This window comes from Trifolium pratense, linkage group LG1 (genome assembly GCF_020283565.1).
Source record: "Trifolium pratense cultivar HEN17-A07 linkage group LG1, ARS_RC_1.1, whole genome shotgun sequence".
Taxonomy (NCBI): domain Eukaryota; kingdom Viridiplantae; phylum Streptophyta; class Magnoliopsida; order Fabales; family Fabaceae; genus Trifolium; species Trifolium pratense.
In genome coordinates, this window is record NC_060059.1 from 52034160 (window position 1) to 52178338 (window position 144179).

The window sequence follows — 144179 nt, forward strand, 5'->3', positions numbered from 1 at the left end:
TGTCCCAACATGATCAGTAACATTGTGATTACCAAAGAGCTTATGATGAAAAGTAAAACCAGATTCCCTTTTCTTGGGAGTGTCAGTCACAGTCTTAATGTCTGGATATTGGGCCAAGATGATTCCACATAACAACGAGGGAAATGCTATTGGCATCTTCACAGCTGTTGATCTAATATGCTTAATGGTTTGATCAAAAATAAAGGTTCCATAGTCATAATCAACCTTGGTTCCTACAGCATATATAAATCTACCCAGGTTTGTAGCAACATTGGTTGCATGCTTGGTTGGCACCCAATTTGTTGACCCTATCCTATTGAGGATGGCATATTTGACATTCAATTTACTAGTGGGTATCAGCTTCTTTGTGGGCCAGACCTTAACCTTACCAGCAGTTATCTCAGCACTCACCACATCATTAGCAACCTCTAATTCAGCCTTAGGTTCTATAGATCTTCCTAAGTAATTATTAATCACAACAGGAGAAAAATTGATACATTTACCTCTGACAAAAACTTTGTGGTAGTCCTTGCTCAGTGGATTATCACATTCTTCAGGGATGTTCACAAGAAATTCTTTCACCAGCAGCTCATAGCAGGGACTGAAATCACAGACTGTCTTCATCAGACCAGCTTCTTTGATGTAGTCAAAGATGTCTTGACATTTGAGAGCATCTTTGGTCAGTTCTCTTTCAACAGCCAATCTCCTTTGGTAAATGTAGTCCCATCTCAGTGCAAAGACAGCACGATGGAAGGAGATGTTATCACATGGGGCTTCTTCAATACCTTGAGGAACCTTCTTTGCAGTAGCCTTCTTAGGGTTTGGAGATGAGATGTTAGCAACATCTTCAGCAGCATCATAATCTGAGTCACTGGATGACTCCTTCTTTCTCTTCAGTGTCTCCTTCTTCTTGACAGGAGGGGAGAGAACTTTGCTCCAACCCTTGACTGGTCCAACACCTTTTGTTTTCACTCTTGGTGCAGGAGTCTTGCTTGCAGTGGCCACAGCCTTCCCTGTACAGCTTCTCAATCTCTTTGTTATACCACCAGTTGATTTTTCAGCAGTTTTGGTGATGACATAATCATCAACATCAACAACATCTTTCTCTTTTTCTTTCTCAGGTTCTGCAGGCTTGTCAGCTTCAACCTCTTGCTCATCTGTAGGAATGGACTGGTTACTTTCTTCAGATTGAGTGTCCCCTTCATTATCAGAAGTACCCTCATCAGCAGTTCCAGTTTCTTCATCTGTGGACTCAGATGTTGTGTCAGTTGTCTCAACATCTTTTTCAGCTGCAGTTTCCTTCACAGGTTCTTCCTCAGCAGTTGCAGTATCAACTTCTTCATTCTCATTCAAAGATGTTTCAACATCCTTCATAACAACTTCTTCAGTAACAGCAGGGGTTGATTTTTCAGCCACCATCTCAGCAATTGTTGGTGATTTCTCAGCAATATTAGGCTCAACCTCTGTAGGAGTGTCTTCCATCTCAGTATCAACAGGCACATTATTCAGATCTCTCTTCTCAGCATCAGATCCCAAATTATCTTGATTAGGGTTTCCAGCAATTGAAATAAGTGTTTCAACAACTTCGGAGACAGATTTAGGGTTCTGAGATTCTACTTCGGTTGCTTTCTCGGATGTGTTAACATTCGATTCAAAAACCAAATCGGACATAGACAGAGCAAACTTGGATTTATAATCCCTTCTCTTCCTTTTAGAAGTTCTTTTACTAGATTTCACAGTCGAAGGAGAGATATCATCACTTACTTTTGGAGTTTCTTTCTTTTCAGCAGTTTTTCCTTTCCCTTTCTTCTCAGCGACATTTGTTTGGGCTTTAGATTTGGAAGCACGAACAGTTGTAACAGGTACAGCATCCTTGATGATTAGTGCCTTTGATCGAGTAGAACGACCGGACTTTGTAGTTTGGGAAGATTCAGACATGTTTGGATGATGATTTTTGAGGTTTAGGAAGTTGAATGGATGAAAGTTGAGGTTGGAAGTGGAAGAATAGGGTTCACGGTAGAAAATTAGGATTTTAATGAAAGTGCATTGATTGCGTGTACAGACATATTTAAGGGAAGTTTGTAATGATTTCCCTAAATTAGCGTGCATTGAATGATGGGAGAGAAAACGGTTTCCTTTTGCACGCCTCAACTGCTGTAACTGCTATGCTTCTTCATGCAGGCAAATTCCCAATTTGCCCCTTAAAAATTCAAATTGATTAGCATCAAGCGCCTTTGTAAAAATGTCAGCTAGCTGTTCACTTGTACCAATGTGCTTGAGTTCCACACAATTTTCTTCAACAAGGTCTCTGATGAAATGATGCCTGATGTCTATGTGTTTGGTTCTTGAGTGTTGAACTGGATTCTTTGATATATTGATTGCACTCAAGTTGTCACAATATAATGTCATGACATCTTGGTCGACATTATATTCTTTCAGCATCTGTTTCATCCACATCAGCTGGGAACAACTGCTTCCTGCAGCTATGTATTCAGCCTCTGCAGTAGACAGAGACACACAATTCTGCTTCTTGCTGAACCATGAGATTAAATTATCACCCAAAAAGAAACAACCTCCTGAGGTACTCTTTCTATCATCAGCACTTCCAGCCCAATCTGCATCACAATACCCTACCAAAGTTGAATTCTTTGTCTGGGAGTACAGAATCCCATAATCACTGGTGCCCTTTATATACTTCAGAATCCTTTTGACTTGAACAAGATGGCTCATCTTTGGCTTAGCTTGATATCTTGCACAAACACCCACAGCAAAGGTGATGTCTGGTCTACTAGCTGTAAGATATAATAGACTGCCAATCATGCTCCTGTATAGGCTTTGAACAACATCAATGCCATTTTCATCTTTGGTTAGCTTTAGATGAGTAGCAGCTGGTGTTCTCTTGTGTGCTGCAGTGTCCATTCCAAATTTTTTGATCATGTTCTTCGCATACTTGCTTTGAGAGACAAATATGGTGTCTTCCATTTGTTTCACTTGCAGACCAAGGAAATATGTCAGCTCACCTACCAAACTCATTTCAAACTCTGATTGCATTTGTTGTACAAAATGTTGCACCATCTTTTCAGACATTCCACCAAATACTATGTCATCAACATAAATCTGGGCAATCATCAGCTTCTCTTCTTGTTCTTTAACAAACAAGGTTTTGTCATGGCCTCCTTTTCTGTATCCTTGACTAACAAGGAAATTTGTCAGCCTCTCATACCAAGCCCTTGGAGCTTGTTTTAATCCATAAAGCGCCTTCTTTAGCTTGTACACATGATCAGGATTGGCAGGATCTACAAAACCTTTTGGCTGCTCCACATAAACCTCTTCATGCAAGTACCCATTTAGAAAGGCACTCTTGACATCCATTTGGTACAGCTTAAATTTGAAAATGCATGCTATACCAAGGAGTAGCCTAATAGATTCTAGTCTTGCTACAGGCGCAAATGTTTCATCAAAATCAAGTCCTTCAACCTGAGTGTACCCTTGAGCCACTAATCTTGCCTTGTTTCTTGTTACGACACCATTTTCATCTGACTTGTTCTTGAACACCCATTTTGTGCCTATGACATTAACACCATTGGGTCTAGGAACAAGATCCCACACATCACTTCTCCTAAACTGAGTTAATTCATCTTGCATGGCTTCTATCCAGAACTCATCAGTGAGAGCCTCTTTTACATTTTTAGGCTCAACCTTTGAGACAAAACATGCATTAGTAACCACTTCATTTGTCCTTCTTGTAGCAATTCCCTGGTTAGGATTTCCTATGATGAGATCCTTGGGATGGTTCTTCTGTATTCTTATTGAAGGAACTTTGCTCACAGGGCAAGGTGTAGGAATGGTTGATTCATCATCTGAATCTGATTCCTTTTCTGCTATAGTTTCTTCAGATGTTGGGAAAGTTGTTGCTACATCATCTTCAGTATCAGATGTTTTAGCAGATGTCATATCATCTATCACAACATTGATAGATTCTACTATTACCTTAGTTCTCTGGTTGTAAACTCTGTAGGCCCTGCTGTTTGTTGAGTATCCCAGAAACAATCCTTCTTCACTTTTAGGATCCATTTTTCTTCTGTGCTCTCTATCAGATAGGATATAGCACTTACTTCCAAACACATGAAAATGTTTGACAGTTGGTTTTCTGCCTTTCCACAGTTCATATAGTGTAGTAGAAGTTCCAGTTCTGAGTGTGACACGATTGTGGATATAGCAAGCAGTATGCATAGCCTCAGCCCAGAATTGATATGGGAGATGTTTTGCATGCAACATCACTCTGGCTGACTCTTGTATTGTCCTGTTCTTCCTCTCAACAACACCATTTTGTTGAGGTGTGATTGGAGCTGAGAATTCATGCTTGATTCCTTCAGAGATGCAGAATTCAAGAAAGCTTGCATTCTCAAACTCTTTACCATGATCACTTCGTATCCTAACAATAGCAGAGTTCTTTTCTCTTTGGAGTTGAAGACAAAGTTCTTTGAATGCATCAAAACTTTCAGATTTGTCTTTTAGAAATTCAATCCATGTGAACCTTGAAAAGTCATCTACCATGACAAACGCGTACCTTTTTCCTCCAAGGCTCTCCACTTGCATTGGTCCCATCAAGTCTATGTGCAGTAATTCTAGAACCCTTGTTGTGGTAAGATGTTGTAACTTTGGATGCGACATCTTTGTCTGCTTCCCTATTTGACATTCTCCACATATACTTCCTTCCTCTATTTTGAGCTTTGGAAGTCCTCTGATAGCCTCTTTAGCTATTGCCTTCTTCATGCCTTTAAGGTGCAGGTGGCCAAGTTTTTGGTGCCACAACTTTACCTCATCTTCTTTGCTAATAAGACATGTTGATACATCTTCTTCTTTAGGGATCCAGAGATAGCAGTTGTCTCTTGACCTTATTCCTTTCATTAACAGCTCTCCTTACTCATTTGTAACTAGACATTCAGCTTTCGTGAAGTTAACTTTCATGCCTTGATCACAAAGTTGGCTTATGCTGATTAGATTTGCTTTAAGCCCTTTTACAAGCAGCACATTATCTAGCTTTGGTAAGCCATGGTTTGCAAGTTTACCAACTCCCTTGATCTCTCCTTTGGCTCCATCTCCAAAAGTCACAAAGCTGGTAGCATATGACTTCAAGTCTTCAAGATAGTGTTCAACACCTGTCATGTGTCTAGAACAGCCACTATCAAAGTACCAGGTTTCTCTTGAAGAAGCTCTTAAAGATGTATGAGCTATTAGACCTGTGATCTTCTTCTTTTCTCTCCATTCTTGTCTTGTTGTAACATTAGGAAAGACAGGAGTATAGAATTCTTGATGAATTCTCCTTGGATATCCGTGCAGCCTATAGCAGAAAGGCCTAATGTGTCCTTTCCTGCCACAATGATGACATGTCCAGTTATAGAACCTGGGCATAGAATGTCCCATCAGATGTTGCGACAATCCTCCTGACACAAACGTGCTACTGATTGGAGTATGTATAGTAGCATTGTTGAACTTCATCTGCTGCTTTACTCTTTCATGTTCAAAACCAATGGGCTTAGGTTTCCCATAGTTTTGTCTCTGTAACATTTCCTCAAAAGCATCAGTACCTTTGGTCATCATTTTAGCCACTTTTGTGACTTGATCTAAATCAGCATTTAATTTGGTTACTTCTTCATTCTGTTCAGCAACTTTACACAGGAGGTTCGACTTCTCCATTTCCAGCTGTTGAATTTGACTATTCTGATCTTCAACCTTAGCATTGAGATTATCAATGTTTATGAGTAAGTCATTTTTCTCAGCTTGTAGTTTACCATTGATCTTCTTTTGTTTCTCTAATGCTTTGCAGACTTCTATACTTCTAGTATGAAGATCTTTATAAGTAGCAGCTAGTTCCTCATAAGTTACCTCCTCATCACATGATTCTGAATCAGATTCACAGACTCCTGTTAAAGCATTAACATATTTGGCAGATTCTTCCTCCTCTGAATCTGTATCAGACCATGAAACAACAAGACTTTTCTTTTGCCTTTTTAGAAAGGTTGGACATTCAGGTCTGATATGGCCAAAACCTTCACATTCGTGGCATTTCACTCCTCTTTCATCTTCATTTGCCTTTTTCTGAAAGCTGGACTGTTTGTTGTTGTTGAGTCGACCATTTGGCTTGTGCCTTTGATCCACTTTCTTCATCAACTTGTTGAACTGTCTTCCAAGCATAGCCATAGACTCAGCTAAGCTTTCTTCACCTTCAGATTCAATTTGTAAATCATCAGCAGCACTTTTCGAAGCAAAGGCTAGATTCTTATCTTTCTTTTCATTTCTCCTGTTTAGGCCAATTTCATAGGTCTGAAGTGATCCTATGAGTTCATCTAAATTTAGACTTGAAAGATCATGAGCCTCCTCAATAGCTGTCACTTTCATATCAAATCTTTTAGGCAAAGATCTGAGTATTTTTCCAACTAGCTCCTCATCTGAGATAGGTTTTCCAAGTGCATCAAACGAATTTGCAAAGTCAAGCACATTCATCTGAAAGTCATGAATGGTTTCTTCCTCCTTCATTCTGAGATTCTCAAAATTGGTTTTGAGCATCTGAAGTTTAGAGAGCTTAACTTTTGATGTTCCTTCATGAGCTTTTCTCAGAATTTCCCAGGCATGCTTAGCAGTAATACATCTCTTAACAAGCCTGAACATGTTTGCATCCACACCATTAAAAATTGCATACAAGGCTTTGGAGTTGCCAAGTGCCAGATCATCCTCATCTTTAGTCCATTCATCATTAGGCTTCTTGACATCAGTTTTATTGCCATCTTTGTCAAGAACCATTGGTGATTCCCATCCGCGTAACACAGCCTTCCATGTCCTGCTGTCAATTGATTTTATGAAAGCCTCCATTTTAGCTTTCCAATAATCATAGTTCTCAGGACCTGTCAGTAAGGGGGGTTTAGACACTGACCCTCCTTCTTTATCCATTGTACCAGAAAGTACTCTCCCTGGAGCTCACCCAAAATAACAGAACAGGGTGCCTGCTCTGATACCAATTGAAATTCTGGTATCACTAGAATGATGTTGCCTAAGATGTCCCAACAACTACTTTGTGAATAATGTTGTTTTCTATTGTTGGCACATCTTATATAACATATAAGAACTGACAGAGAATAAATAAATGGCACAAGTAATTGTTAACCCAGTTCAGCCAACTGCCTACTCTGGGGGATACCAATCCAGGAAGGAAATCCACTAATAGCTCTAGTTACTAAGACCTCCAGCAAACCCTAGGATTTACGCCTTAAACTAAGACCTCCAGCAAACCCTTGGTTTACGCCTTATAACCTCGACACTACTCATGCAACTTCTGCCTAGGAACTCCTAGACATGAGATCCCATCTCACTTCCACTCACACAACACAACCTGTGTTGATTATACAATGTTAGGAATGATGTGGCGACAACTTGCCAAGACAACACTTCACTCTTGCTTAAAAGCTTCAAGTGAATCACACACGGTAAACTCCGTACTTCAAAGCTTAGGAGTAACCTTAAAATAATAAACTCACTTCTTAACTTGTGTTATAGAATCCACAAGCAAGAATTACAATCAAACAATAAAAGACTCAACAAAGACTCAATATGTGAACTAATATTTTTCAATAAGATGATCAGTCTTGAGCTTGGTCTTCGTATATATAGTGATTAGGCACGCTCCTCTTTCTTCACAAATGCTCAGACGCTCCTTGAGAATCATAAAGGATGATCTGATTCTCTTTTGATCTTCATCAAGAATGTATAGAAACTTTCCAAAAGTGTTTAAGGACTTTATAGGATAATTGTGATCATACCGTTGTACCATTAAGTCTTTATCTTATCCTTAAAATACCTGATCAGATCAAATCTTCATTGAGCGTGCTCTTTAAGTGGATTTCCATAAATAGCAGATGCTCTCATAAATGCGCGAGATTTCCTTGAATAAATATGATGTTGTAACATGTTTTCCAACATCTTGTTAGTATATTTGTTTTAGCAAAATTACGCCAATTCAAATATCCAACAAATTACATAGTAATCATTACGATGAATACAATCTAAAGTTAAGTTTGATTTTAAGTTTGTCATTATATATATTTAGTAAAATTACGATGAAGAATATAAAATTTGCAACGTGGTTAAAGTAATAAGAATAAATTAGTAATTTTTGTGGTAATTAATTTTAATATATTAGTAATAGATTCAGGCATTTATCGACTTGCTTTATAAGTTATTTTGATTAAAAACTCAAACTACTTGTAAATATTAGTTTTTTACCCGGTTTAGCTATTTTCACCAATTTTCCATCACTTTTGTAGATTTTATGAGTTTATTGGAAGAATGGAAGCAAAAAGAATCACATACTTGGAGAATAAATATTATTGAACCCATGAAATGAAGAGGCAACTTTTGTCCTCTTGCTTAAGAGATAAAAGAGTTTCTATTGGACTAAAGAAAGATCCTTTTGACTATTAGCTCTTAAAGTTACTTAACTAGGAAGAATATGCCATCATAGGTTAAGCAGTCTTGTGCATTCTTATTGCTCTCCAAGCCTATAAAAGGCATAAATCAACCATTCCATTTTATTCATTCTTGGCAACACTAGAAACAGAGAACAGAACGTAAGAGAAAAGCAAAAAAAAAAGAGCAGAGCTATAGAAATGGGGGATGACCCAATTTATCAACCATATATTTTGGAGTAGCTGCCTAAAATTTCAACAGGGCCTGGAATGTATCAACCAATGGAAACTAACATAACAATAGGCAAAGTAGAATCATCCAAGACCAGAACCTGCACCTTGAAGCTGTAGAGGAATCTAACATAACACGAGGAGCGACAATAGCAACCAAGATATGACTCTCGAACTTCCCTATAGGTCCCTGCCACCACGTCAGCATGGCAACATATGCGGCAAGACATGCTGACGTAACATGTGAGTCATTGTCCACAACATGTTACTACACATTTCACCCTACACAATTGCTTATATTTTCCCCACTCATGGGATATTTTAAGAGGTCTTGTTAACAGGTTTTTCCTCGGAAATATTCGGATTGTCAAAAGCAAGAAGAACCAAAGAGGAATCATTTTCAATCCAAAGGCGGTGTAACTAAATCATTTCCATTTGGTACATTTGTCTTTTATAATAACTAAAAAAAATTATTTTTTTATTTTTATTATTGAAATAGTGAATATTGAATATCATGTATGAAAAATTGTAAATAATTAGAAATAATTTTCTCTAAAATATAATGGTCCACAAATAATTTTTTTATTCATAAAAATTATAATTTATTGATTTAAAAGGAAAATGTTTCAAAACACTTCAAATAATAGTCCACAAATAGTTTTTATGATTCATAAAAATTATAATTTATTCATTTGAAAAGAAAATGTTTCAAAACACTTCAAATAGCTTTTGATTTTGTTAAAAAAAAAAAAAAAGCTTTTGATGAAGAAATATGAATTTCTCAAAGAATATAGTAAAAAATAGTGAAACACAATCACTTTAACAAAGTTTTGGGAAGAAACCACTACCACACTCACTTTAAAGTTTTAAACATGGCTTTAATGTTTTATACTCCAAACTCACGATGACAAACTGCAACCGAACTCTAAAGTATCAAAATCTTCTTTTCCCGAGAACAGAGGGTTAATACCAAATAAACAAAAAACAAAGAAGGAGACGATTGATCAATCATTATGAACGAAGCGTTTTCAATAACCATTTCTTTCTCAAATTAGCAGGAAACGCCAAAAACATCCTTGCTCTTTTTTCGTCTTCCAAAAAATCAATTGCGTCTAATATCAGATCGTCATCCAAGTCCGGTATAGCCTGAAGCACGGTCATAACATTACCTACAGAAAAATTATCTTCTTTCTTTGTTTTCTTCGTTAACGATGTAACTGCAACTGCCATATTTTTTAAGGCAACTGACATGCCTTCATTGTAGTTGTTTCTTGCCTTCTTAGGCTCATTCAAAGTTGGAGGCAATTTGGTTTGATGTCTTTTTTTCTGACCAGAAACATTTTTTCCACCACATGGAAGCAATGGTTCCTTATCTGCTTTTTTCAGAGGCTGAGTTTTTCTAGTAGAGTTTCTTTCACCGCCTTCACCTCTGGCAGAGTTCTTTTCACCGCCTTCATTATCTGCACTAGGGAGAAGCCGAGATCCTTCGGTAAAATTATTTTCACCGCCTATAAACAATGCAGCATTCTGGAGAGGCTGAGTAATAGTATCTCTGGTAAAATTATTTTCACCACCTAGATTCAATGCAGCATTATGTAGAGGCTGAATAATGGTATCTCTGGTAAAATTATTTTCACTGCCTATGTGCAATGCTGCGTTTGGGACAGGCTGAATAATGGTATTTCTGGTAAAAGTATTTTCACCGCCTATATCAAATATTGTGTTGACAGACTGAGTATCTCTGGTAAAATTACTTTCACCACCTAGATGGAAATCTGCATTGAGAGGCTGAGTATATCTGGTAAAACTATTTTCACCACCTAGATTCAAAGCTGCATTAGGGTTAGGGAGAGGCTGATTATACCTGGTAAAACTATTTTCACCACGTAGATTGAAAGCTGCGTTAGGGTTAGGGAGAGGCTGAATATCTCTTGTAAAATTATTTTCACCATCAATATGTAATGCTGCATTAAGAAGAGGCTGAAAAATAGTGTCTTTAGTAAAGGTATTTTCGCCACCTACATGCAATGCTGAATTGGGGATAGAGAGAGGCTGAGCATCTTCGGTAAAATTATTTTCACCACCTATAAGCAATGATGCATTAGGGTCTGGGACAGAGTTCTTGCCATCAAAAGATTTGCTTTCAAGATTCGGCTTGCAACCCGCAGTAGCTTCGTCACGACATACAATGCACATGCCGGAATAAAAAGGCATGCTTTTAATTCTGTACAGTCGGAACTTGTGATTTTCCTGCAATTATGAGTAGGAGACTGAATTAGAAAATAGAAATAACCAAAATGAAGCAAAAACAGCCGAGAACACTTCATACCCTGATGCATTTTTGCCAAACTTTGTCGTCAGCCACAACCTTGTGTTCCCTCTTATCCCAACTGAAACCTTCTTTGCCAAGGAGGACATTTATAGAGTCGTAATGCCTCCTCAGGACAGTGAAACGGTTTTTCAACACAACCTTACCATAATGACATCCAAATCTATCGTTAAATGACTCTGCCATGTCTCCCCATGATTGCCTCGTGAACGTACGGCCAGCCTTGTTCCCTTTACGCACCTGGTCCAGCATAAGTTCAACAAAAACCCGGTCCATCATTGGAGACCAGTCGATTTTACTTTGACTGGGAGTAGGGGTAGTCTGTTTGTCCATTCCTTTACTGGTGCTAGTATGGTCATCCAGTTCTTTCGAAGCATTTTCTGAGTCAAAGTTAAAATCATTCAAACAAAACATTATGAAAGATGCCTACAGTATATGTACGAATTTGGCCAAGAAAGATAGCAAGGAATTTCACTCTATATAATAATGAGCCTGTTTGTTATAGATATTTTCAAAATAGATTCCCGTAGTGTTACATAATTTTGAGTAAAAAAAAAATAAAAAAGAATTTTTTTATAAAAGCTTCAAATGAAAATTTCGTTTGAACAGTTATTCTTAAAATGTTATTTTAGGTATTTGATCATTTCATTGAAACTTTTTTTGGATATCAAAATTTCGAAAAATTACTTAATTTTGAAGCTATTTCAAATAGATTTTCATAAAAATCATTTTTGAAATACAACTTTTTCAAAAAATTATGATTTTGACTATGTTTTGATCTTCAATAATGTGTGTTTATGTTATATGATGTCAAAATTAGTGTTTGGATTTAGAAAAAACGAATATAAAAAAACTTGTAATATTTTGAAAAACGGTTTTAGAAAATCTATTTTAAAAAATACACAGAAAAAATCCATTTTTTTAAAGCTGAAACAAACATGCCCAATATTTAATCAACAATTCATTTGTTTTTACCTTCATATTCAAAACCATCGTCAAAACATGAAAGGCTGTATCTCCCGTCAGCAACTGCATGGCCATAAATTATGCATAAATCATTATAACATGGAGCAACTTTTTTTCTGAAAACATGGGCATCGGGGTGGGCCTGCACGCACAAAAACATTTTAATAGTATTATAAAGGTTCATTAGTGCTTTTGAGATACTTAACAACAGTGTGTAGCACCTTAATATACTCGTCCCATGTTTTATCATTTGCTGTGATCATGTTTAGTGTCCCATCCCATTGGAATCCATTTTGACTAACCATCGCTTTTATCTCATAGTATTGCTTCTTGAATCGTTTGTAACGGTTCTTCAACACTTCTAGATCATACTTGAACCCAAATTTGTTGTTAAATTGTTCCGTCATATCTGTCCAGGCTAATCTAGTAAATGCTTTGCCAGTTTTGTTGCCTTTATGAACATGGGACAGCAAAAGTTCGAGAAAATATTGGTCTTGAGATGGAGTCCAATTAGCCCTCGAGTTGTCCAAATTAACAGAAAAATCATCTTCGATTTCGTTACCTGTAACTCAAATAAATTAGTATCTAAAGTAGAAAGCATGAAGATCTTGCCCTAATCTTCGTCCACTTATACCCAGAGAAACACACACATCAGGAAAAATCATCCAAAGGAAACACGCCAGATATAATATGAGTACTACATCGCAAGACCACTTGTACATCAAAATCTAACCTTGCGAAAATTGATCCATTGCTGATACAAATGTCAAACAAACTAGAATGAAAGCTTGTACTCAATGCATCCTTGAAGCCAACCTGACCATACAAAAATTCCAACTTAACAAAGAATATACAATGTACAATATTTCACACACACAATATGTTGCAAATATTATAGAAGTAATCTCCAGAGAGTTAAACGTTTCCATGCTACATCTCATTAATTTGTCTATTTAGTCTTTTAAGTTTAACTAAAAGGTAGAAGATATAGTATGTATATGTAACATCAAATTGCTTTTACACAATACATAGATAAAAAAATAGTTGCCTTGCCAATGAGGGGCTCAACTTCTTCAAGGTTAGAGCATATAACAAGCCTCAAGAATCAATTATATCAGGAATCACACCAAAGAATTTTATACTATAACATAACATAAGGGTCTGTTTACAAGGTTAAAGTTTTGTTTGGATAAAAAACAACTTAATTACTTATATGATAAACAATTATCATATAAGTACTTATGTATAAACTATTTCTCTATAGTCAAACTGTTTTCATATAAATTAGAAGTTACACTTGAGATGTTAGTTTAGTGGTTAGAGTTTAGCCTTATAATCTCAAAAGTACCTAACTCAAATCCTCTTGGGAACAATTGTAAACTGATCATTAATGCCTCTGAATAATACAAATTTTCTACTTCCACAATTTTTTTTAAAAATAAATATAAAGTATAAGTTGTTTTCATAAGCTACCTTGGAGATATTATGCAAAATAAGTTGTTTCCATAAACTCTCTTAAATGGCCTCACAAGTGACTACATAAGTAGATAAGATCAATTAAGGGCCTGTTTGGATTAGCTTATTTTTGAGCTTATGCAAACAGCTTATGCAATATAAATTATGTTTTATGCTATTTTATAAGTTCACACTATTGCAAATTGTATTTTGATAAGTTATTTGATCATAAACTGCCTTGACAAACTTATAATAATAATAATAATAATAATAATAATAATAATAATAATAATAATAATAATAATAATAATAATAAAAGTTGCATAAGCTGTTTGCATAAGCTCAAAAATAAGCTAATCCAAGCTAGCCCTAAGTTAATCCAAACAAGCCCTAAGCCAAATTATAACAATGCTTACTCCACATTGATTACTGGGAGCACACTATCACCATGACCATAACCCTGACTCAAGAATGATACTAATAGAAAAAAACCCCAATTTCACTTCATCCGTTAAAATTGAAAGTGTTTTCATGAATTAGGTTACAAAAAGATTGAATTTTTAGCAGCCAATCGAGGAATACGAGGAAAGGGGGTGATTCAGAAAAGCATCAATTTCAATCTCCGTAAACAATTTCGACATTGATGAATGAATGAATGGAAAAACGATTGAACCCTAATTCAGTGTTTGGATGCAGAGGAAAATAATAATTAAACAAAATGAAAAGAAAGAAAAGAGAGGTAATTGGTACTTACAAAGAAGGGAAAACAAACAGCGGCGAAGGATTATGAGACGTTCGAGAAATGAGAAGGAAGGAAGACAGAGGTTACGTTTTCTAAAACTCTTGTTTGGATACACAATCCTCACAACTCATGAATACAAATATTAATATATTAACCCGTTTTGTAATATATTAATATATCGAGATTATTTTATTTTTTAATACTACCTCCGTTTTTTTAAGTGTCGTTTTATATCGTTGTATATATATAAATGTATGATTTTAATTATTAATATTTTTAATTATTGAATATAAAAAATTAGTAAAATTTTATATTTTTAAAATATTTGTCAACATAAATTGAACAACATTTTATATGCTAATATTTATTTTTACATATTAATAAAAAAATTACGGTCAAAATAAATTATATGAATACAGGATTCTCATACGACACTTAAAACGGAACATAGGAAGTATTATTTATGTGTTTATTTTAAAATATTATTTGGAGAATTTGGTATAAAATTTTAAGATGAAATTGAGATAGTTTTAGCATAATATGAGTTTAAGGGTTTATGAATGTTACAGGATAGAACGAGATGGATAGTATATTTTTACTTCCGATTTTACACTATTACGGGATAAAAGTAAAACACCACTCTTTTAAATGTTTTGGTCAAAAAATTTATCATTGGTTTTAACTCAGTGCTCTCATGTAATTTTCAAAATTTTGTATTATTTTTTAAAATCATGTTTAGTACATTAGATATCTCATCTCATTTATAATATATTAGAATTTCTTTTTAATAAGAGATGAATTAAATGTAGTATTTTTAAGTCAGCTCTCGTGTATTTTTGAATTATTCATTCTTTCTGTTTTTTTGATATATTATTTTTTTTTTGAATACTGCAAAATTTTATTTAATAAGAATTCTATGCACAAGAAGTACAAAAAGCTCCAAAGGATAATTACAACAAAAGCAAAATGTCTAAATTTTTGTCGAATTTTATATTATTATTTTGCAAATATGTCAACAAAAATTCATTAAAAAATGTGAAGGTAATACATAAGTTGGTTTAAAAACAGAAACAAATGTGCATAAAAAAATATTTAAAGGACCGTTATTTGATGAAATTTTTTAAAGCGATTAAAACAAAATATAATTTATTGGTAAATTCTAATATGGACCACTTCATTAAGTGGTCCATGGTGGACCAGTCATGAATAACATTATAACGAATATGAATTTTACAAAATCCAACGTTGGATTGAAAGTTTATATCATATAGATCATCCATAGAAAAATTGAAAATCATTTGATATGTTATTGAGACAAATCAAGATTAACGGTTTATTAAATAACGTAAATCTTGATGGGTCTCAATAACATATCAAATGATTTTCAAAAAATTTAAAAAAATTTATGGAAAATCTATACGATATAAACTTTCAATCCAACAGTAAATTTCGTAAAATTCATAATCGGTAGATCACTTGTCCACGGTGGACCACTTGTGAAGATGGTCCACCGTAGCATTAACCAAATTTATTATATGTAAAAAAACAAAAAAAAAAATATTTAACCTTATTTCATATGTTGGAGGTGAAACCTCCTCCTAATTTCTCATTTGAAGGATTGTTCTCATATCGGGGTTGTGTGTAATCGGATAATCATGATTGCAATGTAGTCGGTCTAATAATCACGTCAAATTAAGATCGAACGATTTAAAATTTAAGCTTGAATTTTCTATTTTTTTTTTGGTTAAGTAGCTTATTGGCTAGAAAATTCACCTTAAATGTGAATAAGTGAAGTGTCCCGGGTTCGAACTCGGGATCCTGCATATATAGTGCGATGTCCCTACCAACTGAGCTAAGCTCACGTGGATAGCATTAATTTTCTATTTATAAACAATTAAAATTGAATTATAAAATTTGAATCGCCTAATCCTAATCGGAAGTTTCAGATGCACTGATTGCATGCAGTTTGACCGTACTTAATCCAAATCAACAGTTCTTATTTTATTTTTACTTTTTAATAAAAAAGAAGAAGATAAAAAGAGCAGCTTCGGTTGAAAGTTGACAATGTTTTACGTACTGAGTACGTCATAATTTTTTAGGCAAGGTCATAATTTTTGTGAAGAGTTCATAACTTTATTTCAACGTTTTTAAGTAATTTATGTACCAAAAAAAAAAAACGTTGAAGTAATTTGGGAAAGTAAGTTACGGCTGTGTGACGCATCATTTGAATTTTGAAGTAAATAAAATAGTACTATCTACCAACATGTGCCACAATGATAGATATTTGGTTCTTGACCATTTGGTCCTGACTTTACTATCTGGCTGGTTCGTATGGAGAAGCATTTGTATGGATCTCAATTATTTCGATAAGATTAGTCTTCGCAATTGCGCGCAGAGGATATTTTTGTTTAACAAAAAAAATAAATAGTATTACCTATGTTTCTAAATAGTCCCTACGTTTTTCTAAGTGTCATTTGAGAATTGTGCGCATTATTCATATAATCTATTTCAATCGTAATTTTTTATTAATATATAAAAATAAATATCAGCATATAAAATATTGTTCAATTTGCATCGATGAGTATTTTCAAAATATAAATTTTTAATTAATTTTTTATAATTAATAATTAAAAATAATAGTAATCAAAGTTGTGCATTGACATGTGTGCAGTGATCTAAAACGATATTTAAAAAGGAACGAATGAAGTATATATAAGATTCCTCTAAGAAAAGTATATTCTGATATTATATTTATAATTTTATTCTTAGAAAGAGAAAATATGTAAGGTTAAGAGGATTTTATATATATTTTATTTTGGTTTATAATGTTGGCAGTGAGGATCGAACCTAGGACCTCATGCATACTATCCAAGATCTCTCACCACTAGATCAAACCTAGTGACCTAAGTATTTTATTTTATATTTAGAGATGAAGACAACATTCAATTATTCATTAAAAAAATGGGGTAATTAAGTATTTGAATAAATCGGTATATGTATTTGAGATGAAAAAAGTGAATTTGTTAAAGCTAAGAAGTTATGGAAAGAGACGTATTCCAAAGCTATTGGGTTATGCGAAGCTTTATTGTGGCTAAGAGAGTTTGATATTAATTCAACGCGTAAACATCGAACTCAATTGTAAATTGGTGGTGGATGGTAGCCGAATATGACACTATTATTAAAAATTATAAGGTTTTATTAAATTATTTACAAAAATTTAAAGTTAGTTTTATTCGAAGACAGACAAATCTTGTTGCTGATATTCTTGTAAGAGCATCAAGGTGTCGTAATATGCTATTTAGTATTTACACAATTTTTTATTTAGCCGAACATGTATTATGAGAATTATTTTATTATAAATGAAATAAGTTTGGTCTTGTCCAAAAAATAAAATAGATATTTGAGTATAATATTAAGTGTTATTGAAATAAGTTTATCCTCTGTAATATTTTTTTTGGACTAAAAAATATTTCCAAATATTTTTAATTATATTGTTAACCAAACATAGTTTTTTTAAAAATTCTTTGGAATAGAGTTCAGGGACGGATTCAAGGGGTGGCAAGGGTGGGCTTTGGCCCCTCCCTCCCACCCCTAATGTTGTATATACTATATATTTAAAGTTGTTTTACACATAATTATTATTAATAGACTATAATTTCTATGTATAATCATAGTGTAAATTAATTTTGATAAATAAATCAATGTAAAATAGTTTTATATCAGTATAATTTGATCCCTATTTATATAAATTACAATTAAATTTTATGTAATATTTATTAAAAAAATGGTCAGCCCCCCGTTTGGTTAGTTTCTGGATCCGTCCCTGATAGAGTTCTTATTATCATGTTCAAGGAAAATTAATTCCGGAATAATTTTTTGCATCCATGAAATATACACATCCTAACAAAATATGGTAATTTATTTTGGAACAGAAAAGATCGGGTGAATACTTTATACTGGATCACCTTCATAAGGGAATGAATTCTCTCAAGTGTGATTTACACTTGAGAGAATAAAGTGTATCTAACACCATCTAAATTCATTTTCTCTAAATTTTTATATGTTTCTTTCTCTTGATCAATGGTAACAAACCACACTTTATTCTCTCAAGTGTAAATTACGCTTGAGAGAATCCATTCCCCCTTCATAAGTACAATTAAGTAGTAATCTTCGGGAAATCAATACTTAAAAATATTAAAAAATTCTAATGTTTATATATAATATCTATTAGAAGTAAAAGTGCATGATTCTCCTCATTAAACATCGATATGATTGATTTTAGTTCAATAGATTTGATGATTCTTGTTTTTTGTTTTAATCGAACATCAATTTGATAATTATCACAGTGAAGATGACTACTAACTTATACTTTCAGACAACGATATATATATGTAGGATATTTTCTATGTAATTTATTTTTAAGTTATAATTTTAAGAGTCATTATATGATTATATTGTTAGTCATGCACATGTTTCATATTGATTGCCTAGTCAACATAACCGTTCCTATTTTATTGCTATTATTTGTTATCATTCCTAATTAAAAGGGTGGGTTTTCGGTTATGCTTTTTAGAGAACATTGTAACGTTGCTTTTTAATCCTAATAATTAAGAATTATGGTTTTGTCTTATGAGATTGATTGGCAATAGTATATATACAAGGACGAGGGTGAGTGAGAAGGGGGTGAAGAGAAGAAGATGAATAAGAGATACAACAAATTCTATTACTAAAATAATAATATATAATATTAAGTTCCCTCGAGCATCCAAAAGTAGTTCTATGAGACCTTGCTAATTCACGTGCAGTGCTAGCAAGAAGTGATTGTTGTATCCTGGAGGGTATTAGCTATGAGACCAACTGCATCGGGTAATTTACCTGTGGTGGCGAAATACTCTTAAGCCCAGTGCATTGCACGCCTCAGTCAAAATCGATAAGCTTTTCTTCTTCTCTAATTTAATATATTATTAGTCATATTTATTTGTTCTAATATTTCATTGATTTATTATTATTGAAATAATTCTATGTCATATTTTTCCAACAATCTTAAGAGTATTTTCGTTTTTAAATTGACATTGAATTATTATTATAATGGTTTCAAATTCCTTTTTGATTAGTTAATTATCCCATAGGTAATGAAAAATCATTATTGGCCGTGGCATGCATGTTATATGTTGATTTAGAACCAGCATATTGTTTTAGCAGAAGTCTCATTCTCTTATTATTTACTTTCAATACCTAATTATATTTATTCTGATGAATTGATAAATGCTTTGTTGAAACCGACTCTTCTACAACATGTATGATGAATTTTTTAAGTGCTGGAAGCTTGGTGAACTTGATTCTACGAGATAATGGTGAATAAGTTTCTGAAAGTTGTACCTTGTATACTTCATCCAGGTTCTATCTATTCTACCTTGTTCTTCTTGTTGCTATAATTATACTTGCCTTTATCTATGGTAGCTTTGCTTGATTCATTTGATTCTCATGTGGATGTGTATGAGTTTTTGTTTAACAATTGATGGAGACTATAAATTATTATCGGTAGATAACATAACTTTCAGTTACCTTTATAAATATGATGATACATATATTTTAGAGTAAATGAAATGAAAATAATTTAGAATAGGTAGGATGTTATCAGTATCAACCCTTGTTTGGAATATTTGTCCATTTTAATATTACATGATTATAGTTATACGATATATATTTTTTCAAATATCAAGTTGGTATAATGGTATATGTGTAGTTTATGAAATCAAGTTGATGTATAAGTATATATACATGTATGAAAACACAATTTGAGAAGATCAAAGGGAATTAGATTATGAAAACTAGATATTTTGATTTTTACTTATGCTTAGTATTTTATTGAATATAAATGGAGTCGGCATTTTGTTAGTTATAGAGTATATATGTGTAATGTTTTGATTGATATTAAATAAATTGATGTAAAAAATTTTAAGCTTGCTTGTTATTTTTAAAATATGTTGAATATGTGAATAAACATGGTTAGTTTTGAATTATATACTAAAACATGTAGTTCTTGTTAAGTGAATTATTTGTTGTGGATGACAAAATTGTTTTGAGGATTTAATATATTGTGCAAAATTAGTAGATTTATCATGTAGAAATTAAATTGATGTTCACTTGAATTTGTGTGAAATATATTTTGATGTGGGGGTATATTTATATTGGTGAATTTAAGCTAATGTGTGTAAATATTAAAGCGTGATAATTTTTTACTTTATGGTTGAAATATATTGCGTTTATTTTGCCTAATATTTATTGTATGCACTAATCATAATTTGGGTGATGCAGTAAATTTTTAGTTGCCACCAAAGCATAGCGAAATTGAAATTTGGCAACATTGAGTCTCTCCTTATTCAAAGAAAGGATAGTTGCATCTGTTATGTATTGAAAAACCATTGGGCATATTTGAGCCCAAGATTTTAATATTTGAGAGATATTATGAAATATAGAAAAATATATATATATTGTGGAGTATCCATTGTATTAGAATAATACAATGATGATTAATAAAACTTTCGATAAGAAAATAAATATTTGTGTGGATTAGTTTTTCCAATGTGGGGGTTTGTCGCTTGGAATTTTTTCAAGTTGACTTGGATAAATAATTTGCTTGGAGAATTAATTCTACCAAATGTGGGGGTGTTGTCACTTGAAAATCTTCAAGTAGACCTATATAATAAATTTAATTTCTCCTTTGTGAGAATGTTTGTTGCTTAGAATTTGTCTAAGTAAACCTATGATAATATATCATGGATGTATATTCGGAAATAAATGAGATATTGACTAAGAGACGTCTTAGTCAATGAATTCTTTGTGATTTTGTGAAACAGCTGTTGAATTACTAAATAAAGGATCCTGTGATAATCCCGCTGAGCAAGAAACTAGTGGATGATATATACATCGAGGGGGATGAATTTATGTCCAAATACAAAAATTGAAAGTGATGGTAACCCAACATAGATTGTGAAAATTTGCAAGGCTATGTTCATATGGGTAAGAACAAGTCACTTGTCAATTTGAGAAGACACTATCCAATTTCTATTTTAGTTCATCCCTATGGTGTAGTATGGTGTAAGATAGTGTATACTACAGCGTTGGAGGTTGAGTTTTTCTCTTAATGAATCTATAGCTCATGAATGAGTGGTGTGCTTGACTGTGGTGTACACTTGATAGATTCACCTATATGAGTGTTGAGGTGGGGCCGCCTCTATGAAAGCTTGGGCAGACTTTCTAGAGCCACTCACGAAATCCAGGAATAGGTGCAAGGCCAAAATGCACCACACCGCGTTGAACAACTTTGGACGAGAGATCAATGTGAGTGATGAAGTCACTGTTTCACATACGGAATGAGGTTCATAGAGGTTATAATCTCACCGACATTCTAGTGGATCAAATTTCATTTGCTCTATGTACTAGTTCATAGTCCAAAAGACACTAGTGCTTATGCGTTGATTTTTCACGCTCTTGGGAACACTTAAAAAACTAAAACTTTAAAATAAATTGTGGGGGATTGTAGGATATTTTCTATGTAATTTATTTTTAAGTTATAATTTTAAGAGTCATTATATGATTATATTGTTAGTCATGCACATGTTTCATATTGATTGCCTAGTCAACATAACCGTTCCTATTTTATTGCTATTATTTGTTATCATTCCTAATTAAAAGGGTGGGTTTTCGGTTATGCTTTTTAGAGAACATTGTAACGTTGCTTTTTAATCCTAATAATTAAGAATTATGGTTTTGTCTTATGAGATTGATTGGCAATAGTATATATACAAGGACGAGGGTGAGTGAGAAGGGGGTGAAGAGAAGAAGATGAATAAGAGATACAACAAATTCTATTACTAAAATAATAATATATAATATTAAGTTCCCTCGAGCATCCAAAAGTAGTTCTATGAGACCTTGCTAATTCACGTGCAGTGCTAGCAAGAAGTGATTGTTGTATCCTGGAGGGTATTAGCTATGAGACCAACTGCATCGGGTAATTTACCTGTGGTGGCGAAATACTCTTAAGCCCAGTGCATTGCACGCCTCAGTCAAAATCGATAAGCTTTTCTTCTTCTCTAATTTAATATATTATTAGTCATATTTATTTGTTCTAATATTTCATTGATTTATTATTATTGAAATAATTCTATGTCATATTTTTCCAACAATATATACGGCTTTGGCTAACATCCACGAGTGCATCATATGGTGCACGGTGCACAAGTTAGCGATTTCATTATAACGAATACGAATTTTATAAAATCTACCGTTGGATTGAAAGTTTATATCATATAGATCATCCATAATTTTTTTTGGAAAAATTGAAAATCATTTGATATGTTATTGAAACCGGTCAAAATTAACGGTTTATTAATTTCTATTAAATACCGTTAATCTTTATGAGTCTCAATAACATATCAAATGATTTTTAATTTTTTTAAATTTTTTATGGATGATCTATATGACATAAACTTTTAATCCAAAGGTGGATTTTGTAAAATTCGTATTCGTTATAATGAAATCGCTAACTTGTGCACCGTGCACCATATGGTGCACTTGTGCATGTTAGAACTTGCCTATATATATATATATATATATATATATATATATTACGTATTTTAAAAGTGTTTTAAGTACCGATTCACGATGGATCACTTGCAAAGTTGTGAATATTAGAATTTACCATAAAAAAGATGGTCAAGTATACGATACAGAAGTCAAGTTAGACAAGTCTATCGTCATATATATACAAGCTTATTTCTACTATTAATTAGATCAATAAATCTCACTACTAGATTAAACGAGATGTGATGTGACATTTTGATCAAATAGTAAAACTTATAAGAAAATGCTATATAGTAAGAATTTTTCTATGCAAGAAAGAGTAGAATCTTATGTGACAATATTTAATACTATTACGAATCATAACCGCTCTCTCCCATGTATGATTATCCAATCTTTGATGATCAAATTCCCAATTTTTGTGGATTCTTCTATTTTTTGTGTAAATATAGTATTTCTTACTGAATAGCAATGCTCAAACTTATATTATATATAATATGACGTTTTAATCCAATGAGACATATTAATCTATTAATAAAAATAAATTTGAACATAGTAAAAAACTTGTGTCACTTATATTTTTTTTTAACGGAAAATATATTAACAATCAAGTTTTTGCCCAAGACGACAGAGACCAATAAAAAAAAGAATTACATAACAAAGACGTCGTATATATGTGGAACATCAAAACAAACACCACCTAAACGAGATCCACCTCCTAGCTAATCTCATAATTAGAAAGACACCCCTCAGCTTCCAGGCCACTAGAGAAGACATCAACCCGACCCAAAAAGATGCAACTAGACACTAACTCTCAATCTCGAATCAAAAGCGATCGACCCATCAAAATCCAAAAACAGCTCCATAAGGTGCAAAGCTAATGGGCAAAGATAGAATGATAACCTAGGCAGACAAGTCCCAATTCGAAGACAACCTACACTCCAGACAACGATAAAGGCACCACCACGAAGATGGTAGTGCCGAAACAGCCGCTACCAAGCTCCAAAGAAACAGAACACAACCCGAAAAAAACATTTGACACCAACGCAGTAGAACTCAACTTTTATATTTCGGATAAAGCCCAGAAAGGGTATTAAAGTCAAATTAATCATAATTGAACACTTTTTTTTTATTGTACAAATTAATTGAACACATTTGCTGCCTTGCTTGACATATTAATTTGTAGAATTCAATTTTCATCAACTAGCCGCGCCGGCGTTGACATATTGATCATGGACAAGTTTTTTCCGTCTTGACAACAAATCCACATACTATCCATTTATGAGTTCTGACTTCGTTCAAAATGTACATGCTACTATTCTATAGTATAAATAAATCAATTACTTTACATTAATACCATGCATCAAAATACTATCTTATTATCAAAATATCCTCTTTAGACTAAAATAGCAATATGCATCAAGAAATGTATTTTACAACCACAATGTTAACGTTCATATTTTTTTTAGCATACATTTCTATTATAATCTTTCTTTCACTCATTGTTAGAACCAAAAAACAAAACTACAATCTTCCACCAGGACCTTCACTTTTTTCAATCATGTTAAATATTTTTGAACTAGCAAAAAAACCACAATATTCATTAGCCCAAATCTCCAAAAAACATGGCCCAATAATGCATATTAAGTTAGGTCAAATATCAACCATAATAATTTCTTCACCAAATATAGCACAAGAAGTGCTTCAAACACATGATCGATTATTCATAAATAGACCAATTCCAGAAGCTGTACAAGTTCTTGGTCATGATCATTTTAGCTTACCCTTTATGCCATCTTCAAATCTTTGGAGAGACTTAAGAAAATTATGCAAAAATCATTTGTTTTCTAAGAAAACTCTTGATGCTAGCAAGGAACTTAGGTGTAAGAAGTTACAACAACTTTTAAGTGATATAGATAAAAGTAGCTTAATTGGTGAAGTTGTGGATATTGAAAAAGCTGCTTTTAAGACTTCATTGAATTTTATGTCAAATACTTTTTTTTCTATGGATTTTGTTAACTCTCAAGGTGAAATTGACGAGTATAAAGATATAGTTGAAAATCTTATAAGAGTAATAGGGACACCAAACTTGGTTGATTTTTTCCCATTTTTGAGGATGCTTGATCCACAAGGTATAAGAAGAATTTCAACTACTTATGCTGAAAAGTTGTTGCAAATAATTGATTCTTATATTAGCAAAAGATTGGAGTTAAGAGAAGGTGAAAATTATGTCACAAATGATGATGTGTTAGATACTTTGCTCAACATTTCTCAAGAGGATGGCCAAAAGATGGACAAAGCACAGATCAGACATTTGTTTCTTGTAATTTTTCTCTCCATCCCTTTTTTTATATTTTATTTTTAACTTTTTTTACTATCTTTATTTTGCTTCTTTTTTTCATAATTAATTTGACTATTTCTTAAATGACTTTAATAAGCTGGTGAAAGTTGTCTTTTGATATTTTTGGACTGATTGACTTTAGGACCAGTTGACATCAGCCAATAATTCATTTATTCTCTCTCTCTCTCTCTCTCTCTCTCTCTCTCTCTCTCTTTTAAAGAATAAAAATGTGTTCACATACATGGTAACTCATTATGAAAACTCTTTTTTTTTTTTTTTTTTTTTTTAATTTTGGGCCGAGAGAATTATTTATTTCGATTTCTATCCTTATACCTGTAATAGGTATTTGTATTTATCCGGATTTCATTTTCTCATTCTCGGTTGACAAGGTTGAAGCTATTCTATCTAATTTTTAAATATTCTTATTTGCTCTGAATACATGATATTTTGTTTTGGTTAAAGAAAATTTAAGATGAAGATATAAGATTCGAAGATTTAAGATGAAGTATAAGATTTCAGTAGATTACCACTTTATCTAAGATAAAGTATAAGATTTTAAAATTTAAAGAACGCTTATAAAATAAATTACATCTATCTTTCTTTAAAAAAAATAGCGGATCTCGAACTTGCAACAATTTTATTTTAGGTTAAATTGCACTTTTGGCCCCCTAAGTTTTAAAAACTTGCAATTTTGGCCCCTTATGTTTCAAAATAGCACTTCTAGCCCCTTAAGTTTCAGAAAGTTGCGATTTTGTCCCCCTATGTTTCAAAATGGCAATTTTGGCCCCCTAAGTTTCAGTAGTTGCGATTTTCGCCACCTATGTTTCAAAATAGCACTTTTGACCCCTTATCTTTACCCCTTTTGCAAAAGGTCAATTTTGATCGAGTCAAAGTTGATGTGGCAAGTCACTTAAGTGACTCAGCTGCCACGTCAGCATTTTTTTGTCATCTTATAATTAAAAAAACTAAAAGAATAAAAAAATAAAAGGAAGAAGTCACGTGCTTTAAATTTATTTTTTCACTAACACACATATAATCTCAAATCCTAAAGAATTAACCTAATCCTTCGTGACGTTTATTCAAAAGGATTTCTCACTATACGTAAAAAAAATAACCTAATCCCAAATCCAAAAATAGGAAACAATGGAAATTGGAAACCCTTCGTGCTTTTTATTATGTCATTTTGATTATGTAATGACTTCTTATATGTAATGACTTGATTTGTTATGTCAATTTGATTTAGAAAAGTGTCTCGAACTTCTATTTTGAATGTAATTTCTTATATGTAATAAGTTTGACTTGTTATGTCATTTTAATTATGTTATTTTGCCTCTGCAGTTTATGCTTAACATGTTTATATATTATTATGCCACATCAATTTTGACTTGGTCAAAATTAACTTTTTGCAAAAAGGGTAAAGATAGGGGGTCAAAAGTGCTATTTTGAAACATAGGGGGTCAAAATTGCAACTTTCTGAAACTTAGGGGGCCAAAAATGCTATTTTAAAACATAAGGGGTCAAAATCGCAACTTTTTGAAATTTAGGGGGCCAAAAGTGCTATTTTGAAACATAAGGGACCAAAATTGCAAGTTTCTGAAACTTAGGGGGCCAAAAGTGCAATTTAGCCTTTATTTTATTATTTGGAGTTCTCAAGACATGTTTATAACAATTTATGACATAGAATCATATATCATCACAATCACTAATAATATTAATTTTAGAATTTAATTTATATGCATAGTTGGTGTAAAGTTATTTTGCACATGCGTCCAATAATATACCGACACATCATGTATGGTCATTAAAAACACATGATGTGTCACATTCATTAAATGATGTGGCAACGCGTCATTAGATGTATGTGTAAAAAAATTTACACCGACGGTACACAATAATTAAACTCTTAATTTTAATACTCCCTCCGGTCCTTATTATAAGGAACAATTTGGAAAAAACACACATACCAAGAAACCTTATCTTTCTTAATAAAAATTCTAAAATTTTACAATCTATTCCAAAACTAACCTTGATGTATTAATTTATCCTTAGGGAATATATCACTCTAATTAATGCATAACTTTGGAATGGATACAATTTAATAAGGGTAAAAATGGAATTGTAAGAATAAATTTAATGATTGTTTCTTATAAAAAGAACCAATTTTTTTTTCCAAATTATTCCTTATAAAAAGGACCGGAGGGAGTACTATATATCATGATTGATATGATAGTCATTTTCTTTATTACTACTATTATTAAATATTTATATTACATTTTGTGACTTTGTAATAGGATTTATTTGTTGCGGGAACCGATACAACTTCCTATGCAATAGAACGAGCAATGGCAGAACTAGTCCACAATCCACATGCAATGTTAAAATCCAAAGAAGAACTTGAGCAAATAATTGGTATAGGAAATCCAATTGAAGAATCAGACATTACTAGACTTCCATATTTGCAAGCAGTTGTAAAAGAAACATTACGTTTGCACCCATCAGCTCCACTTTTGTTACCAAGAAAAGCCAATGTTGAAGTAAAAGTTCATGGATACACTATTCCCCTAGGAGCACAAGTCATAATTAATGAATGGGCCATGGGAAGAAACCCAAACATTTGGGAAAATCCAAATTTATTTTCACCTGAAAGATTTTTAGGGTCCGAAATTAATTTTTACAAGGGTCAAAATTTTCAATTGACACCATTTGGTAGTGGTAGAAGAATGTGTCCCGGCATGCCACTTGCTATTAGAACGTTACATATGATGATAGGATCATTGATTAACTTCTTTGATTGGAAATTGGAAAATGGAGATAGAGACATTGATCAACCCTTGAGAGCTATTCCATTTAGAGTAAATAAGGTGTAACATATAGTAGGAGTTGTGATCCTCTCCATTTCCCAAAAGAAATGGAAATGTCGTATATCTTTTGTTGGTATACATACTAGACGACCACCTGGAATAGTCCAGACCTATTTTTTATGTATTTAATAGGCAATTCGAACAATTTAGTAGAACTTTCGTCTTCCGTGAAAACGGAACGACATATCCTGAGTTTCAAGTACTTTATTATAAAGGAAAAGCAACCGCTCCTTGAATATTACTCACATCACATGCCACACATTTGAACTACTCCTACCTTTTATCAATTTTAATATTTTCTTAATGACAACCCCCAACCATCTAATGCAAAAGATTGATACTGATCTTTTACGAATTCCTTGTAACTTGGAAAATTTTGACCAATACTTCAACGTACAAAAAGGTTTAGAACCCCAAATATCATCATCTACGATCAACATAACCAGATAATGATCAGACAAACCACAACACAAATCAATTATCATTTGTAAGCAATTATGCCAATTTAAACACATACTCCCTTCGTCCCTTAATATAAGCTCCTTTTGTAATTTTTCACGTTTATTAAGAAAAATTAGTAGTATAATAAATGTGTATTTTTTAGGTATTATAATTACTATATTGTCCTTTTGTGAAAAGATGTACTCCATCCGGCCATGTTTATAAGCAAAAGTTGCTTTTTGAATTCATTGAAAAACCAATGTATCTAGCCTATATTTAAGCCAGATACATTGGTTTTTCAATAAATCTAAAAAGCAACTTTTTCTTATAAATAAGGCCGGAGGGAGTATTTGTAGTTAACTTTACGGATTTCAATGCAAAGTAGGGTTATGTTTGGAAAAGTAATAATAAATGTGTCTAAGAAATTGAAAAAAAGTTTATATTTAAGAACAAATTTTTTCTTTAAAAAGGTATTTATAATTAGGAACGAAAGGAGTATTATGTAACAACAAAAACCTACCCAAGCCGACCCACAATTCTTGTTTGCCTCTATATTATCACAAGGTGCATACTGCATCGGCATTAGCTATACAATGTAAGGCTTGTCACATTTCTCGAATCTATCACTAACAATTTTTATTGATCAATATTCACTGTATGGCGAGGTATATGCAACTTCCATAAAAGTTCATGTCAGGAAAACCCAAACTCGATAGATCCACCCGAACCCAAATTCAAATCAACGGACGAAACCTGAGTTGATTGAGTTTGAGTTTGGGCGTCACCAGAATATATGTGGGTCTGGATAGTATCAACTCACACCCGAAACTCATTCACCCACCCGTTTATATATTAAATTACATATTTACCCCTATGTATTTTGCTCCCTTTAAGTTTTTGAATGTTGTACTGGTGCATGCTATAGTGATGATAACATTTGATGAATTGTTTATAGTTAGAAAAAAAACTATTTTGAAATTTACAAACTATATTACTAAATTATGCTACATTTTATCAAATATAGTTCGGGTCAGGTTTGAGTAGATAATCAATTATGGGTGTTCTTGTTACGAGTTTCAGGTTTAGGCGAAAAAACCCGAACCCAGCGGGTGCGGATGTGGGTTTCATTTTCTCACCCGAACAACATTTGGGTTTGGGTGACACCCGAATATATGAGTGTGAGTTTGGGTAGTATCAAATCTGCACCCACGGGTAAGAGTAAAAATGACTTTACTTATAATTTCTTAATATCATTTTCTCTTTCTTAATAAAGTAAGGGTAAAAATGACTTTACTTATCATTTCTTAATCTCCGTGCAAAATTCCAAAAAGACTAAAGTCTTGGAACAGAAGGAGTACATTGTTTTTTAAGACTGTAGACGAAGGCAAGTACTGCATGAAATTTATGCACACAAACTGCGAAGTTCTATGTTTGAATTTAACGTAAAATTTGGTTTGAATTGTCTCAAGAAAATCATTAATCCCTCCGTCTCAAAATAATTTTTGATGTTTGACTATGTGCACTATTCACATAATCTACTTTGACCATTTCTTTTTACTATAAGTATTTTCTAAATATCAATTTTTTATATTTTTTATTCAAAAAATAAATATAATATTAGTTATATATATTTTTTATTCAAATAATACAATATATACCTATATATATTAATAGTCCAATTTATGCATTAATATGTGCACCGGTCGGCGGTAATACCTATTTTAAAACAGATAGAGTATTTTAATAAGAATTTAATTTATATGCACCGTCAATATAAAATTATTTTACACATGCGTCTAATAATATATCAATACATCATGTATGATATTTAAAAAAAATACGTGTCACGTTCATTAAATGATGTGACAACACATCATTAAATTCATGTGTAAAAGATCTTTACACTGACAGTGCACAACAATTAAACTCAATTAATATTGCTATTTTACAATATTTAAAACAAACCCACTTGGTCAATATGATGTAGTAATGAGATCATTACTGCTGTGCTGAGGATCCAAATTCCATTTTTTGTTCTTTTTACCACACCAGTCAGTTTTATATAAAGCCACTAGAATTTTTCCACGTTACTTTTGTTTCCTCTTTGGACCCATCCCAATCCAACAAAAGTCACATACCCTTTTTGTTTTCTATATCCCATTTGGTTCTCTATTTTCACATCACCTGAATCTTTCTCGAATATTGATTGGATCACTGTTTTAGATAGATCTTCCTTTTCTGATTCTGGATTTTGGATTCTTCTCCTCTCAACATCATCACTACTCAACAGAGTAAAATTTTCATTTTTTTAAAGAAAATTTCTGTTCAATTTCTATCAATTTTTCATCTTTTCAGCTTCTGGTATTGAATTAGATTTTGTTCAGCTCCTTCAATTTCTACTTGTTATTTACATGTTGTGTTTGTTGACTTTCAAGACTAGTATTTGGTATTTGTTTTGCTTTGTCAGTTTTGTACGAGACAATTGATTTTTGTTTGTTTAGCTATCTTCCTAAGTTAAGTTTTAGCTCATAATTTTCAAATATGTGTGTTATTGTGGATGGATGTGTAATGATTTTTCTTTGATTTTTGGGTTATGGATATTTATAGGCAAATGCTAAATAGTGCCCGGGGCACTCTTTAAGCCCATAAATAGTAAACTTTTTATAGAATTTTTATCGGAATGCGTAAAGTCAACGCATTGGAAATTGTAGTGTTTAACTTTTTGAATAAAAAGTTTCTTTAAATAGAATGCTTAAAGAGTGCCCCGGGGGCACTCGTTAGCAAGACCCATATTTATATGATACATACATTGACTACACGATATAGAGATGAATTTACAAAGAAATGTCATTGTCATTCATTGCTTGGGTTATTAGAAAGAAATTTTATGTGAATCTGGCCAATTAAACACAAAAAATTTGTTGTATTTTTCTCGGTGTTATCTGTCGGCTATACCGCCCGCCACAGAATAGCGAGCTACTCGTCTGGTCATTTTTAATAAGAAACAGTCAATTTTTAAGGTTCATTAAATAAATGATGTATCTAGTCTATAATATAAATCAGATATATTAATTATTCAGTGAATCTAAAAAGTCAGAGGTTTCTTATAAAAAAGACCAGTATAGCCTAACAAAATTTGAACAATACTTTGTTTAGTACAAAGTATTATCAAATAGTGGCAGTATAGCACTGCAGCATATTAGAATTTGAATGAAGCACTATTTTTCATGATCTACAATTGAGTACAATGATCTTACTAAGCATGATTTGATGTGATGAGATGAGAAATGTACCTGAGTCGATTAATATTGTTTAACCATAGTGAGTTTTTGTTTCGGTAAATTTAGGATGAGTGTGGGAAGAATCGTATGAATAGTTAGCACCTATGCCTGATATGACTTTTTGAGAAAAGGCTTCCCAAATAGATGCAAAGATGGAAAAGAAACGAAAGATTGTGCAGTATAGGGAGAAGTTGGATAGGACTCTTGCCTCACCTGATCTTACAAATGTTGAGATTCTCAAAAATCTTGTAAAAAGTCAACTCCTACCATCGTCAGAATTAGAAGATGAAGGTGATAACACTCATTAATTTCTTTTGGAGTAAATAGTTATTTGGTACCTAATTATGTGAAGCTTTGTCACTATAGTCTTTAAATGTATCGAAATTGCAAAATTATTCCTGAGTTGTCTTTGTTTTACTAATTGTATGTTTGGTTTTGTGCAGAATATAAGGAGAAATTAGTAGAACATAAGACTGCAGAAATATCTAACTTTCTTGATATGTTAAGGAGTACTTCAGATGATCATGGAAGGTCTAATACATCACACAATGATTGGAAAGTATGTTTTTTTTGAACAACTGATTGGAAAGTATGTTATTTACTCCCTGGCTTCTGAAGTTACACAGTGTTTTGTTTTCTTATATATGTGATGTTCCATTAGTTTAGATTCTTAGCCATTTTGGTTTGTATGTCTAATTTACAACTTCGTTTCATAGAAATCAGGATTTTGCAATTGATGTACCTTGTTGGCTCTGTGATTTCTGTCCATCAAGGCTATAGTATTTAAAATTCAATGGACTAATGCAATTTCATGTGCCATCTGTAACCTGATTTTGTTAAGCTTTAGGATGCCTACACTTGAGTCATAGCTAATAATTTTACTTCTTCCAATAGCTAAAACAGGATGGCGAAGAGTTCCGTGTTATGTATCGTGAAGGACCGGAGGGAACTCCCTATCATACAATGCTAGTGGAGGGCTTTGTGGATGCACCTGTTGATGTTTGTAAGTAACACTAGAGAAATGAATAGCTTTAGCATCAGCCTTTTAATGAAAAGCTACAAAGACCTTATTTTTTATATCAACACGCAAAGCTGAACGAGTTATTTTCATCATTTCAGGTTTATGTATCTCGTGGCAGACATCCCTTTACAAAAAATGGTGGGAATTATTTTTAGTGTAATATGTGCCTTTAATTTTCCGTATACTATTCCTAACTTGACAATGAAAACCATTAAATTTTTTGTACCTATTAATTTCTGTATAAAAAAGTAGCTGATACTTCTAACTGACACCCTTTTGAACAATGTTTATTTAGGTGGCCTCAGTCTACTATTCCTACTTTCAAAATCTTATCATGTAAATGCTTACAGAAGGTCCAGATTGGGGAACAAATATCACTAGTGAGGTTTGTGCTGTCAGCATTACCTAAATTTTATCATTTTTCAATCTTCCTTTGAAGGTTTCCATTTTTAAATTCTGATTTTTCTCTGAATTTTGGAAGAAAGGATGAAGGTTTCATGGCCTCTGTCTTTGAGGGAAGCTGTAGTGCACTATTATTTGTTTGAGTACTTTCAAGATGACTTAGTTGTTGTTCTTACAAATTCGGTAATAATCTGGACCTTTCATTGCTTTTTAATTTTAAAGAAAGTTAATTATAGACTAAATTGAACTTTCGAAGAAATTTGTGCTTAATTTGCTCTCAGGTCTCGGAGTCAAATAGTGTCACAGGGACCCTTCCTGGTTTCAACAGTGACGCAATTCCTGAAGCAAAGGATGTCGTGAGAGTTGATTTAGTGGGAGGCTTTGCTTTGCAAAAGTTGACTTCAGAAAGAAGTTACTTTCGGTGAGTTTTCGGAGTACTTAAACATGACAATTATGTTAAACAACATAACAAATGAATATACATGTTGGGGTTATGCGACTGGTTTGATTGATCTCTTTAATGACTTTATTGGTTCCAATTTTATAGTTTGTTTATGTTTCATAATTTTCTTTACAAGTTACGTTTTCATTTATTACCATTTCCTTTTATGGATTAACTGTAATCGGCATGCTATGAAAAATGAAAAGGGTACCAAAAAGAAAATGAATTTTTTTATATGCAATTCTAATTCGGTAATTAAAATTTTGTAGGACAATAGCAAATATGGATGTAAAGGTTGATTTCGTTCCTCCATCCTTGATAAACTTTATTTCAAGGCAGCTCATTGGCAATGGTTTCAGACTTTATCAGAAGGTTGCAGATTCTTTTCAGTTATACTTCTTTGACATCAATCATGCCTAATGAAAAATCATTAAATTCCAAATCTTTGTTAATGGTTTAGCCTATGGTTTTCTTTGCTCTCACATTTCCTCCAAGTCTAACTATTAGCATATTCTATATCAAGTTTACCGTCCTTGTCAGTAATTCTAAAGATTTTATTCATACATGCCTAGAGCCCTAGACCATCTAAAACAAAGTTTTACCACCTTAATCTTGTCTGTTGTGACCATTCAATCTGCCATATCATTCTCATCTCTAAATATTGGACTTGTTTTCTTTCTGGCTCTTTAGTACCCAACATTTAGTCACATACTTTTCTTTTGGTTTTAACCCTCCGGTTCCCAGGGAAAAAGGTCCCCGGGTAATCCGAAGTTTGGCCGAGAGGTAGGTAAAGTCTAACCGATGATTGTTCCGGTGAGGAGTCGAATTTGAGTGCTCTCGATGGGTTCGTACTTTATTGAAGCTCATTAAACACTCAAGCCTTTCCACTTGGCTAACATTCAGTCACATATAACATTGTGTCTTATAATTGTGCAATAAATTTGCCTTTAAGGTTGATTAGTATATTTCTACCTCAAGTTATTCCAGAAGCATTTGTCCACATCATCCACCCTATTGATCTTGTGATTTATAGCCTTTCTGTCATTTTCTATAATTTCCCTAAGATACTTAAACCATGAGACTTGTATGCTAAGTTTTCCAATTTTCACTTCTAAGTTACATTTTGTGTTTATCCTGCCAAACTTATATTTCATATACTCCATTTTACTTTATTTAAATGAAAGTCATATATTTACAACGCTTGTCTTCATCATGATAACATACATGGATTCTTTGGTTATCACACTATCTTAGAGTATTTACTCTGGTTTTATGAACTAAGCCTATTTCAATTGCAAAGGTTAATTCAAAAACTGGATTCAGCTGATTTTCCATATACTGCTCATCATGCTCATATAAAAGTGAACATCTTTGCATCGTTGAAATACTATTTGGTACTGTTTTCTATCATTTTTTGACATTAACCAACCTGATTATATTATAGGTTGTGGCTTCTGTGATGAGCCATGATAAAGAAGAGTTCAGCAACGCCTTGGGGGATCCATTGTATGCTAGAATTCGCGAAGCTCTATATAGCACTACTACCAGTGGATCAGAGGATGTGAATAGCACAGAACTTCAGCAAGTTGCAAGAATTCATCCTGCTGAAGGTCTTGTTGAAAGTAATCAAGGTGGTGAAAAAGGTGTATCTAAAGAGGATAAAAGAAATCAATGTTCAAATAATATCATGTCATTTACAACAGATGCAACAGTACTAGAAAATGGGAAAGTATTTGGTGAGATTGTAGAATTAGGTAAGGAAAAGACTATGCAAAGTGTGGAAGATGATGAGAAAGTAAATGGCATTTCAGATGAAGTTGGTCCAATTGTACAAAAAGGCAAGAGGAATGTATTTATCCGCTCAGATGTTGAACAAGCTCTAGAAACATTAGAAAAGGCCATTTCAATGGTAAGGGAATACCGATTTCATTCAGAGACGGCCTCTTCTAGCTTTGCCAAAGAAGAGTCCTCTTGCATGAAAAAACATGTTAGAGTTGATTCATATCCTACAACAAATGCTTGTGATAAAAATGAGATTAGTGTTGAGGTACCAAATAATGATACACAGGAGGGAACTTCAGAAGAAGCACCTTGGACTAACTCCGACGTCCAAAACTTAAGGTGATTGTGCTACTAATTCTAAGATTGTCTAATGGTTATATGTGTAAATAAGCAAAGTAGTGTTGAATGTTGCTGATAATTAATACTTATATATTATGTATTAAATTGGTGTTCTGATATTTTTTATTTATTATGGCTCTTCAGGAACACCGGAATAAATCCTAACAAAGTAATTCGTACTTTATCAGAGCAGCGACTTTCAAGAATTACTGAGGCAAGCCAAGTTGGTTCATATTGTTTGGAAAGTCGAGAAATTATGGACCAGACAACATGCCGAAACAAGCCATTAAACACTAATTTAGTCCAAGAAATGTCTTCAAACAACAAAGGCAAATCAAGAAGGCAGAAAAAAATAAACACCAATGTGACTCAAGGTATGTCTTCAAATGCACCAAAGAAGTTGAGCAGACATAAAAGATATCAAAGATATCTGTGCTGTAGTTTTCCACATTAAAGTGAGGAAAGAAGACATGGTATTTTGAGCCTTTGAGGCATATTGTCAATATGTAACCCCAAATTTCGATAACATAATACACGTTTTGTATACCACATGTGAGGAATGCTCGAATAATTGATTAGGTGATCAAATATACGCATACATCGTTCTCCTTTAACCAACAACTTGGTTTCTATTAGAAGAGGTCAAATCCCATAAACGGATCTCAAATTACCCGGAGGAGTTGGTTTCTACCGTTGTCCGTGGGGTTACTTTGATTTACTCAAAAAGGGATTCTCCTTTTTTTGTTTTGTCGGAATCATTATTTCTATTTATTTTTTTACTAACCATGTAATCTATGTAGACCATGTTGTATTTGTCAATTTATCTTCATAATGCCTCATAAAATTAGAAATAAGGACTACAAACTTGTGCATGCAAATATTCATTGTAATCTTCATTTTTTTTTTAAAATTATTTTTACCACAAAAACAACTTACTAGAAAACTCTAGTTTTTCCGGTCTTCAAAAATGTGCATGGAAATATATACATTGTAATCTTCAAATTTCTTTCTATAAACTTTTCCTTTTGATTTCTTTCTACTGGTTTCTAATACTATTATGTTTTTAATACAACACTAGTATAATACCCGTGTGTACGTATGGACAGTGGCGTTGCTGCAATTTGTTTTACGATAGGGCGATACTGTGTGGTGTAAAATTAGTTCCATTACAAAATTGTTCGTAAGTGTAAAATTGTTGTCCCGTATATAATAGTTATTATTGTTATATTATATTTATTAGTGACAACTTGTTCATATATGAATAATATTGAATTTGTTGAGATGATATTTTTCATTTTAATAGTAGCAATTTTGTAACATCCAATTTAATTAAGGGAAATCTACTAGTCTGCTAGTATCTACTAGTAATAATAATATAAGATCTATTTAACTCATCATTCACGCGAGTTTCTATGCTAATTCAGAGTTAAAACCGTACTCAGCCATCATTTTTTTTTTTTTGCTTTTCTTCTTCAAGATCTATTTTTCTCATCACTCACGCAAGTTTCTCTGCTATTTTCATCTCATTTGGTGAGTTTAATACACTAAAAGGGAACCCGGCATCCCATTAACTAAACAAAGGCTACTTAGTGCCTCCACCAACTAGGAAGCAAGGATGAGAGTGTAGGTTACCTCTGTTTACTATTCCTCTATTTGTTTTTCATTTGAAGAGAGATAGACACAATTGAATATTAGTGGAATCCCTTAAAAATGAGTCCACTAGTAATATGTAGACCCCATAAATATTCACTTGTCTCACCAAATGGAGGAATAGTAAAATGGAGTTAACCTTGTAAGAATGAGTTAAACCCGATACTCAATTTTAAGATGATATCAGAGCTACATCAACCATAAAATCTTGATGAATCGCAATAACATATATTAAATGATTGTGAATTTTTTTAATTTTTTTTATGATTGATCAATATTATATAAACTTTCGTAAATTTTGTATTCAGTATATTACTTGTCGACGGTGAACGTGGTCCACCTTAGAGCTCTTTTATTATTATCATATTATCAGTCTTTCTTATCAATTTCTCTGCTCCTCCAAACAAAAGAAATAGGCCATTCAGGAATTCTCCCAAAAATCAGGAATCCTTAGCTTTTGGCGCATCTTCCACAATGACGAGAAAGTTTCTCTCCACACCTTTTTCAACCTTCTTCTACTTGAGACGAACTTTAACTTCAATTCCCCAACGTTTTCAATCTCCATCACCACCCTTTACACTGTATGATATTGATCAAAACATTTGTCATAATAAACCCACTTGTTATAACTATTTTTCTTCAATTGGGTCTCTCAGATTTTGCAGAAAAAGTTTATGTTCAAAACCTGAACAGAAAATCCAAACTATATGTTGGAATTGTCATGATGTTCCTCAATCAACACCTTTCCTGTTCTGCCAATCGTGTCGCTGCATTCAACCTGTTGATCATTCAAATGATTATTTTGATATTTTTGGATTGTAAGTTTATGCGATCTTTGTTTTTTGTTTCTGGGTGTTGAAATTGTTCTTAAAGTTTTGATTTTTATTGGTTGATAAATATGGGTTTGTAATTTGTTGATTTGGAATACATAATGTTTTACTAAGAAGGTGAAATTTGATGGTTCATAGGATTGCTGTTTATTTTTTTCATCCTTTTAGGTTATTGCTTTCTTCAGTTTTCAGAGCTGTTATATATGTTTGAGAAATGTCATAATTATGTGGTTGTTATATTTAAGTGTTGAATTCCATTGCTAGACTTTGAATATGTGGTTTTTAAGTTAAGTTTGAGTAATGCTATTTAGTACCATGAAAGTCAAAAACGAAACATGTGAATTCAAGGTGTTAATTTTCAAGTGGTTAATGAGCTTTAGTTAATGATGAATTGTTCGGGAGAACCCGAGTTTGAATTCTAGTTGGAACAATCCTTTGCCAAACATTACATACCTCCCGATCTTGTTCCCCTTGGGAACGTTAGTTAAGAGTAAAAAAAATCTTCATATATGTTTGTGCAATGTCATGCATCAAGCTGGAAGATGAAGTTGTATTCTCTTACATGTTATAATTGTGGTTTTGTTGTATTTATGAGTTGAGTTCCATTGCTACACTTTGGATATGTGGTTTTACGTTTTTGCAATGGAGGAAAAGAAATATATTGATTTGTTATTGTTTGAATAGTATAATTCTATTGATTTGTTATTATCTGAGTAGTATAATAGATAAGTTGAGAAACTCAAGTATTTCTTTTAATTTTAAACAGGGAGAGGAAGTATGACATAGAGGGTATAGATTTGGAGGGGAAGTACAAAGACTGGCAAAAGAAACTACATCCTGATTTAGTGCATTCAAAATCTCAGGTTTGTCTTTTGAGATATCCGCTTTCTTCTTCATTTATTTCATTCTATTCCGCTTTGTTTTGTATTGCGGCGTGTAAGGTCACTGTAGTTGATGCTTATCAACAAAACAGAAATGGTTGTGAAGTTGAATGTGTTTTCAGAGATACTGACAAATTCTTATTTACTTCATTTGTTAGAAAGAAAGAGATTTTGCTGCTGAACAATCTGCAAGAGTGATTGATGCATACCGTACACTTAGCAAGCCTTTGTCAAGAGCGATTTACATTGTAAGCATATTTCCTCGTCAAGATTCAAATTTATGATACAGTAGCAGAAATCTCTACAAAATTTAAACATCTTAAAAGTTCAATGGCGATAGTATATCTGTGAGGAAGAAATTTATTATTTGATCATTAGTAACAAGTAAATTAAATATGTCATCAACAGACTTTCTGTCACTTTCTTTAGTTATATTCTGTTATTCATTTCTTCTTGCTTGATACCAAGTTATGTTGCGCCTTTTTTTGTTAGCTGAAGCTCAATGGAGTGGAAATTGATGAGGAGCAGACAATTTCAGATCCAGAATTACTAGCAGAGGTAACCGAATAAAGCCTTTTGTCTTCAATGTGAAATTTTATTTTAAATTGGTTTCGGTAGTAAACAAAGTAGTAGTGAAACTGTGAAACAAGTGCCTCAAAAAATAAGTGGAGAGTTTATTCTCTTTGAAGCTTGAATCACGTCTCATTCTCAAGGTTTATTTGAATTTTAAAGTATTAAGGTTTATTCTCATTGGCTCAACTTTTTTTTTCCTTTCTCTTAAACAAACTGGCATCCGTTTTCCAGAACGTTAAATTGAACTCTGGAATTTAGTTGGTATGGTTGATTGTTAGGAACCCGAATTAAGAGAGAATATGAAATTGTATCATTGATTAAAAAAGGAAATATTACAGAAGATTAATGCCTGTAATCCTAGAACTAATGCTCTTCAGTGGAAAGATGAAACTCTCTCTGCCCAACCCGAGCGGTTACTAACTGCAAAAATACTCGTTCTCCCTCTTATATCAGAATTGGTCACACTGTATGGTCACTCTAACTCCTTGCCATGTCATATTATTTCCCTCTCCTTTCCTATACTTTGATAATATCACTCCCGACCTAATGGTATACTATGCATATTGTTTTCTGTCTCCTATCTCATCTTTCCCTTTTTTACATAAGGAAAATCTAATCCCATTCCGTTACTAAAATTTACTGCAGATTATGGAAATCAGGGAAGAAGTTGAAGAAGCAACTAACTCTGAGGCTTTGAATCACATTCGCTCTCAGGTATGCCTGGAAATTCAAATTTGCAAGGCAGAAGTGCTGTAAAGAGACTGCATAATCTGTTCGAATACACATTTTCAATTATGATTACTTTGATGTTCTTTCTTCACATCATCCTTTGATTGTTTATCCAGATGCAGAAGAAACTGCAAAATTGGTCTAATGCCTTTGCTGATGCTTTTCAAAGCCGGGACTTTGAAGAAGCGAAGAATGCAATTAGGAGAATGACTTACTATAGTCGTGTAATTGAGGAAGTTGTAAAGAAGCTTTGATTCAGGTAATATCATTATTTTCCTTTTCCTCATTCCTTATACCATATTCCATAGAATTGAAAATAAGAAATTTGAAAAGAATTGAAGCTTAAGATGAAAGGTTCTTGAAAGGTATATATACTCACCTACACATTAGAATTTAGAAAGAAATTATGATGGGATGGTAGCTATTTTCATCTCATCGCTAAATATTTGATGCGAACTGGTAAGATTCAAAGATGCAACTGATATTCGATAAATGAAATCGACCCACCTTCCCTTTTATGTCTCTCTCTAAGTTCTTATGATCAACCATAAGTCATTTTGTTTCTATCACATTTTTCTTATAGGCTAAACTATACTTTTGATCTTGAAAACCAATATATATATATACTTTTGATTTTTATTTTTACTTTGCTCCTTAATCTTTTAAAAGATTCATTTTGACCCTTTGTCTTCACAAAGTTATACAAATTTACCCATTTCATCATTTAATAAACTTGAGTTGAGTTAGCCGTTCAATTTTCTATGCGGCCCATTTGACATGTAAAAAAGACTGCTAATGTGGCTGTTCTCTTCCTCAAAATTTCTATTTTTTTTTTCAATGGATTTCACCTCAATCTTCACCTCATTCTGGGTTGGTTTGTTGAGGTAGCTGCTGCCATGCCATTTCCTTCTATACGAATTTCATTGAACAGAAAATGATGTCAGTTCCATGTTCAAGTTTTGGCTGATCCCTGATAGCATATTAGCATTGATTGCTTGAATACACCATAGAAACAAAAGACTTTTGTCTTTAGTAATTAGAGTGACTAGTGAGTGGTGATGTTTGGTGTGCATATGTTGCGCATCAAATACAACTCTGATGTTTGTTTCAGAGAGCACTTGAATGAACATGATTTTAGGGGTTTCTCAAATACTTATAAACGACCCAAAGTATATTTTATCTTAGTGGAGGCAACCTTAGTTTGAGATTATTAACCAGGGGATATAAATCTCACCATTTATTGATTTTGAAAAAGGAAGCATTTTCCTTCATCTTGTATCTGTCAGTTGCATACACACATTACACGTCTTGTAATTATAAGGTCCAAATCAAGGATGTAGAGGAGAAACTCTGGTGCTGCAATTATGGTATGCTTCAGGAAAATTTCCACCAGAGTTCAAGTTGGTCCCTAAAATTTAAGAGTGCCGAAATTGAATGGTTAAGCTATTCATAAGCATGCATTAATTGCTCCCCCATGGGAGCGTGCAATAATTTCTCTTAAAAAGTGTAGGATAAAATGTTTGGTCTAATAATTTTCTATACCATCTTGTTTTCTGGTATATTTATTTGAAGATTTATTCATTGTTGAACCACTTCTGACATTATTGTTAATCATCATTTCTCAGGATATCATTACTGTTATGCCTGCTATGGATTTTATGAATCAAGGCTTTCAAAATAAAATGTACATTTCTGATCTCTGTCATCAACTGATGCTTCTACTTATTCTTTCTCTAGTTTACTGCTTTTGAATTGTTTGAATAGTTTATCTTAAGCTGCTCCTATTTGTAACTGTGCCTGTTAGAGACCATGAGGTTACTGGCACCTTGCAGTAGGATTCTAGTGGGCCCAAGGTGTGGAGAGTTTATACTAGGAGGGGTAAAAAGGGAAACACTTAAGTAACTCTGTTAGTTGGTTTGTGTGTGTGATGATTGTAACCGTTCCACAATATAAGGAAGGTGTAGAGAGGTTGAGAGGTATCTTGAGTATTTTGTGATTAAGATATGAGTAAGAAGCTTTAGACGCTTCTTATTGGAGCCTTTGTTCTGGTCAAAATCAGGGTTATCATTCCCCCCTCTGCAACGACTAACGATTCCATTTTCCATCAATAATACAATCAGTTCTGTCCTATAATTTACTTGTCCTCTTTACTCTGTTATTCTGTTACTTTGGGTTACTAACAAACTGGTCCGACCTGCCGGATCTGTTGCCGGAATCAGTGATTGCCACCAAAGAAAGCTCAGCTAGCAGTGATCAAGCAGATGGAGGCGAAGGTTGAGGCGTTGGAAAGTGAGATCGAGGAGGTGCGGTCGTCACTGATAGTGGTTGAAAGTGTGATGAAGGATATGCCGGTGGCGTTGGTCGCGATGTTTGAGAAATCTCTGCGAAGATCCTTATTGTTGGAAGCGGAAAGCACCAACCAGAAAGGCAGTCCGTCGAGGAAGGGACCGGAGAAGACGATTGAGAAACGATCAGAAGCTGAGGGGGTAACGGCGGGGGATAGGAGGTAGTTCTCGTTACAAGGTGATGTGCTGACGGAGTTCCGGCAGTCGGTCAAGGTGGAGCTACCCGTCTTCACCGGTGAAGACCCAGCTGGATGGATCTCATGCGCTGAGGTGTACTTTCGAGTACAGTAGACGTCACCAGAGATCAAGGTGAGCTATGCTCAAGTCTGTATGGGAGGCCCTACCATACATTTTTTTCAACTCTTTGTTGGATGAGGCGAATCCGTTAACCTGGGAGGTGCTGAGGGATGCGTTACTGGAGTGGTACGGCGGACATGGTGACAAAGATGTCTATGAGCAGTTGACGGAATTGCGATAGAAGACTACGGTGGAGGAGTATATCACGGAGTTTGAGTATTTCACAGCTCAAATTCCCAAATTACCTGATAAGCAGTGTCAACGATATTTCTTACACGGATTGAAAGGTGAAATAAAGGAGGGAGTTCGCAGTCAGGCGGCGATGGGGGGAATGAGCAGAGCCAAGCTGTTACAGGTTATGAGAGCTGTAGAGAAGGAGGTCAGAGGAGAAAGCAGGTCGGGTTTTCACGCGGCAGCCGACCCAGTGGATCCGGTTTTACATCTGGAGAAAATGGACTAGGGCGAAATGGAGGCGCTGATTGGGTTTCTGTAAAAGGAGCTAAGGAAAGTATTGTGGGGGATAAGCCAACAGTAAGTGGGCTTGAGATAAAAGAAATGGGCCTGCTGATAAAAGGAGTGAACCTAGAGACAGGGGCTGTTCACACATCACTTACCCAAAGTTGTTAGAGAGGAAACAAGAAGACTTATGTTTTAAATGTGGAGGCCCCTTCCAACCTATGCACCAGTGCCCTGACAAACAACTGAGGGTGTTGATAGCAGAAGAAGATGATGATGTAACTGGAGAGGGTGATATTTTGGCTGTGCAAGTGAATGATGAAGACGACGTTGTAGAAGGATAAATGAGTGTTATGAGCTTACACAATCTCATTAACAGTCGGAAAGAGAAGCCACGGACAGTGAAATTCCAAGGTAAGACCCATGGAGTCCCAGTGTTAGTTTTAGTGGATAGTGGACCAACACAATTTCATTGACCAGAAATTAGTGCAAAGGATGGGCTGGAAGGTTGAGGATACACCTAGTTCCAAAATTCGTTGTGCACTTCATCTGTTTTGAGTTAGGAGGTCCAGATGTGGTTTTGGGCATTGAGTGGCTCAAAGCACTGGCTGATACGATTGTGAATTGGACAAAACGTACGATGAGTTTTTGGAGTAGGAAGGAATGTATCAGTTTGCAGGTCTGGGAGTGGACCAGGAATCTAACATGGCTTTGCAAAGCATCATCAGTAGGTCAAGGGAGTCCAATCAAGGGTTACTATGGCTGTTTGATAAATCAAAGAAGGAAGGCTAACAAGAACACTATTTTTCTAATGAACAACAATTAGAATTGCAGAAATTACTCAGCAAGTACGAGGGTGTATTCACAGAGGTGGTCGGGTTACCTCCCTGTAGAGGGAGAGAACATTTCATCAACATCAAAGAGGGACAAGGCCCTGTCAATGTAAGGCCCTACCGATACCCCCACCTTCATAAAAATGAAATCAAAAGGCAGGTCCAGGAAATGCTTTCAGCAGGCATCATTCGTCATAGTTCCAGTGCGTTTTCTAGCCCCGTTATTCTTGTGAAGAAGGATCAACCGTGGCGTATGTGCGTAGATTACTGGGCCCTTAAGAAGGATCAATCAGTCCGTTTTCTTGACCACGAGGTTATTTGCACCTTGCAGCAGGATTCTAGTGGGCCCAAGGTGTGGAGAGTTTACACTAGGAGGGGTAAAAAGGGAAACACTCAAGTAATTCTGTTAGTTGGTTTGTGTGTGTGATGATTGTAACCGTTCCACAATATAAGGAAGGTGTAGAGAGGTTGAGAGGTATCTTAGAGTATTTTGTGTGTGTGATGATTCCCTCTCTGTAACGATTACATTTTCCATCAATAATACAATCAGTTCTGTCCTATATTTTACTTGTCCTCTTCACTCTGTTATTCTGTTACTCTGGGTTCTTAACAGTGCCTCAATTTCTTTTATTTTTGTAATATTGATATTGATTATATGTTGGTGCAGGCTTAAGACACAGCTATTCCCATGGGGGCCAAATGGTAGATCAGTTGTGAGTATGAACTATGAAGAATTTAACTCACCGATTGCCTATCAGTAAATAACCATATGATTTCATCATTTGTATCAATGCACCTTATTGCTTCTCTACATGTGTCGAAGTTTACATGTTACACACCACAAGGCACATCTCTAGCATGAGCAGAATGATTGCTCAATATACACTCTTCAGACCCGCTGCGAGCAACTGTTATGTAATCTTGAACTGAATTATATCTAGGTAGGTATTTTTTTTTTTAGTTTTTCACTACCAGTTTAATCTGGTTTGGGAGTCAGTTCTGGCATCAAATGGTTTCAGCCCCCTTCCGATCGCAGTAGCGGGCGAGGTAGGTATTTTCTAATCAAAGGAATTTTGATGCACTTGTATTTAATGGAATAAAAGTGTTTAGATGCGAGGATATAATATTTGCATTTGATAATAATCAAATAAGTGAAACAAGGTTGATGCTATTTACTTTTTTCTTCAAAAACTATTAATAAAAAAATATAAAAATAATAAGTGAAACAAAGATATGATTGATAAAGTGTAAGTATCAGCTGTGAGTTGTGTTGCCTTGCTAGGCTGTGTTCAATTTGATGTTTATAGTACTTCATCTAATCCTTATTATAAGAAAAATGTTGGGTTTTAGGTTCATAGACCAAATACATCAATAATCAGTGAACTTAAAAAGCAAACTTTTAAGTTCTAGGTCTGCTAGTCCAAAGCGCGTTTTTTAAATGTTCAAGTACTAGAACTCGAGCATTGATTTTTCCGATAGATTTGTTGTGGTGGTTGTTGTGGTGGTGTGATGGAAGGGAAGCGGGACAAGATAGATTTGAATGTTGGCGTGAATTTCTTTTTTTGATGTTCGAGTTTTAAAACTCGAGCTGGATATTTTTCAAAGCTCGTAGGATGCGCAAGAAGCTAGGTGGCGATAAGAAATTCTTTCATTCTTCAATAACTTTCCAGCCCATCTCCTTTATTATATAGTTGTCAAATTCTTCCATTAATTTGCATTAACTTGAACATACTACCTTTCAGAATGCTAACTCCAACCTCTCCATATTATTTCTATCCAAAAACTCAATCATACATCTCTTCTCCTAATTATAAGTCACATACTCAGTCTGCACATTATCGAAGGAGAAACAAGGTTTAGATTGCATAAACATGTTTGTTGAAGGTGGATTAATTAAACATAAGAAGGGGGTAACGACTGCCCCGCTGCTTCTGACATGGACCCGATGAAATTGGATTATGAGTACCAATATTGGGCTAGACGGTAAGACCCCATTCTCCATTCATCACTTCATCTTCTCCACAACTCCAACCTTGATTTTGATTCTTTTCTTCTCCTTACCATGAAATTTCATGCTCACCATCATTCGCCAAAAGATAAGATCAAGTCTAAATTACTTTTACAGTTCTCAGATTTCCAATCAAAAATTGAGAATCCTTGTTCTGAAATTTCGAATGAAATGAATCGTGCGAGCATCATCTTCCATTGCTTCAGCAAAAGCTCAACATATACCCTAATTATATCCTCACTCAAACCAACATCCTTATTAGGAAAAACAAACTTTTGAAAGAAGAAGGAAAGTTTTGGAAAGCAAGACAGAAGCTTGTTCACCACCGTTACATATATAGCACATCGTCTTTATCAAGCAGGAAAATTATGTTTCAAAATTCGATAGATGACAATATTATTGTAACTGCAAAACATATTACACCTATCTATAGTTCAATTCTCAATACAAAGCTTAATAACTCTCGTAGAAACTTTCGTGAAAAATAAAAACTCCGGTAGAAACTGAAGGGCAAAGTTTCTTCTTCAATGAATAATATTCATTAATTATTGTTTTCAAAGACAACTTTCTTCTTCTCGATTCTCGTAATATTTGAAGGAACAACCTATGACATCCAAATCCAAAGTTATTACATACTACTACCTTAATGTGATATTGACAAAAAGTAGTACCTCTTCTACATTCTATATCATTTTTATATATAAAGGAATAATATTAAATTCTTGTGTTTATTAGCATTGTACTAGCAACTAATTAGTTCACCTTGATAGCTCCCTCGTTAATCTTTTTGATGGTTCCAACATCAATAACTGCAGACTTTCCTGTAATATTTTTGAGATGAAAAGACCCCTCTTTAGGACGATAAATCCCATATTTAGACAAATCACCATATTTTAATTTTGCCAAAGAAGTAATGATTGTATCAACGACATAAACTGGCAAATAGTTCACCATACGCATCCCTTGATGAATTAATTCTCTAGTGAACACATGAAACTGCAAAGAAAAAAAAAATGTTGATATTACGCACAAATTTTTCAGTACGTTATAAATTTAAGGAAGGATCAAATTTCACTTATGTAACATTATTTATATAATGTTATACTACACAACAACATTTTAACGAACACAATTTTTTTAAAATCGAGTGTTGAATTGAAATTTTATATTATATTGATCATCTATATAAGATTTTACACAAATCTAGATGTATCCTTTATTAATAATCTAAATGGTATTATTGTTTAGATAGAGTGAGTTAAAAAAATATCCTTACCGGACTTCGAATGATAATGGAAGGGTTAGCACCCCAATTATGGAGGTCATAAGCAATCTCCATTCCCGAGTTACCTCAACCAACTACCAAAACCTTTTTTGATTCGTATTTTGAACCAGATTTATAGTATTTGGAGTGTACTACCTCTCCTTCAAAGTTGTCTAGTCCAGGCACATCAGGAATATAACCTTCACTATTTTCACCGGCGGCAATCACAAGATAATTTGATGTATAAACTTCTGATGTATCTTCTCGTGTGTTCTTTGTTTCAACGCTCCATTTTTTACTAACTTCATCATACTCAGCAGACACAACCACACGACAATAGAGAGGTTTTATATTGAAATGTTCGACATATTTATCTATGTATTGAAGAAATTGGTCTTTGGATAGGTAGGTTGGACCAGAGAGTGAATGAGGCATGAGAGGTAAAGAACAAAACTCACTAGCCAAATGGAGGTTTAAACGATCATAAGCATTTTTTTCTCCAAAGAGAAGCACAACAATCTTCTTTTTCGAGTATGATATGAGAAATGAAGTTTTGTGTTAGACATGCTGAAATTGCTAGGCCGGAAGGACCAGCACCAACAATTACAACTGTGAATTCTTGCATTTTGTTGTTGTTGGCTCCTTAAGATTTAAGTATCTTCAATATTTTTAAGCCAACAAGAAGTAGTAGGTTTTATAATAGCATATGGAAGCTTAAGAAACATGTATTTATGCATGAATGAAACAAACGTTTTTGTCCGTGATATTTTGGTTTGGGTTTTCAATTCATTCACTGAATTATTACATATATTTCTAATTTTAAAAAATTTCTATATAAAAATTTGTATCATTCATTTTATTTCTTTTATAAAGTTTACTTTTCATGTTAAAAATGGTATAAATAAAAGTAATTAAGTTAAATACATTGTTTCTGTATTAGTGTTTGTATATTGGGCTAAATACATACAAATGAATAAATCATGAAAACAAATATTCTCTCCAACCTTAATTATAAGCTAATTTCCACTTTTTAAATTCATTGGAAATTAAACTAACGTATCTGGTCTATAATTAAGGTCAAATATATTAATTATTCAATGAATGTAAAAAGTGAAAAGTTGCTTATAATTAAGGCCAGAGGAAGTACTCTTCTAGAAATAATATCAAATTTTTTATTAATTTTGGTAAAATTTCTCATAACATATTTCTAATTTTAAAAAAATCTATATAAATTCGTCAAAAAAAAAAATCTATATAAAAAATTGTAGGGTTAACTACACATTTGTCCCTTACATTTATTTTACGTTTCAATTTGATCTCTTACGTTTAAAAACTTTCAATTTTGTCCGTTACATTTCCACTATTTTGCATTAGTTAGTCCTTTCCGTTAGTTTTTCCACTAACACTGTTTGAACTATAAACGTGTCCACGTGTCTGTCCACATAGGCAAATCGTCTGCCACAGGTGACAAAATTGATGGAAAAGACTACTGACGAGTTATTTTGACGGTGGTCTTTTCATCGTGCAGATGGTTATTTGAAACTTGTTATGTCCAGGTTTTGGGTATCTGACGTGGGTCAGTGATGAGCTTTGTTTATCGGTTTGGATCTTCGGATCTGCTGGTTGGAGCTTTTTGAGCGTTCTATGGCGGTGGCTTGGATTGCTCTCTGTCGTCGTCATTTGTTCTTCTCCTTTTTCCATTGCAGATAAGGCTAGAAATGACCTTTTACTTGTTGTTGTTGTAAGGAGTTGTCAGTTGGTGTCTCTTAAGAGATAGATTGTTTGTTTTAGTTTGAGTATTGCAATGTGTACATCTTTTACACATATCTTTTTTTGCAATTTGTTTCCGGGTCTCGTGTTAGGTTTTTTGGATTGTGTTTGATGTGTATTTATCTGCTTCGTATTTGGTACTTCTACTGAATTTTGGTCCGATCTTGTTTTACATACCACTTTTATGTAGGTTGATTCTCGTTGTATTACCCTTTATGGGTTGACTATTATACTTTTGTGTGGTTGCTAGGTCAAGTCTCCCGGTCCCCTCCCAGCTTGTTGTACTTTTTTTTTATTTAATATGTTTTTGTTTCCTCAAAAAAGTTAGTTTTATTACCGTTATTTTTTCAAAGAATATTTATTACTATTATTTTTTCAAAGAATTTGGTATGCTTAACAAGTGTCCCTGAGGTACTATATTTTTTTTTTGTGGTTACCATGATATTGGTACGAAGTTTCCACCGCCATTAGCGATAACTAATCTCCATCGAGGAACTTGTAGGGCACACAAGGTGAGTTCTCTCTCGAGAGGATTCTCCCATGTCACTTTAGGTAAATTTTGTTTTTGAGCCATTGATTTAGATGGAGAGAGAAGAGAAAAAGTAGAAAAAGGTGAATTGAAAGGTGTGTATTGAAAAAATTGAGGAACATGAGGAAAAATTAATGGAGAGAATCCATTCTCGGTTCTCCCCTCCCAACCGAATTTTTTTCATATGCATGACCCAGAAATCAAACCCATCACCACATGTTTAAGAGGACCAAAACCTTTTCCACTTGGACCAATTTATTACCCCAAAAGCACTATTTAGCATGACCCTTTATTTAAATATGTTCACATGAAATATATATGTTTTAAAACATGCTGATAGTTCAAAAGGTCAAGCTCGGGCATAAAAAATAAGTCAATGGCATACTACAAAATATAATTAACCTTAAACATAATTAGAAACTAAAATGGCATACATCCAACAACTTATAAAGGCCTTGAAAAGAAATCAAGTTATGAGCTTGCGCTTTCTAATAAGTTCTGATTTCTGTTGTAACACAACACGTGCTAAACCTTGTTTCCCTTCTCTATTAAGCCCATAAAAAACTGTTCTAAAGTTAATAGTACTAGGAACAATCCCACTCTCCAACATATCAGAAATAAGTCTCATTGCTTCTTCAGATTTCCCAACTTTGCATAGACAAGACAGGAACATAGAATATGTTTTAAAGTCAGGAAATGGCCCTTTAAATTTCATACGGTAGAACACGTTCCACGCATCATTATGCCTCCCCACGTTCATGTACCCGCGTATAAGGGCTGAATATGTAACAACATTTGGTTGATAACCTGATTGTTGCATTTCCTCATAAGTCTCGATAGCTTTTTCTACCTGTTTCTCTTTAAAGAAATGAACTAGTAATGATGTGTAAACATGGATTGTAGGTGTTATTCCCTCTTGTTTCATTGCATTCACTTTGGTTAATGCTTCTTCTAATTTACCCTTTTGTAATAAACCATGTACAATACTTCCACAAGTTAGCTTTTCTACACTTGATTTCTCTGTTCCAATATCTTCAATTAAAGCCAATGCTTCTTCCACTTTTCTAGCTCTACAAAGAGCCCTTATAAACAAGGAGTAGCTAAGAGGAATTGTATATCCAAATTTTTCGAGAGAATCTATGAATTTCCTAGCTTCTAAGATCCTACCCATTTCACATAAACAACCAATATAGGTTTCAATCAATTCTTTGTCAGGAACATGTCCCGAACTAATCATCTTGCTATATGTTCTGAGAGCATCATCAACTTTCCTTCCTTTTCTCCCACATAAGGCGAGGATCAAATACTTGTATGTACTCCTACTTGGGCTATAACCATCAGCTTTCATCTCATTGAAACAATTCATGGCCATCTCCGTCAGACCTGTACGTCCGTAAAGCATTATCATGATTGTCCATGTTTCTGATGTTATCGGATAATTGTTTCTTCTCATTTCATAGAACAGGCTTCGCATGTGTTTGAAATCTTTCCCGCACCCTGCAATTTTGATTGCAATGTTGTATGATTCTGTGGTGTGTCTGTAGCCTGGTTGCTTTCCCACCCATGTAAAAAAATTCAGCACTGTGTAGCCATGAATACTGCAGATTTGCAATATCTCCATAACAAATTCTGGAGTGAACTCAATGTTACTTTTCTCCAATTTTTCTTGGATTGAAGACCAATCTAGAGAGGATGAAATAATCTTACAGACATCGCGAACATCTTGCTCGCTGTAAGTCTTAAGAATTGGATGCCATAATGAGCAGTCTACCGTCTCTGACTTTGATTGGCAAATTCCCTTATCTTCTTCCACCTCGTTCCTCAACAACACTTGTTTTTCAGACTCCTTGAAATGTTCAGGAACAAGTTTAGACGCTGTATGCATCTGCTCGACTTTCTCTTTTAAAGCAAGCTCCCCCTTCTTCTCCATGTAAGTTATAACCCAGTTGAATACTTCATCTTTGATTACAATCTTTAAAGCCTGCATTTCATACAATGCTTTAACAATGTCATCAGTCCTTGAAGCCTTGCAAAGCTCCTTAATAAATACTGAATACGCTTTCCACGTAGGCTTGATGCCTTGGCATTCCATAATCTTAAAAAATTTCCATGCTTCAGATATACGATTTTGTGAAACATGACCTGCAACCATGGCTGTTATAGCCACAATATCTGGTTTAATTCCTTTTCCGAGCATCTCATCATACAGCATGCAAGCTTCTTCATACTTACTCAACCTAAAGAGATGCTGTATCAGTTCTGTATATGTGGAGACCGTAGGCACATAACCCGATTCTTTCATGCTTTGAAACGCATCAAGTGCCATGCAAACATTATTTCTCCGTAAATACCCATTTATGATAACCCCATGAATGTTCCCATCAACAATGTCCCTTCTCTTCATAATTTCAACAATCTCTAAAGCATCTGAAATCCTGCCTGCTTTACACAGTCCTCTCACCAAGGTCTCAAAATATTCAGATTCAAGAACTACGTTTTTATATTTGAGGTCACGAATCAATTCCAAGGCCTCTTTAATCCTTCCAGAAATACAAAAGCTCTTGAGCATACATCCAAGAACACTGCTTTCCGGCATCAGACACAACCGCGTCATGTCATTTCCAAGCAAACTAACAGCTGCAACATCTCCTGATTCTGCCATACAGTTCATAAGCATCTTAAACAACCTTACATCATCAAGGATAATGTCCTTCTTGACCATGTCCTTATAGAACTCCATAGCAATATCACCCTTACCCGAACTGCAAAGCAAACGAATGACCGTTCTATACGAAACTGCATCAGGTTCACAGCCACACTTTTGCATATTTTCAAAAGCCAACAAAGCTTCACTGATTTTCTTAGCCTTCCCATACAGCGATAAAAGAATGGTCCATGTAATTACATCCTTTTGAACTCCACACTCATCCATTTCCTCCACCAACTTCTTCACCAACCCAAACTCCTTAGCTTCTCCAGCAAGGCGCAACATGGTATTATAAGTCTGTGTCGTGTGACGAAAACCATCCTTTAGCTTCAACCAATTGAAAACCCTATAAGCCAAACGCGGCATTTTGAAACACCTTTTCAACACTCTGTCAAAAACCTCAACATTCAATTCACAATAACCCATATTTTCTAACCGCTCTTCCACAGAAATAGAACCACTTTCTGCTCGAATTATCTCTGTAATATCACCCACCATTCGACACATATCTTCTTCTCCCAGTTTAATCAACTGGGTATCTTCCAAAACGGGAAATTTATCGTCTTTATCAAGTACTACACACTCTGAGGCATTTTCACAAACAGGTTCGGTGCAATCATGTTCTTCCTTAAAACCAAGTTGGGTATCGCGATTTTCGAGTGGAAACAAAAACCCAGATGGGGAATGATCATGCATTACAGTACCAGCCCCTAAAATCTGGGTGATTTCGTTGAAAAGTGCACGTGAAGGTTCTTCAGTGTCTGAGTTGGAAAGTGGTTGTTGTTGTGTTGTTTTTGCTTTGTGAGAGTGTGAAAGTTTTGATGAATTGGAGGATGATGTAGAAAGATGCAAAAGATGATGAGATTGTGAGAGAAAGTATGAATCAAATGATTTGAGTTTGTTTTTCAATGCTCTCATTTCTTCTGCAAGCAAAATTCGAACATGTGCTAAATATAAAACTAGGTGAATATAACCAAGTGTATTGAAATGAAAGTAGTTATAAGGGTTCCGGTAACATGTGCACTTAGGGTACATTTTAAGGTTCATTTAATTAACTGATATCTCATTTAATTTACTTTAAAAATAGCAATAATCATCTTTATTAATTTAAAAATATGGTTCACTATATTTATTACCCATTTTAAAAAATGCATAGGCAAAAATATGATACTTGCCAAATATAATGACGACAAATTTTTTTTTTGTCAAACCTTTTTTTTTTAAGTTGAAAAAATAATTAAATTATAGTAAGTATTATAAAATTCTAAAACATATTAGCAATTCAAAAGATAAAATAGTACTAACAATCATTACCATTACAACATAATACTATAATACTCGATCTTGTTCACCGGAAAAGAAAAAAAAACAAAAAACACAAGTTAACATAAATGAAGTATTATCAGGAGTATTATAAGCCTGATTGTTAACAAACCAAAAAAATTGAATGCATATAATTGTTGTCATATTACCAGGAACGTGATCATAAATCAAATTTGGCAGCATATTATATTTTATCTTTCCAATTCTTTTAAATAGGTAATAAATATAGTGACAATATATTTTAATTAATAAAGTTGATTATTACTATTTTTGAAGTAAATTAAGTGAGATATTAGTTAATTAAATGCACCTTAAAATGTGCCCTTAGGGCACATGTTAGCATTTGCCTAGTTATAATTAGTTTATTTTAGTTTTTTTAGTTATGTACGCTAGAAATTCCGCTTCAAGATGAATTGAAATTCGAATCCCAACCTCTGTATATAAAATATGGTGTTTTTTATCGGCTAAGTTAGGCTGACGAGGACAACAATATTTTAATCTGGAGTTGGGTAACAAAAAAGTAAAGTCCAGCTAAGAAATTGTTTTACATATAGATTGAATTCAAATTCTCCAAAACGATATGTTCTTTGGTGAAACTCATTAACTACTTGATTCCAATGATTTGGTTACTTTTCTCAATCTAATTCCAATGTTCACATCCGTCTACTATCGCCACTAAATGAACTGATGTGTGTCACATGAAGAATTAGTAGTATTTTGTTAGAAAGTGGATGAAGAATAATACTCCATCCGTCCCAAAATATAAGGGAAAATTGGTCAACCAAAGTTGATGTATCTAGTCCAAATTTTTAACCAAATACATCAACTTTCTTTGACCAATTTTCCCTTATATTTTGGGACAGAGTAGTAAGCAAAAGTTATCAAAATCAACTTCATTTAATGTTATTTTTCCAAAAGTACCTTTATTAATTGTTCTACTTTTTAACATTATTGTAGAGTCCCCATGCATATTTAATATATTGTAATCATTTTATGAATTTCAATAAAAACATCATATAAAATTAAGATAAAAAAGAAACTCCCTTAATAAGTGTGCAAAAAATATTTTTTGTTTACAAAAATGACCGGAGTAATACAAGTTTCCGAACAAAAGTTCGTGCATTCCTAGTGATGTGATTAGCGACAATGATTATTTTAAGAATATTGGTTCTCAATAACACATTTCTTCGATTGTTATTATTATTATTTTTTAATATTTTTCAATTATTATTCTTATTGTTAAAAAATATAATCAATAATATTCATTTATTAAATAAAACTTTTAAGTTAAAGGTGACATGACAGCCACATAAGCATGATCCATAATGACATGTCATTTAATTAAGTGCTACAACATAAAATTGAAGACCAAATCAAGAGAAGGATGTAGTAGGATCGGGTATGGGGGCTGATGAAGATTTGTTTAAGATGAATGTGAGAGGGTGCATCGGTAATGGTGATAACATCGGGTTTTGGAAATTTAGGTGGCTTGGGAATCAACCTTTTAGCGATTTATATCCTAATCTATTTGCTAAAGAGGTGCAGCCGAATGTTATGATAATCGACAGGATTGGCGGTTTTGAGTGGATTGACCAGTTGTCAAATAATGAAATGCAGCAAGCAGCAGAGCTTTCAGAGCTGTTGGTAGGAATTTCTTTACATCCTGTTAATCCTGATAAATGGCGTTGGACGCTTGATTCAACCGGTCTTTTTTCCGTCAAGTCTTGTTATAATGTTCTTCTTGAAAAGCGATATTCTGAGGTTTTGGATCCTAATTTGTTGACAGCCGTAAGACAACTTTGGAGGAATGACATACCGTCCAAAGTTTTGTGTTTTGGATGGAGATTATTACTAAAAAGGTTACCCACGAGGACGACGCTCAATCGTAGAGGTATTTTGATTAGTCCGGATGATTTGCCTTGTGTCTTTTGCTTTTTATCTCACGAGGATTGTGCCCATCTTTTTTTCCACTGTCCTTTTACTATAAAGGTATGGGAAGTGATCTTTAATTGGATTGGGAAGAGTTTACCCATAGGAGCTGAAGGCTGACACCATTTTAAACTATTTGGTGAGTTGGTTAAAATGAAAAATGGGGAGCGTGTTAGGCAGGTGATTTGGTTGGCAACAACGTGGAATATTTGGAAGCTTCGTAATAATGTGATTTTTAATGGAGTCATTCCGTCTACTTCTTCTCTTTTGGATGATATCAAAGATGTATCTTGGGCATGGGTTAGTGGCCGGTATGGTCATAAATCTTGTATTTCTTTTTCTAATTGGTGTTTTGATCCTTTGGCTTGTTTCCAAAGCATATGATGCTTTGCTTTGTTGTATAAGGGATTGAGTATCCCTTGTACTCCCTTATATTATTATTGCTTATAAAAAAAAAATCAAGAGAAGGATCAAATGGCTTAATTTTTTAAGATAGGATGGCAAAATTCCAGAAAATAAAATAAAAGAACTAAAATTACGATTTTATAAAATATGGGGACCAAAACTACGTTTAAACCTAAATTTTATCCATCCATGATTTTAAAGATGAAAACAACTAAAAACGAATTGAATGGTTAAAAAAATTCAAACCTTTAGTTTATCTTTAAGTCAAACTCTGACTTAAAGATATAATATTTCAAAAAATATTATATAGGCCAATTCTAATATAATTAAATATCTTAATTAAATATCCTTTTAGCACTTTTTATTTTGACCGCAACTTATTGTCACTTTGAAAATATTAAAATAATATTAAAGTATATTACATTTTTGGTAGTAAATATTTAATAATAAATTATATATAAAAATAAAAGAATTTTACTTTGACCCAAAAAAAAGAATTTTACTTTTTGTTGACTAAATAAATTTTAAAAAAAGAAATACTTTTAAATTCTCACATTTATTTAGTTTTTTATCATATATATATATATATATATGGGGTTTTCTAACTTAGACCCTAGTTAGGTCTAAGTTAGCAAGGTGCACCTTTTCAATTGGACCAAAATACCCATTCTTTTAATTTTTGAAAGAATATAGCAACAGGGGCATTTCTGTAATTTTACATAAAAAAAAAAATACTGACACGCGCCCCCACCTTCTTAAAAATTAATAGACGTGGATCCAGTGTCGCGCGCGTACGGAAGGACCATGGTTACAGACCGTTGATTTCCATCAGACAGCCAAGATGTGATCTCATTAAGGCTGTCTGATTGATCAGACAGCCCAGATCATCCTACCATCTTGTCTGCGCCACACTAGATTATAAGCTGGAGAGAGAAAATTTTACTTTTGAAAAAGGCAGCCACGTGTCAGCATATGAATGGGTCTGCGTGATTCTTTCCATTTTATGCTTTAAACTCGATTATTTCGTCGTAAATTAATTTTTTATTTTTTAATTTTTATACCAAAATTCATAATTTTTTTTTCTCTACAAATAGAGACTTGGTTTGTTTGATTTGGACACCGAAAAAAAAACGCAATTTTTCACTACTTTAAACTCGATTATTTCGTCGTAAATTAATTTTTTATTTTTTATTTTTTATACCAAAATTCATAATTTTTTTTTCCTACAAATAGAGATTTGGTTCGTTCGATTTGGACACCGAAAAAAAAAACGCAATTTTTCACTACCTTAAATGAGATAAAACGATAATTAAAAACTAATGTTTGCTTCTGAAACCATTTATCTGGTACAATGGTTTCAGAGAGTTGTAATCTGAAACCATTTTGCTGGTAGAATGGTTTCAGTAAGTAGATTATTAGTTATTTGCTTCTGAAACCATTTACCTTGTAGAATGGTTGCACATAGTTGTATTCTGAAACCATTTTACTGGTAGAATGGTTTCAGTGAGTAATTTATTAATTGTGTTTGCTTCTGAAACCATTTATCTGGTACAATGGTTTCAGAGAGTTGTAATCTGAAACCATTTTGCTGGTAGAATGGTTTCAGTAAGTAGATTATTAGTTATTTGCTTCTGAAACCATTTACATTGTAGAATGGTTGCACATAGTTGTATTCTGAAACCATTTTACTGGTAGAATGGTTTCAGTGAGTAATTTATTAATTGTGTTTGCTTCTGAAACCATTTATCTGGTACAATGGTTTCAGAGAGTTGTAATCTGAAACCATTTTGCTGGTAGAATGGTTTCAGTAAGTAGATTATTAGTTATTTGCTTCTGAAACCATTTACCTTGTAGAATGGTTGCACATAGTTGTATTCTGAAACCATTTTACTGGTAGAATGGTTTCAGTGAGTAATTATTTAATTGTGTTTGCTTCTGAAACCATTTATCTGGTAGAATGGTTTCAGAGAGTTGTAAACTGAAACCATTTTGCTGGTAAAATGGTTTCAGTAAGTTGATTATTAGTTATTTGATGAGATTAAGGTAGTGAAAAAAATTGAGTTTTTTTTCTGTGTCCAAATCAAACGAACCAAATCTCTATTTGTAGAGAAAAAAAAATTATGAATTTTGGTATAAAAAATAAAAAATAAAAAATTAATTTACGACGAAATAATCGAGTTTAAAGTAGTAAAAAATTGCGTTTTTTTTTCGGTGTCCAAATCAAACAAACCAAGTCTCTATTTGTAGAGAAAAAAAAATTATGAATTTTGGTATAAAAATTAAAAAATAAAAAATTAATTTACGACGAAATAATCGAGTTTAAAGTATAAAATGGAAAAAAATTAACGCAGCCAATCAGCTGCTGACACGTGGCCTGCCTTTTCAAAAGGCTTTCTCTCTCCGCGTCAGCCATCACGCAAACTCGCAGCTGTCGGCGCGTGTGATGCACGCGCTCTGATCTTGTGCAATCACACGCTGCCACGTGTCATGGGGGGGGAAAAAAGAAGTGGGGGCGCGTGTACTGTTGCATAAATTTACAGAAATGCCCCTGTTGCTCTATTCTTCCAAAAAATTAAAAAATGGGTATTTTTGTCCAACTCAAAAGGTGCACCTTGCTAATTTAGACCCAACTGGGTCTAAATTAGCAGCCCCCTATATATATATATATATATATATATCTCAATTCATGTCACCATTCTTCTATATAAACGGTTCTCTAGTTCTTCAGTTGTCATAAGTTAATAATCATTCATCCTATTGTTGAAAAAATTTAGAGTTTATTTTGAATTTGATAACCATGGCAACTAGATGCTTAGGCTTTGCAACATTAATGCTTATTGCAAGCATCTTAATATTAGGAATTTCTGCTCAATCTGAATGTGGTGGTGACTATAGTGGCATTAATAAAGAATGTAGAAGTTACATTTCAAAATTTGGGCCAAAAATTCCACCATCAGAAGCTTGTTGTGCTGCATTGAAAGGTGTTGATGTTTCATGTTATTGCAAATATGTTACTCCTATTGTTGAACTTATAATCAGCATGGAAAAAGTTATTTATGTTGCACAAACTTGTCAAGTGCCAAATATTCCTACGGATAAGTGTGGAAGTAAGTTACTAGATTAATTTTATGTCAAAAAAAAAAAGTTACTAGATTAATTTATCTACAATATTAATTTTTTAAATCCAAAGAAAATGTTATTTTTTATTTTATGAAAATATAATATTAATTTCTATCTATAATAATCTTTCAGGTTATGAAATTCCTCATTCCCCTCCTCAAAAGGCTTGATCATACAATACAACCTTGTTGGGCACATGCAACTTGTAATAGTTTGACATCCATTTATATATTTATGTTTTTGTTTTTATCTTCCTTTGATTTGTATTTACATGAGTTCAACGATTTGATCTCATTGTTATTGATTTAATAAAAGTTGCAAAGTTTTATTTGGTACGTATTAGTATATTATTGTGTTTTGATCCTCTTCAATACTTTCAAAATGTCCAAACCAATCGAATTTACATCGATATTCAGTTTAGTTTAATTAGTGAAAAAAACACTTACTAAATCATACTTTTTAAATCAGATGTCATCCACCTGATTTAACAACATGAAAATTGTGGACACGGAAGGGGAATTTGTAAGAGAATTACAATTAAATCGGTTAACCTGATTTAAAAAGAATTTTATAATAATTAAATTAAATTAAATTAAATGCAAAAACACTCTCAAGTTTCAATACAGTGAAAACCCTAAACTTTCTGCACAGTGACTTTGTCTCTGCGACGACGAAGAACCGTAAACCTCTCTCTCTGTGAAACCCTTTCTCCACTACCGTTTTCAGGTTCACATTTCCATTCCCTCTCTCTCTTTGCGAAACCCTTTCTCCACCACCGCTTCAATTTCAGATTCTCCATCGCCGCTTCAGTTTCAGATCTAAGGTTTGTTCAAATTCCATTTTGATTTTGGTCTTTTCCTCATTCTTCGCCGTTGTTTCCATTTCCAATTTCCAGATTCAGATTTCCTCATTCTAAGGTACCCTTTTGTTTTGCTAATTTGTGCGTTCAAAGTTTTCAAGGGTCTCTTCGCTGCAGCCGTCGTCATCTTCGCATTCAGTCAGTAGCTGTAGGTATCTCTCTTTCTTCAGTATGTAGCTCCCAACTTTTATTTATCTCAATTAATTTGTCTGTGTTGTGTGATATTGTGTTTTCTAAGCTTCAATTTGTTTTATCATTTGTTTTGTAATCTAGTTTAGGTATAGTATCAATAAGTAGAATCGTTTCTGCTGCATTTAAACTTGTGAAGAAAAAACAATTCACCGTAAAAGGTAAATTTGAAACAAAATCTTTTCAATACCTTTACTTTCTTTCTTTGTTTTTGTTTTTTTGTTTTTTTTTTCCATTGTTGTGGAACTCTCAGTTTTTGGCCATGCTATGTTTTTGTTTTGAGGGATTTGAGGGAAGCCACATAGTTGGTTTTTGTTTTTTGTAGTTTGTTTCTTGTGTGGTGGTGCTTTTGTTCTAGGATATTGGTTGAGCTTGTTGAATTCTTTTAGATATGTGCCTTTTAGTGTGATATACATTGGTTGTGTATTCCTGATATATATTGTTTTGTAATCTTATAATTGAATCCAGGTGATTAGTGTAGTGTTTATAAATTTTATTTGCCATTAGAAAATAATAATGTACTTTGGTCTTTTGAAACATTTTCCTTTACCCTTGATCATTTGAACTGGCCATCCACAACAAACTAGGGAAATGATTATTATATATCTTTTAATGCAGACACATGGATGATCCATCAGCTCCTTCACTAAGTGAGAATGATATTCAGCCTACAAAAAAGAGGTGTAGACGTGGCACACGAATGAAATAGATGAGTTTACATTGCAATGGTGTAAAGTAATATTGTTCCTAACATTCGATCAAAGTAATATTGTTCCTAACAACTTCAGAATTTGGAGAAAAAATGAGGCAGATTATTGTGACAAAGTGCCTTAGTGGTAAAATTTCAATGTTGAATCTTTCCAGGTATGAACATTCAATTCTTCTAATATTTGTCTATAATTTCTTGCATTTTGAACCAAGTTTTCATTGGGGTGGCAGGGTAGTGCAAGCTTGATCATGTTATGTTAATCGTAGTCTTTGTAGAATGAGGTGAAGACAACTAGTAACTAAATGTTTTTGAGACCTACGTGTGATTATGTTTTTGAGAGTTTTCAATTATGTGTAGTGGGGCGGTGCCTTTTGTTAGTGAGGAGGCAGTAAGTTTGTTGGCTTATGGTGGATTTAGTTTCTATTCTTTTGCTGATATTTTGTTAGTGGCCTTGAGTTTCTCTTCCCTGCAATATTATGCAGGTTGTAACTTTTTATCTAGTGAGTTCTTGTACTCATAGAATAATTATCTAATATAGTTTGCTGATTCGAAAAATAAAAAAAAAAGATGACTAGTAACTATTCCTTACACTGATTATTTTGGAATTTTTCTATGTGTGGGTTTAAATAATACTGAATGTTGTATTGAAAAGTGTGAATGTGTTAAATAATACTGTGTGTTGGTTTGCTGCCAATTATAGATAAAACATCTTCTGCTTATTGCTGACCTCAAAACGACAAAATCTCCCGGTCAGTCTAAAAGAATATTACACTATTTAATTCTAGAGATATTAGGTAGAAATTGTAGAATGATACATGATACTATTGTAATTAGTTATGGTCTTTGAGATTTTGAAGTCTGAAGGAGAGAATGATTTGTCCTGCATTCACTTACAAGTAATTTAATACATCAATGCTATTTATGTTCTCCTATGTAAATATACAATTTAAAAAAAATGGGTGTGATTGTTCATATTAACTTTTGTATATAAAAGGAATTCAAAATGACCATCAGCATATGCAATTCCTTGACAGCTTTGTGATTCTAGGCTTTATTTTCTCCAAGTTGTCCATTTTATTATGCTTATATGTTGAGCTGAGTTTATCTTCTTTTTTTTTTTCTTTTCAGAATTAAAAGGTCTGAGAACATCCCTGTGGAAATATGGAGAGGATTGATTCATCAACCCAGCGATTTTAAGAAATGGTCTCCCGAAACCAACTTATGAGGTAACTGTTAAAGGAGAAGACAAAGTTAAGCATACAAATATAAGGAATCGAGGTTACAAGTATAATCTTAGTGTATAAGTATAAATTTGTAACTTTATGGTTTATAATTTATGATTCTAGGTATATGATATTAACTCTAATATTATGGAATGATTTTAGTGTGTATGGAAAGATTTTAGTGTGTATGGAATGATTTTAGTGTATATAAGTATAATTTATGCTATTAGGTGTATGATTTTAGTGTAGAAGTATAATTTTGTAACTTTATGCTATTAATCGATGATTTTGGATTAATACTCGAGAAACAATAGCAAAAGAAAAAAAATATAAAAGAAAATTAATAGAATTTAAATCGGGTGAGATACGAACTGATTTAAAATAAGGTTTTTAAATCGATTGAGCCGATTTAGTTTTGGATTTTAAATCGGATCAAATAGATACAAAAACTTCCATGACTTTTTTAACATTTTTTAAATCGGGCAAACTGATTTAATAAACTCTTTGAAATCGGGCAACCCGATTTAATAACATCTTTTAAATCGGTTCGAAACCCGATTTAAAAACTGAAAACTTACTAAATCGACGGAATTTAAATCGGTCCCGGAACCGATTTAAAAAGCCTTCTAGAACCGATTTAATAAGTGTTTTTTCCACTAGTGTATGTTTAGTATTTTTCAGAACTAAAACCACATCAGTTGTTGATACAAAATCCTATTTTGATGTTTTAAAGATAATAACCCTTAATTAAATTTTAATTTGATTCTGATCATTTTGTGATCTAACAAGTGCTCTTGAGTGATTTAATTTAAGAACATATGCAATGGATTAAATTAACCTTGTTTCACTCATAGGAAAAGAATGAAACACGTTTTAGACAAATCTGCCTCAGAGAATGATCTCAGATTGGTCTCCAGACTCACGTGTTCAAAAGCATAAACACTTATTCAAGTCAACTTGGTACAAGACAAGAATGAACTTTTAAGTTGGACTTGTTAAATGATCATAACAGTGCAAATAAGTCATTTAAGGCAAGGAATTGATTTTGGTTATTGGACTTTAAGGAATAGTTAACCTTCCATGCTCATTCAGATTCTCAAAAGTTACTCCTAGCTCAACAAGATCCCATAGCTCATGATCAATAGCAGTGATGTTGCTATAGAGTCTTTCCTTCCACCACTCAAACAAAGAAGCATCACCATTGAAAACAGGGGATTTTCTATTGACATTGTGTTCATATGATTCTGAACTCAAGTAGTCATGACCAAAAGCAGCTTTACCACCACTTCCTCCACTTCCTAGTGTATCAGATGTGTTTGATCTCCAGACATGATGTGTTTTCAAGATCTTTATTGTCTCACTGTTAGGTGAAAGTAACAGACCAGAGCTCTAGATACCAATTGAAGGTGTGAAAACACAAGAAGAGGGGGTTGAATTGTGTTTTAGATAAGTTAAATTTTTTTCTAAGTTTCAACTTAAATAAGTTAGCAGCGGATAAAACAAGTGAACACAATAACAGAGATCAGAGGAAGAGAAAGTACACAGCAGATTTATACTGGTTCCTCTCACAAAACGAGAGTAGTCCAGTCCCCTTGCACTTCCAAGGGATTTCACTATAATCACACAAGATTACAAATGCTCAAGCACACAACAAGAGACTTTTACCCAATGCTCAAGCACACAGCAAGAGGCTTCTCAAACTTAAGAAAGTAAATAAAATTTGTTGAGATAATACAATACACTTAAAGAACCTTAATAATAAAATACAATGAGTACTAAAAAGACTTCAAATTATTTTGAATAAGACTAAAATTCAAGGTTCAGAGGATAAGTGTTTGTATTGACAGATTGAGTGTACAAAGGAGCGTGCGCGTGTAGCTTAATTCTTCAAAGATGAAGTGAAGAATATATGTAGTCCAATAGAACGCTCCATGTGAATTATGACCGTTGTGTAAGGATCATTTACCTAGTTAACATTATCTTTGCAGTCTGAGATGAAAGCAACGTTTACAGACCAAAGTGGTAGTGAGGTTTCTCTACTTTGTCACGACAGAAGGTGTTTATACCAAATAGAGAAACTTTCACAGTTTGACTTCTAAGCTTCACAAGAATGAAATAGGGTTAAACAGCTTGATTGTCCATTTGAATTACTTAAACCAATCTTGAGAAAGGTCCTTGTAACTTGGCACCAACGTTCTCTGATTTAGGCTGACATGAAAATGACTTCTCAATGCAAAGAGTTCACGAACATCTTCTAAAGTCTTTTTGCTTCTGAATAATTGTGGCTTTCAGAGGCAGAATATTTCAGAACCAAAAGACCTTGCTTCTGAGTCTGTTTCAGAACATGTTTGACAACTTCTGAACTCAGGTCATCAGAGTTTACTTATAACGGTCCTTCACACTAGTTTGAAAAATTAGTACTACCAATTGTTCCTTTAATACTTATTGTTATCATCAAAACTTTATAGATTTAAAACTTGGGGCTTTAGAACCAATTTTATTCCAACACGGGACTCTCAATAATATTATTGGCGGTCGGGGACCTTCAATAATACTTGGTCAGCCTCTCAGACATTATTGGCGGCCTGCAGCCCTCAATAAGTACTTTTTTAAATAAAAAAAATTAATTATTTTTTTATCTGGTTCTCTCTCATTTGCTGCAGCTGCAAAGTTAATCGTCATTGAATCTCAACATACATCAACGAGATCTCTACATCAACAAGCAAAACAATTTTATTTATCTCCTTAGGTATATATTAACAATAAAATTAGACAAAGTTAAACAAATATTTTCCTTTGTGAGTGGCTGCCATTGTTGAATCCTAGAGAGAGGGCAAGATCTGGCTTTGAGGGTTTTAGAGGAGAAAAGAATCTTGTGGGAGAAATAGAAAAAAAAGGCCGATGACAAATAAAAAGAGGGCATATACCAAATCTGTAAAAAAATGAAACAGATGATGAAGAAAAAAAAAAAGGCTATTATTATTTTTTTTTATGAAGAGATTTGTAAAAACGTAGAAACGTCAATGCTGTAGAAAAACACCTAAAGGTCGAATCTTTCGGTGTTTTTCTTTACTCAGATTTGTAAAAACGTAGAAACGTCAATGCTGTAGAAACGTCGATGCTGATTCTTAAGAAAGGAGAAAGGACGATGCATGAAGTAATTTCAGAGAAAGAAAAGTTGATAGCATGGAGTAATTTTAGTGTGATCGTATGGTGATTAGAGTTATGGTTTGATTAAAGTTTGAGTTTTTGTGAGGTTGGAGAAATGAGTTTCAATGATGGTTTGAAAGTGAGAGAGATAATTGTTGAGAGGGTGAGGGTGAGAGAGGGACCTGGATCCCATGCAGTCAAAAGAGTGGTGCAGTCATGCAGTCATTGCATTAAAGCCTTTGGATTAAATTTTGATCAAATAAATAAAATACATTAATAAAATTGAATGACTCAAATTCATCTGCAGTCAAATAGTGACTGCATGGAATCCATTTCCGTGAGAGAGATACTATCCAACAATTAATTGCTAGCAAGTTTTTTTTATTTAACATGCTTATGTCAATTTGATAGATTTTTAATTTTTAATTTTTTTTTTAACTTATTGGCTGCCCTAAGCCGTCTATTATGCGTGCGTTATTGGCGGTCACCAGCCTTCAATAACGTGTAAGACAGCTTTTCAGCTTTCGCGTCTCCTGGTGTGCATTATTGGCGTTTCAGCTTCTCTAACCCATTGTTAAAAAAAAAAAATCTCTAACCCACTTTGTTCGCATTCAATTAGAGAGCTTGCTTACGTGGCATTCAATTGAATTTTCTTTAACCCATTATTAAAAAAAATTTTAAAAAAAAATCTTCTCTAACCCACTTCGTTGACATTCAATTAGAGAGTTTGTTTACAGGACATTCAATTTAATCTTATCTAATCCATCATTAAAAAAAAACTTCTCTAACCCACTTTGTTTCCCACTTATTTGTTGGATTGTGATATATACAACTAAATTAATTTGATATACATAAATTATATTCTATATTATATTAACAACTTAATTATGTCAACAAAAAAAAAACTAAGCTTATACAAAGTTATATGTTCTACGTAAGTGCATTTTATTTTAGTTTAAAGAAAAAAATTATGTTCATTAGAAAAACGATCCCTGTGGTTGGATATACTATGTTCTACGAAAAGTGATCCCATAATGAAAAGTGTTTGTAGTTGATAGTGAAAATTAAGCATTAGAATTTAATTGATATTGATTAAAAAATAATAAAGAATTAACAACTATTTTTTGTTCATGGAGCGACCAGGGGCAGAGCCACATACCTTTGAGGGTATGCAAGTGCACCCCCTGAACCTTTAACATTTACACCAATTATCCTCTTTTATTACTATTTGAACCCCCTGAGTTTGTTGTGTTGCACCCAACTCAAAGATATTTTATCTCATTAACATGGTTCAATGTCATGAATTTGCTTACTTCGTTGTTTGACCCATTTCTATTTTACTTTTTCTCCACATATAATAATAAATATTAAAAATATTTATTACTAGTATTATTTAAATGGGCTCCTGCAAGTGGACGGTGGGATTGGTCCCCTTGGATTAGTCGATCATAGGGCTGAATACCAAGTTTTCAAAAAAAAAAATAGTATTATTTAAAATTATTTTTACACTTCTACCAGATTTTTTTTTGCACCCCCTGTCCTAGGGTCCTGGCTCCGCCACTAGGAGCAACTATAGAGTCCTATAACGGAGACAGAAGATGAATATAAATAGAGAGAGTCTCAATTGTGTAAAATGGAAAACGAGGAGCTTTTCCCACCAGACTCTTAAAAATACACATTGACTAATTAAAATTTAAATATCGACTACGGGGGTTATCCACATTTTCATATTTCATATTTCAAATTTTCAAATTTCATATTTCATATTTTATTTAGCACGATGAAAAGTGGTCCCCCATTATAAAAAGTGTAAGCAGAAGATTGCGATAACTAAGCACGAGAATTTTATTGATATTCATTAAAACAAGGCTTAATTAGTTAAATGGTCCCTTAAAGACATTTTAGGTTTCACAATGGTCCCTTAAAGAAAAAAAGGTCCGGATTGGTCCCTTAAAGATTCACCTTTTGTCATATAGGTCCCCTCCGTTAATTTTTTAACTCTAAATATATTAGGTGGACCAACATTGCAAGCAGTCCACCATATACCTCAATACATTTTTTAATCTTAACCATTTGATTCTTTTGTCAAAAAAATAACCATTGGATTTTGTATGTCTACCATATCTAGCAATACACCATCAACAAATAATTCATTCTTCCCTTTCTTCATCTTCTTCCCTCCCCTCCTTGTTCATCTTCATCAACATTGAAACAAACCCAGAAAATTGAAGAGAAAAAAATCTCAAAATTGCAAAATTCAGAACAAAAATAGATCCCAAGGAGAGATATAAAACAAACCCATAAAAATATTGAAATAAACCCAGAAAAAGAAAAAGGAAAAAAAAATTTGAGGTTTGTTTTAGAATATCATTTGTTTTGGATCGTTGCAAGTATTTTAACTAAGTATCATTTAGCATGGTTTTCAATTATCTTTGTGCTCTTCATTTCTCAAAACTTACGAGGCATAAATTATTTGTTCAATCATTATTTGCAATCAGTATAGCTAAATCTCCGGCACCACTACTTTCATTAAAACCACTCCCACAATCACCGTTCATGAACTCATTTTCGCAACCGTCTCCGGAACCACAGGATTCAACGGATCTATACGCACTGTCGAAAATAGTCTCAGTTCCGTCTCCGGTGATGAGGCCGCCGTTCAAACCGCTAGATCTTAGGACAACAACACCACGGTACAACCAAATCAAATTTTGGGTAAAACTCTTTTTTTCCTGGATAAAATCAGATTCAAGCCAAAACAACAACAACACAATGGGATTAGGTTGTTGTTTGGTTTTTTTTGGTCAAATTGTTTGTTCTGGGTGAGATTTTGGTAAGTTGTTTGTTCTGGTGAGAGAAAGATAGAGAGGAAGATGAAGATATCTTCATTTTTTTATTTTTTTTTTAAGTTAACGTTTTCTGTCTAAACACTAACGGAAGGACCTATATGGCTAACGGTTACATCAATAAGGGACCAATTCGGAACTTTTTTTCTTTAAGGGACCATTATGAAACTTAAAATGTCTTTAAGGGACCATTTAACTAATTAAGCCTTAAAACAAATATTGAATTAACAAGTGTTGTTTTATGTTGATGGAGTCTCTATACAGTCATGTAACACAAACGAAAGAGAGAGAGAGAGGGAGAGATAATTTCTCAGTGGTATATAATAGGAAACGAAAAACACTTCTCATTCCACTATTATAAATACACATTGACTAATTAAATTTGAATTCTGACTACGAGAATTTTTCATATTTTTTGTCCATCGCACTTTCACCAGATTACATTCCGTTGATGAAATTCATGGGAAACCTGAAATAAATTAATATAATCTTAATTTTTTATAATCTATGAATTTTTTTTATAATTTCAATTTTAAGTTTTTCATAAACCTTCGTTCAAACCATTATAGGAATGTTAATTTATCAATGTGAGTGGAGATTCATACATAGATTTTCCATTTGACGTTCATGCGTGAAGATTGCTTTGTGATACAATGATGAGAGTATATGTTAATATTCATTTGAAAAATAGTAAAAAATTACAATTATTTTTTATTGATGAGTCCCTAGAGAGTTCGAGGAGAAAGAGATGTGAGAGGGAGGGAGGAGAATCTGTTAGTTTTGTTGAACGGGGAACAATGAATGTGGGAGTACTTTCCACCCCACTATGTCTATGTAACATCCTTAAACAGCAGGGACGGATCCAGAAACAATTCATACCGGGGGCCGAAAAGTAACTAACCTATTTTATTTATAGAGATTATATTTGTTTACATTGTCCATATAATTTTCTTTTGGTATCATATTATAAGTACGAAGTTATTCTCTCTTAACTGAATTTTTTTCATAGCATGAGTCCGAAATTAAACAGTTGAACATCAGTTAATATTACATGCAATATTCCTATTAACTGAGCTATATTTATAGGAACATAAATTATATAATATACTAATACTAAGTGTATATACTATTAGAGTTGGAGTGAAAATATAATATATAATATAGGAATATAATATATGTATATTTATATGTAACAGATGGAGGGGAGGGGGGGCCTTGGCCACTGCCTGCCCCCCGCCAGATCCGTCCCTGCTTAAACATATATCTTATTTTCATACTCAAGTAAATTAAATAAAATCAATCTCATAAACAATTGAAAGAAAAATATATACAATATTTAAAATAATATAAAATGAAATAGACAACCTTCAAAAGAAAAAAAAAAATATGAAAAAAAAAATTATTAAAAAATGAAAATTATCATGTGTGGGAGATATAAAAATAGAGAGTAAGACAGAGAGAATCTATAACTGGTGCACGAGAAAGAATCTCGCTATCTATAGAGATTCAAATTTTTTATATCATATCATTAAATGGCCCTTATTTGTGACAAAAAAACAAATCCTTGTTTTGGTTTTTAAAAAAATACTAATAAAATTTTGAAAAAAAAAAGGATTTAATTGATATGCATTGACGGTGTAAAATAATTTTGCACTGTCAACCAATATCAACAATGTTTTCCGCCACTTAACCCCACTTTCCTGATATGACACGACAAAATGATAGTTGTTTATTGGACGATCGTGTAAAACTATTTTACACGATCGGTGCATATCAATTAAACTTATCAAATTAAGGAACACAAAAGAATGAAAATCCACCAGCAAAGAGCCGGCAGCCGGCGGTTAAGCACGTCGGAGTGAATATAGGGATTGCACGTATATATCAAATCAAATCTTAACCATCCACTCCACTTGTACCATCCATCTTAGCCGTCCAATTTCCCAAATGTTTTTTTTTTTTTTGTTGTAAACGCGTTTTCACCAAATTTCGTAACAATTTTCCTAACAGAAAAAACGGTATAACTTTCTGTATCTGTCTCTTTCTCTTCCTTTTAACAACCTTAATTTCTGTCACATTAATGTTTCAATTTCCTCTAAAGTTTCCATCTTTATTACAATCATCAAAATCAATTACGCTTTTTTCTCCTTAATTTGTTTCAATCATCAAAATCAAACACGTTTTGGGGTTCATTGAAATTGGCACAATATTGGGTTTTTCCCATAAATTTCAACATTCCACAAATCTCCAAAATCTTTGATCTTTGATACCCCTCTTTTATATATAGCACACTTGTTTGTTCATATTGCACACTAGGTGTTTGTGCATTGTTCAATTGCGTTGCACCATCAAGCTAATAAGGTAAACACACATTTGCTTCTTTTTGTTTTTGTTTTTGTTTTTCCTTTTGGTTTGGTTATGTCCTTTTCAATTTGAGGAGGAATTTTTTTTATTAGGGTTTTGAAATTTCGGGTTCGAGGTTAAATTTTGTTCATAAGTTTCTTGTTTTCTATGTTATAATCTATGAAACACAGACTCTGATACGGACACCTGGCACAACACAAACTCTGACACGGTCACCTGACAGGAGAACTCTGACACGAACACCCGACATGATATAGTATGATGATTGTGATAGTGTGTAATTAGTGTTAGATGGGAAACCACTGTGTTGGAAGGAGAAGAACCTCACGTTCAATAGATGAACCATCACACTCAAAACTTCCAACTCTATCTTGCTGGTCACGTGTAACCAAGAAAGATCATTTACACAAAACCAATCCAACAAATGCTACAGAAATTGTTCAAAACCGGCCCCCGGAGGTAGTGAAAATTGAAACGGACGATGTAAAACCACCAAAACCACAACAAAAATCACAAACGAGTCAAGTTTCTGTTGCTGTTTCTTCTACACATTCAAAGCATAAGAGACCTCACAATGTGAAGAGAGTAGTGAGTGCAGGGCTAAAAACAGATTCAGTTTTACAGCGAAAAACGGTTAATCTTAGAGAGTTTTATAATTTGGGACCAAAGCTTGGACAAGGGCAATTTGGAACTACGTTTCTTTGCGTAGAGAAAGCTACTGGAAAAGAGTATGCATGTAAATCAATCATGAAGAGGAAATTGTTGACAGAAGAGGATGTTGAAGATGTGAGGAGGGAGATTCAGATTATGCATCACTTGGCTGGGTGTCCGAATTTGATTTCAATTAAGGAAGCTTCCGAGGATGCTGTTGCTGTTCATGTTGTTATGGAGTTGTGTTCCGGTGGTGAACTTTTTGATAGGATTGTGGAAAGAGGGCATTATACAGAAAGAAAAGCAGCTAAACTTGCAAGGACTATTGTTGGTGTAATTCAGTCATGTCATGCTCTTGGTGTAATGCATCGCGATCTTAAGCCGGAGAATTTTCTTTTTGTTAATCAACAGGAAGATTCTCCTCTTAAGGCTATAGATTTTGGACTATCTGCTTTTTTTAAACCAGGTTTGTCCAAATGTTAATTACATTCTATCTTGATTTGTTTGTTAATCAGCACAAAGTGACATACTTATATATTATAAGTTGATATATCATATACGAATCTCAATAACTTAAGATTAAAGTCATAAATTAAATGGAAAAAAAGTGGCTGACTATACAAAGTTGACAAAAATGTGGTTAACAACATTAAGTTTAGGTAATGGTTTGAAAATGGATCATGATTCAATATGAGATTCATGTCCACAATAGATACACATTAGGGATTCATATTGAATGAGTTCGATTTTGTATTGAATTGAAATATGACTGATCACATGTATGATAAGATACTGATAATCATGGTTTTTCACATCAATATAATTTCTCTTTTACCTTCAATTGCGAAGAACAAAACTACTTTTGTGTTAGACAAAAGTCCCCTTTTAGGTGAAAAAAAGTTCTTGTCATTGTTTAGCTTAAGAGGCTTTATTGTCCAATGTCATATGACATTACATGAAGCTAATTTCTGCATAGGTAATTGCCATACCAGTTGTTGCTAACAATCTAACACTCATTATTTACAGGTGACATTTTCAATGATGTAGTAGGAAGTCCTTACTATGTTGCACCGGAAGTTTTACGCAAGCGATATGGCCCGGAAGCAGATGTGTGGAGTGCCGGTGTCATCTTGTACATTCTCTTATGTGGGGTGCCTCCATTTTGGGGTGGTATGAGTTATTAAGATATCACACTCATTTTACTCCAATCTAGCTATTTGCTATTTTATATATCTTTTACATGTTTATTGATTCAAAAAAACTTCATTATAACATTTATTTTGGTCCTTTGTAATAGAATCGGAGCAAGAGATATTTGAGGCCATTTTGAATAGTGAACTTGATTTCTCATCAGATCCATGGCCTAGTGTCTCCGACAGTGCAAAAGACTTGGTTATGAGGATGCTTGTCAGAGACCCTAGTAAACGGTTATCAGCTTTTGACGTTCTTCGTAAGTTTCTCTCCACGGTTATCCCATTAAGTTCTTTGATAGCGAAACAAAAGTTATTAGGCCGCACACAACTTGATTTCAAACCACATTTGGCATGCATGTGATTAATTGGCTATCATATATTTTTCCATATTATTGTAGTTTTCCTCAATACACTTTCAACACGTAAGATGAAAATTCTTTTAATAAAGTTACTCATTCCATGAAATTTTTATCAATCAATATTTCGTGCTATTTAATAAAATAATGTGTATTCTATTATAAAACTTTTGACTCGTACAAATCATTATAACATTGTTGAACTCGAGGTCTTTAACCACATTGTTAATGAAGATGATGATAATCTGATTCTTTGCAGGCCATCCCTGGATGGTGGACGGAGCAGCTCCTGACAAGCCTCTTGATTCTGCAGTTTTAAGCCGCATGAAGCAGTTTACTGCAATGAACAAGCTCAAGAAAATGGCTCTTAGAGTAAGTTATTTTTTCAGTCACAAAACTCAGTCACACACACTCGAGTATTTATTTTTCCTCTATTTGGGGTTCGATAACGAATAATTTTTGTCCAATTGTTACTTTTATTTGCAAAGCAGAATATGTCAAATGATTTTATTGGATCTGCTTGGATTGTCAAATTTTTTCTTTTGTAAATTTTTATGCTGTCGTGTGCAGGTTATTGCAGAGAATCTCTCTGAAGACGAAATTGCTGGATTGAAAGAAATGTTTAAGATGATCGACACTGACAATAGTGGTCAGATTTCTTTTGAAGAACTCAAGATCGGACTGAAAAAATTTGGTGCCAATCTCAATGAATCTGAAATTTATGATCTAATGCAAGCTGTAAGTATTTGTCAGAATCATGCATCTTTATCTCGATGAATTAGTCCTAGGAAACATTCCGAACATAATAATAGATTGATAATAAATAATAATTAATAATATAGGAAAGATAATGTCGTTGTTTTCAGTGCTATATTAATTTGACACATTATTCCCTTGTTCAAAAATTTGACACATCATTCCATTTTTTGTTTTGGATTTCAGGCAGATGTTGATAACAGTGGTACAATTGACTATGGAGAATTCATAGCTGCAACATTGCATCTAAACAAAGTTGAGAGGGAAGATCATTTAGTTGCAGCTTTCTCATATTTTGATAAAGATGGAAGTGGATTTATCACTAAAGATGAGCTTCAAAAAGCTTGTGAAGAATTTGGCCTAGGGAATGTCCCCTTGGAGGAAATGATCCGAGATGCTGATCAAAATAATGTGAGTATATATATTTTTTTGTTTCCCACATATTCCTTCCGTAGGAGGTAATCATGTTCTAGGCACGCGCCTCTTCCAGCTGCGATACAAACCATATATTCTTTTTTTAAAATTCTGATGGAACTTTGTTCTGCTGTGTGTTTTGGCTTTTTCAGGATGGACGAATAGACTACAATGAATTTGTGGCTATGATGCAGAGAGGGAATGCAGAAAGGAGGGGTCGAAAGGGTAGCAGTACTAGTTTTAGAATTGGATTTAGGGAGGCATTACCAGTATGTTAATGTTAAGAAAAATTTATAGAGGACGAGTTTCCCTTGATTTTTGTAATATACTGTTAGCATTTTCTCGATGTTTTTACATTGAACATAGTTTCTCGAGAAAGATAGCTCTTATTCGTTAAAATGTTGATAGGTTTTATTTGAGAGAACTACTTGCATCTTCCTATAGTACTGGAAAACAATTCAATTCAAGTTTAACATTCATGCGGTCAGTATATTAATATCAATGATTGTTTGATTACGATTATACAATTTACAATGATTTTGATTTTTTGGCAGAACTGCAACTATAAATAGCAAGGTTTAATGCACTAGAAGAGCAAGAGTTGAACCACAAAATCGTCCAACACTTGTCTTTATCATACAAGCCATCGAGCTCTTCTTTCAAACACTCACTCCAGCTCTCTTCATTTAATACTTGGATCAAAGAGTGTATTGAGTGTTATTTAGATAAGCTTCTCAACTAGTTTAAGTTTTTTTTAAGAATTGCTCAAGTCATTATGTAACTAGCAATCGAGTGTGCGTTGTAAAGTCAGGATTGACTGAGATGATTAAGTCATTAGGGCTTGAAGATTTTGATCTTGGCTTAGATCAAAGAATTGTAATTGAGATCGGTAGTATCTCAAGATCATATTGGACAAACTCACAAAGTGTGAAGATTGAACGATACATTGTCTTTTTGTGCGTTGTCTCTGATCTCTTACCTTATACTTTTATTTTATGCAAGGTTTAATGCACTAGTAACGAGATTATTCTCATAACATACTAATGGTTTTGTTTTGAATCTTATTTTACATTCAAAACTTGATTTTATTTTAAGTTAAATTTTTAAAGGTTCACAATTCTCAAACCCTTTTTTGTGAAAAACTTTGCTACTTCAGGACAAGTGTTATTGTTTCGAATAGACCATCCTCTTTGGGGTCAAATAGACTAGTGGATAAAAATTCCACCCATAAGATGAATAAATGGGATGACCGAGATTCAAAACCCCAACCCCTACATATATAATGTAATGTCCCTGCCAACTGAGCTAAGCTCGTGTGGGAAAGAGCTAATAACATTCAATTATAATTGATGATGACAATGAACCATAAAATAAACCGTGGTCCATGTCTTTCATTTGGGAGCTCAATTTGTAGGTTCCATATAGCTATATGTAGCCATCCAAATAATCATTATCGTTTTGTTTGTAATGCATTGAGTGAAAGTTGGGCACGTATTTACTTTGTGCAAAATCGATTTTTAGTAATTAGGGGGGTTAGAACAGAAAACATTCATTTGGTTGAGTTTAAGATTATTTTTTTTTTTCCTTCCAAATTAGGGTGTGAGGTCATGTTAGATGAATTTCTCCAAAGTTAACTCATAAGACAATGGTACTCAAACTTAACAAATGTACATTCTAGAATATATAAAAATTGGATAATATTGTTAGACTTTAATACAACTTCAATATTCACCTTCACACCTAACTAGTAGTATGGGACTTCAATTCTCACATTGTCAACGTTAACCTTACCTTGATCTCACTTTAAAAAGTTAAATTAAGGGTGTTCAAACCCATACATCCAACAATCAAGAAGTTTTGATATTTGTGGACTACCAATACAAAACTTCAATGAAGTGACATATGTGAATTTCCTAAGAATATTTTCCAAGGATTCTAACAAGTTTATGAACTTTTGTTTGAGAAGCAAAATATATCTTTCTATCTATACATTATAAATAAATGGAATATTTAAGGGATTCTTTTATATACTTCTTTTTTTAAGTGTCGCTTTTGACTACTACGTACGCACATGACTATGTACAGTTATTTTTTGGTAGAGTGACCATGTACAATTTTAATTGATCATAACTTTAATCGAACAATATCTTGCTAATATTTAGTTTTATATATCAATAAAATTTATCGTCAAAATAGATTATGTGAATAGTGTACGGTAGTAAAAAATAACACTAAAAGAAGCGGAAGAAGTAATATATAAGGGATATTTCAATTTTCAACGAATCAAAAGAAAAGTATATGAATTTCTTTCATCTAATAAATACATACTGAAAAGAAAATTTTACATATAATCTTAAAAAATTGTTGCTAATTTACTTAACAACCAATAAAAAGTTAATGATCATATAAGCAAGTTTATAAATTAAATAATTTCTAAGTATCACTTACAAATTTGCTCATGTTAATTGTTGGATAAATTATCCACAATTAACCAATCGTTAGTTGGTTCAGTTATGATTGACGCTGAACTTGGTAGAGAGGACCACGGTTCAATTTGTTGGCGCAGCTGGAAACTTATCACAAAACACTCAAGCACACACAGACTTGATCAAGCAGGCAAGAACACACGCGCGCGCTGCACAGTCTCTAGGCCTCGCCTATGAGCATAAGATGCAGGATCTACTGTTCTTGCTGCTGCAACAATGGTGAATGAATGGAAAGGAAGAAAAGCTGTTGTAATTGAAGGATTGAAGAAGAAGATGATTATTAGGGAAAAGAGAGATCAATTTTATTCATCCACATAGGGGGAAAAGAGTTGATTACACACACTAATATGAGCCAAGCACTTTATACTAGATCACCACATTGAATTGGTGATTCTCTTAGGCCCTAACCAACTAATAACCACCTAACAAACTCTAACAACCTAGGTAAAACAAACTCTAACTGACTCTAGTTAGCTATTCTAACAAACTCACTAACTAACTTGCTTCATAAGCAATTAGTTACACTTTCTCTAAGTTGCTTGCACACCAAGCAATCTCATCACAATATGAATTAACTACTAGAATCAAGCTTAGATTCAACACACCCCCTTAATTCATGTTGTCCACTGTCTCAATTCCCATTTCACTTCTCAATTTTTCAAACACCTGTATTGTTACAGCCTTGGTTAACAAGTCTGCAACTTGCTCTTCACTTCTGCAGTGCATTAGGGCCAAGTTACCATTGCTTACCTGCTCTCTTAAGTAATGGAACCTTAGCTCTATATGCTTGCTTCTTCCATGAGCAATAGGGTTCTATGCAAGATTGATAGCAGACACATTGTCAATCTTCAAAGTAACTGTCTCACACCTATCTTGACTGATCTCTTCAATTAGGTTTTTCAACCAAATGGCTTGACATGTGCTGAGTGATGCTGCTATATACTCTGCCTCACAGGAGGATAGGGCCACTACAGTTTCCTTCTTTGAACACCATGATATTGGTGATCCACCATAGAAAAACATATAACCAGCTGTTGATTTTCTATCTTCATGATCACCACACCAATTTGAATCTGTGTAGCCAACTAACTTGCATTCTTTGTCTCTGTCACTTGCAGGGAACATAATACCATAGTTTATGGTCCCTTTCACATATCTAAGTATCCTTTTCACTGCAATAAAGTGTGAACCTTTAGGCCTTTCCATGAACCTGCTAGCAATCCCTACATTGTAAGCCAAGTCAGGCCTTGTATTGCACAAATACCTCAGAGAACCAATCAGCTTTCTATAGAATGTAGGATCTACATCCTCTTCTTCTGCACATTTTGTTAACTGTGACCTTGGCTCAGCAGGTGACAATGCAACATTGCATTTGTCCATCTCAAACTTCTTCAATATCTCTGATGCATATCTAGTCTGGTGCATTAAAATTCCTTGTTCATTCCTCATAAACTCAATGCCTAGAAAATATGTCATGAGGCCTAAATCTGTCATTTCAAACTCTTCTTTCAAGTCACCCTTGAACTCACTAATATAAGATTCATTGCTCCCTGTGATAAGCAAATCATCTACATATAGACAAATTATGATGACTCCCTTTGCAGCATCTTTCTTTACATACACTCCATGTTCTGTGACACATTTCTTAAACCCTATTTCATTTAAGAACTTGTCAATCCTTTTGCTCCAGGCTCTTGGAGCTTGTTTCAGTCCATAGAGTGCTTTCTTAAGCTTGTACATCTTAAGCTCTTGACCTTTCACTTCATAACCAGGTGGCTGGGCAACATACACTTCCTCTTCTATAGGACCATTCAGAAATGCTGACTTCACATCCATTTGATACATTGGCCAATCATTTAGGTTAGCAATAGCAGTTACTAACCTAATTGTTTCCATTCTAGTAACAGGTGCAAACACTTCATCATAGTCAATACCTTCTTTTTGAAGAAATCCCTTTGCCACTAGTCTTGCTTTATATCTGGTTATTTCACCCTTTGAGTTCACTTTCAGCTTGTAAACCCACTTTACATCTATTGCCTTCTTTCTCTGTGGAAGATCCACCAACTCCCATGTTTGATTGCTTTCAATTGAATCCAATTCTTCTTTCATAGCACATCTCCACTTTTCACTTTGTAGAGCACTATTCACATCAATTGGTTCAGATTCAGCCATGAATGCTAAATGGATCAACTCACCATCATTGTTCACTTGACCATCTGAGTTCATTTCACACTCTTGTAATCTTGCTGGTAGAACTCTAGGCCTATTTGATCTTCTTACCTCAAGCACTAGTTGATTTACTTGTTCTTCACTAACTTCTTCAATCATCACACTAGTTGACTTCTTTCTGTCATTAGTGTTCGAGTCCCATTCCGTAAGTTCATCAATTATCACATCTCTACTGATCACCACATTGTTGTTGATTGGATCATAGAGTTTGTAACCTCCAGTTGAGTGATAACCAACCAATATCATCATTGTTGATTTATCATCCAGCTTCTTTCTTAATTGATCTGGTGTGTGTCTGAAAGCTAGTGAACCAAACACTCTCATATGATTCACATTTGGCTTGTGTCCTGACCAACATTCTTCTGGTGTGATACCCTTCAATCTCTTTGTAGGGCACCTGTTCAATGTATAAGTAGCAGTAGAAACTGCTTCACCCCATAACTCATTTGGTAAATGTTTTCCCTTCAACATACACCTCACCATATCCATTATTGTTCTATTTTTTCTTTCAGCAGTCCCATTTTGCTGTGGAGTATATGGTGGGACTATGTCATGCACAATGCCTTCATTGTCACAGAATTTTGCAAATTCATGTGATACATACTCTCCACCCCTATCTGTTCTTAGGATTTTGAGTCTCTTAACACTTTGTCTCTCAACTGTAGCTTTAAATTTCTTAAAAGTTTCAAACACATCACTTTTCTTACTTATCAAGTAAGTCCATAGTTTTCTGCTAAAATCATCTATGAAACTTACAAAGTACCTGTTACCTCCAATTGAGCTCACTTGCATTGGTCCACATACATCTGAATACACCACTTCAAGCACACTAGTGGTTCTACTTGCTGCATATTTGCTGAAGCTCCCTCTGTGCTGCTTTGATTGTACACATTCTTCACAAATTTCTTCAGGAACTTGCAGGCTTGGCAAGCCTGTCACCATCTTTGATTTTTGCAACAAGCTGAGGTCCTTGAAATTCAAGTGCCCCATTCTATAGTGCCATCTCCACTCATCTCTGCTTGATGCAGTCATCAAGCACTTGTGATTCAGAACATTGAGCTCAATCTTGAATGTCCTATTCTTTGACATTTCAGTTTTTAACATCAAGTTACCTTTAGTGTTGTACACTTTCAGCAACCTATTCTCCATTACAATTCTATAATCTTTCTCTAGCAATTGGCCTATGCTGAGTAGATTACACTTCATACCTGGTATGTACAATACACCAGAAATCACTGAACACTTACCATCCTTTCTTTTGATGGTTACATCACCAATAGCTTGTACTGCAAGGCTGCTATTGTCTGCAAATTTTACATTGTGATTCTGAGTAGCCTTTAGGCTTGTGAACCAATCTTTCCTCCCTGTCATGTGTGTTTTACATCCAGTGTCAAGATACCATTTCTCTTGAAAGTCATTTTCATCCTTTGTAGTTACAAGAAGCATCACTGAACCCTCATCATCATCATCATCATTTCTAGCTATTTTGGCCTCAACATCACTTGATTCCTCTCTGAATCTACATTCATCTGCAAAATGACCATAATTTTGGCAATTATAGCATTGAATGTGTTTCTTGTCAAACTTTCCTCTTGCACCTCTGCCACCTCTTCCACCTCTTCCACCTCCATTGTAACCACCTCTACCACCATTGAACTGTTTCTTCTGATTTCCACCTCCTTTGGTATCTTGATTCTCTTTTCCATTTCCATCTTTTCCCTTATTGCCTTGCCATTTTCCCTTTCCTTTCTTATTCTTATGGCCCTGCTGAACTTGTAATGCTATCTCACCATTGGATTTATCAGAATTTCTCTGATTCATCATTTGTTCATGTGCTTCTAAAGATCCTTGCAGTTCCTCAACCTTGATACTGTCAAGATCCTTAGATTCTTCTATAGCAGCTACCACATAGTCAAACTTAGGAGTTAAAGATCTCAATATATTTTCTACTCTCATTGTACCAGACACAATTTCACCACATGCTTTCATTTCATTAACTAATTTTGCAATTTTAGTGAAGAATTCACTTACAGTTTCTTTCTCTTCCATTTGTAGTTGTGCAAACTTGCTTCTTAGGGTTTGTAACTTCACTTTCTTCACCTTCTGATCTCCAGCATAAGCTGTAGCCAAGATATCCCAAGCTTGCTTAGCTGATTCACAATCTCCAACCTTTTCAAAGATATCAGGGCTTACACTTTGATGAATTATGAACAATGCCTTGTAGTCTTTCTTCTTCAATTCTTTGTGTTGTGTTCTTTGAACCTCTGTTGCACCTTCTGAGAGTGGTTCCACACCACTAATCACTTGTTCCATCACATCTTGATAATTGAATAGCACCTTCATTTGCTTGCTCCAATTATTATAATTCTTTCCATCCAAAACTGGTAGATTCGCAGGGAATTGACCATTGTTAAAGGTTGCCATGGTTAAAGCACGAACCAGGCTCTTGATGCCAGATGTTGGCGCAGCTGGAAACTTATCACAAAACACTCAAGCACACACAGGCTTGATCAAGCAGGCAAGAACACACGCGCGCGCTGCACAGTCTCTAGGCCTCGCCTATGAGCACAAGATGCAGGATCTACTGTTCTTGCTGCTGCAACAATGGTGAATGAATGGAAAGGAAGAAAAGTTGTTGTAATTGAAGGATTGAAGAAGAAGATGATTATTAGGGAAAAGAGAGATCAATTTTATTCATCCACATAGGGGGAAAAGAGTTGATTACACACACTAATATGAGCCAAACACTTTATACTAGATCACCACATTGAATTGGTGATTCTCTTAGGCCCTAACCAACTAATAACCACCTAACAAACTCTAACAACCTAGGTAAAACAAACTCTAACTGACTCTAGTTAGCTATTCTAACAAACTCACTAACTAACTTGCTTCATAAGCAATTAGTTACACTTTCTCTAAGTTGCTTGCACACCAAGCAATCTCATCACAATATGAATTAACTACTAGAATCAAGCTTAGATTCAACACAATTCCCCGCAACTACGAGCGGGAGAGGGCTGAAATCACTTAATTTCAGAATTGACTCCCGAACCAGATTAAACTGATGGTGAAACAAAAAAATTATCCACAATTTTCTCAAAATGTACCATATGCCTCTACTATACATATATATAAACATATAATTAATACGTGTCTTTGAAATTGTATGACATTCCATTGTATAAGTCTCAATCAAGGGCATAAGTATTTGTGTATATGCATGAATGTGTGCTCTATAGAATAGAGGAATTGATTATCATGTGGTCCACTTATACTTGTTAAGACATGCAAACCATGTATAGATGTTTGAGTGGGGGACCTTCTACCACTCTGCATGAAAATAAAATTATATTATTATAAAGAAAAACAAAACACACATGTACACTACTACTAGTAGAGATTTTGAACACAGATCAGCCAGCCTTGTTTTAGACTGTAACGTCCCGTCCACAGAATCCTGGATAATGTGTTTAGAATAAAAATAATGTAATTCACTAGTAAGGGAATACTATGTTGTTGATATCTTTTTTTTATTAATTATAGTTTTTTTAATTATTTTTTGAGGAATCGAGATTCTTTATTGGATGGTTCGGATGGACTTCGCTGTTTTTTTTGAACTAAATAGAAATTAGGTTGTATCACATTGTGATATCGATTCGTCCCCTCGAATGTGATGGGGAATTTTTAACGCCTTAACTTTATTTTTGTGTTTGGACCCTTCATCTTTCTAAATGGAGGCCTGTCTCGTGACGTTCCAGCAACCAACCCCAAATTCTTGATGGTCAGGAAAGATTATAGTGTATTGAGTCCTGTAAGTGAAGGGAATGAGCTTGGCTGCTTATCCTCCACATTTCTTTTTTTCTCCGTGCTGTAATTACTTTATTCAAAAATCAATAAAAACTAGAAAAATTATTAAATTTGTAAGTTGAGTAAAAATTAATTTGTACAAACTATAGCAAATATATTCACATGAATAGTTTTTCATTGATGTTAATTATTATAAACAAATTAGAGGCGTAGGCCAAGCGGCCGCAAAGTTGTGGGGAATTATATTTTAGGCAAAATTACACTACATGTCATTTTTTTTTTTTTTGTAATGGTTTAGTCATTTATCTTCTTTTATTTGTAACACTTTGGTCCTTTATTTTTTATAAATAAGTAAGATAAGGACCAAAGTGTTACAAAAGTTGATGTTATTAATAGTTTATAAACAAATTGGTCAAAGTTGATGTATTTAGTCCAAATTCTTAACCAGATACACCAACTTTCTTTAACCAATTTTCTCTTATATTTTGAGACGGAGGAAATATAATTTAGTTATAAATATAAGAGTACATGTAATACGATTGATTAGTTATAGTTATAGTTGTTTCTCCAATTCAGTTTGTCATAATGAGAGGCCTCTTAACTTCCCTCACTTATGCTGAAAAGTTCAGGTTTTTTAAAAGGGAAAAGTTCATGTTAGTGATTCAAAAAAGATAAAATTTTATCGTAATTAATGTATTTACTTTAGTTTTTAAACATGTTCACAAATTAATTACACAAAATTTAAGAGAATATTTCTACTTTTGGATTCTTAATATGTGCCCTTAGGGCACATGTTAGCAAGACCCTTTTTAAAATAGGGGGATCAAAAAGTTGGTTTTTAAAATAGGAGATCAAAAGTTTAGGTTTTCAAAATAGGGAGATCAAAAGTGCATTAAAGCCTATTTTATTTAAACAAACCCACAAAATTATATTAAAAAATGTCTTTAACACAAGATTTGTTTAAAAGAAAAAACATGACAATGAAATGGGTGGAGATGAGTTTTAACCTTCTCGAAACTCAAACCCATAAAGTTCGGATATCTTCATATCCGTCCCAAATGACAACGGTGATAAAAATTAGAAACCCAAATTCATATTCAATGGAGTTCGGGTATTCCCAATGGGTTCAGGTATCCCTATTTCCCTCCACCTATTATATTAAAGAGTTCATCTCTTTCAACGTGTTTGAATTTTTCATGAGCATAACTCGCTAGAGTATGTAGGGCTCACTTACTCATTTAAGAAATAAAATTTTGACCACTAAGTCATTTAACAAATAAAATGTGTTTTGATTCTCCCGCAGCATAATGTTGCGGTTGTGGATCAAGGTTTCAAGCCACTCACTCATTGGGTGAGGGGCTCGTCCAACATAGTTAGAGACCTAAAGAATTTATATTGTGAGGCCTTATTAAAAAAAAAAACTACTTATGACCTTACAAAAAATAAATTAAAATTTAGGCAGAATTACACTGATAGTCCTTTACCTTATTTATTTGTAACACTTTAGTCCTTTATCTTTTTTTCGTAACATATAGGTCCTTTATCTATCAAAATATGCACAAATTAGTCCTTTTGTCAATTTTTTCTATTAAAAAACACTAAAATAGTACTTTTATTAATAACTTTAATTTTAAAAATGTATTTTAATTAAAAACCCAGAAATGCATAAAGCCATAAATTTTATGAACATCTTCTTCCTCATCATCTTCATCCTCATGTTCATCCTTATTCCTTAAATTAAAAAAGAAAATGCTCATCCAAATTGCTTGCATATCTTCTTCTAAAATCAAAATTTAAAATCCCCAAATTCAATTGAAAGAAATAGGGCTTAATAGTGAAAGGAAATTAGGAAATTTCCATCTATCCTTCAAAGTTCAAATTATTGTTTCCGAGCAAAACCATTGTATGATTGTTAAGTTAGATATGCAACCGGAAACTACAATCATATATATTATTAACTTAGATCTTCAAGTGGAACCAAGTTTCCAGAATGTTTTTTTTCTTTTTCTTTTTTGGGTTTATGTTAATTTTTGTGTGTGTGTTGGGAATATATGAAAATGAAGATAAATTTCTGCGATTGTATGAAGTTGATGATGAAGATGAAGAGCTAATGACGAATTTTTGGGTTTTTAATTAAAGGGGGCTGCTAATTTAGACCCAGTTGGGTCTAAATTAGCAAGGTGCACCTTTTGAGTTGGACAAAAATATCCATTTTTTTAATTTTTGAAACAATAAAGCAAAAGGGGCACTTCTGTAATTTTCCTCTATTTCACACGCACCCCCATTTCTTTTCCCACCCCCTGGACACGTGGCAAGCTGTAAGCCACAAAAAACAGGCGCGTGCAACACACGCGCGGGGGGAGTGAGAAATTTTTTTGCATTGCATGGGACACGTGTCACTTCCTGGTGGCTCGCCTATTTTTTTCCATTTTATACTTTAAACTCGATTATTTCGTCGTAAATTAATTTTTTATTTTTTAATTTTTATACCAAAATTCATAATTTTTTTTTCTCTACAAATAGAGACTTGGTTTGTTTGATTTGGACACCGAAAAAAAACACAATTTTTCACTACTTTAAACTCGATTATTTCGTCGTAAATTAATTTTTTATTTTTTATTTTTTATACCAAAATTCATAATTTTTTTTTCTCTTCAAATAGAGACTTGGTTCGTTTGATTTGGACACAGAAACAAAAAACTTAATTTTTCACTACCTTAATCTCATCAAATAACTAATAATCAACTTACTGAAACCATTTTACCAGCAAAATGGTTTCAGTTTACAACTCTCTGAAACCATTCTACCAGATAAATGGTTTCAGAAGCAAACACAATTAAATAATTACTCACTGAAACCATTCTACCAGTAAAATGGTTTCAGAATACAACTATGTGCAACCATTCTACAAGGTAAATGGTTTCAGAAGCAAATAACTAATAATCTACTTACTGAAACCATTCTACCAGCAAAATGGTTTCAGATTACAACTCTCTGAAACCATTGTACCAGATAAATGGTTTCAGAAGCAAACACAATTAATAAATTACTCACTGAAACCATTCTACCAGTAAAATGGTTTCAGAATACAACTATGTGCAACCATTCTACAAGCTAAATGGTTTCAGAAGCAAATAACTAATAATCAACTTACTGAAACCATTCTACCAGCAAAATGGTTTCAGATTACAACTCTCTGAAACCATTGTACCAGATAAATGGTTTCAGAAGCAAACATTAGTTTTTAATTATCGTTTTATCTCATTTAATTAACTAAAAATAGTTTCAGGTCTCCAAAAATTTCATAAAATATACCAAAAGTTCCAGAATATTATCTACTATTTTCCTGGTATAATGGTTTCAGTGGGTTGGTTGAGTTTAGAACACACACGTAACGTATTTAGTAAACAATAAAATGAGATTAAGGTAGTGAAAAATTGCGTTTTTTTTTTCGGTGTCCAAATCGAACGAACCAAATCTCTATTTGTAGGAAAAAAAAAATTATGAATTTTGGTATAAAAAATAAAAAAAAAAAATTAATTTACGACGAAATAATCGAGTTTAAAGTAGTGAAAAATTGCGTTTTTTTTTTCGGTGTCCAAATCAAACAAACCAAGTCTCTATTTGTAGAGAAAAAAAAATTATGAATTTTGGTATAAAAATTAAAAAATAAAAAATTAATTTACGACGAAATAATCGAGTTTAAAGCATAAAATGGAAAAAATCAGGCAGACCCAGTCATATGCTGACACGTGGCTGCCTTTTTCAAAAGTAAAATTTTCTCTCTCCAGCTTATAATCTAGTGTGGCGCAGACAGGATGGTAGGATGATCTGGGCTGTCTGATCAATCAGACAGCCTTAATGAGATCACATCTTGGCTGTCTGATGGAAATCAACGGTCTGTAACCATGGTCCTTCCGTACGCGCGCGACACTGGATCCACGTCTATTAATTTTTAAGAAGGTGGGGGCGCGTGTCATTATTTTTTTTTTATGTAAAATTACAGAAATGCCCCTGTTGCTCTATTCTTTCAAAAATTAAAAGAATGGTATTTTGGTCCAATTGAAAAGGTGCACCTTGCTAACTTAGACCTAACTAGGGTCTAAGTTAGAAAACCCCTTAATTAAAATATATTTTAAAATTAAAATTATTAATAAAAGTATTATTTTAGTGTTTTTTAATAGAAAAAATTGACAAAAGGACTAATGTGTGCATATTTTGATAGATAAAGGACCTGTATGTTACAAAAAAAAGATAGAGGACTAAAATGTTACAAATAAATAAGATAAAGGACTATCCGTGTAATTCTGCCTAAAATTTAAGTATTACTGAGGTCAAGAGTTGACTTATGTGTAAGATGCATATTTGAAGTCTTTAACTTTATTAATTCAACTAAAGAAATATTTAAAATTTAACGGTCATATATATTTATAACCAAATGAAATTTTTTTGAGTTTTTTTTTAAACTCAAAATTTTGGGACCTAATACTCTTATTTGAGTTGCTTGACTCTTGAACCTGCCTTGAATGAATATTTTTTTATATACGTTGATCATGAATCAATCTCATGATCATATATTTAAAGAATTCAATTATCACTTTACCATCGGTTAAATTTGATTTGGTGATTGAAAATAGTTCTGTAAGCTTAACACATTACATTATATATGCTGAAGGTCGTAGTTCAAACACCGATTAACTCATTTTTTTATCTTAAATGTGGAATTAGTCATTAGGTTATTTGGAGAAAAAAATTGGTGATTGAAATGTATTTAAAACCGAAAAATGGAAGTGTGATATAAGATTGTTTGAATGGAAGACAATTATTTAATATCATAGATAGAAGAAAGTAACAAAAGTCAAACAATTGATTGAAAGATAGGAAGATCCTTCCAAATTTTGTCCCTAAATTAAAGAAGGACAATATGCAAGATGAAAAGTGAGTGCTTATTGTTCTCTTTCTCTCTCTTCTTTCATTTTTTCATGTTGGTTGGGGCCATTAAAACGTGAATAATGATTTGGATTTTGGACTTATATTGAAGGAGATGATCTTTACGTTTCAGATCACTACCAACCGTTTGATCTTCCACTTAACGACAGCTCATGCATGGTTGGCATCGGGTGCTGAGGCACATGTCATGCTTGCCCTACTATGCGACCAATCACGTTCCATGGTCGTGCCACATCATTTCAACACAAAACAAAAATCAGAATTCGACAATTTTATGCAACAATAATTTAGCTCGTGGTAACATCATTTTAGTTCGCATTCTAGAAGACGAACTCTTTTTTACATGATTTTTCCCATCAAGAGGGCGCAGTTGCTGTGTTTATTGCAACTCGCTACTTAGTATGCGAAATAATTGCTCGCATCCTAGAAAATAAGGGGGTTAGTTTGGTCATTTCAGTGGATGACTGAAACATTTCAGAGGGTGCGAAAAGTTAAATCGCTTAAAATCGGAATCTAGGTTCCGAAATGGGCCGTGAGCTTGATTTCATGCATATTTGTTTCAGTGAACTTATAGTTCAGTTGATAAGTAAATTATACTATATTTATAAGAGTCGAAATTCGAACTTCGAATACATTTATTCACCTTTAAGATGAACGAACATTTTTTTGGGAAGTGAAACGATATAGAACTCAAACACACTCATCCTATGAATCTAGTTAAAATGGTATGAATATTATATTATATTTTATATTTTAATATTTTATACGTAGGATTAAAGTTTGAACTCAGGATCTCTCACTTATTCGTTTTAAAAGGTGAATTTTTAGTCATTGAACAACTTACTAAAAAAAACTTATGCATAATCTAAGTCTAAGACTTTATTTGAAAAAAAAAAGTAGATAATTGGTAAGCTAATTATAACATATAAGTTAATTGATCAAAAAAATAGGGTCGGTTTCTATAATTTAGAGGTCCGGCATAAAATTCAAAAAAAATAACTCTTTTAAATTATAAAAAACATGAGTAACATAAAAAATAGTCATCCTTACAACTAATAAATATGTTCTTTAAATTTTACGTTTGTAACCGAAATTAGAATATTACTTATACAAAAGATTTTTTTGTTATGAATAAACACCTCTTGTATATGTCTAATGGCCTGTGTTTGTTTTGAGTTATGATATACCCGGCCCCCACGCTTATTGTTCTTGTATTCTCAATTTCTCATATTTTCAGATAGTGACTTATGTTATATTGTGTTTCCTTCTTTGACTTTTTCCTCTCCTTACACTCTTATGGCCTTCTATATATGTAAAAGATATTTGAGATTTTATTTTATAACTAGTTTTTTCTTCAAAAGGTATGTCACTTTTTCCATACACGTAAAAGTTTGTTTTTCTTAAGCCAAACATGATTCATGATTTATATGTTTCGTTCATCAACAATTCCTTTTCTCAAATGACATTTATTATATATAACAAATCAATAAAATGTTTCTTAAATTAAGGTACGATCTACATACAATTGTGTAGATTAATCTCTTGATCAATGTTTTTATATATACACACCAATAAATCAAACTCTTGACTAAAATAGTTAAAACAACTCAACTATATTCATTTATGCTACACTATGTTGGCATGTAATCGATATTTAGTTACTTTAACATCGGAACAAAATATTGTTTTTAATTAAAGTTCAATTTCATAGATCATTATTTTATATTTAGATCATGAATATATGCTATATATGTTCAGCCAAAAATGATCCCCCATATATATGGACAAATCACTCTCCACCGCTCTTAAGAAAGCATAATCAAATTATAAATTATTTAGTGAATTATCTTTGTCTCTGGCCAAAATCTAAAAATATTATATTTTAGCAAACAAATGAACTATTTTGGCTGTTTCTTTCTATTTATGTAAAGAAACACTTTACCAACCTCCTTTTCCTTTTTATAAACAAATTTTGCTGGCATTGATACTAATCATTTTCTTATTTTTAGAGGAGTCATATCATATAATTACATCATTGAATAATTAAACTTTTTAAAGTGAATAGTTGACTTGTTAACTAAACACGTTAACCCTTTCGAAAGAAAAAAAACTAAACTAAACACGTTAATGTTATATTTCTACCATGGCGGCAGTCACTTTATAATATTATTTTCTAAAATATTTCAAAAAATAATGTGGTGGAATTTTATTGAACGACTATATAATATTTTTTCTTCAAGTTTTAATACTATCAGCACATAATCTTTAAGCTCAAAAATATATATTATAAATGGTTACAAGTTTTATACTATATGTGTCAAAAGTTTTATATTATATGAGAGATGATTCGAAGATATATTTATAACTGGGACAATATTTTCACTATACAAAGTATTTCTTTTATAATTCGGGTTCGATTTCTGGGTGGAACAATTAGCTTTACTTACCTCGCGATTGAACTCTGAATTATTAGGACATCTTTCCTCCAGGAACCTGAGGGTTATAAACAAAAAAAAAAGTATTTTTTTTATAGATGAAGTCTGGCCGTTTTGTAAAATTAATTTAGATCGAATATAAAAATTTAACATAAGCAAATACACAATGTTGCTAAGAAATATATAAGTTATAGTTATATGTCCAAATCATTCATTTTTCTCAAAAATTCAATTTAATCATTGGACCCAACAATTCATTGTACATGTAGAATAAAAAACAAACTACATTATTTTTATAACATTTGAATCCAAGCACATGGTTTCACACTCTATGTAGCAACAACATTTCAATTGAATGTGTCTCTATGTCCGACAACAGACACAACACCGATACAAATAATTACATTTTAATATAAATTTTTAAAAAAATTATTACCAATATCGACGTGTCAGAATCAATCAGGTCCATGTGTTATTTCTATGTTTGAGTACTTATAATTCATAGTTTCACTTTCACCTCAATGCTATGCTATGGTAGCTAAAACTAAAATTTATTGCAGGGGACAACTACATATTTGAGAGAGTGGTAGAAGTGTCATTGTGACAGTTCCTATTAATCTATCTATCTATCTATTCCAATTCCAATTCCAATTCATTGAAAGCTTAGCTTAGTTCCACTTGAGCTTTCTTTCCACAAATCACTCTTGCAAAGAAAACCTTTGTATCACCAACTCTAGCTTTAATCTTCAAGTTCAACTATCACACTTCACATACAACAACATATCTCTAAAAGCACTTAAAAAAAAATCACTTCTTCTATTGTTTCTAATCCAAACAACCACCAATCATCATAATTCTACTTTGTTGTCTATATTATACTTTCAATCTTTAGCATAATTCAATCTCTCAAACCAAGTTTAAGAGGTACACATTTTATGAAATATTTATGATATTTAGAAATTCTGAATTCTCATGTGTTTTGTTTTCCAGATGCATTTTTTTTTTTTGTATTTTTGTGATGCTGATTTGAATTATGTATAATCTTTTTTATTGAATTGTGTGTGTTTTCAATATAATTCAAAGTTTTTTCAAATGTAATTATTTTTTGTGTTGAGTTTGTTGCAGGAGATGAAGATCTAATTCTAATATCTTTCATTATTGTTTTGTTTTTAATTTTAATGAGAAATGTAGCATCAAAATCTGAGACTTTTTGAATCTAGATTTGTGTCAAACAATTCAAGTCCTACTGAATTCTGTTATTTGAATATTGAAGAGGCTAGAAATGGTGGTTTTCAAGAAATGAAAATTTTAAAGAGAATACACATTAAGATGGATCAATGATTCCCATCTTGTAAATTATTTTTTTGGGGTTAATTTTGGAGACTGATCTCGCGATGTTACTGAAATCAATTAAAAGAACCAATGTATTTGGACAAATGTTTTTACATATACACTATCAAGAGGTTGAACTCCGAGTCTCTGATCACATGCTTAAGCAACCCAACCCAGATATTTATCATTTGTGTCATACCACGTCGGTCTAGTCATACAATTTATTGGTATTAAGAATCTAGCTCTTTCGTAAATAAAAAGACTCAACAAAGCAATGGCGTGGATCGAAACCATATACGTTTAAGGAATATTGTAGTTAGCATTTGATAGAAATATGAGGCTAAAATTGTGAACAATTGTGCATATTTTGTTGGATTTTCTATTTATGCTTGTTGGATTATGTTGTTTGTCTCATAAGAAAAAACAAGAAAAAAACAAATTGTTGATCTATTACAACTATTATGTTTAAACTAACATCTATTTTTTGTGACTATTTATAGCACAATGGAATCTGAAAATGGTGTTGTTATGGAAGATGAGAAACATGTTATTGGAGAAACAACTAAGGAGAGTTTACAGAAAGAAATTGAAGAGAATTTAAATGCAGAAATTCAACCCAAGAATGAAGTATCTCAATCCATAGTTGAAATTGATGGCAACAATTCTGCAGTTAGTAAAATCTCCAAACATGCCAAGGTACCATACACAATGTATTACAATTAAATAACGGCTCGGCAATAGGTTGGATCGTGCAGTTGCTGTCGAGGATCCATACTCGTATTATAATTGCTTGTCTTCTAATAAGCAACTAATGATCGCTTACATTATTTGGATAAACAACTTATTTAACGCTTATAGTTTAAGCGTTTATTATATACACTTTTATTTATAAGATATTTTTATAAGGAAAGATAAAAATAAGGTCAAACTTATTTTATAAATATACTATAAGCTATTTTTTATAAACTATTATGAGAGTTTATAGAAATAAGCTGAGAGCAGCTTATAGACATGTTCATAAGTTGTTTTGAATTCTTCCGAACAGTTTCACAAATGTTTTTAGTAGTGAATAAGCTCAAATAAGCCAATATGAACGGACCATAAAGTAAATAATTAATCTTCTTAATTCATGTTAGGAACATGGTTCCAAAAGTGGCGTTGCATCAAAGAACACTAAATCTGCTACCAAAGATAAATCAAATTTGAAGGCAACAACTTCATCATCTCAAACACAAAGACAACAAAACCTTTCCAAGAGCCTTACTTTCCCATCGAAAATAGCTCGTGTCGATGCTATGAAGAAAAGCACTGATGGAATTCTTCTGAAGAAAGAAAATAAGAATGTTCAAGCTGTGTCTTCAACTATTCATTCAAGAAAGTTGACAAACTCAAAAGTGAACTCAAAGGAGGCAAAAACAAACCATGGAAATTCTAAACAAATTACTTCTTTAAAATCCAATAATAGCTTTAAAAATTCTGAGGTAACAAGATTATTTTTATGTAACTTAGAAGCTACATTTCATTTCATTTTATTGGTTTTCATGTTCATAACTTCTATATTATCTACCAGCTTGGAAGGGCTTCCAATGTGAATGCAGTTGCTAAGAGCCATACATCCGAGGCATCGTTGTAAGTCCTAAACTTCCAATTTGATGTTCTTAAGTTATGATTCGTAAGTAACCGCAATTGTGTATGCAATATAAAGGATTTTTAAGCCTCTGCGACCGCAATTGCGGCCGAATCAGCCACATTGTTTGCATTTTCCCGCAATTGCAGCCTCTGCGACCGCAATTGCGGCCGAATCAGCCACATTGTTTGCATTTTCCCGCAATTGCAGCCTCTGCGACCGCAATTTAAAACCTTCTTTACAGTTTGTCTTGGTTATGATATTAGTGATAGTCTAAGGTAGACTAAACTATAATCAAGAATTCATATATCTTTAAGAGAATGTTCACATTTTTGTTTTCTACATGATTGCAGACCTATTGATCAGAATTCAAACCCTGCAAAAAGTGAAAAGCCGAATAAAGAAGACGATGATGTTCATTCTACAACCTCGTAAGATTAATAATATTCTTAGATTACTCATTAGGATATGCATTTGTAGCATTGCCATTTTTTGATGAATGAATTGCCATTCTTTCTTCTTTTTCTTTAGCTATAATATTCATGAAAATTTGTTTCCATGCTATCAGAAGTCTTACTCCTCGTAGGAAAAGCAATGGTTTTGGATTTTCGTTTAGATTGGAAGAACGAGCTGAAAAAAGAAAAGAGGTTCTTATTCAATCCTTAAAGCTTATTGATATTCAATTGCATATATGATAGATATTAATCTTTTTTTTATCATTTGCATTCAGTTCTTCTCAAAGTTAGAAGAGAAAATTCAGGAAAAGGAAGCTGAGAAAAGCAATCTACAAGAGAAATCGAAGGTATCAATGCGAATAACTGATAGATATTTTGTTCCATGAGTTTTCATTGATAGCTAATCAGCTACTTTTAGCTTATTCTCTGCATTTATTTTTTCTTTTGAATTATGGCAGGAAAGCCAGGAGGCAGAGATCAAGAAATTAAGAAAGAAGATGACATTCAAAGCAGCTCCAATGCCAAGTTTCTATAAGGAACCTCCTCCAAAAGTTGAACTGAAAAAGGTAACTCCGCTCGCAATATGAATTCCCTGCATTAACAAATCCGCAAATTTAACACATTATTTTATCTTGAGGTTAGTCGGTTCACATTACACCTTCGCCAAATCATCTGTAACTGATCTCGGCAATTGCTTTTATAGGATTTGCTTTTTGTATATCAATTCAATGTAATATACATTCTGATGTACTTTATCTACTAACTAGATACCTACAACACGCCCAAAATCACCAAAGCTCGGAAGAAACAAGGGATCTGTTGTGAACAACAACAACAACAACAACTCCGAAGATAAGTCTAGTTCTATCCTACATGAAAAGCAACAGCAGAATGATTCAACCAAGGCAAAGACAAAGGGTTATAAAGATGTAAGTTCAAAGAAACCAATAAAAAAAACTCAAGCTAAGATACAATCTCAGGAAATTGCAGTCACAAAAACAGAATTGGATTCTGCAAGGTCTACTGCAAATGAAGGCTCAATAATAATCAACCAAGATGCAAATGCAGATATAAGAGAAAGCATTGAAGAATGTAAAGATCCACCTGTTGACATTTCTGAATATCAAAATGGGGTGGAACTAGAATCACAAAATGATCTTGATCATAACAGTGAACTGGTTTTAATTGAATCCACACCAGAAATACCAGAAATTGTATCCTATGAAGTTACTGTTGGAGTGTAGATTGGTGTATCAGGGTGGAGAGTAATTATGTAAACTCATGATTCCTTATTACCAGTTTATTTCATTATTATTGTGCATATAGAGGTTGCTTCATGTGTCATCAGAAACATGTATTGCAATGAAGATAATTGTTTCTTGTATTAAAATTATTATTGTTTGTAATGAATAGTAAGAAAGCCTTGTTAATTTGTGATTAAGAAAGTTTTTGGTGTTTTTCCCTCTTATTGAAGAAACACTTATTACCATTGCCCTTTGTAGCTTCTCACTAGGAAATGTGGAATATGGTTCTCTTCCAAGTTATTTGTGAAGATAAGCCATATGTTATTGTGTATGCAGTATTCAATGTAACCATTACCTGACTGCAATTTCTAAAAGTTTCAATCCCTCGCAAATCGACAAAAAGACAGATAATCATTGTCATCAGGGACTTGCCATTTTCTCCCTAAACATAAGACTGCTTGAATATAGATTGATTTTTGCAAGTTTTTCCATTTAATTGGTAGAGAAGATAGTTGTAATTTATTTCACAACATAAACCTTTTCCACTCCGTTATGTTTGCGTGTCGAATGCTATGTGAAAAATATATTCAAAATAGGCTTCAAAATATTATAGAAACTGCAAACCATAGAATTATACAAAATGACATTTCTTTAGAAGACAATAACTCGAAATATTGTCCATTTGAATATCAATTTTGCGTTTATTCACTCACGCAAACTAGCATCAGAGTATCGTATAGAAAAAAAATTGGTTCCTCTGTTGCTAGGGACCATGGTTTAATTGTCATTGGATGTTTGATGTCAACGAACATATTTACCTGACACTCCAATGCTTGGAAGGTAATTTTGAAAAAAAGAAAAGAAGGTAACATTGTGTTCATGATTAAAAGTCACATATGTATTTGATTTAGTTAAGCATTTGGCCAATTATGATGGAAAATTCTATGTTGTCAAGCTCCACTTTGAGAAGAGAAATGAGGTGCTCGTCCAAGTGGTACAATGAAATCCTTCAAAAGGTCATACTCTTCCATACCTATTTGTGAACCACTTAGAACCTGCTTCACCAAACCAACACCAGAAAAATGGTTAACAAATCAACGTTGAGCGAAATTATCACAAGACTTGAAATACGATAAGACAAACTTTAAAAATTATAAGATATGATTAATCTCTATATTTGTCATATACGAAATTTTGCAAGCCATCAAATAGCTCGTTCACTTTATTATATGCTGAACATCATTTCCAACAAAAAAAAATGATTGTATGTGCATGGTCAAGAAATACGGAGATGGGGAAGGTGGGTTTTTTATAAAATAAGTCACATGCATGAGCAATTTTTTGAGTACGGAAATTTGTGTGTGCAGCTTGTGGTCAACCTCGTTTCAACTAAAAAGCTACATAGCATTAGTTTTGGAAAATAATATCGAGTCTAAAGCCATGGGAGGAGAACCACATGAGATAAACCAAATTAGAGAGTAAAAAAAAAAAATCTAAGTTATGTGGGGTTCAATTTGTTATGTTCACATTTAGAATCAATAAACAGAGGTGAAGGAAACACAGATAAAAAGTAACGAAAATACTAGCAAATGAAATAATAAGGATCAAGTGTTTTCGTCAGGATATCTATGCAACCTGATATCATTACGAAATGCTTCATGCGCATCAATCAGATTCCTAATTTCATGTCATAGTAATGCATGTAAAATAATAAACCAGCATAAACAAACAGTCTCAGATTGTACCCAAAAAAAAAAAAACAAATGGTCTCACCTTGAGAAACAAGTCCCTCCTATCTGTCATGTATGAGATAAGAACAGGTATTCTACAGACGGACAATGCATCTACAAACAAGAGAACAACCACTTGCCATTGTTTCATTCTGAATCCTGGTAGTGCATCCACAAATGACATTGTCTCCAGCAAGCATACCTAACAGAAAGTCGTGTACATAACCCATCCACCCACATATAAACAAGTAATGGATATATTCAAAAGCTTTTTGCAGTACTGAAATGAGAATAGAATAAGTTAAACCTAACTCTGACAGACAGTCTTAAACCCATGAACTTTCACAAATTTCTGAATTTTGAAAAATAAGGCAAATTAAATTTTGGAACCAAACTGCAAAGGAACAGACAGCCTGGTTTGTAAAGCTCCTACCATGAAGCAAGTATAAGGAACTAAGAAATGGTTGACCCTGTGATATGGGTCAATAGTAACCAGCCTTATCTCGCCTTTACAGAGCCAAAAACCCACAACTCGCTAACATAGTGCCGTGATTACTCTTCATTCGCAAATTTCTAAGGTGAATTTCTATATTTCATCTTTCCATAGAATTATTTTAAAACTAAAAAACTATTCAAACTATCAATCTAAATTAGTTCCCATTCACATGCCAAATTGATGAAACGTGGAGAAATCATTTCAGTGTTTGCTTTCAGCAAAGTGTGTGCGCTATTAGGTTAGGTGCTAAGACAATTGCAACTTGGTGGTATCTTGCAATTATTGCAGGTATCCTACCTAAATTGAACGGCATACAAAAAGAAATGGTTGATTTCCTAATGCATATACAATTAACATTTGTGATTAAATGAAGTTATTTTTTCATTTTCCAGTTTTGTTGATTTCCTTATTTTGTGTGTATGTGTGGATCTGCATTTTTTTGGGAGGGGGTCACAAACTTAATAGAGAAGACTTAATCAATACAGTGTAATATGCATTAGGCCTACCCTACAATTGTAATAAATATTAAATGACTTATTTTAAAATAATAAATATTAAATGACTTAATTTAAAATAATCATTATTTCAACACAAACTATAATAAATAGATAACTTAAAAATCTTACCATCGCTTGCTCTAATGTAGATATTGGTATTGGCAGCCTGAGCTCAGCAACAACTGCAGGTAGAGCTCGAGCAAGACAGCCGGCTAATGTTTGTTTTATTTCAGATGACCGACCATCTGTCAAAACAATTTTGCTAGGATATTCTCTTCCATTAACTGATAGAAATTCTCCATGAAAACTTACATCCCTCCCATATATATATGCCAAAGAAGATGATGTTATCCATGAAAAGAAGGCATTCCACATAGTAGCAAAAGGTGACAACTGAAAGAAAGTTTGGAATAAAAAAAATGGAATTATGTATTTGAGTATACCATGAAAACTTGTACAGCTTTGTATGCTTTTAAAAAAAATATATTAATAGAGACTTACAGTCATACTAAAACCTTCTGGTGGAGCATCAAACCATGAGTCTTCAGAGTCAAACAAATCAAATTCAGAAACTCCAGGTTTCCTTGGCCATTTCAGAGTAACTGAATTTGCTTCTAGAATGTCATCATCGTCCACAATATCTTCCTCAACAGCATCGGGAAGATGTGGCAATATAGTGATTCCAGCTTCAGAAACTGCACAAGATGCATTAGTAGACAAAAAATAATTAGAAATAATTTATATTCAAATAGAAAATCCTCTAAAGAAACATCAATTACCAGCATCATTGGCATCTGAGTCTCCAGATGCAACTGCCTCCGATGCTTGGCTCAATGCAATTGCACAAGCTTCTGCTAACGCACAACGTAACATATCTTCATCATCAGCGGCATCTATATTATCTGCCACACCAGATACCTTTTTAATGTTTCCAAATTCTTTCACTGCACAAAGATCTTTACTCCCAGAACTGTTTGTTTTCTCATCAGCCCAAGTAACAGAGCGACTGAGTTTCTTTTTACCATTAGATTTAAGAGAAGATTTCAGTCCAATTGTTTTATCCATATGAATTTTCTCTTCAACATTGGCATGATCTAAATTGGAAGTGGAAGCATCATCGTTAGTAGCAACAATACTTGTTTCCCCTTTGAGTTGTAATGATTTCCTTTCGGAGTCATTCTGTTCTACATCACATTGTCGTTCCGAACTGGTTATGGAATGGACAACTTTCTTTCCAACAGAAGGATCAAGAGAGGGTTTGAGACCATCTTTACATGATTTGGTTATTTCCTTCTTGTTTTTTGAGGTGCTTAAATTAAGACAACTGTTAAAAGATGTAGACAGATCTTGTATATCGTCATCTTTCCTGACGACTTTATTGCCAACCCTTTTTGGCTGCTCCAATGTGACTGTTGGTTTAATTTGATGATCAGCAGTTTTGTCTGTTTGCCCTGATGGTACTTTTGAAACACTATACTCATCTTGCATAATTATTGTACTCGTGAAATCGAACTCACTGCTAAGTAAACTTTTGCCATCATCCAACTTCCCACGACTAGCTTTGGACCCTGTGATGCACAATCAACAGTTGGAAAGTGGAAAAGGATAAGAATTAGTATCTAAACTATTCCATTTCTCAGATTTAGGTCTCAACTTTACAGTTATTATATCATAATAATCACCCATAAGCCAAACAATGAATATAATACAATAAACAGATACTCTTAAGCAAAAAATGGCAATAAGGCTATCTGATTATCCAGGGTTTCCAACAATTACATAAGACTCCATAAAATTCTCACCTTTTTTAGTTTTTTTCTGAGAACCCTTAGAACTGTTGTCTCTTTTTTTTGGTACATAACCCTCAATTGCATTTGATGGTCCAACCCACTGCTCCAAAGACACCTCCCCATTGCCTGTTTCAGTTTTATCCAGGATTTCCAAGCCGGAAAAACCTAATTTTCCATCCTTTCCAAAATTTTCCGTTGGTTCCAGATTCAAATTCCCAAACAAACTAAGAACATTGTTCAGTTTCTCTGGATCTAAAACTGAGCACCTCTTTTCTTGCAAGCTCCCAGCAAAAGCTTTGCTGTTAACCACACAACCAGAAGAACAAAACATGTAAGTTTCGTGCAGGTCATACACCTTGTGCTCCTTCAATGAAATCCGATATCTACCCTTCCGAGGGCGATCAGCTGGCAAAGCATTGTGGCATAATGGATAACCACACACATTTGTAATGGACCTTTCAGTTACAACATCTTCGTAATCACTCCTAGATATCAAAGATCCAGCTGCAAACAGCTTGTCTTCACTTTCGATGCCATCAAGGAGGGCCAATTGCAATTTCAAAACAGCATCTTTGACAAAAATCGGCTGGTTCTTTTCCATCAGAAGCAAGCAAGTATCTAGAAATTGCATCAGACACAAAGAACACCATAATAAGTTGTTAATTCCAAGAACTTAGAACTACATCACAAGACATGGATCAAGGTAAGTAATTCTGTTAAAGCACTCATCCAATTGTAAGCAACATAAAAGGGAAGAAAAGAATTAATCATTATATTGATGTTGATTAATGAGAAATAAAAGTAAAATTACAAAAATTGTAACAACAATTAAAGATCAACTGTATTCCCCAATAACCCTCACTCATCTCAAACAAAATACCAACAACAACAGTGGCTTGGATATTCCAATTGAATAGAGTAAATGCTATTATAGTAGAAAGAAGAAATAGAGAACTGTCAATTTAGTTCACCCCACAAAGCCCTGGCTCACGTTGGTTAGGGCCAAAACAGCCTACATGGACACAGCCATGTGGACTGAAACAAGCCAACAGACCTCATATTTTTTCAAAACCGTATTAAATTTTAAATAAGCAGACCTAACCCATTCTATGGAATCAGCCCACCCCAGGGAAGAGTAACCCACTTCTACTATTTTCATAAAAGAAATATAAAACTAATAATAGTTTTAAAAAAAAAATATTTACATAATTATTATTAATATCAGCATACAATCAAAACTCACAAGGAAAAGCCTGTCACTTTATACTCAACTAGCAAGGAATTGAACATTACATTATAAGATAATATTAAAATTAAACCACACATTTAACTAAAAAAAAACAAAATTAAACTATACATGATGCAAAATGAAATAGAAGTTTCTCACGCATTTAAATCACTGACATCATGACACAATAGTGTAAAATCTTGTCAAAGATTGACTGACTTACTGGAGGGTTAACACAAAATATTTACTGCAGATTGAGCCTATAATATACCATGACTGCAATAGGACCTCTAGATTCCTAATACTGATCTGTCATGTATAGTTTTAAAAATGCAATGAACATATAGTGCAACTGTGCAAGCATATCTAATGGTATTTTATGAGTTTATGTAAGAGGGCCAGAGATATGGGCAAAGTGTAGACCAGAAAAGGCAATAGATGAAAATTTGTACAAGTTAATTTTATATTGATTAAACAAAAGGTTTTTTCCAGTCCGCAAATAAACTTATGACTGTTAATATAAAAAATAGAAGTTCATTTTAAATTCTAAATTGAAATTATAATCATTCGTTCCTGTAACAAAAAAAATTTGAGCTCTGCCCAATTGCCCTCATGTTATCTATTACCATTTGATACCGCGGCACACCTATATTGTATTAAGAAGTATTTAGAGAAAAATTGAAGTTCATTTTAAATTCTAAATTGAAATTATAATCATTCCAAGAATGTAGAATGTTCATGCAACAAAAAAAAAAATTGGAGCTTTGCTCAATTGCCCTCATGTTATCTATTACCATTACCGCGGCACACCTATATTGTATTAAAAAGTATTTAGAGAAAAAGTGCCGAACATTTAATGTCTCCAAAACCAAATTCTCTAACAAACGCAGACACATAAATATGTATGAGTAAAAGAAAGAACCAACACAACCGGTATTGAAGTTAAATCCAGACAGACGATGAATCCCCTTCCTTGTTATATGAATATATGTACGAGTAAAAGAAGAAAATAACTTACAAGTTGTAATTTACAACTATCGAATAATACAAACAATATTACTCGGCTGTAAGATCACAATTAGTAGTTGAACTGAAGGAAACCTAATCTAAAGTGAAGTCTTTTGTTTGGATTACAATACTTAACAACATTTTTGTAGACCCCTCAATTCATACTCATAAGTTACGAAGCACACAGACACTGGACACGGACACGTCAACACGGATAATATTTTAAAAAAGATGACAGAATTCAATCTAATCATATGTGCCGGTGTCGTGACGTGTGTCTGTGCTTTATAGTTCATCAGTTTTTTTTTTTGAAGGAAGTTCATAAGTTATTTCTCCCAATGTAAGCATTATGTAAAAGCCATTTATTTCTTCTTTGTAAGGAATATGTGTACCTACTACTTTCTATTACAACAATCTGAACTTTAAATAATAACGAAAAATGTTTAAACAATCATAATTTAAGTGAAGTATGAAGAGAAGTTACTGAATCACAAAACTAGAACTGAAATGCATAACTATAAGCAGGTTTAATCACATGAAACGTTTAACGAAACACAAATGGAATCGAAGTGAAGATAGGGCAAAATTGAAAGGCATTTTGATACCTGTTTAGGGTGTGGGATTTGAGTTGAATTGAGTAATTGTTGTTATAGCTGATCGACGAAGAAAAGCAATATTGGATTAGGGATTAAGAATTGAAGAAAAGAGTCTGTAGTGAAGAGGACAGAATGACAGAGTCCGATGCGGCTATGGTTTGCGGAAGAAGGCGGAAAATGACGGAGGGAGGTAATCGGAAGGAAGAGGACGGAAGATAATATTAGTCACAGCTGGAAAATTAAAAAGGACTAAATTCGGAACACTTTATTTATTCACGCATTTTTATCCATCAGGTTACTTGAAGAAAAAAAAAAAAAAACATATTCATTTGATATTTTTAATCTCTATATATTGGCCCAACTTTCATTTGATATTCTCTGGTAAAATCCTTACATTAATTATGTACCAAAAAAAAATAAAAAATCCTTACATTAATCATAAATAAATCATTAAATCCTTACATTAATCATAAATGATTTGATACTTTAATGAGATATATCGAAATTAACGTATTATGAACTTTCAAAAAATGAGTTAATTTTGATGTATCACATTTACCTATCAAATAATTTTTGATTAATGTCACATTTTATAGACATAATCTATGTTATAATATATTTCAATCCAGCGATCAATTTTTTAAGACGATTATCTAGTAAAAAATTATTGGAGGTGTCATATTTTTAAGTTTGACACCTTGATGTCAACAAGGTAAGGGATCAAAGGTTCATTGATGTCACCGCTTCAATGACATTTTTAGACAAGTTTGGTTATGCAAAAACAAATTCAATAGAACAATTCCGTCGGTTGAAAATTTAACTTTTTTTCATTGGTAAAGATGCAACTTCAAACACTTGCCTTAAATTATAATATGTTCATGGGTCCAATTCCTAGGTTTAAGGCTGCAAATGTCGTATGATTCTTATTTATTTTGTCAAACTAAACCTGATCTTAATTATTCTTCTGATGTTAATGTGTTGTTAGATTTTCTTTATCATTTGAATTATTCAGAATTTTTTGTTCCTCAATGGGTTGGTAATGATCATTGTGGAGAGCCATGATTTGGGTTGGTCTCCATCAACTCGGGGAAAACAAGATGTATCTTTTTTTCGGTAGCTCATTCGATAAGAACTCTACAGTTAAGCGTGCTTGATTTGGAGTAGTCTTTGGATGGGTGACCTTCTGGGAAGTTTCCCGGAAAACGTGCGAGTGAGGACAAGATACGCTGAAAAGACTCGTGTTGGTTTGTAGGGTCAGTCGACAATGCGTAATGTCTTCTAGGATGTTACATCCCCTACTAGCTCCGTCCCTACAATTATAGATTTAGTTAATTTTTTATCTTTTTATTTTTCAATAGACAAAATTGTTTATTAAAAATTGATTCCTTTATAAAAAACATAATTATTTCACACAAATGACAATGAACTAATATACTTAAACAAGTAAATATTTTTGAAATATTCACAAGACAAATTATTTTTTATGCCCTTATATTATTTTGCGCCTTAAATCTTAAGAGTATTGAACTTTTAGTCCAGTTCGAAACACATATTATTATCAACATTGTATTCATTGAATAAATAGATGGCGTGGCTTACATTTTATTCGACTTAAGGGACGACAGCGGTGGAGAGTGAAATGAATCACCCCTGAATGTCTTCTTAGTTCATACTCCCATTGTTTTTTTAGTCGTCGTTAGATTTAATGTTTCTATTTAACTGTCGTTTCTAGTGAATCACCCCTGGTTATGACGATGTGCTATGTCACCTGACTTGAGATTTGAGATTAACTCTGTTTTATGTTTATATATTTTTTTGTTTATGTTTGTTTTGAGTGTTTGGCAGCTTCATGGATCATTGTTAATTAATAGTGAATTCAATTTGCAGTTTGAGAAATGATTTTGTTATTTTCAGTTGTTTTGTTAGTTGATGGTTTGAAATTTGATTTTAAGATCGATATTAGGATTTAGATGTTATACCAAGTTATTGTTATCATGGTATGTTTGTTAATAAACTAGTTTATGATTGTTATGTCCGTTATATTTGTATGTTTAATATTGTGAAATTTGAATTTAGATTTCAATGTCTTTCAATTACTTCAGCTAGTTTTCATAAGCAAATTGGAGATTAGTGAAGCAGTTGCATTACTTGAAGAAATTTGAATGACAAACAACAAAGGATGAGAGTATGTGGTTTTAAAAGTGATTCACAAATTAGTACCATTATTTTAGTTGACTCTATTTATTTTAGGCCTAGTGGGCATCCACATTTAGTACCATTATTTCTATCATAGTTACTAGTTTATCTTTACATCTGAGTTTAGGTTTCTTATAGTGATAGTATTGAAATTATTTCTCCTTGTATTGAGTCCTATTTAATTAATGATGTGTTAAATTTGCTTTAAGGAAAAAACTAACAAACAAAGGAGATAACCACCAAGAAGAATTAAACAGAACATTAAACTAGAGACTGTGCCAAATTACTCAGAATTGATAACTGTGTCAATATTGTGATTGCGGTGCGGTTTGGTTCGGTTTTGAACATAAAAATCATCCTAACTGCGAGATAAAAATGCTTGCGGTTCGGTTTGGTTCGGTTGATTTTTAAAAAAGTCATTCAATCCAAACCAAACCAATGCAGTTAGGGTTGGTTCGATTTGTGCGGTTTATCGCGATATAAAAAATATAACAATATTATAACCAACTTGTTACAAAATAAACATAGGAAATTTTAATTTATTTTATTGTTTACATGATATAATATGCATATACAGAAATTGCATATACATAATAACTTATTTTTAATACCGACAATATAGTTTTGGATCGAGTGAATGATATGTTTTGACAGCTACTGTTTTATGGACTCAATTTGTGTTGGAATTGCTAAGTTGGACTAAGTAATAGGTTAATAGAGTTAAATTAATTATTGTAGTTTGATTTGGTTTGGTTTGGTTTTCTAAAATGAAAACCGTAAACCAAACCAAAGAATGATGGTGTGCTTGGTCTTTAAAAGTGATTCACAGATTTAAGTTGACGCTATTTATATCTTTACATTGAAACTTTGAGTTTAAATTTTTTAGACGAGTTGCTCAGACCCTTACAAAGGTGTTATTTCTTAGACTAGTCACCAACTCATGATGTTATTGAACATTAACCCGAGAGGAATTAAACAGAACATTAACCCAGAGACTGTGCCAAAGTACTCAGAATTGATAACTACAGTGTGTCAATACTGAGGTGTAGGTCAAGGTTATGTGGAAAAAACCCAAAAATTGGTGTACTTGTTAGAGCTAGAACCTTTCTAGGTAACATAGCAGTTCATTGCATTTTAGGACATATTTACTTGTTTAGTTCTGATTTTGTAGATAATAGTTGTAAATTTAATATTGACTATCATTGGTGTAATGTTTTGCTCTTTCATAATTACTTTTTACTCAGTCAAAGAACAGTGTTTGGCAAACTTTATATGCCTATTTATATATTACTGTTACATGAGTTCATTGATTTTTATTTGATATTTGAGTTTGTCACTATATTAATGTAGAAAATTTATTTAAAATTAAATATTTAAAAATTTGTTACATATAAGTGGAATTATTGTGTTAATTATTTCTTGTAAACTTATTTATTCAATTTTTTATATTTTAGTGACAAATAATGGTTCCGTGTATATTTTTAATCAAAAATTAGAAATTTTATTAGGAATATTTAGGGTAATTTAGTAAGTTTGATACTAATTAACCTATTATATATTATTAATTGATAGTATAGTAGTAAACTTTGTAGTAATATTGTTTATGTTTTGTTTTTTTTTTTTAAAAAAAAATTATTTATGTTTCTTTTATTTTTTTAATGAAAAATATTGTTTATATTTCTTTTTTTTTTTTAAAGAGTATTTTTATGCGGTTTATTGTTTATGTTTCTTTTTTTATTCATGAAAAATATTGTTTATATTTTTTTATAGAGTATTTTTTTTTATATTCCTATTTTTATGTGGCTTTTTTTTCTTTCTATATTATTTCTATAATTTTTTTATCGACTAAACTTTCTATAATTTTTTTATTGTTTTTTTTCTTCCTATTTTTATGTATAGATTATTCTGTTTTGTTCTTATCTATAATTTGTTTTGTTCATATTTTTACACATCATCTTTCTATAGTAATAAGGATAAATTAGTAATTTTGATGGTAATCGATTTTAATTCAGTACTAATAGACACAGAATGTACATTTAAGTTCAAAGCTAAGTAGTAAAGACAATTTCACATTTTCTTCAACACCGGTTTCAACTAGACTCTAGGTTGACTTTGTTCGGTAAAAATAAAGGATAACCGATAAGTTAGTTTATAATTGAAGGTCAATGGTTTTTTTTATTTTTTAAACCAACTCAAAATATATTAAAGAAAGGGGACAAAATACAATGGAGGGGACATAAACCAAAACTCCATCAAGAGCAAACCCTATAGCAAGGTAAACCTAGCTTGTTCTTCCTTAAACCATCCAAAATGAACTCGGGAGCGGTATGCCAAAACGAAAGATAACTCATAGTGCAACCATAATTTACAAGAGGATCAATTATTCTGTTCTTGGTCACAAAAATTCATTCAGTTCTCCCTACTTTCGTACTTTAGGTTTTATTGCTCACAAACAATTGCTCAGTTCTGTTCTGTGCTATGTGAAGTAGCAAAGTTTTTCACAAGAAATGGGGGATTGAATTGTGAACCTATTAAAATTTACCTTTTAAAAATATAACTCAACAGAAAGCGTTAGAATGATCTCAGAACGATCTGGTTAGCAGTAAAACAAATTCAAAGTGAATTGTGTGCTTAGTGTTTGCAGAAAATAAAAGATAACGGAAGAGAGAATCAACACACAACAATTATACCGGTTCACCCCCTAATAGTATGGGTTACGTCCAGTCCCTCACGCTCCGTGAGTATCCACTATAATCTTGAGATACTAGTAATCTCAAATTACAAACCTCCTTGATCTAAACCAAGATCAATAACCTTAAGCTCACAAGCTTAATATCTACCTCAGTCCTACAAACTAACATTTTGATTAGGCGTATTCGCAATCTTTTGGCTTTGGATTGGCAGGTCCAAATTCGTCATACATGGCGGGAGGGAAACATAAGTGCTGACTCGCTTGCTAACTATAGCATTTCAATCAATGAGTTCCTTTAGTTGTTCGATAGTGGAGTCTCCTCTGAGTGAACTCCGTAATTTGCTTTTTGATGATTTATCTGGGGCTTGCATGCCTAAAAATGTTAGAATAAATCTTTAGCTTTGTTTTTTGTTGGGCTTAGGCCCATACAAAAAAAATTATTTAAAACCAGTTGTAAAAAAAGAAATTGGTATATTTAGAAGGTTGAAAAACCCTAAATTTTATAAGAAGAATCACACACATGCAGCAATCCAATATTCACCAAAAATATTTGTGATGGATGAAACAACTGCCGTCAAGAGACTCGTTGATAATTCACTTCGCTCGACTTCATCGCATATTCCTTTGGATACAATACAAGAAACAATCTTGTGTAGACTCCCTATAAAGTCCCTCCTACGATTCCGCTGCATATGCAAGCCATGGGATTCTCTAATCTCAAAGGATCTCAAATTCGCCAAGAAACACCTTCGCGTGTCTCCCAAACGCCAACACCTCGTCACAACCACAACCCCATCCGGGGCTGAAGACTTAACTATGTCTGTCATGTCTTGTCCATTCGACTCTCTTAATCTCCACTCTAATCTTCACTCTAAGTCCACTCAACTCGATTACTCTCCCATACTATCATCAAAATACCATGATGGCCTTGTTGCTTCTAGCGACGGCATTCTTTGTTTTACCGTTAATGGACGGGCTGTTCTCTATAACCCTTGTATTAGAAAACTACAAGAATTACCCTATATAGATCTTCCACACAAGAAAGGTTCAACTTATTATGCTTTTGGTTTTGGCTATGATCCTTTCATCGATAATTACAAGGTTGTTGCTGATATGTACATTTATGAAACTCAAGTTATAGAAACTCATAGTTATACTTTGGGCACTGCCTCTTGGAAAAGGATTAAGGACTTCCCTTCTAAGTTTAGTATGAATGGATTTAGTAAATCAGAACATGGAATATTCATTAGAGGCGCGGTTAATTGGTTGACATCTAACTCGTATGGTTATTCGCGTGACATTGTTTCTCTTGATTTGGGGAAGGAATCTTATCAAGAAATATCACTACCTGATCTACCTGATTTACCTTTTGGAGATGAGTATAAACAGACGTTGACATTAGATGTGATGAGGGATTGCTTGTGCTTATTTGATATTTATCAAGGAAAGAGGCCAGACCGCCACGCTTTCACAGATGTTTGGCTTATGAAGGAATACGGAGATAAAGAGTCTTGGATTAAATTGATTCGTCTCCCTAGCTTTGCTAGCTACGCTGATTTCATGAATATAGTATATATTTCTGAGGACAACCATATGTTGCTTGTCTTCAGAAACAATAGTAAATTCAAGGGGGGTGTTTACGATTCTAAAAATGATACTATTACTATAAAGAGTTCTAGGACTCAAGATAAGTTAGGTATGGTAAAGTCAAAAGTCTACCTTGAAAGTTTGATATCACCTTCATAATAATATTAGGATGTAGATGAAGTGCTATGTCACTTATTTGAGCTCAACTTTCTTTTATGTTTGTTTTTAGTGTTGACAGCTTGATGGATCATTGTTGATTATAACAGTGAATGAAATTTGCAGTTTGAGAAATTATTTTGTTATTTTCATTTGTTTTGTTTTGTTAGTTGAGGTTATTGGTTCTGAATCATGCTTTGATGGTTTGAAATTTGATTTTAAGAGTGATATTAGGATTTAATTTTCATTTGCTATAATTGTGAAAAAACAGATTTATTGTTGCTATAGGTGAATATGGAAGGTGTGTTGTGTCTGTTGTGTTTAATTTTTTGATGCTCCTTAGTCAATAATCATGAAATTGGAAGTGGATGGAATATTGTACAATTATGTGTGATTCTTTTCTCGATTGGTTTTCTTATTGCATATCTTAGTGTATTTTTCTGGCTTCCCTTAAACAATGATGTATTTGTATGACACAATCACTTAATAAACTATAGGATTTTAGAGTTGAATTTTATTTTAGAATTTAGTGCAATATTGTGAAACATGAATTTGGATTTTAATGGCAATCAATTGCTTCACCTAGTTTTCTTAGGCATGGAAATAGTAACAGTGAATTTGTGATGACTCAAACAAATTGGAGATTAGTGAAGCGGTTGCATTACTTTGAAGCAATTCATACAACAAGCAACAAAGGATGATAGTGTGTGATCTTTAAAAGTGATTCACAGATTTTAGTCGACTCTATTTATTCTAGGCCTAGTGGGGCATCCACATTTAGTACTATTATTTCTAGTATATATAGTTACTAGTTTATCTTTACATTTAAACTTTGAGCTTAAGTTTCATAGACGAATTGCTCACACCCTTACAACGGGCCATTTTTTTGGCTAAGTCACCAAACTCATGATGTTACTGAAATTATTTCTCCTTGTATTGAGTTCGATATGTGTAAATTTGCTTTAACAAAAAAAAAACTAACATAAAAAGGAGATAACACCAGAAGAATTAAACAGAACATTAAAACCACTGTGCCAAAGTAATCAGAATTGGAAACTGCAGTGTGTCAATACTAAGAGGTGTAGGGTATGTGGAAAGGAACGTCCCAAAAATTGGTGTACTTAGAGGTAGAACCTGTATGTAGCATAGTAGTTCATTGAATTTTTTGGACATATTTACTTGTTTAGTTCAAATTTTGTAGAGAATAGTTGTAAATTTAATATTGACTATCATTGGTGTAAATTTAATATTTGATATTTACTCAGTCCAAGAACAGTGTTTGACAAACTTTGTATGCCTATTTATATTATTAACACCGGTTTCAACTAGACTTTAGATGTTTAGTAAAAATATGGATGGCTGATAAATTAACTTATCATTGATGATTGATTGCTTATTGCTTGATGGTTGATGACCGATTATTTATAGCTGATAGTTTATGGTTGATGAATAATAGTTGATAAATTAATTAAGGGGTAAACCAAAACTCGCCTACTTTGCAGGGGGTAAAAACCTATTTACCCATTCAAGTGAGGGAAGAGTTGGTTCGGAGGTCGGGTTTTAATGAAGCTCTTTCATTGGGGAAATATCTTGGCGTACTGCTTGTTGGCAGGGCACCTAAGCGGTCAGACTATAACTATTTGATCAACCAAGTTAAAGCTAAGTTGTCGAATTGGAAGGCTAAGCAGTTGTCCTTTGCAGGTAGAGTCACTTTGTCAAAGGCTGTTATTGAAGCAATTCCTAAAGCTTGTCTATATGAGATTCAGAAAATTCAAAGAAGTTTTATATGGGGAGAAGAAGATGGTGGTAGAAAATACCATGCAGTTAATTGGGAAAACATTACCAAGCCAAAAGTACTTGGTGGTTTGGGAATTCGAAGACTAGTTCATATGAATAAAGCTTGTCTCATGAAGCTAGCTTGGGCTCTCAAAAGTGGTGAGGAGGCTTTGTGGATTGATGTTATTCGAGGAAAATACAGCAGAGGCCATCCAAATTTTGATCAAGTTGTTTCTAAAATGCATGATTCTAGCTTATGGAAAAACTTGGTCAATATATGGGGTAGTTTTGACTTATATGAATTCTGGTCACTTGGTAAAGGTAGTATGGTTAGAGCTTGGGAAGATAAATAGCTCTTTCAAGGGAAGTCTATCCAAGAATTTGGCATTGTGGTCCCTGATGAGTTGCAAAATTTGATGGTTAGTGACCTTGTTGATGCTAATGGTCATTGGAAAATAGATATATTGATCACGTAGCTGCCTTCCAACATTATAAGCAAATTATTTGCTGTCATGCCTCCTAGCATGATAGAGAGGAAGATCGCAGAGCATGGAGTGGCACAACAACTGATAATTTTTCCATTTCCTCAGCATATATGCTATTTCTTATGGTTATGGCGGAACAAGGCAGCCCATGGTGATTCGAGGTTGAGGCCGCACCAGCCGGGGTTTTGCAATACCAGCAAGCAGATGTCAGTGGCATCGTGGCAGCTAATCGTAAGAGAATTGAGATTGTTATAGCTTGCCAATGTCCGGAGAATGGCTGGTTGAGTTTAAATACGGATGGGGCGAGTAGTGGAGATGTAACAGCTGGGTGTGGTGGTTTAATTAGAAACTCCGTCGGTCAGTGGCTTGGTGGTTTTTCCAGGAATTTGGGTTGTTGTAGGGCTTACCTAGCGGAGCTATGGGTGTTTATGATGGGCTTTGCCTGGCTCGCAGCCTTGGTGCAACGAAGATTGAGGTGCATGTGGACTCGAGTGTTGTAGTTCAAACTCTTAATAGCACCAATGGTGGTAGTGTTGTTGGTTGGCGTCTCGTCCAAGAGATTCGGCGTTTGCTTGCCCTAGATTGGGAAATAAAGGTGTGTCACTCTTACCGTGAGGCGAATGCGTGTGCGGACGTACTTGCTAATATGGGTTGTGAACACGGTCCGGGACTCCGCATATATGATAATTGTCCCACTAGTTTAAGTTTGTTGCTTTTAGCTGATGTTATGGGGATCACTACCCCTAGGGTTGTTGCTGTTTAGGCTTTCCTTTTCTCGGGCTTAGGCCCCTTTTGTAACAAAAAAAAAAAAAACCTATTTACCCATTAATTATTATTTATTTGTTTGAACAAGCCAAAATGATATCTTTAGAAAAATAGACTTCATTATTACTCATATCTTTAGGAAAGACAACCATTGCGCTGATAATTGAGCAAACTTAATAATGTTTAATTTGATAGTGATCCTATTATTATTATATCTTTAGGAAAGACAATCATTGCGCTAATAATTGAGCAAACTTAATAATGTTTAATTTGATTGTGGTCCTATTATTATTATTATTATTATTATTATTATTATTATTATTATTATTATTATTATTATTATTATTATTAGAGGGCACTATGTTAAAAATAGATTAAACTTACCTTACTTTCGTTTCTCTTAAACCTTGGGGAAGGTTTGTTTTTCCCCCGATTTTCTAATTTTTTGGTAGCCTCTTAGACCATCTCCAATGGTGGATATTTATTTTTTGTGTACCACTACCTAATAGGTATTATTATTGGAGCAAAATTCAAATGACTACATAATGGTTCTACAATAAGAAGTGATACTTATATAATTTTTGTGAAATTCATTTATAATGATGTAAAGTTATTTTATTTGAGAGACGTGTTATTAATGAGGCTCATTTAGATCTTTTAAAGATGTGCTAGGTTGGATGAATTAAATGCTTACTATGTACTATTATTACAAAAATATAAATAAATGATGTATACACATTAAACTCACATGAAACTCAAATTAAGCAGTGTTTTAAAAACCGGACCGGACATCAAGCCGGCAAGGGTACTGATTCATTGGTTCGTTGGTCGAACCACTAGCTCACTGAAATTAGGTATTAAAATATGAGTATCTCAGATGCTCTTAGGCTTAAAAAAAAAATCCCATATGTCCCTACTTTTTATTTCATTTTTCCTCATTTTCCTATTTGATTTTTCATAATTCACTTCTTCTCATAATTCAGTATTGCCGCCATTCCTTTTCAATCACTGATCATGGAGGAAACAACCGCTTCCACCGGAACCCTAACACTCACCGGCGATGATTCATTTCAAACACAACGCTCTATTCCGTTCGATCTCGCCGCAGAAATCCTCTCAAAACTCTCCGTCAAGTTCCTCCTCAAATTCTCCACCACCTGCAAATCATGGAATTCTCTCATCCACGATCCCAAATTCATCAAAAAACACCTTCGCGTATCAACCAAACGCCACCGCCTCATCACCACCACATGCATTCCCTCCAAAAAATTCACGGTAATGTCTTATCCATTACACTCTCTTCCATTCAACTCAATTTTCAACGTTAATGCTACTCAATACGAGTATTCTCCGGTTAATCTTGATTATCACGATCGACTTGTTGTTTCTTGCGACGGTATCATTTGTTTCGCAATTAATCAAAATCTTGCTGTTCTTTGGAATCCTTCAATTGGAAAATTCAAGACATTACCTACTTTATATACTCCTAAAGATGGAGATGATGATGGTCACACTGTATATGGTTTCGGTTACGATCCTTTCATTGATAATTACAAAGTTGTTTCGCTTTTTTACTATAATGTCTATGCTTGTAAAACTGAAGTTAGTGTTTATAGTTTGGGTAATGATTGTTGGAGAAGGATTGAGGATTTTCCGCCGTTGATTCCGTATAGTCAACAGGGAGTATTCGTTTGTGGTACGGTTAATTGGTTGGCGTATTATGATTTGGACAACAATGATTATTATAGGTCGTATGCTATTGTTTCTCTTGATTTGGAGAATGAAACTTATCATGAGATTTCACAGCCTGACTATGGTGGAGTAATTGACAAGTTAACATTGACTTTAATGAGGGATTGCTTGTGTGTATTTTCTCATTCGGACTCATTTGATGATGTTTGGATTATGAAAGAATTTGGAAATGTTGAGTCGTGGGTTAAATTGGTCCGGATTCCTCGCTTTTCTAATCGTTGTTTGTATTTTGACAATACAAAGATATTATATGTTTTTGAGGATGACAATCATGTGCTGCTCTTGATGGAAGAGAAATTTAAATTGAAGTGGGTGGTTTATGATTCCAAAAATGATACTGTGAAGTGTACCAAGTTGCAAGACTTCTGTTGGGTTGAATCAAAAGTCTACGTTGAGAGTTTGCTATCACCGTGATTTTTATACCAAGACTTGGAAGTAGATGCTCTGCAATGTTATTTGAGTATGAGATTCAATCCCAACTTCTATGTTAGTTTTTGTTATGTTATCATCAAATTTACACTTTGAGAAATTGCTGCATTATTTTCATTTGTTTGTTGGTTCGGTTTCTTGGTTCCTAATTGTGCATTACATTTTTATGATGTTCACATTCACACATTGCATTAGATCGTGCTGGTTTGTTAATATTCATTCATTCACACTAAGAGAAAAAATCATGAAAATTTGTTTATAATTTATCATTCAAGTAAACCCTTATATATAGTCTAATACAATGAAGAGTACTAACTAGGCCACTCAATGGCTCTCCTAGATTTAGTGGAAATATGCTAACAGATTTAACATGTTAACAGAATGGAAAAATTATTTGACTGCAATGCATAGAATAGCTTGTTACTTAGTCAGAATTCTCTTAGGATGGTACAGCTTACAAACTTTATTAACATCCCTTCATTACATGCTTTATTTGTGGGGAAACTCCTTTGTGTAGTGTATTAGTATCTTATCAGATTTTAATCTGTTAACCCTGACATAATGCATATGAATTGGAGCTTACCATTATCTATTTTCCTACTTATGATGAAATGGTTTTATTGAGGTGAAAATATACATATAATATATGAATATATGCAGGACAATGGGACATCACTATGTAACAATGTTAGGGGGCTTGTTCTTCCTTCTATTCTGTTCTTGGTCACAAAAATTCGTTCAGTTCTTCCTACTTTTGTACTTTAGGTTTTATTACTCAAACAATTCCTCAGTTCTGTTCCGTGCTCTGTTTAAGTTCTTCTTACTCTGTATTTTAGGTTCTGTTTGTGTTCTTGTTGCTCTGTTCTGTTGGATGTTTTGTGAGAACAATGAAATCATCCTCAGGTTTTGATGGGATATCGTACATTTAAAACTTATATTGATGGAAAATGACAAAGTTGATTATAGTTATTAAGTATAATTGTCCCTTTAAGTTCATTATCTCGTCGGAATTGATGTTTACATTGTACATTGTTTTTGTCTTGACAACAGCGGCTATCTGCTATAGCTAGCATACTTGCCGCTATCTGGAATTAACAACATAGTATTTAACTTAAATATTATATATCAGTCAGTTTCGATATGCCAAATTCAGTAGGCACTCTAGGAGGGCAATATATATTCATACATGAGGATTAAATTAAATCAACAAAGGCAATGATGCATGTATGTATATGCAATAAGTAATGCATATTGGAACTTTCCTTTTCTGCATGGAGCTTGCATTCTCAATGATACCTGACAGACTTTAATATAATTCTGCATAGTTCATACTACATCAAAAGTAATCTAATTATTTGAGTTATTTTTTCAGCTAAGGTGGCGGAGAAAGTCATAAACGATCTCTTGGTGGTAGACTCATCTTCAGCAGCCAAAGGACTTGTTAAAGAGGCTTTGTTCATTCATAAAGTTCTGTTCATTGATTGATTCATTCAGTCTATTGTGTTTTGCACTTAACATTTTGGTGATGTCGAATTTTCCTTGAGTTTATGGCTAAACTTTCAACGCCTGAATCCTGATTATGTTACAGCTAAACTAGCACTCTTACGAGAACCCTTAATAAAACCAATTTACATTCAACAATTTGGAAATTCAGTTCTTTGATTGTGGCACACTAAGCATTTACAGTAGTACAATACTCTGCCCATTTTTAGCACTCTCTTTCTGGCATATACAGACGCTATCAATCTGTAGATATTTTAGTACAAGTTAACAAGAGATCCAATAGCATGCATCAATTTTCCAATTGGATTATATTTTAGTTTAATCATTTACTGTTCCTAATGAGAACACATCTCATCCCTTAACACACTGATTTTAAATAGAATCTTAGAGTGTTTCTTTGCATGGTAAACAACCTACCAAATCCATTTAAACAGTCAACTGAACAAAATTCTCTCTAGAATTTATCATACTGCGAAGATAAGAGAAGCTTAACTTGAAACTTGAAGTCTAAACAAACAATCTTCTATGGTCTCAACTGTTTTCAAACAAAATCCTTTTTTTTTATTACATTGTTGTGTCTGAGTCTTTCTGCTTCTTTTTTTTTTTTATAATTGCAATAAGATTTTAATCTAATTAAATTTCAAACATAAACAAGCAATAAATCTGGAATGAGAGTGGAATAATTATATGTTACATTACACCAAATGAACTGTTGATTCTGGGCTCCCCCCACTAATCCAGAGTGGAGTATTGTTTGGTTCTTAACCTTCTTTATTTTGCATTTATAATAATTGTAAATACATATACTTGTAAAAATACTATGGAAGTAACAATGTTACGCAGATCACTCATTTTTAGAACACATGACATAATATAAAAACATCAAGTTACACTAAGCATGGAAGTGAGTAATAATGTATTATAAAAAAATAAAAAATAAAAAACTGAGTAATAATGCACTAAGAGCATCTCCAATAAGGGTATCTAAGAGAGTTTTATAGACTAATGATACGGTACCTTATTTTCTTTATCAACGGAGTTCCATGACGTGGCACATAGGGTATCAAAATTGATGATACTGATTCCTTAAATAAGGTACCGTATCATCAATATAATGTTATTATTAGCTTCCATATATGTCAAAATATTACTGTTGACATTCAATGACCAGATCTTCTTTTTCTTTTTTTACTATAGGAAGGTTTTATTTCTTTGTTGTCTTTCATTTCATAAGTTTTCTTCGTGAAAAAACAAATCATCGACAACTCCAAGCAGATCTCGTGGAACACATTTGGATAGGGATGACAATGGGTAGGGTATGGGTAGGGTACTATAGTACACATCCCCATACCCGCAGATTGGAAAAATACTCGTACTCATCCCCATACCCGCGTGGGTAACAACTTTTCCCCCGTCCTCATACCCTATGGGTACCTATGTACCTATACCCGTACCTGTTACCCGCATTTTTACTAAAAATAAATTGATTAATTATAAAATATTTAATTTTAATTGAATTAAAAAAATTTCAAAGATTTTATTATTGACTCATGAAAATTATAAACAAAATTATTACTAACCTTATGTTAAAGTTCATATTTATGTTAAATATTCACATTATTTTTGTATTATGTTATAAATAAATATTTTTATTAAAAATATGTAATAGTTTAATATAGTTGTATTGTTTAAAACTGATTTACATATATTATTATATAATAATATAAATAAAATAAATAAATATATATTATGTGGGTATGGGGCGGGGTGGGTACTAAGGTACCCGTACCCGCACCCATACCCGTTCATTTTTGCGGGTAATTATCCATACCCGTGCCCGTACCCAAAATGCGGGTTTTTACCCTACCCGTTGTGGGTAATTTTTGTGGGTACCCTCTGGGTATGGGTCAAATTGCCATCTCTACATTTGGAAGTGTTTCGGACAAGAGAATAATCAAAATTAATTATTATATTTTTCATTATATATTTCCCGTCATATTTATGCATTTTTCACTATTTTTTATTTATTGCATGTATTTCTCATTATATTTAATTATTAATTTATTTATCTACGTATTTTTTAAATTAAAAAAAATTTATTTTTATTTAGACAAAATAAAAAAATAAATATAGAAGGGACCACTTGTTATTAATGTATGATACTCAAAAAGTGGTGTCATCATTGGAGCAAAATATGTATGAGTTGCATAAATATTACATGGCATTGTAGGAACCACTTGTTAGTAATGTATGATACCCAAAGTGGTATCACCATTGAAGATGTTCTAATACAAAAAAAATTAATTTATTTGCAGCAGAAAGTCACCATCATGCCAAATTTATGATTGCTTTGACAACGAATTACAAGTAGTTTTGATAACTGTCAAGGAAACAACATTACTGCTGTTATGATCTTCCCTTTTCATTTCTGGTGTTGAATTCACTGTTTCAATTTTCACTGAAATCTTGTTTGTGGTCCATCACTATTATTATATTCATGATTCACAAATCTTGTGGACCACTGTCCTAAAATATTGCTGCTGTCGTTATCAAACTTGTTGCCTCATAGGACTAACATTCACTCCTAATCTTTATGTCAATTTTTTTTTTGTCAAGTAGTCTATTTACTATAAATTCCATCTATAAGGCGGATAAATTGGGTGTCCAGAATTCGAAAACCGACCCCTGCATATATAATGCAATGTATTTATCAACTGCTCGCTAGAACATATAAACTTTGTCATTTTAAATAATGTTACAATTATGATTCCGTTGTAAGGTACTATTAAATAATTCAGACAACAACTATTCTAAGAATTAGTATATGATTTTCGCAAAACTAGGGTGACATAAAATTTTGTCAAAACTTTGAAGTGTATATTTTGTCAAAATCACGATGATATAATGTAGTGGCACTAAATTCACGCCGCTTCTTTCCTCTTAAATTACACCGCATGTTAATTTGGAACTTAGGTTATGAGGTTTGCTCGCTACTCTTTTGCCGAACTCGCCTTTATTTGAAAGAAACACTTATTTTTATGATTTTATTTTTTACCAATGTACTTGCTTTTTCTAGGAAATAAGCTAAGTCAAATATGTAGATAACATGTAAATAGAAAAGGATCATACACATTGAGCAATCACAATTATGTTAGAGCCACATGAATATAATTAGTGTAGACTGAAAAAAATTGATTTGCTTGAGAGGAAGAGAAGGGGGTGAAGAATAAAAACAGGACCACTATTGTATCAAATAAATAAAGTAATTTTGGACCACTAGAGAAAGACAAAGTATTAGTGAACTAAGGCCTAATAACATGTTATGAGGGATCCATGATCCATCCATCCATCCATGTTGAAAGTATATGTACTAAGGTCTGTCTAGGGACAAGTTGTAAGGTCCTATTCTAACCCAAACTGATGAAATCACTGACTCATCTGAAGCTTCTGCTATGTTTTAATACTACTAATAATTAACTATAGCCTATAGGGTAGTTTTGATTAGCAAGTGAAGTTTAACTATATTTTCTGTACTATGTTTCAGTTCAACTATAAAGATAATATTCAAAGTATATGTGTAAAGGAGTTAAAAATGTCATTGTCAGAAAATGAATCTTAAAAATGTCTGTGATCTTGAACCATAATTGGTGTACATAACTACATGCTTGACCACAATGCAAGTGACCACAATTTTAAAATTGATTTTGTCTGATTGATCAAATGCATCACATGCATATTCCTAAAACTTTGCATGCTAAGGTACTATGAAGTTAAAAAGTTTACACAGTTGGCAACAACAATTCTTAATTCTTTGTTCTTCATGCAATAATATTGAAATTGAAATTTGTTAGTGCAGTGATTTAGAATACTGACACAACAGAGCTATCACAAAATAAAAGTATGGTTTCATAAAAAAAACAAACTACGTCTCTTTTCTTCATTATTATATCTGTGTTGGATCAGTCCATACAGAGCGAAACTATGGCTTTAAATGAGCCCACCGGTAGTGGTTGGTGGAATTGGTGGCCCTCGAATTAGTGGGTCCGGTGTGAAGGAGATGAAAATAACAACGCACCTATAATGGTAAGAGTCGCTTAATCATGTTACTGATTCGCATCTCTTTCCATTCTTAATACTCATCACATGAAAAATGCAATGTAGGTTTAGTCCCCCCCGCCTACTTGAAGTGACAAAATTCCTTTTATCCATTGTTATCTCATGATACAAACATGGAACTTAAATTGCGACACACAACCACAATTGCAACCGCGCAACATAAAGGAATTTAAAGTGTCTGCAACAGCATCACAACCACAAATTCGATCGCATCAACTGCATTTTCACATATAGTTCACAATTTTTTAAACCGCTTATAATACCATGGCTGAGATATATTTATAAACTGTAGGTGTGGTTGCAACTAGTAATGTAGTAAAATAAGGTAAACTTGGCACATCCTGCCGCAAATCGCAATTGCATTGAAATTATAATACAGTGACAAAAATTTCTAAAACTTTTATAATGTTATAGCTATTGCAATTGCAGATTGTACTTTAGAACACTTATTTTGTTATAAAAAAGAAACCCTTATTTTTATGATTCCTTTTTGATCAATGAACTTAAATTTTCTTCTGGTAGTAAATGAGCAAATCAAATAGTTAACATATAAATAGAAAAGGATCATAGGCATTGAGCAACTACAACTATGTTAGAGCCACATACATTTAATCACTGTGGACAGAAAAAATTGAATTGCTTGAGAGAAAGAGAATAGGATGAAAAATAAAAGCAGGACCACTATTCTGTCAAATAAATAGTTAAATAAATACATAAATAAATAGAGGACCACTAGAGAAAGACAAAGTATTGGTATTAAGGAAAACATGTTATGAGGTATCTATCCATGTCTAGGGACAAGTTGAAAGGTCCTATTCTCACTCAAACTGTTAAGATATATCTGACTCAACTGAAGCATTCTGTTCTGTTTTGTAATAATACTAACAACTAAATTAAATGGCTAGCTTTGATTAGCAAATGAACTGCAATTATATTTCTGGACAATGAAAATTCAACCATAAGGATAGCATTCAAAGTATGTGTAACAGAATTCAACTATATTGTCAGAAAATGAATCTTAAAAGTGTTTGTGAATTGTGATCTCTTAAATTACAAGAGATGTCCATAACCACATTCAGGTTTGACAACAGTGCAAGTCTCCAAAAATTTCTGATAGATCATGTGCACTACTACGTGTATATTCCCAAAACATTGCATTAGAAAGTTTACACAGTGGACACAAAAATACCTTTGAAATTCTTAATATTTATCCTTCAGGCAATAAAATTGTGTTGGGAGAAATAATTCCGCTTTTTAAAGAGACTTTTAAACGTGAGGGAATCTATAAACCTAATGCTTTTAAGGTTTGGTATTCGACTCCTTTGTATGGTTGTTCTTAAGCTCAATGTGGAGCACATTGAAATTGAAATTTGTTAGATTACTACTTAATTTAGAATGTACGTTGAAGCCAAACCGGAGGTTAAAACTAAAATCCCAAAAGAATACCAACAATGAATTGGTCCAAGTGGTAAGGGTCTTGGTTTTCCTTAAGCATGTGGTCAGGGGTTCGATTCCCGACTCATGTGTATGGAGAAATTTCGGTTGGAAGGGGAGAACTCATCTTGTGTGCTCCACAAGTTCCCCGACAAACATTAGTCGTTAACGGTGATAGAAACTTCATGCCAATATCACGGTAACAAAAAAACCAGAAGAATGCCTTTCATCAATAATAAAAAACCAGAAGAATGCATTTCTTTCCTTACATTTTATTTAATTTACATCTAATCTAATTTGTCTCAATTTATTTTCCACTACTTCACTAATCCCTAATCTATTTCCAGTGTGCTGAAGGAGATGAAAAATAACCACACAAACACACCCCTATATTGATTAGAGTCATTTAATCCATTTATTTATATATATATATATATATATATCCAAAGGTCATATATAATGGAAATGTTATAGATTCACATCTCTTTCCTTTTATACACCCTTTGTCATAAATAGTTAAGTTTTTACAAAGTAAAAACAAATCAACAACATTTATAAAGTTAATTTCATCTCAGAAGTTTCCATGTTTTCTTCCTAATTAATTAACATACATCACATGAAAAATACAATGTAGCTTTAGTCCAACCACCAACTTAAGTTGACAAAATTCCTTCCATTCATTACTATCTCATTCGGGAAACATGATACAAACATGGAAACATAAGCAGTCACAGTTATAGAGACCTCGAAAAGTTTTATATTGCGACAGCGATACCAATTGCAGTTGCGAATCATAATTTAGAATCTCAAATTGATGAAAGAATCATTTTGTTAATTTCTTTTGTTATGAAACAGTAATTAATCGATGTATCTCTTCAAAAGAAGACCACATGTTGTATCAGATTCTCTTGAAGATCCATTAGACTACCTATTAAGGTTTCCACTATCAGCCACCCGGTGTTGGGCCTCAGGATATGTTTATAAATGGAGGCAATTCGGCGATTTCATAGGATTGAGTTAGGTCAAACATAAAATTCAAACATATACAAATTCCAAATTAACTCTGCAAAAACATTGTTATATATTTGTGAAAAGAAAACATACACAAATTTAACAAATATTTCACTAGAAATATTGATTTCTTTAGTCAAAAAGAAATACTGATTTCACTTCATTTTTTTATTTGATTACAAGGCTGGTAATGGTACGGTAAGAACCTGAAAATTCTGAGGAGAAAAATTAACACTCAACATCCTTGGAGATGAAGAAGATGAAAAAGATGAAGAAGAATCTTTATTTCTTTGAGAAGAACTTCTCCAAAATCCAGTACCATAAAAAGTTTCCCACATCTCTTTCTCCAATTCCATAACATCTTTATCTTCTTCTACACCCACACTTTCACTTTTCACACCTCCATCTAAATCCATCTCATCATCACTACAAGTCGGATGAACAAGTACTCCAACTTCATCACAACATCCACACGTGCAACGACGTTTCGCCGGATACATCACATCTCCTGCCGATTTAACACGTCGGTGACGACGCTGCTTACTCTTTTTCAATACTCTCTGACAAATCGTAGCCGGAACTTTGTAGATGGTTAAGTAAACAACATTTGCCAAAGCAAATGGACAACAGCAACACACTGCGGCGGTTCCTCCAACAGCTTCACCGAGATGTGTGCTTGCTTTGGCAGAACTTTTGCTTTGTAGAAGCGCTTGTCGCCGGATCGATGATCCGGCTGGTCGAAGAATAACCTTAGTCGACATAATAACTAACAATTTGAATCAGAGAGAAAATTAATTTCTTCTACGTGTAACTGCAGAGACTAATGTAATATATCTCAGATAAAATATTAAAAAATATCTGAGTGTTGTTGTTATTGTTGAAAGAAACGGAAGATAAAGTAGCTCTGAATTTTTTATTGTTTTGTTAGAGCTAAGCCTTATCTTCCGTCGGTACCATAACGGTACCTTGTAACGGAAATGAATAAGATGAGGAAAAGTTTGTTATAACAGAAAGAGAATGAAAATAACCGAAAAATGAGGGTTTTTTTTTTTTAATGGTAAAGTTTTGTTGGTGATCCGAGAATAGTGGAATAGAAGATTAAATTTGAGATGTTATATTTATCTGGTTTGGATTTGGGGAACTCTATGGTTTGCTCCACCCTATAATTGGAGGAAATGAAGGAGAGAAGGTTGGTTTAATTGATGTTATACATTCAGAGACTTTGTTTATTTTGGGTTTATTTAGGGGGAGTGGAATTTGGGGTGATGTGATGTAAATAGGTGTAGGGGTCTAGAATTGGAAATTAGGAATGGTTGACTATGATATTTTGGATGTGTAAATGGTTTTTTTATTTTAATTATTTCAATTTTAATATTATTAAAATTTTAAATATTTTTGATGTATAAAAGTAATTTAATCTTATTTAATATCACATTTTTACATTTATATTTTTAAAATTATATAGGGTCGGTCCAACAGTTAAGTAACTCAAATAAAAATTTTAGACCCTAAAATTTTGAGCTAAAAAAAGGCAACAAAAATTTCATATAGTTGTAAATAAATATATAATTTAATATGGATGTTAAATTTCATGTAATCATTTAGTTGAATTGTTAAAAGCCTCAAATCCTTGTACACATAAATATGGAGTAATCTTTTACTGATATTTATAGTTTTTGTTTATTTTTCATAAAATCGTATCTAATTTGTTTGTTATGTAACTCATAATAAAAATTGTTTTATCTCTACAAAAAAATTGTTTTACGCCTCTAATTATGTTGGGCCGACATTAAAACCATTTTTTTTATAGAGACTGACATTAAAACTAAATAGTAATAAAAAAATGAAAAATAATTAAAAATGTAGAAGATTTCAACTTAAGTATCTATTTAAGAGAGATTGTTAGAAGAAACCAGATTCGAATTCTAAATATTCTACTTCTTATTTCTTCACATTGTGTTAAAGTTTAGTCAATTAAATATATCAATGTTAGATGGGTTCAGTGGTGATTGGTGCTGAATTTGTTAGGGATGATCTCCGTTCGATTTACAGCAACTGCGATTTAGAGGAGGTTGAAACCACTTGATGTCATAACTGACTCCGAACCAGATTAAACTTGCGGTGAAAGAAAATAAAAATTTAGTCATTAAATTGTTAAAAAATCAAAAGAAATGGTGAAATTAAAAAGTGATGAAAAAGTGCATTACGCAATGGCAGCTAATAAAATGGTTGTGGATGGATTTGAGTTTCTAGAATGTGATAGTCAAAACGAGTGAGACATTTATTTAGATAATATAGAGAAAGGCAAATTGGCAGGGAACACACAATTGGACTATACTCGTGTGTGTAATCTATTTGCCGTATTTAATTTGACTCACCTCATGATATTGTTTATTTTTGTTTAATTAAACCAAGTGGTGATTAGGATATGATTGAAATGATTAGGACTCGATTAAAAATAATGGTGAAGTTGCACAGTAGATCACTTTCATAATTCTAGAATATCTTTATTTTATTATATACCCTACAATAAACATATTATAATTTTAAAAAATTAAACATTTTATTCACATTTTTATTTTATGACTTTAAAATTATATACTCCATTCAAAACAAAAGAAAAGTTGACTGAGCTGCTACAGATCGTAGAAGCAAGGAAATGAGGGAACTCCTCAATCTAGAAAGTAAACCAGCTTAAGTTTTTCTACATGATCATATAGTGTCAACCTCTCACTTCAAGTAATAGATTGGTTGCAACGAGAAATATTTGGATGCATTAGTATTTGGTCACAATTTGATAGCACACAAATAATAATACATATCATTTAATTATATTAAAATATATATTATTTAATTATTTCTTCCTTGTATTTTTTTTTTTTAACTATGTGTGTGACTAAATATTAATTATCCATGCAAGTATTTCCCATTCACAACATCTTCCAAGGCTCAAATGGATGTTGACCGGTCAATCATAAAGATTCCACAAACTGTGATAATTCACCGGATCAAATTGGTCACCACAATGATGAACAATTAGTTAAACAATGATGGTTATTTGGCAAATATATTAAATTTATAATAATATTTAGGCTAAATTACACTTTTAATACCCTATGTTTCAGAAATTTGCAATTTTGGCTTCTTATGTTTCAAAATAGCAGTTTTGGCCCTCTATGTTTACCCTTTTTTGCAAAAGGTCAATTTTGACCAAATCAACGCTGATGTGGCAAGTCACTTAAGTGACTCAGCTATCACATCATCTTTTTTGTCACTTGTTATTTTTAAAAAATAATAATAAAAAAATAAAAAAGAAAAACAAGGAAGAAGTCACCTGATATGACTTTCTCTTCCCATCTATCTTTTCTTTTTTTACAAAACCAAAAAAAAAAAAAAACACGCAAAATTATGCTTATTATGCTTCTAACTTAATGGCTTGTTATGCATATAATTCATCATAATTTTTGTTTACCATATAAAGGCCTATTTTGCATATAATGGCTTGTTATGCATATAATTCATTAGAACCTATTTCTGTCTCTTCTACATCAGTGTCACCTATGGACTATGGTCAATAAAATTTGCATTTGTGGTTTCTACATATAAATCAGCAATTGGATGTCTCTTAAACTCATTTAAGAACCTAATGACATCTCTATCAATTCCAGCAACCTAAGATCATCACTCAAATCATTCTCTGATTTCCCATACCATAGCTTAAATTCCCCTGTTAATAGTTCTTTTACTTGTTTGCCCAAATCAATTATGTTAATCTGGTCTATGTCCAAACCCTTTTTTAACATAAAATTTCCCTTTCTTATATGTTGTTTCACAGTTAGAAACAATTCACGTATACAAGACAAAAACTTGACCTATCAACACTTTAAAATTTTTCCACCCACCATATTTAAATCACAAAACAAAGAAATCATAGTATATAGGCAAAAGAACACTTACTTTACATATTTGTCACAAATCTTCATGTTACTTGAACCTTCACATGTTGCACCAATTACAGTCTTCATCTTTAAAATTGAAATCGAACAAGAGAGAACGAAAAGCAGCTTTTGATTTGGATATAAGATTTAAGAATGAAATTATTTGCGAAATCAAAAGAAGAATGAACGAAATCCTTTAGGGTTAGGGTTTCACGATTTGCATCTTGCCATTTGAGAAAACTAGAACTTTGACCCATGCGGTGCATGGGTCTAATTAGGTGTAATATGTAACAATAAAAAATAAAATACAAAAATTCTAAGAGCATTTTCAATAAGAGTAGTATAGGGAATTTCATGGACTAATTATTCTATATTTGTTTATGTGCTTATTTTATATTTTATATATTTTTTAAATAATTTTTGAACCCCATCGTTTTGTTTACTTATTAAAAAAAATTGCTGATAACTAAAGGTTAAAAAATTGATGATAATTAAAGGTTAAAAAAAAATTAAAGACGTAATCAAGAACATAAACTTAAGTAGACATCCATAAATAAATAAAAATTGTGATTAATTCCGCCGTTCAAATTTATTGAAAACAGGGTTAACATATTAGGATTCCTAAATTCTTTCATAATTGAAGCACATGTTTTAGCGGTTGAAAGGTTTTATTGTAAGTAAGAGATGCAGGTTCGATGACAAATCTGTATATTTTTAATATAAAGCTGCAATAAAAAGAAAGAGAAAATGAGGGGAAAAAAATTTGGTTTAGGATTAGCTTATGTTAGCAAGCTTATAATATAAGAGATTATCGGTTTTTAATTGTTTAAATTGTGCAATGAAAATTGATGGTGCTTAATTGTCGTATGAAATCTTTCCTATGAAAGTTGATGGAGCTTAACACTTTGTGGACATAATTTAAATCACAATTGGTCTGCTAGTGCATATTACAGTAGAAACTCTTTAAATTAATACTCGATAAATTAATAAACTCTCTAAAATAATAAATTTGTCTGGTCCCGACTTGGGCCAATGTAAAAAATTGAAAAACTCGATAAAATAATAAGATAATAATTTTTCGGGAGATCCATTTATAATTTTCGGTCCCAAGAAAATTATAAATTAATAATTCATAGAAACTGAAAAAATATATTACACTCTATTGAAATATGATTCAATAGTTGTCTGTTTTCCAATGCATATGAACACAGTAGTTATTAATTTACGTTGAGTCTCAAGGTTCGCTGCAACGTAATTCTAAGAGGCATAGACTAATTTGCCTTTTTGTTTGGTATGTACAGTATAATTACTTAAAAATTCTTTAAATTAATAATTATTAATTTATCGATAAATTAATAACTCTCTAAATTAATAAATTTCTCCGGTCCTGACATTATTAATTTAAAGAGTTTCTACTATATATCAATTGATCATCGGTTAATATTAAATCTGCAATATTAAAAACAAAATAATGAATGTGATTAGTGACATGACTATGGTTGTGTTTGGTTGTATTGCAAAAAAATTGATTTAGTAGAATTGAGTTTGATAATAACTTTCCAAATTACACGTGATAATAACTTTCCAAATCTCACATGATAATTATTCTCTAAATTTATGATCCGATAGAAAAAAAATCATTGATCAGGAAAGACATAAAATTATTTCGTGATGAATAATATAGTCAACAATAATTTTGATATGATATACTTTTAAAATTGATGGTGCTTATCAATTATTGCACATAATTTTAATCACAATTGGTATACTTGCCATAATGGTTGGAAATATTGCCCTGCATTGAAAGGTTGCAGGTTCGAATCTTAGTCAAGACAAAATTGTATTATTTTTTAATAAAAATTGCAAGATAAAATGGAGGGAAAATATGAAAAACAAATTAGGTTTTAGAGTTTGCTTGTGTATACAAGCTTATAATATAAAAGATAGAATACCATAGGAAAACATTGTTTGTGTTATGAATAATATGTAATGAATGTCCATTATTGTGTAGGTTTTCTTGTCCCCTAATTGTGTCCTATAAATAGGACATCTTTGTTACAATGTAATACACACCTTGAATAGAATAATACAATAGTCTATTCTCTCTTCTCTTTCTCTCCTTCATCTATTCTTCCATATTATTGTTCATGCTTAGAAATTGTTTATAACACGTTATCAGCACGATAGTCTCTCCCCTTTCAAGAAAGGTATAGCAACAAAGGGAAGTGACAATTTTATTTTATGTATGATTTTTTTTATTCTATTCTTTCAGATAATTTTTTGTCTTCTTGTTTTTTTTATATTGATTCACAAACCTTCGATCCAGAAGTATCGTGGTTAAATTTTTGAAATATGAATCCTGAAGATTCATAGTGTGATAAAATTTTAAAATATGAATCCTGAAGATTCATATTATGATGAAATTTTAAAATATGAATCCTGAAGATTCATGGTGTGATAAATTTTAAAATATGAATCCTGAAGATTCATAGTATGATGAAATTTTAAAATATGAATCCTGAAGATTCATAGATATAAGTAAAATGAACATCAATCCCTGAAGGATTGGATAAATAACTGATTGAATATATATTTGATCCGTTAAACAGTTCTTAAACAATTTTAAAATCAATTTGTATTACCCACGAATTCCTGAAGAATTCATTACAGATACATCTTTGAAGAATTGTACAATTAGATATATTATAATATAACGAAGAATATGGATTATTCTTATGAGGATTGCATAAAGGATTATTCTTACATTATAACAATATTATATAGTTCCTGAAGAACTTAAAAGAAAAATCAAATTATTTCTTAAGAATTCCAGAAGAATTCAATATACATATGCATCCCTAAAGGATAGTTTTACCAATTTTTATAAAATTTTGGCAATTTACAATTTTCAATGGATTTATTTATTTATTTCTATATTGTACAAAACATAAAAAATGTATATCATATGCCAATTTTGTTATCAATACGTTATATGCCAATTTATTTTTATTTTTTCAATAAGTTACTAATTAATCTTATTCATAACATAGGTTACATTATAATTATTATTAAGTTACTATTTAATTTGCATTATAAATTTTCAGTACGTTACATTACATTAGTATTAATAAAAAATAATTGGAATTAATTTTTTTTATTTGACTATGTTTATTATGCTTATCTAAGTATTTGCTTAATTTTATTATTTGATGATAGTATATATCAATGATAAATGAATGAAAAATCATTCCCAGAAGTGAATGAAGTCCAACCCATTGATGTTACTCCATTCCCGGAAGTGAATGTAGCAACACACGATTACCATGGACAAAATTGTGGCCATCGTTGAGGTAATAGTCATGGCCGTGTTAATTTTAAAAGTTCGGCTTCTCGCTAGAATTGAAAGAAAAAAAAAAGGAAAAGTAGACAAATTAGCAAAACTAATGAAAATATATGTGATATTAGCTAGTTCCCGAAGAACTAATTAAAGAATAAAAAGGGAAAACCTTAATATTGAAGCATCTTTGAATGATTGCTCAAAGAATAAAATTTTCTTGAAGAAATTATGAAGATTATTATGATCATTATATGAAGATCACTTGTGATATAGTTCTTGAAAAGCTAAAGCTTTAATATTAGCGCATCTTTGATGGATTGCTCAAAGAATATGGATTTTCTTAACCAATATTATGAAAGATTGTAAAATTGTGTTTTTCTCTAGCCATTCTGAATAGAGATTTGTTGTTGAGTTCCTGAAGAACTAATTTTTGTTTACAACATGATTAAAGTCCATATGATCTATTTGATCTTAGTATAAATTGGACCAAAATTAAAAGAACAATTATGTATGTCTCTTGAATATGCTCCTGAAGTAGCAAACTTATGAAAATAATTTCAAAAAAAAAAAAAATTTGATTAATCATATTTTAGATTGGTACAATTTCAATAATTATCAATTGAAATGTGAAAGTTTTTACATGATAATTCGACTTTATTTCTCGATGTACAACTTAGTAAGATCTCTATCTATCTATTTTATATTTTACTATGAGGTAGACGATTATTATTCCCTATGAAATATATGCCTAAGAAAAAAGTTACATTTAGCTTTTTATACATTAAACTTTGAATTTATTTTATGGTGATTATGTTTTCTTAAGCTTTGAATACAGTTATTTTCTTAATTACTTATAATTATAATTCGGTTACAGTTTGTAAATATAAACTGGTTTTTAATTATTCTGTTACTTATTTAAATCAATTTATTGATTTTAAATTATTAGATAAAAAAAAAAATTAATTGTTACTGTTTTATAATTCTGCTGAAATCCACATAAACATAATTGTTAGCATGAAAATATTCATTGATATTACTATTTATGAAAAATTAAATTTTATATATTTTTTTTGGAAGGAATTAACTTTTATATTTAGTAGTACAAAAATTATTGAAGGTTCCAGAAGAGCCAATGCATTGTTATATCGAGAAATAAAGTTACGCTTTGCCAATATATTGTATATTTTTAAGTCTTAAAGATTTTTTTATGTTTGAAGGATATTCGCATAAATAAATATCCTATTGAAACAAGAAATGGATGAGATCTTGTATCTCTATACATTACGAGACATATTATCAACATTTGCCTCTAGTTTGGGGTATATTTATATATATTTGTGCAATTGAAGCACATGTTCTTGTAAACCAGAAGTTTACAAATCATAATAAGTTTGTAATTGGCAAGATCAGTTGGGTCATCTCTGATCTATTATGATGCGAAAAGTTTCTATGGATATGTATTGAATGGCCAGAAGTTCATTCAATCTAATATTTTTTTGTGTATTACTAGCTCGCAAAGAAAATTGATAAATTAAGAAAACGAGCGTCTCTTATTTTTTAGAATATATATAAGGTGATATTTGTAAATCAATACACCGATCATGTGGACCGATTAGATTTCTAAAATTTGAATTGATGCATCAACCAAATGGTCACATGTATGTTTGTTATAAACTCACAACCAGAAGTTTGTGAGATTATTTTTAAGAGATCATTTTATATATATTATTCAAGAAAGTATTTGATAAATATCATATGTTAATTGAAATTTATACCAAACATCTTATGAAATATGTTCATACAAACAAAAAAATAATGGACCTGAAGATCCATTCTAAGTTATAGTTTGGAACATTCAAACATGTATGTTGAGATATTGAATAGCATCATGCCAACAAATTATTATATACATAAGCTCTCCCCTAATTTATTTGAATTTTAGTTTATAAACATATTTTCCCATATAAACATTTTTGGATGTGTTGGGTACGTTTCAATTGCTCCAATATAATGCATTTAAATGGGTAGTAAAAGAATATTGGGAAAATAATTTTTATATGAATCTCCAAAGTGAGCCAATAATTGGAGATTTTTTTTACAGCTTTATGGGCTGATTATCAATTGGTGAATTAATTTTCCCAATATTAGGGGGAGATAATAAGCAGCTAAAAATATGAACTAGAAGTTCAATTGAAATGTTTTGAAATAAATTAATAATTGTTATTTTGATCCTCTTAGAAATCAATATGAACCAGAAGTTCAAAAGATAACTCATTTGCAAAGTTTATGAAATCAATCAACAGCTGCTAATGCTCCAATAAAAATGAATGTCCCTGTTGGACAATCTAATATTGCAAATGATTCCTAACCACGCGTGAAGCATGGTAAGCAAATCGGTTCCAAAGATAAAAATCCTCAAATAAGAAAAGGAGCTAAAAACAAAGATGACCCGAGTGAGGATATGAAAATAGTATTTGACATAATTAATTTTCCAGTTCCAGAAGAACTTATCAGGTACCTGTAATTTACGAAAATATAGAGATCTCGACAAACTATGTCATGAATGGAATACGATGGAACCGAGATGAAGTCAACGTTGACAATATTTTTGCACATAATAAAGCGCTATATATGTGATAAATGACAATGAGGATCATAAATCAAAGTCTATTAAGGATTATAGACAATGAAATGATTGACTAAATAAGATAGACGCAATTGATACAAAATTAAACTTGCTTTGCAAAGCGAAATGTTTTTGGACCAGTAGTCCATTTCATCTGCAGATGGAGATAAATCGATATGAATAAGTTTTCAAGAGAAAAATAATAAAAACAAAATGTTTAGAGTTTGAATTGTTATTCAAGTATATTGATAAATGTCAATCATTGATTTTCAAGAAGCATATTCACCTGAAGTGAATTCAAAAATTAATTAAGTTGAGTAGCATCTGAAATACTCAATTCATGTGAAATATGTGTTTTAACGTATTTTACTGGCTCACTTGATAATGATGATCCCTGAAGGATTTAGTTATATTTGACAATGAATTATTTATATCCGAGGCTTATATTAATGATAAAATATCATCTAGACTCCCGAAGAGCTTATGAGATATTCTCATTTAAATTTATAATTTAAATAAGATTATATAGCAAAAGTGTTAAAACAGTTTGACATTGACAAATCTAATTTGTTGTATACTAAAAATGGTTGCAATGTCATTTGATGTGTCATGCCTCAAGAAAATGATGAACAATTTGAATTGGTCCTGAAGTACCATATCTTAATTCAATTAAGCTCACTAATATATTTGCTATAATTTCGTAGTATTTTATTTTTGCCTATTCATCCAACCCAAATATTGAAGCAAAGCAAAACATAGAATTATTTATACTTTAAAGAAACAACAATATCATCCAATCATGTGAAGATTTTAGCACTACATCAAGCAAGCTGAGAAGATGTTTTTGTTGAGGATTGTAATTCAACACATACAAGAAATTCGTTGTTTTATTACAAAATGATGGTTCCTGCAACAACTCAACATGAAGATAATATCAGACGCAGTGCTAATTTAGAGAAGAGTATAATAAAGAAGATATAACAGATTTTTCTACAGAGTCAACTTTTAGTAAAACTTTGGAGCAGCTAGTACATAAGATTATTTGATTTTTCATCTCATGTATAATAATTGTCTTTATGAGGGGGAGATATAAATATGTTCTGCACTATTTTTCCCTTCACCGTGGTTTTGTCCCACTGGGTTTTCCTGGTAAGGTTTTTAATGAGGCAGTTCACACACAAATGATGATGTACTCTTTTTCCTTCACTAGGGTTTTTTTTAGAGAAAGAATATCCTTCATGGACATTCAAGGGGGAGTGTTATGAATAATATGTAATGAATGTCCATTATTGTGTAGGTTTTCTTGTCCCCTAATTGTGTCCTATAAATAGAACATCTTTGTTACAATGTAATACACACCTTGAATAGAATAATACAATAGTCTATTCTCTCTTCTCTTTCTCTCCTTCATCTATTCTTCCATATTATTGTTCATGCTTAGAAATTGTTTATAACAGTTTGCTATTTTTGGGTGTTTTATGTTTTTTGTGTGTTTTTATGTTTTTTTTTGCTGGTTTTGTAAAAAAAAAAATAGATATATGGGAAGAGAAAGTCGTATCACGTGACTTCTTCCTTCTTTTTTTTTCTTTTTTATTTTTTTACTTTTTATTTTTTTAAAAAATAATAAGTGACAAAAAAGTTGATGTGGCAGCTGAGTCACTTAAGTGATTTGCCACATCAACGTTGACTTGGTCAAAATTGACCTTTTGCAAAAGGGGATAAATATAAGGGGTCAAAAATGCTATTTCGAAATATAGAAGGCCAAAATTGCAACTTTCTGAAACATAGAGGGTCAAAAGTGCAATTTAACCTAATATTTATAAAGCTGTATTATCAAAAAATAATATTTATAAAGCTGTTTTCATATAGATTATGAATTTCAATAAAACAATTAAAATTAGCTTAGCAATAAAACAATAGATTAAGAGTTTTCATATTGATTGTGTAAAACAAGAATTAACGATGAGAATTATTAGGAATTGTTTTGAATTCTCTTTTTGTCCATATATGATTCTCTAGGTTCTAGTCTCAATAATAAAGTGTTAATACTTTAACAAAATAAACCGAGTTCAATTTATTAGCTCATCAATCCCGTTTATTTAATATGATACACTAATTTCTCACATTTTTCAGAGAGAATAACAACAATTAACCAAAATACAAGCAGATCAATTCAAAATGTTGAACAGGACATACACATATTGATCAACATAAGATCCAAATTAAAAAGGATTGAAGTACTAATTTAGTGGATCAAGAATCATGCATGTCACTCCTTGTGAAAGACCTATATTTCAAAATGCCCTTATATAGAGCTTCCTTATTAGGAGGCATATTATCCTTCTCCCACTTTGCCATTGCAATGTCAATTTTACCCTTCTCCTTGGGAAGTTCCAAAACATGTTCTGCGAACCTCACCTTCTTTGTTGGATTTTTCCATAAACCTTATAAGAAACACAAAATAGTATTTGATTTTCATTTTTTCCTCATCACAATAAAATATTGAATAATTTTTTTATCAAATAAATGAATAAAATAAGACTAAAAACTCATTTTTATCTCTCGCAAACTTTTTAAAACTCAATTTAGTGTATGATAAAAAATAATACAAAATTAGTGTATGATGTTTTCAGACAAACAACATATTAGTCCATCTATTATAAAGAGTCAAAATTTGAATTTGATCCATTAAAGGACTAATTTGCGTATTATATTTTGTTAGAGACTGAATTTTATTTTAATCTTAAAGTGTTGGATTAAATTGCACGTAAATATAAGCCACTAATTTTAGTCTAGTGGTAAAGAATTTGGGTAGTATGCATAAAGTCTTAGGTTCGATCCTCATTTAAACCAAAAATTGCATGTAAATATGTAATTATGTACCATTCAAATGTTTTGGATGATGTGGATACAAGACACCCCAAATTTCATACACAAATTTCTTCATGAAGTTATTGAAAAAATGCTTATGGAGCAATTGAACCAAAAGGAACATGCCTCCTGATACAAAAAAGATAACCATACATTCAAGTCCCATTGAATTCTCCATATTCTTTCTCTTAATTAAATCGTTAGACTTGATTAACTTAATTAATTGGATCATATGGATCAGCCTCTCTATGTAAGTGTTTATGCATCATAATTCGATAAGAATAACATGTATGTATATTGAATCAAATACTCAATGTAAGGAAAGAAAAGAAGAGCCATGTTTCTAGCTAGAAGCAAAATGATGAAACAAAAAATAATTAGAAGAATTAATATATGAATATAATTGAGGTTGCGGTTATGTAAGAGTAAAGATATTCAACAATTTTTCCAATTAAGAGATGTTATTGTTTTGCTATTTTATTTTAATTTTAACCATAACGAAGGAGCCAGCAATTTGACAGCATGCATGCAGTTGAAATGAATTAAAGCTGGATTTTTGAAGGATCTTTCTGTCTCTTGAATCAATGAATAATATTTCACCCATATTTGTGGTTTGTTCATATTATAGCTTTTTGGGCAGATACCTTTTCACATCGGTCATATTTGAATGGTTGAAAATTAATATAATAAATAAAATATATTATTCATTTGGTAGAATAAATCAAAAACAACACAAATACAATGTTGTTAAATCGGAATGCAGTTTTGTGCCCTTGTTTTGATTAAATCGGAATTTTACCCTCGCTGTTTTAAAATGCGGACTTTTATCTCCCTGTTTTATAATTTTTTTGATTTTGACCCCCCTAAAATTCTACTTTCGAGTCACAACTTCAAAGCTTCGCACACAACTCAATTTGGATCAATAATTCACCAAATGGATATCGAAATGAACGTAATCGAGTTATCTTTCCGCAGAATCAAACCCCACTAAATTTGGAGTTACAAAGAGAGATTAATTACCGTTTTAGTGAAGGTATGTCCCCCAAAAATTCTGCACAAAATCTGCTTTCGAGTCACAACTTCAAAACTTCGCACAGAATTCCATTTGGATCCATAATTTATCAAACGGATATCAAAATGACCGTAATCGAGTTATCTTTCCACAGAATCAAACTCCACTAAATTTGGAGTTACATAAAGAGATTAATTATCATTTTAGTGAAGGTCTGTCCAAATCAATTATTGTATGGAACTACTACTGGTATTTTTGTCATGTCTCTCACCTTGTAGCTCATTTTTCAATAGTATTCATAGGCGATTATGCCGCCGGGCATGCCTTGCACATGCCCGGGCTACCTTTTTTTTTTTTGTAATAATAAGAAATAGAAAAAAAATAAAAGAAAGAAACGCATCTCGTAAAGGTACCGTACGAAACATATTTAGTCTCTTATGTTCATTTTAGTTTTCAATTTGGTCTCTTATCTTTTAAAAGTTTCAAGTTGGTTCCTTATGTTATTGATCTCAATATAAGTTGGTTGTTTTCGTTAAATTTTGAGTTAAATTTTTCTAACTTTTTGTTATATTTGGAGTTAATTTTTCTAAAACTTTCACATAATACTCTCCTAAGTGGTCTACGTACGCAAATTCATTAGAAAAGTCGACGATTTAAACTAAAATTTGAGGAAAAGGACCAACTTGAAACTTTTAAAATATAAGGGACCAAATTGAAACCTAAAATAAACATAAGAGACCAAATATGCAATTAATTCTAATTTTTAACAACCTAAAACCTTCTCAATCTAGAATCTTTGTTTGATGACTTGATGTTGTTTTGAATTTTAAAATTTGTTAAACTGTTTTGATTGTTAAGTGATTATATAAATAAACTGTTTTGATTGTATAAATAAGTAGTTTAATATAATTATATACATTGATGTGGATTCAGTTTTGATTGTAACCTCTTATTTAGTCGAGCCTTAATTATATTGGAAACCTGGCTATACTCTTGCTTGTTGTTTCTTGTTTAAAAATTCATTCCAAAATTAAATATTGAAAAACAGGGTTTAAATATTTCTATATTCGAAATTTGGGTTGATAAAATTCCCTCAAAAAATTTGTTTGGGCTCCCTAACAATCCTGGAGTCGCCACTGATAGTATTTACATGTCCGGAAAGCTAACGAAATTAATCTTGTTGTCATTTAAATTTCTTCAAATTTGGAGTTACGATGTGTTTGGTAGACGATGTTGAATTTGAAGGTCATAAGTAGATTTCTGCAAAATTAGTAATTGGACAGACCTTCACTAAAACTGTAATTAATCTCTCTTTGTAACTCCAAATTTAGTGGGGTTTGATTCTGTGGAAAGCTAACTCGATTATGGTCATTTCGGTATCCGTTTGGTGAATTATTGATCCAAATTGAGTTGTGTGAGAAGCTTTGAAGTTGTGACTCAAAAGCAGAATTTTGCAGAATTTTGGGGGACATACCTTCACTAAAACGGTAATTAATCTCTCTTTGTAACTCCAAATTTAGTGGGGTTTGATTCTGTGGAAAGATAACTCGATTACGGTCATTTCGATATCCGTTTGGTGAATTATTGATCCAAATTAAGTTGTGTACGAAGCTTTAAAGTTGTGACTCGAAAGCAGAATATTAGGGGGGGCAAAATCCAAAAAATTATAAAATAGGGGGGGTAAAAGTCCGCGTTTTAAAATAGGGGGGGTAAAATTCCGATTTAATCAAAACAGGGGGGCAAAACTGCATTTAAGCCTGTTAAAATTAAAAGGATGAATCATCAATGAATTGATCTAAGTGGTAAGGGTCGTGTGTCCCTCTTAAATATGTGGTCAGAGGTTTGATTCATGGCTCATGCATATAAAAAAATTTGGTTGGGGAGAGAGATCTCACCTTTTGTGCCCCACAAATTCTCTAACGAATATTAATCATTGCAACTTCGTATCAATATCATTATAACAAAAAAAATAAAAGGATGAAATATGTGAATAAACACATAACACTCATGTTAAAACATAAAACGACAAGTGTAACAAAATTAAATTGACTGTAATATTCATGCATGTCTTTAAATCTACAACGTTCACGCCCAAATTTTTGATTGAATATACAACATCAAAACGACAAACAAAACATCATACTCAAACGAAAAAACAAAACATCATATTCAAACGAAAAAATTATGGAAAAGAATGGATGGATATTGTTTGAACTATATGAGGTATATGTAATAAAATTTATTCATATTTACTTGAATAAACCGATCGGATAACCCTAAAAAACGACTTGACATTTTCTATTTAAAAAATAACATGGCTAACTTGAGCACGCACTACAAGAATACTTGAATTTCTTGACGGATTTAATTAACATTTATTGGCGGTTTTAGCACCCAATAAGTTATTGGCGGTTTAAGCCTCCAATAAGTGAGAAAAACCCTCACAAAATTTTAAAAATATTTTTTTTAAAAAGACATATAACTTAGTGGCGGCCTAAACCGCCAGTAAATTAGCTATATTGTTCCATAAAATGACAGCCTAAGCGGCCAATATATGACCTATAACTTAGTGGCGGTCTTGACCCACGCAAAATTCATAAAACTTCAAAATCAAAATCCTGGAATTGACCCCTACACAGGGAGCTACCCACACCAAAACAAATACAATAAAAACAACCCTTACGAGAGCTTATGGTAAGACCGATTTCAATCACTCTCCTCTTCCTTGTCTTCTCAGCCGAAGCACCACTTCCCTTATTCAATCTTCATTTTTTGTCTTTGGAGCTTTTTTTAGAACACTAAAATTTTGCATGTTGAGTTTCCAATCAAAATCCTTTATTCTAAGCCATCAAACTCAAACATAAAGCAAAGAAAGAAGAAACCCATTCACTCTCTTTGGACGTGACCCTCTCTCTCTCTCAATGTTCATAATTCAATCCTTTCCCAAGTTTGCATGTTTGAAATTATTAATTCAAACCAATAAGTTATGTTATCAAACTGTTGGCACCTTCTTGAAGAGTTTTGGGACTATAGAAAATCAAAAGGGCTTAACGATTTCCAACAGAAAAAAAAGGTAGATCTGAGAAGCATTTTATGGGTTGTATAATGAGAATGATGATTAGAGTTGAATTTTCTGGTGGCAAGTAATTTCTTATTAAGAGATAGGAACAGAAAAAATGGGATTGAATTTGGGGTTATGTTTAATCTTTTTTATATAAATTAATTAATAAACAAGACAATCAAGAAAAGTTAAAAATTACTAATATTTAAGCTAGTGGCGGCTTTGGCCGCCAGTAAGCATAAAGTTGGCAATGCTATTATTTTGTGGTGGTCTGGGCAGCCAATAAGTTTGAAAGGACAATTGTTGATTTGTGGCGGCTCTAGCCGCCAGTAAATTCCGTCTTTCTCGTTTCTGACGGTTTTGGCTGCCGCAAAACTTACCAACGACCTATTTATTGGCTTTTTTGGCCGCCAGTAGGCCGCCAATAAATTTAAAATTGTTGGCGGTTTTTAGGCACTTTTAGAGAATTTTTGGCCGCCAATAAAAGCTATTTTTTTGTAGTGACGAGGGATGGATTGAGGGTGAGGGCAGCCCACTTACCTATTTTTCTTTTTTGTTAAAATTTATATATTTATACAATGTGACTTCACTTATAAAGCATTATTATCTCTAAAAAATTATCATATGCAGATAATTCAAAATATTTACATGCAGATAATTAAAAATAGAGTAAATAAATTTCAAGATATTTATTTCTCTTATAGTTTTGGTGTACAACTAAATAGAGATTATAAAGAGACAATCATTCTTGTGGTTCAGCAAATTGATAAGTGATATTTTAGAGTATATGTCGAATTTGTCTTATGATATTTTTACACTAATGTTTTCTTAAAATAATCATTCTTGTAATGATCCTCTTAGATATGTCAATTAAAAAATCTATTCGGCTGATGAAAACATGAAAACAAAGTAATGAAAAGAAAAAAAATTAATGAAACTTAATTAAAAACAACTTATAACAATTTTTATAAAAAAAATAATTTAACTTATTTTTGTAAGTTGTTCGATATAACTTATAAAAATATCCAATGGTTAACATTTTCTTATGTTATACAGTAATAAGTATTAATTGAATATGGCTGCGCAAGAAATTTAATTTGATCCAATATGTTGTGGTTGTGATTTCACGAAGAAAAGTACTTATGTATATATCTTTATCAAATGATTGAAGAAAAGTATTATGGAATCAAGAGATATTCTTAATTGGTTCCTGGACCAAAAAATCATATTTGGTAACACCCAATTAAAAGTTTACACCACATAAATATTTAAAGCAAATACAGGGTAAGAGACAAAAAGAAAATATTGTCAATGAAAAACAGACATGGAATTGTGCTGCCCTCAGAAAACTATCTTTATTACTTTGGTTTAATACTCGATGAATTATGAGGGGTTGTGCCTATCTAAGACTTTATCATGATGTATATTAAATATCATTGGATTTTATTTTTTAAACTTGCTCAAAGGATGAAGATGTTCTCGTATATTTATACATTCAACAGCTAAGGAATTTAAGCAATGTGAAAATTCAAACAAACTCCAAACGAGACAACTACATATTCAACAATGTAGATCCATTCGTGTACATGTAAATTAGAATGAGATACAATCTTATCCAGACATATCATATTTATGTCGACAATTTCGTCTCACTATTTTTGTGTGTCTACTTTAACAACAGAAACAGTGGCTACAAGAATAAAGCAATCATAATTCAGAGTAAGTCTTGGATAGGCACAACCACAAATAAAATTTATTTTGACACACATATAAAAGAAGAAGAAATAAAATGAACTAATTTAGTCACATAACTTACTATTAACCCATCATTTTATCTTTAAATTTTTTGAATTTATGTGTGTGCGCCCAACATATGTCATTTAGTGTTGTGACTAGGTAAGTCTTGCTCCTACATCATCAAGTCGCATTCCATTGAAAGAGAATTAAGACATTGAATTCAAGTGGTTAAAGAGATTTCCCTATGACGAATTGTTCGGGAGAATCCAAGCAATTCTTGGTAGAAAAAATTATTGACTAGGTTTTATTTACCTCGCATCCAAATTCTAGATTATCAGACCCGTTTTTCCTTGAGAACCAAAGAGTTAATACAAAAAAAAGTAAAATTTTTAAAAAGAGACTAAAACTGAGTGATTTAAAAATAGAAAACCAATTTCGTGACACAGTGAAAATAGGGGATCAAAATTGTAATTAAGCTTAAAAAAAATATTATAAGAAAATAAATTGGCTGATATTTAAATGTGATATATATAACAAGAGTTTTTCTAACATGTACAACACATGTTAAAATAGTAAGTTTATATTAAAACTTGTGCATTTTATATTGCACATGTTAGACAATAAAAATTGTTATTTTTCAATAAAAAATTATTACTTTTAGTTGTTTTAACATATACAATATTGCATATGGTAGACAAACTCATATAATATAGAACATAGTAATTATATTTACTTAATTAATACTAAAAGAAAGAAATGTATCAACAAGGGTCCATAGCTCAGTGGTAGAGCATTTGACTGCAGATCAAGAGGTCACCGGTTCGAACCCGGTTGGGCCCTTTTTCAATTTATCATTTTATTTTATTAAATTTCTTTGTATTTATTAGTACGTTTTTGCTCGTTGACACCGCATTTCTTCCCTTAATTATTTCTTAGTTAAACCACACGACACGAGTCTCCATAATGGAATTTGTTTAATCACCATCATGGATAACAAAAGTTTGTATAGAAAAGAAAAAATAAAATCATAGATATTTTTTTGGTGAAACATAAAATCTTAGATATACACCGTTAAGTTAACAATGTTCAGACAGTATAAAATTTTTAGAGTAAAAATCATCAAAAATAAAAATCTTGAGCAATGACTAGTTTTAGTTTTAATATTTTTAGAGTAAAAATTATCAAAAATAAAAAATTTGAGTAATGACTAGTTTTAGTTTTAATCCTTGAACATTAATTTGCTACAAAAATTTAAACACTAAAAATAGTTTGAACTTCATTTGTATGCATCAATTTCATGCAACATTTTTGAATTTGTTTAGAGGATCAATTCCATGCAATATTTTTGAATTAGTTCCTAAACAAATATATATTTAATATGATTTAATTAAATGTATCTGTATATTGTTGGTGAATAGAAATGAATTTTAAATATTTTATTGCAAAAGAATTAATATGTTTTTGATTTTGTAATTCTTTTTGACGCATTGATTTTGTAATTCTAAGAGCCTATTTTTTTTTTTTTTGATAATCACCTATTTTTGTTGTTAATCCTCCAATTCTAAGAAGAGATTCTTGATAATTTGAAGTTTAGTTGATAGGTAATTAAGGTATAATCGTAGTAATTTTAATAGTCTATTTGTATATTTTTCACGTCAAAATGTATATGTGTATTAGCTAACTTGTGGTACTAGAAAGTTGACTCCATGCTCATTACGAACGAAATTGCAAACATAGAATATTATGAAAAAATTCTTAATTTATAAAAAAAATTATATCAAAATAATATTTAAGATAATTAAAATTATAAGTATATAATAAGTGAAATAGAACAACAGTGGAAAGGGGGAGTTCGAGCGAGGAAAGGGGAATGTCACATTGTACATATAGTGACACGTACATTTTTTTTATAAAAAGAAATTACAAACCACTGGGGGGACATCAACCAAAACTCAGTCACAACCACATTTCAGCCCAATTGGGTATACAAACAATTCAAACAACAAAAGTGGTTTAAAAGAGCAGAAGTAAAAACACTCACAACACAGGTACTATCCAGCGAACCCGTATACAGGCGCGAAACCAAATAGCAAAAAATCGTGTTGTGTGAGCCTTACAACTCACAAAGGCGTATGAGCCAACCGTCAACACTAACCGGATCAAGAATCAACAACCCCCTGCGATAAAACATAGCAGGTATCAGAGACTCTTTCGAGTCGAACCGTCCAAACAGAGCAACATATCCAGCACAAGGCAAAGCGTGATAACCTGAAAGCAAACTCAAACTGCAAAACGCAACGCAACAGGGCGAAGATCCGGCAACACCAACCCAATGGCGAACCGAAACCAAACAAACCTACAAACTGGATCTATTGGGATGAAGGATACAGAGCCACCAGAACCAAATCCAGACATGAACCGAACCAAGCAACACTGTCAAGACACAAGGGAACCAAATCTGCTGAGTTAATCACGGCGGATCTGAGTAGCAAACGCGGAGATGAAACTCCACCCATCGCCGACGGCGCAGGTTTTAGACAACCTTGAAGGGCCTCAAGCCCAACTGGGTAAAAGGTGGTGCCGCAGAGAAGCTACGGGAGAACCACCAAAGTAGCTGAAGCTACATCTTGCAGGCGGGACGTTGGATTTTAGGGAGAAAGAGATGGTGGTTGTTTGGTGTAGAGAGAAGGCAGAGAAAAGTGTTAGAGAGAAAAAACTCTTTTTTTTTTTACATAGAATGTTCTTTTTTTTAAAAAAAAAAAAAAACTCGTTATCCGCCCAATGACCGATTAATCGAGGGGACCAATTCCACCGCCTACTTGAGAGGAGCATACTCCAAGGATCTAAGCCAACACCACTAAGCCAACACCACTAAGCCAACCAAAGTTGATTTTTTTTTTTTTTTTTACATAGAATGTGCTGTTTTGCTTGACAAAAAAAATAAAAGAAAAAGAATATGATGTTTTGTATCTAATAATTATTTAAAACATAATTATTTTATTTAAAATTAAAATAAATTATAAATACTTACCAAAAAAAAATTATAGGGTAAAAATGAATTTTAGTTAAAATAATAAAGATAAAAGTTAAAGAAAAAAAATGATAAGCTCCCCTATCTTGTAAAAATAAATAAAAAAATTGGTACAAATCATAAACCTATTTTAACACAGAAATTAATAAATGTAGAAGCTAAATCAAACAGGGCAAAATATGAATATAACTAATGATCAGTCTCAAAGTCATTTTTAGCTTTATTAACCGCGGATAGAAACAACATATTCAAGGTTTACGCAAAAATTAACCTCACTCTCTTAAAGAGTAGAAACATAAACCTCACCCTAAATTTTTTTGCTTAACAAAAAGAAATAAACATAAACATAAACTCATGTCAGAAAAGTTTATTGAATTAATACTTAGTTCAACTTAACAGCTCCCCAATCTAAAGTGGAAGCTGAAAACAAAGTACCAGCCAGACTACATTAGATACAAATTCTACTACGATCTGCATAAGTTTCTGATATTGGCAAAAATATACAAAAACACAACTTTTCCAACTCAATAGGAAACTAAATGTTATGATGTTTTTTCCTTTCATTCTACTTTATGCAAATGATGAATAATTCTCCACACATATATGAGGGGTAAAAGGGATAAGACTCAAACATAACAAATAATAACACTACAAAACGATCTATCTCAAGCCGAGATATTAAGAAATTGATTATCAAGAAAGCGACGCAAC

General features: G+C 32.6%; 13 protein-coding genes, 1 long non-coding RNA gene, 1 other non-coding gene and 1 pseudogene across 19 annotated transcripts in view; 10 read left to right on the forward strand and 6 right to left on the reverse strand.

The window, feature by feature from the left end:
* Positions 1 to 9484: 9484 nt before the first annotated feature.
* On the reverse strand, positions 9485 to 14352 carry LOC123922026. The gene is made up of 6 exons (XM_045974771.1): positions 14198 to 14352; positions 12722 to 12804; positions 12210 to 12550; positions 11998 to 12130; positions 11023 to 11402; positions 9485 to 10943 (listed from the first exon to the last, which is right to left on the reverse strand). Exons 2-6 carry the CDS (start codon positions 12738 to 12740, stop codon positions 9705 to 9707), a joined length of 2112 nt encoding a protein of 703 aa, XP_045830727.1. The 5' UTR covers positions 12741 to 12804; positions 14198 to 14352; the 3' UTR covers positions 9485 to 9704.
* Positions 14353 to 24129: 9777 nt separating this feature from the next.
* Positions 24130 to 28218, forward strand: LOC123884612 (geraniol 8-hydroxylase-like). The gene is made up of 2 exons (XM_045933751.1): positions 24130 to 25094; positions 27404 to 28218. The coding sequence occupies exons 1-2, from the start codon at positions 24186 to 24188 to the stop codon at positions 27977 to 27979; spliced, it is 1485 nt and encodes a 494-aa protein (XP_045789707.1). The 5' UTR covers positions 24130 to 24185; the 3' UTR covers positions 27980 to 28218.
* Positions 28219 to 30399: 2181 nt separating this feature from the next.
* On the forward strand, positions 30400 to 36612 carry LOC123909210. 2 transcript variants are annotated; one of them, XM_045960012.1, is made up of 11 exons: positions 30400 to 30705; positions 31762 to 31986; positions 32139 to 32254; positions 32590 to 32698; positions 32815 to 32854; positions 33012 to 33101; positions 33202 to 33301; positions 33400 to 33539; positions 33830 to 33932; positions 35005 to 35681; positions 35826 to 36612. In XM_045960012.1, exons 2-11 carry the CDS (start codon positions 31848 to 31850, stop codon positions 36133 to 36135), a joined length of 1824 nt encoding a protein of 607 aa, XP_045815968.1. In that variant the 5' UTR covers positions 30400 to 30705; positions 31762 to 31847; the 3' UTR covers positions 36136 to 36612. The 2 variants fall into 2 exon arrangements, with proteins under 2 accessions (XP_045815968.1, XP_045815961.1); XM_045960005.1 differs by having other exon boundaries at positions 30486 to 30775.
* A 1068-nt stretch (positions 36613 to 37680) lies between these two features.
* Positions 37681 to 45446, forward strand: LOC123909224 (iron-sulfur cluster co-chaperone protein HscB homolog). 2 transcript variants are annotated; one of them, XR_006809854.1, is made up of 8 exons: positions 37681 to 38149; positions 38928 to 39024; positions 39201 to 39290; positions 39535 to 39600; positions 40261 to 40329; positions 40461 to 40603; positions 41970 to 42028; positions 44943 to 45446. XR_006809854.1 is itself a non-coding variant. In XM_045960024.1 (7 exons), the coding sequence occupies exons 1-6, from the start codon at positions 37806 to 37808 to the stop codon at positions 40596 to 40598; spliced, it is 804 nt and encodes a 267-aa protein (XP_045815980.1). In that variant the 5' UTR covers positions 37713 to 37805; the 3' UTR covers positions 40599 to 40603; positions 44943 to 45446. The 2 variants fall into 2 exon arrangements, 1 of the variants encoding a protein (XP_045815980.1); XM_045960024.1 differs by lacking the exon at positions 41970 to 42028 and having other exon boundaries at positions 37713 to 38149.
* On the reverse strand, positions 45016 to 48172 carry LOC123896197 (annotated as a pseudogene).
* Positions 48173 to 50243: 2071 nt separating this feature from the next.
* Positions 50244 to 53680, reverse strand: LOC123902099 (putative pentatricopeptide repeat-containing protein At5g06400, mitochondrial). Its single transcript, XM_045951756.1, has one exon. The coding sequence runs from the start codon at positions 53598 to 53600 to the stop codon at positions 50313 to 50315; it is 3288 nt and encodes a 1095-aa protein (XP_045807712.1). The 5' UTR covers positions 53601 to 53680; the 3' UTR covers positions 50244 to 50312.
* Positions 53681 to 59007: 5327 nt separating this feature from the next.
* On the forward strand, positions 59008 to 59500 carry LOC123896205 (putative lipid-transfer protein DIR1). Its single transcript, XM_045946624.1, has 2 exons — positions 59008 to 59317; positions 59463 to 59500. Exons 1-2 carry the CDS (start codon positions 59008 to 59010, stop codon positions 59498 to 59500), a joined length of 348 nt encoding a protein of 115 aa, XP_045802580.1.
* A 433-nt stretch (positions 59501 to 59933) lies between these two features.
* On the forward strand, positions 59934 to 61114 carry LOC123885230. 2 transcript variants are annotated; one of them, XR_006801110.1, is made up of 3 exons: positions 59934 to 60153; positions 60283 to 60341; positions 60997 to 61114. It is a non-coding gene; the product is annotated as an uncharacterized LOC123885230 (long non-coding RNA). The 2 variants fall into 2 exon arrangements; XR_006801109.1 differs by having other exon boundaries at positions 60283 to 60337.
* A 9197-nt stretch (positions 61115 to 70311) lies between these two features.
* Positions 70312 to 75053, forward strand: LOC123898466 (calcium-dependent protein kinase 26-like). The gene is made up of 9 exons (XM_045949436.1): positions 70312 to 70667; positions 70841 to 71787; positions 72348 to 72491; positions 72619 to 72771; positions 73130 to 73242; positions 73441 to 73608; positions 73813 to 74037; positions 74193 to 74309; positions 74595 to 75053. The coding sequence occupies exons 2-9, from the start codon at positions 70962 to 70964 to the stop codon at positions 74610 to 74612; spliced, it is 1764 nt and encodes a 587-aa protein (XP_045805392.1). The 5' UTR covers positions 70312 to 70667; positions 70841 to 70961; the 3' UTR covers positions 74613 to 75053.
* A 15227-nt stretch (positions 75054 to 90280) lies between these two features.
* Positions 90281 to 94809, forward strand: LOC123909195 (protein WVD2-like 4). The gene is made up of 9 exons (XM_045959985.1): positions 90281 to 90874; positions 91783 to 91978; positions 92419 to 92763; positions 92853 to 92911; positions 93263 to 93340; positions 93478 to 93556; positions 93640 to 93711; positions 93823 to 93930; positions 94132 to 94809. Exons 2-9 carry the CDS (start codon positions 91787 to 91789, stop codon positions 94606 to 94608), a joined length of 1410 nt encoding a protein of 469 aa, XP_045815941.1. The 5' UTR covers positions 90281 to 90874; positions 91783 to 91786; the 3' UTR covers positions 94609 to 94809.
* A 536-nt stretch (positions 94810 to 95345) lies between these two features.
* On the reverse strand, positions 95346 to 102273 carry LOC123909201 (putative RNA polymerase II subunit B1 CTD phosphatase RPAP2 homolog). Its single transcript, XM_045959995.1, has 7 exons — positions 101963 to 102273; positions 99134 to 99739; positions 98111 to 98899; positions 97833 to 98026; positions 97461 to 97724; positions 96382 to 96540; positions 95346 to 95663 (listed from the first exon to the last, which is right to left on the reverse strand). The coding sequence occupies exons 2-7, from the start codon at positions 99720 to 99722 to the stop codon at positions 95559 to 95561; spliced, it is 2100 nt and encodes a 699-aa protein (XP_045815951.1). The 5' UTR covers positions 99723 to 99739; positions 101963 to 102273; the 3' UTR covers positions 95346 to 95558.
* A 5090-nt stretch (positions 102274 to 107363) lies between these two features.
* Positions 107364 to 108781, forward strand: LOC123898631 (F-box/kelch-repeat protein At3g23880-like). Its single transcript, XM_045949646.1, has one exon. The coding sequence runs from the start codon at positions 107397 to 107399 to the stop codon at positions 108585 to 108587; it is 1191 nt and encodes a 396-aa protein (XP_045805602.1). The 5' UTR covers positions 107364 to 107396; the 3' UTR covers positions 108588 to 108781.
* A 3773-nt stretch (positions 108782 to 112554) lies between these two features.
* LOC123924596 (F-box/kelch-repeat protein At3g23880-like) lies at positions 112555 to 115461 on the forward strand. Its single transcript, XM_045977543.1, has 2 exons — positions 112555 to 113822; positions 115164 to 115461. Exon 1 carries the CDS (start codon positions 112625 to 112627, stop codon positions 113774 to 113776), a length of 1152 nt encoding a protein of 383 aa, XP_045833499.1. The 5' UTR covers positions 112555 to 112624; the 3' UTR covers positions 113777 to 113822; positions 115164 to 115461.
* Positions 115462 to 121901: 6440 nt separating this feature from the next.
* On the reverse strand, positions 121902 to 123111 carry LOC123902834. The gene has a single exon (XM_045952636.1). The coding sequence runs from the start codon at positions 122614 to 122616 to the stop codon at positions 122032 to 122034; it is 585 nt and encodes a 194-aa protein (XP_045808592.1). The 5' UTR covers positions 122617 to 123111; the 3' UTR covers positions 121902 to 122031.
* Positions 123112 to 141205: 18094 nt separating this feature from the next.
* On the forward strand, positions 141206 to 141277 carry TRNAC-GCA. The gene has a single exon. It is a non-coding gene; the product is annotated as a tRNA-Cys (tRNA).
* Positions 141278 to 144129: 2852 nt separating this feature from the next.
* The window catches only part of LOC123913101 (probable sucrose-phosphatase 2), a 4243-nt gene continuing 4193 nt past the window's right edge, over positions 144130 to 144179 (reverse strand). For both annotated transcript variants that reach the window (XM_045963711.1, XM_045963702.1), the window contains exon 9: positions 144130 to 144179. This exon is cut by the window's right edge and continues 247 nt beyond it. The gene's annotated coding sequence lies outside the window, so the exon portion shown is untranslated.

Coding starts and splice junctions, on each gene's coding strand:
- LOC123909224 (XM_045960024.1), top strand. CDS start 37,806: ATGACGAGAAAGTTTCTCTCCACACCTTTTTCAACCTTCTTCTACTTG. Junction 38,150..38,927: donor TATTTTGATATTTTTGGATT/GTAAGTTTATGC, acceptor AATTTTAAACAG/GGAGAGGAAGTATGACATAG. Junction 39,601..40,260: donor ATCCAGAATTACTAGCAGAG/GTAACCGAATAA, acceptor AATTTACTGCAG/ATTATGGAAATCAGGGAAGA.
- LOC123898466 (XM_045949436.1), top strand. CDS start 70,962: ATGGGAAACCACTGTGTTGGAAGGAGAAGAACCTCACGTTCAATAGAT. Junction 72,772..73,129: donor ATCAGCTTTTGACGTTCTTC/GTAAGTTTCTCT, acceptor GATTCTTTGCAG/GCCATCCCTGGATGGTGGAC. Junction 74,038..74,192: donor GAGATGCTGATCAAAATAAT/GTGAGTATATAT, acceptor TGGCTTTTTCAG/GATGGACGAATAGACTACAA.
- LOC123902099 (XM_045951756.1), bottom strand. CDS start 53,600: ATGAACCTTAAAATGTACCCTAAGTGCACATGTTACCGGAACCCTTAT.
- LOC123924596 (XM_045977543.1), top strand. CDS start 112,625: ATGGAGGAAACAACCGCTTCCACCGGAACCCTAACACTCACCGGCGAT.
- LOC123884612 (XM_045933751.1), top strand. CDS start 24,186: ATGCATCAAGAAATGTATTTTACAACCACAATGTTAACGTTCATATTT. Junction 25,095..27,403: donor AGATCAGACATTTGTTTCTT/GTAATTTTTCTC, acceptor ACTTTGTAATAG/GATTTATTTGTTGCGGGAAC.
- LOC123909210 (XM_045960012.1), top strand. CDS start 31,848: ATGGAAAAGAAACGAAAGATTGTGCAGTATAGGGAGAAGTTGGATAGG. Junction 33,302..33,399: donor TTGTTGTTCTTACAAATTCG/GTAATAATCTGG, acceptor ATTTGCTCTCAG/GTCTCGGAGTCAAATAGTGT. Junction 33,933..35,004: donor GTTTCAGACTTTATCAGAAG/GTTGCAGATTCT, acceptor ATTATATTATAG/GTTGTGGCTTCTGTGATGAG.
- LOC123909201 (XM_045959995.1), bottom strand. CDS start 99,722: ATGGAAAAGAACCAGCCGATTTTTGTCAAAGATGCTGTTTTGAAATTG. Junction 98,900..99,133: donor TCAGAAAAAAACTAAAAAAG/GTGAGAATTTTA, acceptor TGTGCATCACAG/GGTCCAAAGCTAGTCGTGGG. Junction 97,725..97,832: donor CAGAAGGTTTTAGTATGACT/GTAAGTCTCTAT, acceptor ACTTTCTTTCAG/TTGTCACCTTTTGCTACTAT.
- LOC123909195 (XM_045959985.1), top strand. CDS start 91,787: ATGGAATCTGAAAATGGTGTTGTTATGGAAGATGAGAAACATGTTATT. Junction 91,979..92,418: donor AAATCTCCAAACATGCCAAG/GTACCATACACA, acceptor AATTCATGTTAG/GAACATGGTTCCAAAAGTGG. Junction 92,912..93,262: donor CATACATCCGAGGCATCGTT/GTAAGTCCTAAA, acceptor ACATGATTGCAG/ACCTATTGATCAGAATTCAA.
- LOC123902834 (XM_045952636.1), bottom strand. CDS start 122,616: ATGTCGACTAAGGTTATTCTTCGACCAGCCGGATCATCGATCCGGCGA.
- LOC123896205 (XM_045946624.1), top strand. CDS start 59,008: ATGGCAACTAGATGCTTAGGCTTTGCAACATTAATGCTTATTGCAAGC. Junction 59,318..59,462: donor TCCTACGGATAAGTGTGGAA/GTAAGTTACTAG, acceptor ATAATCTTTCAG/GTTATGAAATTCCTCATTCC.
- LOC123922026 (XM_045974771.1), bottom strand. Junction 12,131..12,209: donor CATGGGACGAGTATATTAAG/GTGCTACACACT, acceptor TTGTGCGTGCAG/GCCCACCCCGATGCCCATGT. Junction 10,944..11,022: donor TTTGGCAAAAATGCATCAGG/GTATGAAGTGTT, acceptor TCATAATTGCAG/GAAAATCACAAGTTCCGACT.
- LOC123898631 (XM_045949646.1), top strand. CDS start 107,397: ATGGATGAAACAACTGCCGTCAAGAGACTCGTTGATAATTCACTTCGC.